The sequence below is a fragment of the Mustela putorius genome, unplaced genomic scaffold (assembly GCF_011764305.1).
Source record: "Mustela putorius furo isolate JIRA1106 unplaced genomic scaffold, ASM1176430v1.1 tig00003845_pilon_pilon_pilon, whole genome shotgun sequence".
Lineage (NCBI taxonomy): Eukaryota > Metazoa > Chordata > Mammalia > Carnivora > Mustelidae > Mustela > Mustela putorius.
This window is the reverse complement of record NW_025421998.1, coordinates 51645806-51789984: the sequence shown is the minus strand read 5'-3', so window position 1 is coordinate 51789984 and position 144179 is coordinate 51645806. Positions and strand designations below refer to the sequence as shown.

Genomic DNA, 144179 nt, shown 5'->3' with positions numbered 1-144179 from the left:
GGTACAGGTCTGTGAATCGCCAGGTTTACACACTTCACAGCACTCACCACCCAAATCATCTTTTAATGCAGTAGTTTATTGAGAACCTGAAAAGCCTCCAAAAATGCAACCCCTGGGCCCTAACCTGAGAAATTCCTATTCATGTAGCGATATTAGATGATTCTGAGACAGCTTATGGGGAACCATATATTTTGATAAATATTCCATTAATGGATTAGAATCTCCTACCATTAAGGAGAGCTAAATGGACATACCAAAGGTTCTGAAGGTTTTTGCAAAAAAATTCCAAAAGGTTTTGGGTAATCACAACAATATTCCAATAAATGCATGGTCTCCCATCTTAACAACCTTCAAAGGCAAAATTTTCTTGAATCTATAAACTGTTACAAGTTTATTTTTCTAAGAAATCCACAGTGTTATCACTTATGTTATATTCTGGAGTATATGCTATTTCTGGCTAGCTTCTGGTTGCCTTTTTCCTCTCTGCCAGAAAACTTCCACACTTGGCTTGTCATCCCTATATGGACTATTGTCATCTTTGATTTTTGCTCTCTGCTCTCTGTCCAGCCTTCTTCCTCAGCTCCACAGGAATGATGGATTATTCCCCACCCCTGATTTGGAGTTTCCAAACTAGCATGAGTTAGATTACCATGAGCAATGTCCACCATCCTTTGAATAACAAGCAGGGGAGCAACTAAATAATAATCTTCCAGTACATGTCACCTCCTAATATAGCATGTTTCCTGGAAGTAGAAGAAAAGGAAGTAGTTCTAAGGATTTTGTCAGTCAAGCATTTGCATTAGATGTAGAAAAAAAAAATATCTTGACACTAAAAAGTTGATGTGTAATAGCTTTCTCTGGAAGTTTCTAGGATGGTTAACACGAAATTCTGCTGGAAGTCAGAAAGATAATTAGGGTTGTGAGAGTTGTGTTTTCTTCTACTTATTTCCCTTTATCCATTGGGACTCATCTCTCCACCTGAACTTCTTTAACTTATCTCTAAAAGCCAAACATCCATAGGTCCCTTAAGTATGACAGTAAGGAATGAGAGAGAGAAGGTGAAGGATTGTGGTGTCTAAAATCCAAAATTTTATCAGACATCCCTGTGATCTTCAGGAACACCTAAAATGTAAACAGCCCTTCATTCAAGCCAGAATGTTTATACTTTTTAATGTACATTTTTGGGACATGTATATGGGACATATATAGGTACAAATGGATAAATTAATTTATCATTTTAATTTATATCATTGAGCTCAACAAAGTCATAATCTGAAATTGATTTTTAATTCTTCCCTCTACAGAATATTAAGTCAACAACCTCTAAAAATATTTGGGTTTTTGTTTACACAGAAAATAAGCATATTTGTTTATTTCTAGAAGTGTTTTAGAATATCAGCTTTGTGTGTTGCAAAATTATATCACCTTATTGCATTCCTTAGTTTAAAAATAAAGCTTTTATATTTCATACAATTTCACAGGTAACAACACATACTGAATTATTTCTAGCATCCTTTCTGCTAATTAACACACTCCTAATAACAATTTTCCTAATTATATTTATAGTTTGAAGAACCACCTTCAGAGTATTGACTCCTAATTAGGATAATTTGGATACTAAACACTACTCCTTGTGTTTAGATTCAAGTACACCAGCATGTTTATTCTGAAGCATTTTAAAATAAATCACTTTATAGACAATATAATACATCCTAAGAACATCAGCTAGTTAAACTTAAATTATAGAACAACAGCTATTTGATATTTTAAAATTTAAGTGTCACCATAGGCATCTTCAGATTATCAGATAATTAACTGAATATTACTGCTTGTATTTTGAGGTATGCATGATTGTCAATTTTAGTTAAATTATAAAGAGTGTTTTTTATATTTACATTTAAATTATAAAGAATGTTTTTATAAAGAAGTAGAATGTGGGATGCCTGGGTGGCTCAGTTGGTTGGGCAGCTGACTTCGGCTCAGGTCATGATCCCGGCGTCCTGGGATCGAGTCCCACATCGGGCTCCTTGCTTGGCAGGGAGCCTGCTTCTCTCTCTGCCTCTGCCTACCACTCTGTCTGCCTGTGCTTGCTCTCTCTTCTCTCTCTATGACAAATAAATAAAATAAAATCTTTAAAAAAAAAAAAAAAGAAGTAGAATGTACCATTATAAACACATTTTCTTACTGGTAGTAGAGTTTAGTAAATAAATAAATAAATAAATAATACAGCTAAATAAATAAATAGAGTTTAATAAATAAACCACATATAATATATCCCTTGAATAATGTATTTTATTTAACCTTTCAATAGTTAACTGATGCCCACTGCATCCTTCTGAAGTACTTTTTTATATTTCCTTGAATGCCACCATATCCTCTCGGTTTTCCTTTCCTTAGGTTCCTGGCTTCTACTGCTCAATCTTCACTGTAGACAGTGCTTCCTCTGCCTGTTCATCGTGTATTGGCAATTCCCTGGGTTCTTTCTATCTAGGGCCGTCTTCTTTTATTGGACATTTCACCCATTTCTTAGTCTTCAGTTACAACATGACGCCCAAATCAAAATCCCCACACCCCCCTCCAAATGTAGGTGTATCCACCCAGCTCTCCATTAGTACACTTACTGGATTGTTCCATAGCAACTCAAAATCCTCATTTCCCAACCAGTCAGTCCTGTGCTCAGGGCACTGATATAGGCATTGTATTTAATTCTTTCTTCTCCTTCAACCCAATTTTCAACAATTTCCAAAATGCATTGATTCTAACTCTTAAACATAAACATCCATTCCCCCTTTCTGTTCTCAGATATTCTCTTAGTCCAGGGTTTCCATAGTATCCTTCTAAACAAGCCCCTGCATCCAATATAATCTTTCAAAATTATGCTACAATCCCAGCAAACTCACCAAGTAGAAATCTCATCCTGTCACTCTTGCACTTGGACCACTTTAACCAACTTTGAATAAAGTACTGAGGCTTAAGAGCCTTTATGATCTCACTCCTGCTTACTTCTCTAGCCTTGAGTATCTTTACTTCCTACTTGCATTTATTTAAAATTTTTTTCCAGCTTTATTGAGATATGATTGACTTATACTTTTCTGTTAGTTTAAGGTGTACAACATGATGTTTTGATATATGTATATATTGCAAAATGATTATACAGAAACATTTGTTAACATGTCCATCATCTCACATAATTACAATTTTTTGTGATGAGAATATGTAAGATTGACTCTCCTAGCAACTTTCAACTATATAATAGTTAACTAGAGTCACCGTGCTACAGATTAGATCCCCAGGACTTCTACATTCTTCACCTTGAAGTTTGTACCCTTTGATCAACATCTCCCAACCCCCAACCCCATCCCCAGCTCCCAGTAACCACTATTCCACTCTGTAAGTTTAGTTGTTTGTTTGTTTGTTTGTTTGTTTTTAGTTTGTTTTGATTCCACATGTAAGTGAGACCTTACAGTATCTTTCTCTAACTTACTTCACTCAGCATAATGTCTTCAAGGTCCATCCAGGGCTCGGTTGCTCTTTTCCATTTAGTGCCGAATGTTTCTCGTTGTTGCATATACTAAAGTTTATGTATCCATTTACCTACTGAAGGACATTTTGGCTGCTTTCATGTTTCAGCAATTATGAATAAAGGTACTAGAGGCATCATACAGGGGCTTTGATGTGGACAAAAGTTTCCCTCTCCCTTGGGTAAATACCAAGAAGCACAGTTGCTGCATCACATGGCAAGAGTGTGTGTAGTCTTGAAAGCAACTGCCAAACTGCCAGAGTTCCTGATGCTCTACATTCTTTCCAGCATTTGGTATTGTTAGTGCTCTAGATTTTGGACATTCTGATGGGTGTGTAGTGGAATAGTTCATTTTAAGGTTCATTTTACAATTCATAAAAGCTGCCTCTTTTCATGTGATAATAGCCTCTAAGTCATACACTCAACTTATAAATAGCAGCAAATACAGTTCTGTCTTAAGACTTGAAACTACCAAATAAATGAAAATATGTGATTTTATTCAATGTAAAGTATGTGCTTGTATGAGTATTCTATTTTTATAATCTTCACAGATTTTCAGATGAACATGTCAATTGTAAAAGCGTAATTTACTTGTATCAGAAGGGTAATGCATCACTAGTCTACTTAAAATACATAGGATTTGTCTTTAAGCACATTTATAACATATTCAAACATCCGATTTTTATCAAAGAATACTGAAAATATGTGTGAGGAAGAGATGGCAGTACAGGAAGTTTTAATGCTTGAAAGAAAAAAAATTTTAAAGGAACTTAGAATCTACAAAATTGTAAGTTATTTCTTATAATACCAAAAAACGTCTTAACTCCTAACATTATAAAACGGAAAACTCAGAGAACATAGGCAATAGCCAAAGTATCAAAGGCTTGAAAATTCTTCAATATCTGTTTAACTCAGGTGATAGCTGAAAAGTAAAGATGCCTCTTTAAGATTCTGTGGCATAGAAATGGCATACACTCTCTAAAAAGACAGAGTCCACACTTATTGCATATCCTGAGGGAAAGAGGTGACCTCAAAGTCCTAGAAATAAACTTAAATGGTAATGGATACAGTATGTACAATGAGACCTAGATAAAGTATTTCTCCAAGTTTTTGTTTATTTCGTGTATTGTATGCCGGCACTGTGTCAGGCATTGTGGGAGGACAAAAGTGAATCAGCTACAGATCTTCTTTTCTAGGTGCTAAAAATGTCTCACAGAGAAGCTAAAAATTCCTAAATATAATCTAATGAAGAAAGTGACAAACGTCATCAGAGGGATTAAAGACAAAGTACTGGAATAATTTAGAGCAGGAAGGGTTACTTCTGCTTGCAGGAAGTCTCTCTAGATCAGGGCTCAGGAGCAGGGCCTGTCAGCTTGGGTAGATGTAGATACAGACAGATTATGAGGAAGTTAGGTCAGGGAAAAGCAACAACTTAAGCAAAGTGAAAAGAATCAAGTGGGAAAGTGTGGGATGTGGATAGTGAAGAGCAAATAGTTCAGGAGATTTAGAGCATAGAATGACTGAAATGCAATAGGAGACAACATTTGGAAATACAGATTGGCTCCAATCTTTAGAGGACTTTGAATAGCATGGTAAATGTAGTTCTACTATTCTGAAACATTGGCTAAAATTTAAATCACATAATGAATTTGATTGAGAACTACTTTTAAGAGTGTGTGAGAATATAATATCACAGATCAGGATAAAGGATGGTTCTGGGTTAAAGATGTAATAGTCCTCTTCAAAAGAACTCCAAAGATTAATGCTTTTCAAGCCAGCATTGGAAGGGACCTGGGATATTTGCACATAACCCTTTGCTTTCATTTCCTGTTTCTCAGTTTACTAAAATAAGAATGTATCACCTCCAATTATTTGACATTTCTTCCCCTGTAAGAGGAATTTGTTTATATGGCCAAGCCAAAATTTGTCTTTCAAAAAAAATAATTTCATCTATTAATAATATGATAATAAAAGTATGATTCATAGAGTGTCTGTAATATCCCAGACACTATGACAAGCCTATTAAAATACATCATTTAATTCTCATAACAAGTCTACAATTACAGTATTATTGAACTAATTTTACACGTAATGAAACAGAGGATCTGAGAGACAAAATCACTTTCATTACCTTATAACTGCCATGTTAAGAAAGATAAGGTTTGAAAACAGATTCTTTGACTCCAAAATAAGCATAGTCTATCCACTATGATAATAATTGAAAATGTAATAAGTTCTACCTCTGATGTTTCTTGAATAAAAGCCCTATAGATTTTATTAGTATAGATTACATCAATCAGTTCTGTCTTTTGAATTTCCATAATAGAGATCTCAGACAAAATTTCTCCTCTCCTTTTTTTTCCTCTGCATATAACATGACTCTTTTCTATATTTCCCATGATTAATTATCGCAGACAGTACCTGACATGATATTCGTCGTTCCCACAGGAAATATTTAAAATACTTAATAACTAATACCACAGGGCAGCAGCCAATAAGAAGAGACCACCAATAAATCAGGCTCAGTCATAAAGAAAATGGCAGCTCCGATATAGGCCAACTGAAATATACTTCTTGTCAGTACCTCACTGGAATTGATAAACCGTATTGTCATCCAAACATATTCCTGGTTGGCGGCATCTCTCATCTTTTATGTACATTGTCATAGCAAATTCTGACTCTTGAAGTATTCATTCAAGGAGTAGTGGGCCAATTGTGAAGAAATCTGTGCTTCATGCTCCTTGCTTAAAGCTACATGCCCTTCTCTCTTACCTCTCTGTGTGTTTTCTCCTGTGGAAACAGTGGTCACAACACCTATTATTCAGACACTTACCAGGACTAAATTAACGTGTGCCTAGGGCCTCGTGGCTGCTGACACAGAGGAAACATGATCCTGGATACTGTCCTTCACTCCTCATGGCCCCTACATTGGTTCTCTTCCTACTGTTTCTCCACCCTCTCTTTCATGAATGAACTGATCTAAAGAAATGGTACAGAGTAAAAAGAAAATCTCTGTTCCAAAATGAACAGGAGAGCAATATATTTTTCTTTGTAAATTATTTTCTATTAACACTTTCTAAATCCTGTTTTCTGCTCTCCTTCTCTAAACTTCGCATTTGTGGCTGATTTTCATTGTTCTTATGTATCTTGATACCTCAAGAAAAGTCAGGACCTTCAGATGTCTTTAGATAACAGTCAGGACCTTCAGCCTTAAAAATTAAATCTGCAGTGGAATTCCATTGAAAAAATCTTTTATTTTCATAATACCTAGCTCTTATAGGATCATTCTTAGAGGATATGTTCTTAACCATCTTCTTTCCTCACTTCATACTCTTAATTCATAACTGCAAGGGAATATGTCCCAAATCTACATGTGCACCATGCTGTCTTCTGAGATCCATACCCGTGTCTCTCTTTACTGTTTATTTCATCCTGAATATCTCAACAGAATTGTTTCCCCTTCCATTAAACATTTCCAGAACTGTGTATCATCCCTCCCCCAAATCCTACTTTTAATATCCATCTAGTTACCAAATCAGAAACCTGGGAACCACACAAGATACCACTGTCTCTTACCACATCTGTTCCCAGGTAAACCTGTCCTTTTTCTCCTTTATTGAATCATTTACATATTCATTCATTCAGTTATTCAATGTGTATACACTGAGTAGCAAATATGTTCCAAATATATTGAGGAAAATAAGAGACAAAGACAGGCTTGGTCCCTGTTCTGAGGGAGAAAAGGGAAAAATCAAGGTAAAGGACCGGGTTATGTACTTAAATGATTCTTTTGTGAGACCCAGACTGGACAGATAAATAAAAATTGGGCAGCATTCTCTTCTATCTTATGTTAGAATTAGTGGTATATATGTCTGTCTTTTTTATTCTCCAGATTACAAGTAAAAGAACCATGTGTGTCTTTTTTATTTACACACTTCAGATTACCCCTCCCCAATGTCCATAATCCCACCCCCTTCTCCCAAAAGTTTGTTGTGAGATTAAGAGTCACTTATGGTTTGTCTCCCTCCCAATCCCATCTTGTTTCATTTATTCTTCTACCCACTTAAGCCATGTGTTATTTATCTCAGCAGAGTGCCTTCCACTTGGCCCATGATTAGTAAATGTTCACTGAATTAAAAGGGTGTGATGGAGTGAATGGTGAGGTTCTAGTGACTTGATACAATTAATAATCTCCTTTGAGAAACATATATACAAACTTTCCACTTCAGGTGTTTAAAAGTAAATTGTAAATTATTAATAATCCATTTTTCTGCATTTCCAAGCATCCATAAATGGAGTCAAACAAAGATTTAATGACTCATGTTTCATTGAGGAAGAGTCGAGAATGGTGAGCTGAAATATACCTTGAAACAACACCTGGTTTGGGAAAGAGAAAATACTCCATTTCAGTACCCAAACTCTTCCCTGAATGGTTGGTTTTTTGTTTTTGTTTTTGTTTTTTGTTTTTGTTTTGTTTTAGGTATCTATTAATTTGAGAGAGAGAAGGGTGCATGGGTATAGGAGGGGCAGAAGGAGAGCGAGAGAGTCCCAAGCAGACTCTGCACTGAGCGTGAAGCCTAGTGCAGGGCTGGATCTCATGACCCTGAGATCATGACCTGAGCTAAAACCTAGAGTTGGACACTTAACCAACTGTGCCACCCAGGTGTCCCCTAAATGGGTTATTTTTAACAGACTCTCTCCCCTGTGATGTGTCCTGGATCTATTCCTGAAAGGCAGCATAGTCCGCAAGTAGCTGAGAGGAAGACTGGTAGCCTCTGTAGATCCCACAGTAATAGCCTCCTAGAAACATGGCATTCCAGACAATGGAAAGAAGCTACATCATTAATAGTCATAACAGGGTAAGGTTGTTATCTTCCCAAGCATAAGGTTCAAGCCTAAATCCAGAAAGGAATATTTAATGAGTTAAAAGAATCACTTTTGCATTCTTTGTACCTGTCAGGATATATTATAATTATGTTTCTATATATGAAGTATCAGTGTGGACAAAGCGTTGAAATAATGCCAAGAGAACAAATAATGTATGTGTTCCATTTCAGATCACTGCTGATTTGTAAACTGTTCTGTAACCTGCTTATTGCTTTCTGGACTGTTATAAAAATAGCACATTCAGTGTGTTCTCCCTCCTAAGGATACTGGAGGGTTTCAGTGAGAGTGAAGAGAATAGAATGAGAGATGAAATGTTTACCATGCAAAGTTCAACTCAACAAATAGTGTGATGTTTCTTCTCTTGACTAATTCACATTTTATGAGAGCTATTTTTGAATATGTGTCTCCTTCTCTATTGACTTTACCTATGCTCTAGGGAGTCTGCCACACACAGAAAACATATGTATTGAGATTTCTAAAATGAACTTGTTCATTCACTTGATAGAGTATTTCTAATTCATCCATATATGCTCTCTTAATATATAGCAACACTACTTTGATTAGATATCAAAGTATTAGATAATTGAGAAAGCTGCTCTGTCTTCTACTACACATAGGAACTTTATGATTGCTTATGGAAGGAGAGATATTTCCCATCTATGTTTCCTCTATAAAGGAAGAATCGACTAAGCAAAGTTTGTTTTTAAAAATATAGGTCGGTGTACCAGGTGGTGGGTATTATAGAGGGCACGGATTGCATGGAGCACTGGGTGTGGTGCAAAAATAATGAATACTGTTATGCTGAAAATAAAAAATAAATTTTAAAAAATATGCATAGTGAAATAAGTAAGCCAGAGAAACACAAATACTATATAATCTCACTTACCTGTAGAATCTTAAAACAAAACAAAACAAAACCTCACAGATGCAGAGAACAGACTGGTGGTTGCAAGAGGTGGAGTCCGGGGGTTAGGGGTGGGCAAAATGGATGACAGTGGTCAAAAGATAGAAATTTCCAGTTATAACATAAATCAGTCCTGGGGATGTAATGTGCAGCATGATTACTATAGTTAACAATACTGTATTGTATATTTGGAAGTTGCCAAGAGGGTAGACTTAGATGTTCTCATCACAAGAAAAAAAAATTATAACTATGTGTGGTGATGGATTTTAACTAAACTTACTATAGTAGTCATTTCACAATATATGCAAATATCAAATCACTGTGTTGTACAATGTTATATGTCAATTACAATGCAACTAAAAAAACCTCTGACCTTAACCTGCTCTATAAGAATAATAATTTATACATAATGAATATAAATGTGGATGTTTACTATGAAATCTAGGTCTAAATGATACTCTTTTTTTTGGTAGTTTCAAGTTTTTATTTAAATTCCAGTTAGTTTCGGATGTAGAATTTAATGATTTGTCACATACATACAACACCCAGTGCTAATTACAAGTGCCCTCTTTAATACCCATTATCCGTTTAACCCATCCCTCTGCCTACCTCCCATCCAGCAACCCTTGGTTTGTTCTCTACAGTTTTATGGTTTGGCTCTTTCTTTTGCTTCTCCCCTATGTTCATCTGTTTTGTTTAAGTTCCACATATGAGTGAAATCATACAGTATTTGTTTTTTTTTTTTTAAAGATTTTATTTATTTATTTGACAGAGAGAGATTACAAGTAGGCAGAGAGGCAGGCAGAGAGAGAGAGGGAAGCAGACTTCCTGCTGAGCAGAGAGCCCGATGCGGGACTCGATCCCAGGACCCTGAGATCATGACCTGAGCCGAAGGCAGCGGCTTAACCCACTGAGCCACCCAGGCGCCCCAGTATTTGTTTTTGACTGACTTCTCTTAGTGTAATACTTCCTACCTCCATCCACATCATGTGTCTGAGTAATATTCCTCCATGTGTGTGTGTGTGTGTGTGTGTGTGTGTGTGTGTGTGTGCCCTATCTTCTTTGTCTTCATCAGTTGATGAACATTTGGGCTCTTTCCATAATTTGGATGTTGTTGATAATGCTGCTATAAACAATTGGGGTACATATGCACCTTCAAAGCTGTATTTTTGCATCCTTTAGGTCAATACCTACTAGTACAATTGCTGGGTGGTAGGGTAGTTCTATTTTCACCTTTTTGAGGGAATGCCATACTATTTTCCAGAGTGGCTAAACCAGTTGGCAGTTCTACCAACAATACAAGAGATTTTGCCTTTCTCCACATCCTTGCCAACACCCATTGTTTCCTGTGTTGTTAATTTTAACCAATCTGACAGCTTTGAGATAACATCTCATTGTAGTTTTGATTTATATTTTCCTAACAATGTGTGCTGTTGAGCATCTTATCATGTGGCTGTTAGCCATGTGGATGTTTTCTTTGGAAAATGTCTATTCATGTCTTTTGCCCATTTTTAAAAACTGGATTAGTTGTTTGAGTGTTGAGTTATATTAGTTCCATGTATATTTTGGATACTAACCCTTTATCAGGTATCTCATTTGCAAGATGTGTACTCTGAAAACTTTAAAACACTTATGAAAGAAATTGAAGATGACACAGAGATCTGGAAAAACATTCCATACTCATGGATTGGAAGAGCAATACTCTTAAAATGTCTGTACTACCCAAACCAATCTACACACTTAATGCAATCCCCATCAAAATACCATCAGCATTTTTCACAAACCTAGAACAAACAATCCTAAAATGCATATGGAACCACAAAGAATCCGAATAGCCAAAGCAGTCTTGAAAAAGGAAAGCAAAGATATAGTTATATTATAATGCTCTAGTGATCAAGACAGTATGGCACTGGCACAAAAACAGACACATAGATCAACTGAACAGAATAGGAAACCCAGAAATGGATCCACTACGATATGGTCAACTAATCTTCATCAAAGCAGGAAAGAATATCCAATGGAAAAAATCTCTTCAACAAATGGTGCTGGGAAAATTGGACAGAAACATGCAAAAGAATGAAACTGAGCTTGAACAATACACAAAAGTAAACTCAAAATGGATGAAAGACCTAAATGTGAGATAGGAAACCATCAAAATCATAAAGGAGAACATAGGCAGGAAACTCTTTGACATGAGCAATAGCAACTTCTTACTAGATTTGTCTCCTGAGGCAAGGGAAACAAAAGTAAAAATAAACTATTGGGAATAATCAAAATAAAAGCCTTCTGCACAGCAAAGGAAAAAATCAACAGAACAAAAGCCACTCTTCAGAATGGGAGAAGATATTTGCAAATGATATATCTAAAGCATATTCTTTAAGAGCCCAAATTTTGTATAGTCTTTTATAGGTGGATGAGTTAGAGCCTCTTTATATAAATTGGCTCTATTTCCTTCATTTGGGCTCGAAGCTCTTTGAATTAGCTAATCCTCATTTCTCAAGTTCATTTCTATTGGAAAATTTCTAAAGGCAAATTGTCAGGAAAGCTGGGTTATGAATCAAAAATTAATCATGAACAGATAGAAATCTAAGACTATATTTTACAGTGGTAATTGAATCAATTAAGAATAGAAAACTGCCAACTAGTTGTTTTTTGTCAGCCACCATAGTAACTGCTTTCACCCACTTATTTCTGCTTTACATGGGCACAACCCAAATCTCTTTACTATCAAAACTGCATATGATTAGATTTGAACTAGATGTTAGACCTCCTTACTGTAGGACTCTTGCTTGGCTAGGGTTAGTAATCCCTGCTCCATTTCTGGTCAGTTTTCCTTTAGAGAACCAATCTTCTCCCACTCTCAGTCTTTGTGATTGTAATTGGATTGACCTCATCTCCTAGCTTCATTGACCAGTTAGGGTAATAGTGACTGGTTCAGAATGAACATGCGATACAGCTTGGGCTCCAAAGTCCCACCCTAAACTTTCACTATTGGAAAAGGCGTCTCTCCTGAGGTTGCTAAACTTCTTGAAAATAAGTGAATTTTCCAAGGTCATTTCTTGGAGAGAGCTAACTTGAGAATAGATCCAATACAGAAAACACAGAAGTCAAGTATGGAGGAACAGATATTTTCCTGAAGTCATTGCTAAGTTCCTAGATCTACTTGTGACCAGAGCTGCAGAAACCTGTACAACTCTGATTTTAAAAATAACAGATTTAAATAGATGAAGAGATAGTGCATGAACATGGGCTGAAAGACTCAATCAATCTGAAGATTCAAGTGATTCAGAATCTTAGGTCCACACAAAAACTTGCACATGTGTGTTTATAATGGTGTTGTTTATGAGTGGCAGAAGATAGATGCAACCTCCAGTAGGTGAATGGATGAACAAACAGGGACATTTATGTAATGGAATGTTATTCAGTGATAAAAGAAGTGAGCTGTCAAGCCACAAAAAGACATGGTTGGATTTTAAATGCATATTGCTAAATATAAGAAGACTGAGAAGTTTTATGATTATATTATTAAATGATTACAGTTATATGACATGGAAAAGGCAAATTATAGAGGCAGTAAATAGGTCAGTGGTAGCTATAGGTTCGGGGGAGGGGAGAATTGAATAAATGAAAGGTGAGAGTTTATTGGGAGCAGTATACATATTCTGTATGATACTCTGATGGTAGATATGTAACATTGTGAATTGCTTGAAACCCACAGAACTTTATAGGAAAAACAGTTAATAATGTTTAGGTTATAAAAACATTATAAAACATTATAAAAATCATTTAGGTTATTGGGTAATCCAAGAAGGAATGCCAATTGTGACAAGAAAATCTAACTGTATTACAAATATAGGAAACAACTTTACTCAAGGGGGTGGGGATAAAGTGCTGACCTAAGTAATTCAAAGTAAGTGGATTCTCCAAGAATAAGGGCAAAAGGAACTGTAAATAATCACTGTACTTTTGTTGATAAAGTTAATTCCCACAGGAGTATTGGTTAACATTTATGATACTGCTATACATATATACTAAAACTGAACAATTAAGTAAGTAGAAAAATGGATGGTGAGAGTCCTGTTTTCTTAGGAATTTATGAATAAGGATAGGGAGAAGCCTAGAAAGATTTATGTGTGAATAGATTAGAGTTAAATATTAGTGTGAACTCATGTTTAGATTAATATTGACATTGAAGTCTACATATAGAAATATTTATAAATGTGTATATAAACTTGTTGGTATAAACACCATTTTTTTCCCTAAGAAAGCCTACAGCAATGACATCCCCGTAGCAACCAGACACCAAATATCCAGAGCTTGGCTTCTAATACTATACTCTAATACCATACCATGCTCCATACATCCTTAGATAAATGGCTGATTCCTGGGCTGGAACCACTGAAAGAGCTCTTACTGGCCAAAGGGAGAACAATTTGAGCAAATTAAGTCATATTGTATTATCACCCAAAGTATAAAATAAATATCGATAAGGTTATACTGATACAAACGAATGACTGAAAGAATGGATAAATAGGGGGAAAAAACCAATTTCTTTTTTTTTTTTAAGATTTTTTTTTTTTAATCAGAGAAAGAGAGGGGGAGAGAGCGAGTACAGGCAGACAGAATGGCAGGCAGAGGCAGAGGGAGAAGCAGGCTCCCCGCTGAGCAAGGAGCCCGATGTGGGACTCGATCCCAGGACGCTGGGATCATGACCTGAGCCAAAGGCAGCTGCTTAACCAACTGAGCCACCCAGGCGTCCCCAATTTCTTATACAGAATAATTTAAAGTATTTATGAAGGTAAGCCACCTTCAAAGAAGAGTATATACTCCAACTTCAAGGAGTATATGGATTATTATTGTATATATGTGTTGTTTATTATATGTATATATGTATGTATATACATATATGGTACTTACATATCGCATTGTTTGTATTTATATGCATTTATATTTATATTTCATCACATATGTTATATATGTTTATTATATATCATATAAATATTATATATACATATATATGATGTGTGTATGTATGTGTGTGTATATATATATATGTAGTGCTTAGCATAGTACTTGACTCATTCTCATTATTCAAAGACTAATGATGATGGTAGGAGTCTAACTCAAGAAATAATCAGTAATAGTAATTATTTAATAATAATAAAAGGCACTGGTCGAACCATTTTGGATACCTGTTGGACAGTATCTGCCAGAGTTGTATATTTGTATAACCTATGTCTCAACAATCTTATTCACAAAAGAGGTGCGTGTGTGTGCATGTATGTATATGTGTGTATATCTGTGTGTGTATTTGAAATATGCACTTATTTCACCAAATGGCATATCCTAGAATATTTATAATATTACTGTTTGTAATATCTAAATGCCCATCAGCAGTAGAGTGGATAAGTAAGTTGTGGAATATTTACGATTTGTGGAATAGCAAACAGCAATTAGAAGAATAATATAGAACTATAAGCAAAAATATGGATGAATTGCACAAGCATAATATTATTAAAGAAGATAAATATAAAAGAGAGTATAATATATAATTCCACTGATAGAAATAGAAAAGCAGGCAAAAATATATGTTGTTAGAAGTCAGGATTCTGGGGCACCTGGGTGGCTCAGTGGGTTGAGCCTCTGCCTTCGGCTCAGGTCATGATCCCAGGGTACTGGGATCGAGCCCCACATCGGGCTTTCTGCTCAGCAGGGAGCCTGCTTCCTCCCCTCTCTCTCTGCCTGCCTCTCTGCCTACTTGTGACCTCTGTCTGTCAAATAAATAAAAAAATTAAAAAAAAAAAAAAAGAAGTCAGGATTCTGGTTAATCTTGGAGTGTGGTGGCCTGGCTAGTTAACTAAAAGTGGGCATGGGGAAATGTGTAAGACTCATGATCTGGTGCTAGTTACATGTGTTTAATTTGCAAAACCCCGTAAATCTATACACTTCATGCATTTTTTTGTTTCTTTATTACATGTCCTCTCAAAAGCAAAAACTCTGAAGTAAACCTGTGTTTGTAGACACCACATGTGGGTTTTGTTTTTTGTTTTCATTTCCTCTCTGCACCTCTTACCAGTTTATCCAACTTCTTTTCCCTACTCAAAAATAGATCAAGGCTGCAATGCAGCTGGTGCTGTTCACAGTAAAAAACAAAAACAAAAAATATCGCATAAAGTTCATTGAACTTATGGAAGCTGTCTGTAATTAGCTACAAGAGCCTGAGTTACTTAACTTCCGAAACGGAGTTTATCCAGTTACAGTATATCAGAGGGTTATCGTGAGGAGTAAGTAAAATCAAAGTATGTAAAATCATCGCAAAAGAACTTAACAAGTATTGACCATACTTACTTATGTAATGGGTTTCAGACTACTGGATTGTCAGTATCACTGAAGGAGAAATGAGTGATGTACTCCTCATTTTCAGTTACTTTGTGTATTCTTTATCTAGAGTATGATTACCTCAAGCTCAGTCATCAAGGGGGTCCTATGTGAGCTTGTGTCACGTGGCATGAGTGCCAAGTGGATATAAAGTGAAATAAGATAATGCAAAATTTGCTTCCTCACAGTGTCGAAGGATGCCAATAGCTATTTTGGGCAGTGTATCATGGTGAGAGGATTATTATCACTTTCCCTATGACTGTGTTAAGTTTGCACCTGGAAAATGATTTTTTTAATGTTTGGCTGCTCAAGAGTCTCCAGCAGTAGACTAAGTGGTGGGGAGCTTAGAAAGTAGTACAAAGAACCCGTGAAGATCTATGCCTGTAAGAAAAAGAAAAATGAGGGGCACTGGGTGGCTTAGTTGTTAAGCATCTGCCTTTGGCTTAGGTCATGAGTCCTAGGTTGGAGCCCTGCATCAGGCTCCCTGCTTGGCGGGAGGTCTGCTTCTCCCTCTCCATTCCCCCAGTTTGTGTTCCCCCTCTCACTATCTCTCTCTCTGTCAAATAAATACATAAATCTTAAAAGAAAGAAAGAAAAAAAAGAAAGAAAGACAAAAGATGATAGGTTAAAAATGCACATTGTTTTGCTTTGTCAGTGAGAATGAACATAATAGCTCCTAGATAGGAGAAAGGTGTAAATTCTAAAAGAAGAGAAGGATAAATGACTATAGTTGAGTGTAAGAAAGTATATCTATGAGTAGTAGACATCATTGTTTAAAATACAATTTAGGCTAAACATGAAAGAAAAGTCTCCTGAGAGTAATAACTATTCAGCTATGGAATACTCATTTCAGAGAAGCAATGCGAGCTCCATTTCTCAAGACGGTACAAACAAAAGTAGTCTGAGCAGCCAGAGGGTGAGTTATGGGAGTAATGCTTTGCTGACAAGATTTGGTTTTGTTTAGCATCCAAAATATGAAAATTGGTCTCCATATATACTGGGTCTTAAAATATACTAAGAGTTAACTAACTTCAGATGCACAATTTTTCCTTTGTTTTTAGCTTGTTACCAATTGTTTGTCTCTGAGTGGGTGGATAAGAAAGATAAAGGATCTGTTTTATGAAATATATTGATGTGTCTGTAATTTCATTAAAACTAATGATATTTTAAATTTTTTGAGCAAAAAAAATAGATTTTTCCATTCTCAGCTCATAAAACAGTTCTTTGTAGGCAGGCAGTAAATATATTTTTGAATAAATAATAAAAAGATTGAACTCAAAGGAAAATGTCCATGCCCAAATTTGGCTTAGTATTTATTATAAAATGGACAAATTATTATGCTATGCCAAATCCAATTATTGGCACCATATTGAATCCAAATTCTATTAGGGTATTTAAGTGCTATGGAATAAGTTCAATCCTTGTATATTTAGATATCGATCATTTTATATTTTCTTATCCCTTAAAACTCTTCAAAGTTCAAAGAGTAGTACAGTATTACAATGAAGCTACAATAAGAATGTCTGAATCTGCCAAACTCTACTTACCAAATCTTTTGTATCATTGATCATATAGAACATTAAACAAAACCATACTTGATGAAATGGTCAGGTTACTGTTTAGCTGGGATACCACTTTTCCTCACAGAGGAAACCTGTTTCGTCAGATTCTTCTCAATCTTCTATAAGTGTTAAACATGTAATGCAAAATACAATGATAAGAATCTTAGACTAAGCCGTACTTCTTGGGATGATCAAATTCTCATGAAAGCGGCATTTGTTCACTCTTCTGCTGTCTTCTGATTTATAATTGTTTATTACATAAAATTGGCATAAACATTCTCCTGAAAACATATATTATATGAAAAATCACATTGTTTTTAATTCAAATTTAAATTACTGATTTCAGAGTTTCTCATAAAAGTCAGTATGATGGAGGGCCAGGGAGATATTTTCTCCACCCACGAATTGTTGTATAAGAGCTCAAGAGATCATACACAATCCAAGAAGTTGGAGAATAATTTTGTTCTGGATCCATCATGGTCTGTCCTGAGAGGGTTATTGTCCAACTCAGCCCTTCTCAACCAAGGGTTCCATAAGAGTTAAGCCCTACAGCCCTAAGGTATTCATTATATATAATGAATTATCTTTTCTCCTATGTTCTTAAAATAGTACTACCTACAAACCATCCTTGCTAAAATTGACAAAATATTCATTTCCTGTTAATTTTTTTTTCTTTTTTATTTTTTTTTTTGCAGAACCTTGGCTGGGAAAGGGTCGCCTAATTCATATGTGATCCATTTTAGGCCTATTCCTTGATGACTTAGTACTCTAAATAAATAGTATCCATTCATCTCCTCTCGGCTAGTGGGACTTTTTGACATCTCCAAGGATCTTTCCTGTACCAAGAATCAGATATAATAGCTCCATCAGATGTCCTTCCACCTCCCAAAATCCTGCATGAGCACAGAGACCGGATTTTATCACTCACAGGGAAATGACTTCCTCCAATTGTCCCTGAATTCTGGGAAATTCGGTCTTCCCTATCTTTTCTTTCAACCCTACCAAAGACCTTCAATTCTTTTCCTTCTACTAAAACAAAGCTTTTGGCTTTCTCTTGAAGCAAAGCAAGTCTCAAGATGAGTTTGCTCTTTTGAAAGAAAAGATATTACCCCAATTCTTTCTGAAAGAGCCTAAAAAGCAGTAGGGCCAGGTAAGTTCTCAGTTTATCTAGACATGAGCATCTGAATTATCTCCAGGTTCTTAACTGTTCCTTCCTGAGGTACAGTATTAAGTGAGTTTTCTGACCTTCCTCAAATCAAGGCACATAGAGAAGATGATGGAAGATGTATGGACTACTGGGGAAAATTGGTGGGAATTTGGGGACATTCCTATGAGGTTTGATAAATCATTACATTTTCTTTAGATGGTATAATTACAATTAAAATTACATAAAGTATTAGAGAAAATATTACATTTTGAATTTGTATAAAATTTCCAAATATAAGGTCATAAAATTATGAAAATAAGATTATATCAAGTTTTTTCCCCATACATCATCCCTAATCAAAACTTTGTCAAAATGGTCTTTTCAAATTCTTGACAAGAATCTATATTTGGATCAGTAGTTGATAATAATTTTAGGTCATTACTATAAATCATCATAAGTAATACTTGAAATGTAAAAATTATAACACTATTTCTTTTCTGTAATTTACACATATACTTGTGAAATTTGTTATAGTAACATGAATATTCCTCAAATTCAAGAAGATATTTTTATATCAAGTGCTTCCTAATAACCATCTATAATTGCAAGACTGCTTGCAACTGGCCTACATGGAATTAAAAGGGCACAAGAGTCTTAAAACTTATTTTCCAATGGGGCACTTGGGTGTCTCAGTTGGTTAAGCACCCAACTTTTGATTTCAGCTCAGTTCATGATCTCACAGTCATGATCTTAGAGTCTGGGATCAAGCCCTTCATCAACCCCCATGTGGAGTCCCTCATGGAACCTCACATGAAGCCTCATTTTGGGCTCTGTTCTCAGTTGGGAGTCTGCTGGAGGTTCTCTCCCCCTGGCCCTCCCCTCTGTTCCCTCTGTCTCTCAAATAAATAAATAAATCTTTAAAAAAAATTTTTTTTTTTTTCAGAGCACCTCAGTGGCTTCGGCTGCCTTCGGCTCAGGTCATGATACCAGGGTCCTGGGAAGGAGCCACCTTCAGGCTCCCTGCTCAGTGGGATGTCTGCTGTTCTGTCTCCCTCTGCCCTTCCCCATACTCATGCTCTCTCTGTCTCAAATAAATAAATTTTAAAATCTTCACAAAAATAATTTTTTCCAATATAAAATAAAGACACACTACCTAAGGCTGTGCCCTCTAGAAGCTTTCATCTGGCCACCTATCCCCCTTCCCCTGACTCTGTCACCTTGTGCTGCTTCAGTGATCCTTAGGCACCAGTAATCCTTTGGGTCATCTCTTTAGCCACTTAATCCATGGAAAATGTTTGCACCTGACTACTGAAGTAGGTGCCCCAAAGAAAGAGTATCTCCTTGGCAATGTTCAGTATCACATATCATACCAGCAAGACCTGAAAGGTATTGAAGACTCTTCTGCCTATAGTGATTGCAAATTCAACCAGCTGTGAGACAAATCCATTGGTGGGTATGTCACCAATGAAGGTAAGGAGAAAGGACACTGTAAACAGTTGAATGCTCTTTTGTTAAAGATTTTTTTAAAAGATTTTATTTATTTATTTGACAGAGAGAGATCACAAGTAGGCAGAGAGGCAGGCAGAGAGAGAGAGAGAGGGAAGCAGGCTCCCTGCTGAGCAGAGAGCCCGATGCGGGACTCGATCCCAGGACCCTGAGATCATGACCTGAGCCGAAGGCAGCGGCTTAACCCACTGGGCCACCCAGGCACCCCCCCCTTTTTTTTTTTAAGATTTTACTTAAAAATAATCTCTACACCCAACATGGGGCTTTAACTCAATACTAAGATCAAGAGTTACATGCTCCACCAGCTGAGCCAACCAGGTGCCCCCTTGAATGCTCTATTTACTTTTTTAATTCATATTTTCTCCCACAATATTGTCAAAATGTCCTTTTCACCACCTACAGCACTACCTCTCTAGTTCCAGCCTTCATTTATAATATAGTAGATTCATACTTCTATTCCTACCCCATCCCTCAGTGGATTGTATCTGAAGTTAACAGATTCAGAAATAGAATTTTTTTTAAATATAAATCATCTTATGTCACTCGCCTTCTCAAAACCTTCTAATTTATCAACTTAGAATTAAATACCAAATATTACCATGGTCAAGCTGCCTTAAGCAATCTAATCCCTGGCTACCTCTTTAACCTCATTTCCAGCTATTTTTTGCCTAACTCACTAGGCTTCAGCAATTACAGAAACATTCAGTGCCCATTTCTGCCCTTTGCCTGCTTTGCTTTTTCTCCAGCTCTTCGTCAGGTTCTCCCACTCACTGCATTCAAGTTTCTCTGATCATGTGTCACCTACTGGACACTATCAAAAATACCCATCTATCACTTCCTTCCCATACCTTAACAATTTACTTCACCATCTGAAATTATGTCATATAATCACGTATTGACTTGTTTGTTGTATGAATCTCCCACAGAGTGTAAACTCTTTAGGGCAGATATTCTGTCGTATTTATGGTCTATCTCCAGTAGCTAGAACAGTGTCTGGTGCACAGTAGGCATTCCATGATGTTTACTGTTATTCATCGTCAGTATTTTCTCATGAACCAGTACTGCCCTATCCTGCTCAGAAAATGTTTCCAGGATCTGAGCCTATACACAGTCAAAATCTGTGTGGGGTTGTGGGTAAACTAATTACAATAATTGAGAAGAAAAATTAATTTAATCTAACTTGTTTTTGATATTACGTAATTGTGTTCTTCCTAACTCCAGAAGCCCTTCAAAAGAGAGGTTGACCTACTTCTTTAAATCTTCTTCTGTAATGGCAATGCAACTGTCCAGTTAATTGGTAAACCTAAAATTTTTAACTGCTGTTTGCTATGTACAGAGTTCTGAACAAAGAACACTCCTAAGTTATCAATGAAATGGAAAAGCTGCTTTTATTCTTCAAGATCTTACTAATTGAAGAAGCAGGAAGTAAAATAAAATACTAATTTTATTTGTGTCTCAGTGACCTCAGAAAGTGAACGGAACTAATGATGTTTCTTACTTATTCCCAGCAACTGGCATACAAGCTGAGAGGATAGAGCGTCAGCTGAACAAAAAGTGTTTGCTTTGAAATCTCAGAAGCCTTATGCTTACTCAGTCCTTGTGGCATATGATCTACCACAGTTAGGGCCTATCACTGGAAGAATAAACTCTTTCTTCTCATTGTAATTTCCCTATTCCCTTATTATTCCTTAAGGGCAGAAGAATGTATATTTATTTTAATTTTAAGATTTATGATTAAAAAAGTTATTTTTAAACTTCTGATTTCTTACCCTAGCTTCTTAAGCTGGGAATATTTAATGTAACTTTAATTTTCAAACATTATCATTACCTTAGAATTTTAAACTAAATTTACATATAATGGCATTCTGTGGAGGGATTGAGATTCATAGATATTTTCCCACCCACATTAAGCAACCCCAGACTGCTGTGCTTTTTAGTTCCTGTTTCTCATTGTATAACTTTTTCTGATTAAAAATTAATACAAGTTTTTGTTCACAAATTGAAAAGTACAGAAAGTATAAGGGAGAGAATAAAAACATCTATAATCACCACCTAGAGCACTAATAAAATGTGTAATTCCTTGCAGTGTTCTTTATATTCATATTTGTTAAGAAAATTAGGATTGTTTTGTTTACGTACGTGACTTTTAAAGTGCAGTTTCAAGTCATTTATTGCTAGATAATATATTGTTTTAAAATATAATTTTAATGACTGTAAATTATCCTATTTTATAACTTTACATTTCTTTAGTTTTAGTCTTTAACTGGAAATTAAGCTGGTTTTAGCTTTTTTCTTCAAATGATACTGTTATAAACATTTTTATATGTAATCCTTTTGATTATCAATAGTTTACTAGAATAAAAATGCAAAAGTCAAATTACCAAGTCCTGAATTATATTACTAAATATCTTTTAAAATAGATAAAATGTATAAATATATTACTAAATACCTTTTAAAAATATTGTACCTATTTAGATCTCTACAGTATTTATGAAAATAGCCATTTAACTTCACCCCAATGACACTAATTATCATTTTTTTTTAAAAACTAGCCATTTGTTATATTTGTTTGGGTATGAACATGGTTTGTTCATACACTGGGCTTGTTCATACATTGTGATATTTTCAATCAAGTTGCTTTCTTTTTTTTTTTTTTAAAGATTTTATTTATTTATTTGACAGCAGATCACGAGTAGGCAGAGAGGCAGGCAGAGAGAGAGAGAGGAGGAAGCAGGCTCCCCGCTGAGCAGAGAGCCCGATGCGGGACTCGATCCCAGGACCCTGAGATCATGACCTGAGCCGAAGGCAGCGGCTTAACCCACTGAGCCACCCAGGCGCCCTCAAGTTGCTTTCTTTATGGCTGGAAATAGCTATTTATATGTGAAGAATGAAACTGTCATAATTGTTTCTCACTTTTTTTCCAGGTCATTATTCACCTTTTACATTTTATTTTTAAATGAGTCAGTGAAGGAAGCAAGTAGAGGGATTACCATGTTGATTTGATTTTTTTGTAATAAATATAAGTAGTTGAAGTTGTGGATAAAGTCCTGGAAAAATAACATCTCTCTATTTTCAATCATTCTTTTTTTATTTTTATTTTTCATGTATTCAACAGATATTTGTTACGTATTTATTCAATGAGTTTATAAGCTAGTGTCAATTCAAGATAGGGGAAACAAATATTGATCTAGTAAGATATATACCCAAATTTCTACAATTTATAAGAAAAGCCCCTAGCCAGATACTTCAGCTATCTGATAGCTGAACTGGACAGGAATCTCTTAAAACCAATCTGATTATAACTATAACTCCCCATTTAAGGGACAAGAAAAGGGTAAAAATCATTAAATCTTGAACCTGTCCAAGAACTATTCAGATAAGCATATATTTGAGGGAAATATGAAAAGCTGAAAGTTGGGATGTATACATGATGATAAAACCTAGAGTAGCCGAAATCTGGAAATAAAGAGCAAAGCAAAGCGTAAATGAGCAGAAGTTGTTAAAAATGCCAAAGACAACAAAAATGACATTTTTAGAAATGTTCAGAACAAGAAGAATGAGGCCAGAAGAGGCCCACTGCTTGGGGGCATATGACATATAATTCTGGAAGGACAAGCTAGTGCATGCCATGACAGAAAGAGCATTCAAAAAGATCCAAGCAAGAAAAATTTATGGGCCAAAGCCAACAAGATGAAATTAGATAGTGATAAATGAATGAACCTGCCCTTAGGTTAAAAAAAAAAAATCAACTGTCTGAGTACAAGATTGGGGAAACAGGACAGTCCACTGGAAAAATAATCTGGAGTTTTAATTGGTTGAAAATTTGGCCTAAATCAATGGTTCAGAGGGCACATTTACAAATATAGAACTACTGAGAAAATTATCCTCCACTACTTGGTTCTTATTGGATGGTATGCACACGTTATTCTTCAAATATGTATTTTCACTTTAGAGAAACAGGAACAAGTTAAAACTCCCTATTATCAATGGTCTGGGTCATTTTTTAGTGATCTTGAAGGGACTTGGAAATTTCTCCTGTAAACACTAGATGTGACATAGTCATGAAAATTGAAAGATATTTGCATGATTATGACAATAAAAATAGTGTTTACTTGTTTTTTGTTATTCCAGAAGATAGAATTGAGTGCAGTGGATAGAATTCACAAAAATGTAAATGTTGGTTTAATATGCAGAATTTTTAAATTGTAATCTGTTCCTGGTGACAGGAAGAGTTGAGGAAGAAGTCAGGAATGTGGTAGAAAGGATCTAAATATAGAATGAAGTCGAACAAGAGGGTTTCTCAGGGTTCTATCACTTCTACCATTCTGTGCTAATCTACTTTTGTGTTTATTAGTGCAACAAAAGAGCTTGTTCTTATCAATTTCTTTGCCCCTGGAGTAATCATACAAATGGCCCCCAGTTGAGATATATATATCAGAAGTATTATATCTTAGCACTCATTTTTTAAATATAAGAGTATCAGAAATTAGAAATGGGTGTAGTTTGAGAAAAATCGATATTAACTCTTCCTTCAGTGTTTGGTAGAATTCCCCTGTGAAGCCATCCAGCCCTGAACTTTTATTTGCTATAAGTTTCTTGTGTACTGATCCAGTTTCATTACTGATTATCAGTCTGTTCAAGTTTTCTAGTCTTCCTGTTTTGGTTTTGGTGGTTTATATGTTTATAGGAATTCATCCATTTCTTCCAGGTTTTCTGATTTGCTGACATACATAGTAGTGTTTCATAATATTCTCTTGTAATTGTATTTCTACGGTGTGAGTTATGATTTCTCCTCTCTCATTTGTGATATTATTTATTTGGGTCCTTTCTCCTTTCTTTTTAATAAGTCTGGCTAACGGGGGCGCCTGGGTGGCTCAGTGGGTTAAAGCCTCTGCCTTCAGCTCAGGTCATGATCCCAGGGTCTTGGGATCAATCCCCACATCAGGCTCTCTGCTCAGTGAGGAGCCTGCTTCCTCCTCTCTCTCTGCCTGCCTCTCTGCCTGCTTGTCATCTCTCTCTGTCAGATAAATAAAAATAAAATCTTTAAAAAAAAATAAGTCTGGCTAAAGGTTTATCAATTGTATTAATTTTTTCAAAAAACCAGACTTTGGTTTCATTGATTTGTTTTATTGTTTTTAGCTTCTGTATCATTTAATTCCACTCTAATCTTTATTATTTCCTTCCTTCTGCTGGCTTTAGGTTCTATTTGTTCTTTTTCTATCTCCCTTAGGTATAAGGTTAGGTTGTTTATTTATAAAGAACTAATAAAGCTCAACACCCCAAAATCAAATAACCCAATTAGAAAATGGGCAGAGGACATGAATACACATTTCTCCAAGGACATCCAGATGGCCAATAGACACATGAAAAGATGCTCAATATCACTCATCATCAGGGAAATACAAATCAAATCTACATGAGATGTCACCTCACACCTGTCAGACTGGCTAAAATTAACAACACAGAAAACAACAAGTATTGGCAAGGATGTGGAGAAAGGTGAAACCTCTTGCATTGTTGGTAGGAATGCCAACTGGTGCAGCCACTCTGGAAAACAATATGGCATTCCCTTAAAAAGTCAAGAATAGAAATACCCCATAATCCAGCCAACTGTACTAATAGGTATTTACCCAACGAATACAAAAATACTAATTCAAAGGGATACATGCATCCCAATATTTATAACAGCATTGTCAACAATAGCCAAAGTATGGAAACAGCCCAAGTGTCCATCAATAGATGAACAGATAAAGAAGAAGTGGTATATTTAGAAAAAATATAATATTACTGAGCCAATAAAAAAGAATGAAATTTTGCCATTTGCAATGACAAGAATGGAGCTAGAGAGTATTATGCCATGTGGAATAAGTCAGAGAAAGACAAATTTCATATCATTTCATCATATGGAGAATTTAAGAAACAAAACAAATGAGCAAAGGGGGAGAGGAGAGAAATAAACCAAAAAACAGATTTTTAACTGTAGAGAACAAACTGCTGGTTTCCAGAGGGTAAGAGGGTGGAGGGATGGGTGAAATAGGTAATGAGAATTAAAGAGGGCACTTATTATCATAAGCACCAGGTGTTGTGTGGAAGTGTTGAATCACTATATTGTACACATGAAACTAATATTACCCTATATTGTAACTAACTGGAATTTAAATGAAAACTTAACAAAATAAAAAAGAAAGGACGTGGTGTGAAACCTGCATCTTTTCTGGCTGCAAGAATTTGGGCCTTCTCCTTTGTTTTAGCTGTTAATTTTCCTGGCTGTGCTAGAATTGGAAACTGTATCTTGCATGGCATCTCTGGTCTTGATTACAGAAGCAATGCAAAAACATTGCTTCTGGTTACCAACATATCTACCATTATGATGCGCAGTATTCCTTTGTATAGACCCAAGTTTCCTTCTGGCATATTTTATAATTCTGCTTGAAGAATATTTCTTTTAGTATTTCTTATGGTGAATATCTTATGTCTTTATTAAATATATTTACTAAGTAAATTCTTTCAGCATTTGGTCTGAATGAATCTGTTTTCCTTTCATTTTTAAAGCATTTTTCTGTGCATAAAATTCTGGGTTGATAGAGGATTTTTTGTTTTTAAATTTCAGTACTTTAAAATGTCATTCTTTTGTCCTCTGGATTGAATAATTTTAGATGAGAAGTCTGGAATTCCTGCATCTTTTCCTCTGTACATATTTGTCCTTTTTCCTCTGACTGCTTCTAATTGTTAATCCTTATCACTGATTTCCAGCAATTTGATTGTAATTTGCCATGTTGTGTTATCCTACTTGTGGTTTATTAAACTTCTTGGATATGTGAGTGTGTAGTTTTCACCACATTTGGAAAATAATAAGCCAGTATTACTTCAAGTATTTTTGCTTGCCTCTTCTTCTAGAATTTATATTACATCTGTGCCTCACTTCTTGTATTCCCCTACATGTTAATGAGTCTCTCTCTCTCTCTCTTTCATTTTTAGTTTTTCGGTGATTAATTTATATTGTGGGCTTGGGTTTTTTGTTTGGGGGTTTTTTTGGCTGTAATTCTAATTTCTGTTGTTGTATCTTAATGTTCACTGATATTTTCTTCTTTAGTGTCTAATCTGCTATTACTTTCAAATGTACTTTTTTAAAATTTCAGATATACAGTTTTTCATCTGTAGAAGCTGTACTTTGTTGTTATATCTTCAATTTATATAGTATCACATTAATGTTTTCCTCTTCATTTTTGAACATATTTCTAATATTTATAATAGAGATTTTAAAAGTGTTATCTAATTTTATCATCTCTGATATCTCAGTTATCGATCACATTTTCCAACTTTTTTTGTATTTCAGATAACTGGATGGTGTATACTCTGACTCTTACACTGTTGAGTGATGGTTTATCATTTTCTTTATGATGTGTTAAACTTTATTAAGTTACTTTACAGAATAGACCGATACTTTAGAGGCCTGTTTTGAAGTATTTTCAGGTCAGATATAGAGTTGCCTTTACTCCAGGTGTAGGTTAGCCCTATTACCTATGTGTGCCCCACCTGAGTTCCACTGAAGCCTGAGTGTTTAACGAAGAGTCTTGTTGGCTGCTATAAATCTCAATGTTCTGTGACATCTTGTAAGCTTCAGATTTTAGTTCTCTAATCATTCTGCTTGAGGGCTTATGGAGTTGTATCCCGTGACTGTGTGGCTAAGAATTTAACAGCGGACTCAAGTGATCCCTATGGAGATCTATTTCTCCATGAAATACCCTCCTTTCTAATACTTTGTCCTGGAAATAGCCTCCAGAAACTCTGCTATATGCCCCAGAAATTCAGTAAGACCACCATGTTCTGCTTGGTACTCCTTTTCTCATAGAAAGACCAGAACAGAAAACCTTGCTTATTTCTCCATTCCTGGAGATTACAGTGCTGTACTGCTTGTCATACAGTATCTGAAGTTTATTTGAATACATTGTATATAGTAGGGAAGTAGTCCAATCCATTTACCCTGTAATGGCCAGGAGTAGAAATACCCACCCATACTTTATTAAGAGTAGAAATACTGTAAAATACACCATGGGGGGGGGGGGTTCATGATAACAGTTGTTAGTAATCAAAGAATATTTCAGACATAAATGAAAAATTGTGTTATAGTACTAAGTACTACTGTGCTTTCTCTAATTTTTGTAAGCACTGACAATACTATTAGATAATGACTTCTAAGATCTACGATCTTAGTAGGTAATAGAAAAGAAAAGACAAAATCACCTTTAATTATCTCTGCTTCCTAATATTTGAATAAGAAAAAGTATCTTCAAAATATTGTTTTCTTTTCCCTCTTTTTAGCAGTCTCTTTATCAAGTCCTAAGTCTTTAGATACAATCATTTCTAACAACATTGACTCTAGAGTATTAAGATACAGACTTGTAACACTTAAAAACTGCTAAATTGTTTGTAGTGATTTTATGTTTTGTTTTCTCTTTTCCTTAATCTTTAGACTTCATTAGTCATTCAGTCTAGTGCTTGGGTCACCATATAAATTTAGTTTATAAAAGCTTGAACAATTTAAATCAGATTCCAAAACTGATCAGTTTAAAATTTTGACCTTTCAGTTACTAAATCTGTATTAGTGATTGAGTTGCTTATTTCATCTACTTGATTCATTATATTAAGACAGGTGGTATTTTTTTTTACCAACTCTTATAATTTCTGTTACCCATATATTAAAATTTCAATAGGTCTTATTTGGGAAGATGAAGGCACGAGTTTCTCAGAACTCTTAAATACTTATTGGCAGAACGTAGGTCCTTAAAGAGGGTGATTATGAAGGATTTTTTTTCTGATTAGCTAATAAGTTTAATAAGAATTATTTTAAGTTGCCTACACATTCATGTTCACTGTATCATAAACAAGCCAGCAGGTGGCAAACTTGAGATATTTCAAACTATGGCTTTTATTAAAAATGTGCAAGTATTGAGCCTTGTATCGCTGGATCTCATGAATAACTCTTATGGTGTAACATGACATTAAAAAAAAAATGAAACGTTTTTATTGTAGAGCCCTTGGTATTTGCATAACAATGTACCCTATTTATGCATATATTTATTTAGTCTTAATTCGATTTGCTGTTTTATCCTATAATTCTTTCTCTAACAAATAGTTTTGCATGATTATGAGTAAATTTTAGTGTTCCTTTTGTTTACTTTTATATCATTTAAAAAGGTATGCAAAATAGACTTTTTCCCCCAGAACAGGTAATATTCTCTTAAAAGACTAATAATATCGATCCCATGTTTTTAAACACAAAACATAACTTCCTATGGATAATTATTATTTTTCATTTTATTCCTAGAAATGTTTCTGTTTAAGTGTGACTCACTTGTAAGTATTGGTAAGTGAAGATGGCTATAGTTTTTTCCATATGTTTTTGATTTTCATATGGTTTGGGCTTTGCATTAATGACCCAGGATCACTCAAGGTTAGTTATATTCAGGCATATAACTAGGCTTTGGGGTATTTAAGTAAACATATTTCTAGCCATCACATTCAGGGATATTCAAACATAATATGTGACTTACTCATTTCTTTCTCTCTTTGAAATCCACCTATTGTTAACACTACCTGTATGTTTCCTATAAAATTAATTTCCCTTCCTATAAGTTACACTCCTCCCAAATGTCTGCATTAACCAATGTTTTAGTAATTACTGTAGCTTGTTATTCTCTTTCAAATGGTGAAGAATTTGAAAAAAAATTAAAAAGGAAAAGATATAACTAAAGACAGACCAAAATTAGGCAACCTAGATACTTCATTATTTCTACATATAAATTGGACCATTTAGATGACTTCTACAAGATTTAAATAATATCAATTGTACTTCATTAAAACCCAAAAAATATTTGAAGGATTCTAACAATTGGCTGTCTGGCAGACTGAGTTTTCAAGATATGGAAAATGAATTCATTAATTAGCATAAATGTTTAAGTTCCCCAAATTTCACAAAACCTGAAGACTCTTTAAGGCCTAATAAGTTATAATTCTTCCTGCTTTTATATTTTTAAGAGAAGAGAGAACTCAAGTTTTTTAAAATGTAGAGTATAAATATAAAGAAAGTATATTATAGTATAGAATTGAATTTAAACTATTAAACAAACCCTGAACCAAATTTTAAGAAAGGTGAAATTGGCACTTATGCTGTATAGATTGTATATCACTCAGCTTTAGTGATCTCAGCATTGAGGCTTTAAAAAAAGAAACTTCTAATCAGAGAGATGTCTGCATTTCACTAGTTTGCATGTATTCAGAGGTCAAGATGTCCTGGTTTTGTAAAATGTTTAACTCAACCATCCTTTCTTCTATTTTCCTTCAATTTATCTCCAACTGTGAAACCCAGTTTTTGAGAAGGATGGCTAATACCCCCAAAACACCTTCTCATCTCCCTGCTTCCTGAGTCTCCCTGATGAACTACCTTGCGATTTTTCATGAGGTAAAATCAGGGACATGAAAATGGGGTCCAGACACAGCAATTCCTAGGCTTCTGGAGTCCCATATGCATCAGACTACAACACAAAACACCCAAGCTAGTGTTGGCTCCTGCCCTAATGATTCTGAATGACTGTCAGTTGTTCAATGAGCCAGATTTTTGTTTTTAATAATGCCCTTTCCAATGAAATACCTAAATGTATACATTTCTTGAATTCAAAAACACAGGGTCCCAGTTGTGCTCAGTCTGATAAAGTATCCCAAACGTGTAGCATTGCTGCTGGGTAAGAGTAAGGGTCTGCCGGTTGGAGAGGCACAGCGACCAATATCCCCACAGAAGACTGTCCCTCCAGTTGCGTCTCCACACCATTCTGCCACTGACACACAAGGGACAGGTCGTGACAACGGAGAGTAAGCGCTCCTTAGGAACAGGCTTGAGTCTCGCTCTTTAGAAAGAGACGTTCCTGGGTGAGAGTCCTTAGGAGTCCTAGGGAATTTAGGAGTCTGGCCTTTCTCCACCTCTCTGCTCTTTCTGCCTTTCTTTGCCCAGGGCGCCCCCACCCTACCCCGTGTGCACGCAGAAGAAAGTTTCACACAGAATGAGCCCCACGTTGACGTAGGCATCCCTCCCCTTCTATCTGGATAAAAGCCCCGTAAGGGCGCGAGTAGGGGAGATGAAGAGGTAGGGATCCTTTGGATCACTGTGGTCAGGGTCCCGAGGCGGGGCTGGTCAGGAGCCAGCCAAGAGTAGACCCACATCAGCTTTTCCTTCCTCCATCAACCTCTCAAATCCCAATGAGGTCACTGAAATGAAAGAGATTCAGACCAAGAGAGAGGGGGAGGAAGAGGACGACGACGAGGGAGAAGAAACCCAGACGGGAAAAGGCCATCAGACAAGGTCGCTTTTTCTGGCGACACAGCAACAGCGAGGAGCGTGGTACTGAATATATCCGCCCGCTCAGCCTGGGGACCGAAGGACTCGCAGAAGCACTTTGTATTACCACGAAAACAAAGGAGAGGAGACGAGGAGGAGAGAGCGGGAGAGAGAGAGGGAGAGAGAGAGAAGCTCTGAGCAGTTCCGCTTTGGATCTCCGGGAAGCAAGGTTCATCTCCTCCGCCAGGAAAGAAAGGGGAGCCTGAGGGGTCTGGGAGGTTAGAAGGGAGCAGGTTTCCTGCGGAGACTTGGGAAGCGGCAGAACTCTGGACAGCGCCTCGCGAGCGGGGCTCCTGGCTCCTGGCTCCTCCAGGTTTCTGGCTGCCTCTTGAAAGCCCTTCTATTGGTGCATTCTCTTCTCCTGGACTCCGACCTCCAAACCCAGGAAAATTCTACGATTCCTACCTGAACGTGCCAGGGGGTGGAACGACTCTTTTTTGCTCTGGCCCAGTCCGGGAAGAGGGTCTCCGGTTCTGGAAATCTAGTCCTTGTGGATAATGCTTCGCTGGTGAAGAAAGAAAAGTTTTGGGGTCTGGTAGGGGGCGGAAGGGGTAAGGAGCATAGTGGAAGGAAGAAGGTGGATGGTTGGTTTCCCTCTCTGATCTGGAAGGAATGATGACCGAGGAAGGATGTGCACCAGCGGCCAGATTATTGGGAGCCTCTTGGTGCTCTCTGTGCTGGAGATAGGGCTGGGGGTTTCCAGCGTGGCCGTGGGGGCGGTCAGCTTCAGCCTGGCCCTCCGAGAGCACAAGCCGCAGCTCGGAGACTCGTCCCCGGTATGGAGCGGGGTGTGTGTACGTTGAGCCATTTCACTCTCTCTTTACCTCTTTACGGTGATGGTCAGTGTGCGTGCGTTAGTCACTCCCTCCCTGGGGAAGAAAATCATAAATCTCCTCTGGCTTGCATGTGGGTTCTTGTTGGCAGACTCTGCCTCTTTATGTTGTCCTTTTATTTACTAATTGGTTTTTTTTTCTCTTACCTTGGCTTAAGACCAAATTAAATGGCTTTGTTTAAAGTTGGGGGCGGGGGATGGGAGTTTCCACTAGCTGAAGCTGCATAAGGCTGCCTAGTGGTGCTGATTAGGGAGTCACACCTGTCAAGGGCAGACTCACTTAGCCTGTTTCTTTTACAAGGAATAACCAAAATGAACGTGTTACATCATTTTCTTGTATCAGAAACAAGCAAGGGTAGATTTATGCATTTATTTCTGGGCAACAGTGTCCAAGGTACACTAAAGGCAACACTGATAGAACAAAAATGTGTGAGTGTAAAAGGAGTATTTTATCCCAGAAAACATTGCTCTTAATCTCTCTTTGCTAGCTTTCTGATACTTCACATCTAAAAACTCTTTTGTAACTTCTAGGCAGTAAGTTGAACAATGTATGCTATGATATGTAACAACATTCTAATTGGAAAATAACTCAGCTTAAAGAGTACCTAATGCTCAGAGAAAAGGTCATTAATTTCCTCTAGGTCAGGTGTCAGACCCAATGACCTTCTTGTTTGCTTTGGGGGAATCTCCAGGAAAGACTCAGAGACCCAATTCTTCCACCAACAATAAATAAAATAACTGCATTATTCCTAGTGGGCCTAATAGTGAAAATAATTTTTTCTTCTCCTTTAAGTTCTATAGCTGGTTTCTTGGTTTCTAGCTTGTTTTCAGTTTCCAAGATAATTTAATAGGATGCTTTCTGTCACCGATGATCAATAGGTGTAATTAACAATCATGGTTTGGTTATTTGTGCTTTGAGTCACTGAAAGGGAAAAATGACTAAGTTTAAGAAAATCCTTTTGAAGTAATTCATTCCTGAAGGAAGTTCTAGCATTTAAAAAACCGGTACAATTGTGCTGTGGAAAAATAGGTTTTTTTTATTTTAATTTTTCAAAATGAGGCAAATGTTTTTAAATTGCAAAAGTTAAAAGGAAAAGTAAAGGTGGTACTCATTTTTAACACTGAGTTTTTCCCTAAGAATCCTTGTTCTGAATTCAGTAAGTTACTATAACCTGCAAATAATTGCCCTTTTCTTTATTATGTAATTTTTATCAATATACACTTTATATATGAAAGGCTAAAAGGCAAACCTTAAATTTGGTCATTCTATATCTTATGGTTAGTATTATTTAAACAGAAATAGACTTCAAAACTTCTGTGAGACAATTGTCAAATTAAAATATAATATCAAAATTTAAAACAAAGGTGAGAAAAAGTGACCTTTTGATGGCTTGCAAGAGAGGAGACACAAATAACTCTTCAAATCACTTCCCCTCTCAAATGTGAGAAATTGGGTGAATAAACGAAGGTTGTCTGTAAATGGTATTAAAGTATCCATTTTATCTCCAAGAATTAAAAAAGTGGTTATATTTGCTTGGCATATTTAAGAAAAACAATTATTTTTTTTCTTCCCAGAGAATTTACCATTATCAAAATGAGTCAACATATGTATTTGTACAAAAAAAATTAATTTTTGAATCAGCTCAATAAAAAGCAAATAAAAGCAAGTCGTGATAATGACTGTATATATATAGTCATTACCATGAAGAATTAGTTCCATTTTCAACTGGTTCTTTAGAGTAACCAAAATTCCCCTAGGATCCTTGAACAATGTTTTGAATTCTGTTTAAAAAAATTTTTTAAACGTATATAATTGAATGAATGAATTTTGAAACTGGGATGCCCAAATGGATCACTTCTTGATCATTCTTATAAACTTAAGTTAAAAAATCGAATTTGTGAAGAAATACTCAGTCTTGATCATTACTTATTACATTATAGATGTGCTAAATTGATTTTTTTAAATTGTTTTTCAGAGGTCATTTTTGATATAGTCTGAATTATCTCATATCTGTCAATGATGAATTCACTTAACCATATCAGTAAAGGGCTTACCATTGCACACTTACTCTTTGACACAAAGACTATTAAGATGAATCAAAATACCTAGTGGAGGAAATGAGAGGCGTGCATCACTAACTTTATCAGTGGTGAGAAATTAAGGTTTGACTCAGAGAGATACAGGGGCAGATATAGTGGAGAGAAGTTGGGGAAGTCAGTGAAATATCCATGGGAGAGCAATTGTTTTCTCTAGACCTTGACAGTTTACTGGGACTTGTAATTTATGTATCACAGTGTTAATGCATCACAGGTGAAATCTGAAGTCTACCTGGGTGCAGATCCCAGATCTGTCATTTACTATCTGGATGACTACCAAAGTTTCTCATATTCTGTAAAATAGGGTGGTTAAAGGCACAAATGAAATAATGCTCTTAGTAAATGCATTGTGCGTAGTAAGCATTGAATGAATGCAAGCCACTAATACTGGCTGCTCAGACTGACAGTGAAGGGCATGAGAAATGAGAGCCTTTCAGGTAGCCTGGATGAAGGCACGAACTGGGATGGTATGGGTTATATTCCAGATGGAATAGGCTCCTCTATTTTTCTGGTGCGTATGTGTGAGGGGAAGATAAGATGGAAGGAATGGTTGGGGACAGACCACAAGAGGCTATGTGCCAGTTGGAGGCAACAGATTTATTTCCTCAGCCTTTTAATAATAATAATAATAATAATAATAATAATAATTATGCCAGTTCTCACTTCCCAGAAACATTCAAGGAAATGCAAAGGAAAACTAGATCAACATTATTGATCTCTTTGGTATTTTAAGAATTTAAAAATCTGTATTATCTATGAACACTAGATGGGATTCTATAATAATTAACCTGTCATGATAACCACAGTCTATAATCAGTGTGTTTTGATTGGTGTCATGAAGTGTTTTTCAGCACATTATTGCCATTATTATAAGATCTTTGAATTAAATTTTTGAAGTCAAATAAAAGTGTACTATGAAGGTATTACTTTTTATGTATGTATTCTGACATCATAAGCTTTCTATCTAGGTCAAGTGCACTAAGAATTCAGGCAACTATTTTGATCTTTGAACCCAAATACACACATTTTTTTAAATGTGGCTTAAAAATAAAATAGTAAAATAAAATAAAGAGCTTAAAAATCCATGGGATGGGTGCTTATATTTCCAGTCACTATTTCATAGTCAGGCAAGGGTGCTCTCTGTGATCAGTTAAAGGTGTGGACAATTAGGAAAAAAAAATTATTTCACTGAAATTTTATAGAGAAAGAAAGCCGTGAATGCCTTACAGGGTTTTAGCTTCTTCTTAGTCACCTGTTATAGCTAATAGAGTCACCTGTTGGAAGCCTAAAGGAAGAAAATACTTTCAGATAACAATGAGGGAACCATTGGGTCAACTGCTTTGGAAAAGACAGTCATGTAAAATATAATTGATGTGTAAGATTTATTGACAGAGTTAAACAGACAGGGCTGTTTCCAAGTTACTATGCAATAGTCACTTTTCTCTGTCTCCAGTGCATCATCTCTCATGGAAATGGACTATAGTTAGTGGTACACAGATTAATGGTTCCAAGAGGATAGATTCTTTTTGTTGTTCTAGATTGACACTTAGAAATATAGAGATTCAGATTGTTGTGTCCAGAACAACATCTGGTGCTAAGTTGTATTTGATATCTACCATCCCAAATTCCATCCATCTATATCTAATAATTATTCTATAAATTAAATGTGTTAAAAGGAAGTGTTCTCTTAAAGATTTTATTTATTTACTTGTCAGAGAGAGAGAGAGAGCACAAGCAGGGGAAGCAACAGGCAGAGGGAGAAACGGGCTCCTTGATGAGCAAGTTGCCCAATGCAGAACTCGATCCCAGGACTCTGAGATCATGACCTGAGCTGAAGGCAGACACTTAACCGACTGAGCCGCCCAGGTACCCCTCAGAGGAACCTTTCTTTTCTTTCTTTCTTTCTTTTTTTTTTTAAGATTTTGTTTATTTATTTTACAGACAGAGATCACAAATAGGCAGAGAGGCTGACAGAGAGAGGAGGAAGCAGACTCCCCATGGAGCAGAGAGCCTGATGCGGGGCTTGATCCCAGAACCCTGGGATCATGACCTGAGCTGAAGGCAGAGGCTTTAACCCACTGAGCCACCTAGGCGCCCCATCAAAGGAACTTTTCTAAGCCTAGTTTACCCCACATATAAACATGGTCTTCTTAAATAATAATCAAAAAAATACCTAAATCATATAAAGTTTGAATGATTTTTATTGCTTATTTTTCTAGACAATACTTTATTTGTATATTATAGCTTTCTCCACTTAAGAAATCTGATACTTTAGGTGAGTGAAATTTATAGCATAATCAAGACCACCTGTTATGTGGACTCCTGGTTCACCATTGCAACAACCCAGCCATTTGTAGGTTTGTGTTGAAATCCATCTACTGTACATTCTGATCCATACTATAGCAGTATAAGAGAGGTGTTATACATAAATGAGAGCTGCCTCAAAGTATTCATTTTAATGAGTAAATCTAGTCCAACTCATTTAAGGAATAACATACACAACAAGGTCAAAGAAACCTCTCAAACATTTGACATTACTTCAAATATATAAAATTTGAAGTTAATATGTCTCTAACCAGATGGTATATCACTTTTTTCCAGATTCAAAATATATAACATAAAAGGTTCATATTTCCTAGCATGAGATGAAATCATTGCCCCATCTTCATAAAATATTACAAATATACATTTATAACCAATTTTGGAGTTAGTTTTAGTCATATGCTATTCATGCACAAATACTCATTTCAAAGGGTAAAAAGAATCAAAACTAAAAAGAATCAAAACTAAAGTTCTCTACCACCTCATCAAAATTAGTCACCATTATAAATTTAGTGTGTAATTGCACAGATACTTCCCCACATAGAAATAGTATCATTTGAACATACAGATCAATTTTAAATTCTTGGTTATGTTAAAGCCCATTTGTGGACTCTGTAGACCCCAGATAAAGAATCTTCCTTATCTGATTCATACTGTTATTCTTCAGTGCCACTTTTATCTAATGGGGTTAAGGCTATTAAATACTTGGCAATTAAATCAGTTAGACAAGCCAAACTACTAGGAAGTGTAGTTATTATTCAAGAAACTATATTGTGTGCCAAAGAAATACATGTAAAATGTCTATATCTGATATTGATTGGTAATGCTATAAAAGAAGAAAAATGGTCACTTCTGCCATTATCTGATAAGATGTTTTGTTTTAGTCTGTATTTCATCCACATATAAGTGACATGTGTTTGAATTTCTGTCTAGAGCCTATGACAAATTCTGTCTCAGGATTTTGGCTGGTATTCAAGGGTATAACTGATCTTGAAGACTTTGGCATAGAACTATTAGGGAATAACTGATAATAATTGCTTGGTCACCCAGTTGTTGACAAATTGCTTGATAGAAACATGATCTGAAGAGTCACATCCCTTTATTTGTATGATTTTGCCTAAAATACTCACGTTGGCTTTTAAATATTATCAATATTTAAACACACATCATCCAATGTGTGTTTCAAATATGGCCAAGAAATTTAACTTTTTGTATATTCACTTAGCCCTCAGATAATATTTAATTCTGTGGTTAGATGGGAAGCATAGCCCAGCTATCCAAACGGAAATGCTTGTCTTCAAAATTCCACAAAAACTAGAATAGAGTTTGGTGAATATGTGTGTATACACCCACTGAAGGGGAGAAAACCCCAATAATTTTATGTCCAAATGAATATTGGATCATTTACTTGTGAATTCAACAAAACTTCATTCTACTACTGTACTATATATATCTTTATGTAATCTTATTCATTTAAATGTCATTTTGATGTATGAATAACTAAGGTCAGAGTCTTCAAATATATTTGACTTTACTGTTTTGGTAATTTAGTAAAATTACCAGGTGGTCACTCTGCAGATAGATGTTTATTTCAACATGCCAAGTGGACAATTCCAGAATAAATGTATGATAGACCCTCATTCAGCATATTTCTAGGAGAGAGAAAGAGAGGAAATTGTCTGACTGCTTTCTTCTGTGATATAGGATACTATGTAGTTCTTCTCATGAATGTAGATCTAATCTATATATACTTTATTCAAATTGAATGACAGATTGGATTCATATATCTCACTCCATATAACTGTGGTACTGGATCACTTATGTTTCTTCATGAAGTCCAGGAGAGAAACACAAGTACCAGTTTCATGGGTTACTCTCAGTACCAAGCCTGGCATAGAGTGTTCAGTGAGCATTTGTTGCTTCTTCTCTCTACTGTCATGTTGTCCTATGTCTGCCTGGGACCTAGACCACACTAGTACTGGTTCTAAACATTTCTCTAGCACCCTCAATCAACTCTACTCTAACTCATCTTTTTAACTCCTCAAAGTATGTGTCATTTGCTTTTGATTTAATTCATGTATATATGTTGGCAACTACAAAAATGCACCAAAATATCTACACTTGAGAGGTCATGTAAAATATTCAGCTTAAAACTGAATGGGGAAACAGCTGCTGCTATAAGACACATAAAAATATTCAATAATGAGATAAATTAGACAATTATCTAAGTTAGGCAAGTCAAAAAGTGGGGATATAGGAACCACTATTTATGGCACAAACAAAGTCCTTGAAAACATTTAAACTATAGGAGCTCTTGTCATTAGTCAAAATAAAAATACAAATTAATACTTTTAATAAAGATACTTAATATCTTGGAGACTTCTAAGTTTTGCTTAAACTATCCAAGTACTTTTGAAGCAATGTTTATTACATGTTGTATTATTAACAGATGCATCAATGAAATATCTAGATTTCAACAATAGTTCTTATAACATTAATTAGTGCTCATGGTTTTTAGCATCAGTATCAGAAATCATAAGTTCTATTAGTTCATGATCTATTATTAAATACTGAACAAAATTATGTGGTCAAGACGAAAGAAAATATTAGCGGTTAAGAAGACCACCGTGGGAGACAGAGTGCCTTGAGCTATTTCTCCTATAGGAATAATACAAGATGTGATTTATTATTAGTTAACTGTGTTCCAGATGCTTTTATATACATTATTTTTTCCAGCCTTAATAACTCTATGAAGAATGTAATATCTTATAAAATTTATGAAGGGAAAGGGATTTACCTAGAACCCACTATTGTTTAATCAGCTGAGTTAGTATTTAAAGCTGACAGTCTTATTTTAAATCTGTACTTTTTCTATTGCATTGTGTGGAACAAGGAAAATTGTCATGAAAAATTCATTCACTGAGGTCTGACCTCATTATTTGCTTTCACCCTGAATATATAAATCAGGTAAAATGGCATAAAGACAAATCCCTATCACTGTTTGTCTCTGTTTCCCAGAAGAGAATGGCATAGTCAGCTGATCAACAAGCACAACCTTCATATCCCCGAAGAGTGTGAAATATTAGACTAAATTGTTCCTACCTTTAGAGCTTAGGCTTTAACCTTAAAAAGTAAAACAAAATTATGCATCTCAAATGATCATTAAATATTATGAGAGCAAGTCAGGAAGATAAAACAACATATGTAAACATAGTTCAAGATGAGAGTTATCCGTGAGGGACCAGGGTTGACTCCCATATGGAGGGAGATCTTTATCCAGCCCTTGGAGATTGGGCAGCTTTCCAGTGGGCAGAGGAGAGAAGATGTGCTAATCAGAGCTATTAACATGTGTAAAGTCATGGAAGGAATAATAAAATGGAGAATTTGTGGAGTATTGAGGAGACGGGACTTGTTAAAGCAAAGATACGTTCACATAATAACTGGCGAGTGAAGATCTAATTCGTCGAAATGCAATGTGACCAGTTTTTTAAAATGTCCTAAAAGAGTAAGACTCTTCTGCCCTTGATTCCTAACTAAACTTGGTGAATTCTGCAGGGTAGAACTTGGTGATCAGGAGGCCAATGCGGTTGGGCTAGGCATTGCTGCTCAAATTCAAGGCAAAACACCAGCCCATGATTCCACAATGGGTGTCTTCTTTCAAAGGAAAGACTTGGAAATCTTGGGACTTGAGGGAAGTGTAAATCAACCATCACAATCCTAACACCATTTCAAGTGACTTTCCTCTTGATGGTGCATTTGTAAGATCATAATTTCCTTGTGTTGAATTATTCTTACAGCTGCCTGACATATAAAAATAATAATGTATTTATTTAATTGGAGAAATCAGCATGACATTAAGAAATGAAAATAGATTTTGAAGATATAAAGACTTGGGTTCAAATTCTAACTCTAGCATTTGATAGTTGCTTTAAGTTTGAGTGAGTTACATTTCCTCCCTGAGCAATCAGCTAACTTATCTGCAAAATAGCCATACTACTATCTATCTCATGGAGTTCAAAAATTTAAAAAGTAATATTTATATAAAAGGCTTTATACATATCAAGTGTTTAATAACCATGACTAGCCCACAGCAATGACTACATGCTAGTGCTGTATTTCTGGAAAATCAATTTTCTGTATGTGGTTTCTATTTGTATATTAATAGACATTTTATTTTTATACATTTCTGAGGGAGAGCTTCTTGTAAGGCCATTGATGAGATTGATCTTGGACTTAAGGCTTGGTAACAGTTAAGTCATATACCCTGTCTTAGAAAATATGTAATTTTCATAACCAATTTTGAACATTAATAGTTGTGATTTAGTGTGCATGTCCCAGGGTCCTAGAAATATTTTCTAGGTCAATATTGGGATAAAAAGGTATACTTTTTTTTGTTCTACCAAATGAAGATGTGTATTCATTATTTTTGGCTGGGCTGTTGGAATTCCTAGTTCTTTCTACTTGTTTCCAACCAACTATTTTTGTATATCGTTTACACTGAGGAATTAAAATAATAATGATAATAATGATATTAATCATAGTAACAATGGCAGTCTATATTCACAATATACTACATCACCTAAAAATTCCAACTGCTTTGTTGTACCATTTATCTCAGCAGATGAGTTTCTTCACTTAAGGGATGAGAACCTGAAGGGTTTAGGATTTAGCGATCAAAATCACCTGCAGAAAGAGTGCATTCATGTGTTTGTGTGTGCGTGTGTGTGCACATGCATGTGCTCTTATGTGTGTGCAGGGGAGATGAAGAGATAAGAAACTCATACAAGGAAGTTGGTAATTGTCACTGATATGCAATGTATGCTGCATGTAGGCTTTTGTTTTCCTGATTTGGGTACAAGTTCATGATGTTGTGATCCTCTATGAGTTACAACTTATTTCCATTACTGGCTGGCTTTCAGAAACTGCCAGGCATGTTGGATGGACATTCTTCTGTGCTGTTGACAATTCTTGGGAAGAGCATAACTTCTACCCTCTACTCCCCTGGAGTCCCTGGCTGTTTTCAATTCTATGAGAACAGGTCACAAATCATAGACTCAAAGCTGGCACATACCCAAGGGAATACTTATTTTGGTTTCATCCTCACCAAATTCATCTTCTACATTATAAACTTTGTTGTTTTCCACATGTATCAAGTTGTGGGTGTTATATTTGGAGTATTGTCCAAATATAATACAGCATCTACATTAATTTTACTTAGAAGAGATAAGAATTCTTAAACATATAAATAGAAATAATGCAAATTGGTATAACCCATACTAGGTTAAATTATCTTAAACCATATACAAGTACTTACTACATTATTACCATGAAATAGATCGTAAAGAGGTCCTGTATAATATATATAAACTAAATGTATATATATACATAAAGTATATGTGTATAATATATAATATACATATTATATATACATACATATTATATATATACATATAATAATATACATATTATATATATATAAAGTTGTCTTAATAAACAGAATGTTATTGACAATATTTCCATAGTTGGGTGTTCAGTATTGATTGCATCTTTTGCTTCCCTCCAGAAATAATCATTTCTTAAATTTTTTATTAGTTTTAATTTTAAAATTCATTTATTTATCACAATTGGCTAAAATAACAGAAATTTGGGCTCAGGAAACAAACTCCTCGGATTTTGTTACTGAAATCTATGAGATGGTTTTATTTTGTCTCATTTTAAAGATTAGCATGAGTAATGACTATACATAAAAATTATTTGGACAATTGACACTTAAATGTACTGCAGATTCAAAGTCCTTCTGACCCCAAATTCACAAGTTTAGCTAAAATTCCCCTTTAGTTAAAATTTCCTCCTATTTTTGGAGCAGAAACAGCTCTAACATTAAAAAGCCTTATTGACTCAGCATACTCAAAATAGTCAACAAATTATTTTTTTTTAAAGGAAAGACTGTCACAAAGCAGAGGTGAATAGAACACAATGTATAATGCATTAGATACAAGAGAGACTGCATTTCACAAATATTGAAAGAGAGATGTGAAGGAATGGCATTCTGAGAATTAAGGCTTTTTTGTTTTTGTTTTTGTTTCCTGTACACTGAAAGAATTGGGTACTGGGGCTGTGGGAAGTTTCTTAGGTTTTTGAACTTGGATTCATGTAGAAGAGTTTGACATGCCAATCAGCTACATACGATGTTTGATGATATCTTCTGGGATTCATTCTCGGGATTGTTGGTTTCATTCAGTTGCTTTACAGTCTCTGAAAAAGGTTTCTCTCACTACCTGCTGTGCATTCCCATTTACCACTGTGGGGTTTTTCTTCCCATCTCTCCCCTGAGTGCCTTTGGTTTAGTTTCTTTATTCACTATGGTTGTCTCTTATCCCATGCTATCTGTTAAGCCACCAAGATGGCCTGATGCTTATCACAACAGTATATCTATTGTACATCTTAGCCTCTTGGTTTTTTGTTTGTTTGTTTGTTTGTTTTTTATTGAGAAGATAATCATATTTGTGAGAGGTCATGGCTTTATTGATAAAAATGTACATTTACCAAGTTGAATTTTTGAAATATTGAACATTTCAACATTTTCTGCAGTAGAGGAAGTATGGTATTACAGATCTATGTGCCTTGCTTTTTTCAGTGCTCCGTTTTGGGGTGGCAAATAAGAAATTAGTTCTAGCTTAAGGGAAAAAATAACACTGCATAATTAGCAGGGTTTTCCATGGACTAAGAAAAGAAAGAAATATAAATAGGAAAGTGGAAAAGTGACTTCTTTAAAAGATGAGCACTATGCTAAAAATGCAAAAGAAATCGGGAGAGGGGAACGCCAAGGCCATTGAGATCTGTAAATCTAAAAAAGGCAGAGAAATCTCAGGGAGCAGTGTTGTGGGAGAGCATAGCTCAGGGCCTGGGATCCCTAGGGGTTAGGCTTATGGAGATGTTGTTGAGATCGGTGGTAAAGACACTTAATGGGCCTGAGCAACACTGGGTTGGGATGAGTCAAGAGGAGGAATGACAATGTAGTGTGAAGAAAGTGCCACAGTAAATCAGAAAAGTCGGGTTCCTAATTCAATTCTCATGAGTCAGACGCTCATTCTCCTGAGTTCTCTTTCCTATAAGATTTAGTCAACAAATACTGATTCTACAGCTACAGCATTTTACGGTCTGAGTAAGGTTTGGAGGATCTAGCTAGGAATAAAATAATCATGATCCCTGAACTTCTGAAACTTAATCTTGAAAAATATATAGACAATGAACAAATAATGCACAGATTAATAATTACAGGTTGTGACATGTTAAACAGGAGAAATGTCGGCTTGTGAAGAATATAACTTAATAATAATGGGAGAATTAAAAAAATAATGGGTGAATCAGCAAAAACATCGCTGAAGAAGCAAAATCTTATAAAGGATACTGAGGCACTATCCAGATGAAGCTGGGGGGAAATATTGTTCAAACTGGAGGGAATAGCATAGGTAGAGACCCTCAGACAAGAAAGGTCTGATGTGTTTGAAAATCTGAAAGAAGGCCAGGGTGACTGGTTTATGGCAAATGAACAGGAGGAGACAGAAGGTCCTCACTGAGGTGAAGGGACAAATAGGGGGAGAAATCACTTAAGGCTTTATATACAAGCTACAGTGCTTTGATCCCCCTTAATTATAACAGGAGCCTATTAAAAGTAATACAATTTAGGCAGACAAGTGACAAGATTATATTGGCACTTAAAGAAGCTCGCTTGGGGCTGCATAAGTCTCAGCTGCCTCGGTGGCTCAATCAATTAAGCATCTGCCTTCAGATCAGGTCATGATCCTGGGGTCCTGGGATCAAGTCCCACATCAGGATGCTTCTCCCCCTGCCTGCCACTCTCCCTGCTTGTGCATGCTCTTTCTCTCTCTCTCTTCCTGACAAATAAAATCTTTAGGAAAAAAAAATGAAAAAAGAATGAGTCTCAGATTTGGGAACTAAGCAACTGATAGGATCCCATGTATTCTTTGGAGAATTAGATGATTAGAAAAGGAAAACCTATGTGTGTGTGTGTGTGTGTGTGTGTGTCTGTGTGTTGATGCATCTGTGTGTCTGTGTAGGATACAGTTGTGTAGGGTAGGAAGGGTGGGAAGAGATCAAGAATCTACTTGTGATCTGTTAAGTTAAAGTCACCTGTGAGATTGGAGACATACTGTGAACTATCAGATGGGTCTACAGTCCAGAACACAAGACTGTGCTAGAAAGCTAAACAAGGGAGTAGTCTGTTAATACATTAAGCACATTTAAAGATATTTTTAAAGCCACATTACTGGTTGAAACCACCCAAAACAAAACCTTTAATATAAAATTCAGAAGCTGGATCCTGATGAAGAGGTAGAAAAGAGAGACTGAGAAGTTGTGATCAGAGAAATGTGTGGAAAACCAGGAGACTATGGTGTCAGAGAAGTCCAAAGGAGAGAGCTTCCGTGTAAGATGAGGGCTGTAATGTGGAAGTCATTGCAGATCTTAGCGAAAGCAGTTGAAGTCATGGACATATACTCCAGTGTGAAGTCTGCTAAAGATAGAGTGAGAAGTAAGAATATGGAAACAGTAAGTAAGGTGGTGAAGGGTCTGTGTAAACAGAGCAATTGATATAAAAGGATTTAGAGTCAAGGAAGGTTTTTGTTTTGAAGGGAGATTTTGGAACACTTTTCCTTGCTGAGGTCAATAATGGAGGAGAAAATCTGAGTAGATGAAGGGTGATTGAATTTAGAGATGAAGTGCAGGTTTTGTGTTGTTAAATTTTATTTTTGTATATTAAGAAAAGAAAGCAAGATGACTATGACTGAAGATACAGTTTGTCCCACTTAATGGCAAACAGTGAGTGGAATGTCTGATGGCTCTTGTGTTTTCTATCTCATCTGAGTAGCATAGCTAAGGGTAAAGAAGAGAACACCATTAAAATGTTTCCTCATTCGGTTGAGAATTATAATTAAGTCACACAGTATAAACTGGATGGAAACATAGAAATAATTCATCCTTTTATAGATAAGTAAACTAAAGCTCAGAGAGTTAGCCCTGCTGTCTGACTGTAGAACCAGGACAGTAGGGCAAGTCATCTAATTTTTACAGATGCCTCAAAATAATAAGTAATCCCTAAGAAAAATGCTCAACCAAAAGGAAAATGCAGTTATTCGGTCACTGCCTCATACTGAACAGGAATGATCTCAAATTATTGGGACTGCTCAACTATCATGAGGATATAAGGATTTTAACAAATTTTAAGGGACTCCTCCCAGTTGGGAGTTTCAAGGAAACAGTTTTCTTCAGAAACTTTGGCATGTTCTCTCTGGTGCTTTTCCAAAGCAACAGGGAAACTGAAGGTAATTTTTAAAGGTTAGCTAGTATTTCTAAACCCACAAGAGCTAGTCCTCAATTAGGTAAGCAAGCAAGAGATTCCAAAGCTCATTTATCAAACTATACACATTTGAAGAGCTTGGACAGGGAATGTCAAGGTCCTGTTGTTCTGAATATTTTCTGTCTGAGGGTTTTCTTTTTAATTTGAACATATAGAAATCCTAATTAACAATCGTATTTAGTACATAATTTGCCTGAAGCAAGTAGGAACAAATGTGTGTGTGTGTGTGTGTGTGTGTGTGTGTAGTATGCCTTCATCCAATACTGTTTTTAAAAATTGTCAAAATATTTTATAAAAATAGATGACTTTTAAAAGGCTGTATTAACCTATACCCCTGAAGCAAATAATACATTATGTGTTAATTAAAAAGGCCATATTAAAAAAGGTACACTTTTCCATAAATGCATCCTTGACTATAGTTATAGCAGAGTGTATTTACTAGTGATAGGGCAAGCTGAATTTTCTATTGTGACGTTAAGACATTTTCCTTCTTATGAAAGAAAATCAGTATTCACCACCTTTATACCCTAATCACTTATAAAGTAAATGGTTTTCTCAAAGGGACAGGTTTTTTTGAGAAAGAAATATAACTTTAACTGATTTTGCTAATGTCTTTTCAGCTGTAGCTGGAGGTATCACCAAACATCTTAGGGACACAGACATGCAAAATAGTCTTGGATATATGAAGAGTTAAGGAAGTTTCAAGGTAAAAGTATTAGATGAGGTAAAAGATAGAAGTTTGGCAGACATCCCCCAATGACTTATCAGGAAAGCCAGGCCCTTGAAAGTAAATTGCCTCTAGAGCTCACACATAACTGAAATTAACTAATTTAGGAAGACTTCCTGTCTTCTGGGTGATTAGATATTTGGGAGGGAGGAGTGCCTGAGTAGCTCAGTTGGTTAAGCCTCAGACTCTTGATTTTGGTTCAGGTCATGATTTCAAAGCCCTGGGATCAAGCCCCATGTCGGCCTCTATGCTCAGTGAATGAAGAATTTGCTTGAAGGTTCTCTATCTCCCTCTGCCCCATTCCTCTGTTCACAGGCTCGCTTGCTCGCTCTCTCCCTCTCTCTTAAAAAAAGAAAGAAAAAAAGAAAGAAAAAGATACTTAGGGTGGAAACTGTCTTCTTCAACTTGTGACCATAACTAGAATTAGGTATCATCTAGATTTGCACAAATAGAGTAGCCATTAGCCACATATATCTGTTAACCACTTTAAATGTAGCTGATCTAAGTTGAGATGTCCCATAAGTATAAAATACACACTTGGATTTCAAGGATTGAGTATGGAAAAAAGAACTATTAAATATTTCAGTTGTTTAATATTGAGTCCATGGAGAAATGGTAATAACTTGAATATATTGAGTTGAATAAAATATATTATTTTTCATCTTTTTCTTTTTTTAAGGTAACTATAAGAAACTGCAAAGTTGTATAAGAGACTCAAATCTTTGGCTTATGTTAGATTTCTAATTTCTCTCATCTAGATACATTTTTCCTATGAAGAGAAGTAATTATCTAGTCAGAAAATCTTCATGCTTTGTTTATCTAAGATGGATGAGGAAAGCCTTCAAGACAATTTGAGTTATTAGTGAACTGGAAGGCTAAACTGACTTAGTTGACCAGTAGAGACAGCAGAAACTGCTAAGTTTTCCATTGGTATTTCCCAAAATGGACACCCAAGTTACTTGCCCCCATGACAAAGTGTTTCAGTCTCTCTTGTTGAAATGGTGAAATCCAAGTCTGCGGGTGACTTTTCATTAAGAAGATTACAGGTATCATTTGCCAAGTACCAAAAGTGTTTTGATAGAAGAGAGGCTTTTCCCACTTCTTCTACTAACTGGAAATTCAATCATTCATTCATCCATTCATCAGCAAGTATTCATTGAGCTTTTTGTACGTGTGAGGTCCTGTGTTAGTGCTAAAGTTTTTAAAGATTACAAATCTGACTAACAGTTCAGAACCTTTTGGAATGACAGATGGGTAGTGAATAATTACCATAGAATATGATCAGTACATCAGTATTACAAGAGACTTGAATATAATATATTTTGTTAGGTTCTGACTAGGAGTGCATTGAGGGGTTGAAAAGGCTTCACCGACCAACTTAATATATTTACAGGATCTTGAGGTTTAAGAAAAAAAATTCCAATTAGGGGGAGAATATAAACTTTTATCGGCACCCACCATGTACCATAGGAAGAGCACTTTCACCTGGACTGTTTCTTTTGATCCATAACCGTATGATATTAGTATTAGTCTCCTCATTTCTGTAAAGGGAATGGAGAATATCATTTCATTACAAATGGCATATTCTGTGTCAGAGAACTGTGATAGTGTCATGGTAGATACTTAAGAAATACCTCATAAATACTGGGAAATGTCTGCTAAAAATGAGTGGAGGGAGAAAACAGGGCCACTTAGATTAGTGATCAGAGAGTGTCAGAGCAAGAAGGAACGCAGGAATCCCATCTAATCCAACTCCCTCACTTTAAAGGTTAAGCCCAGGAGAATTCAGTTGAGTTGCCTAATGCAGTTAAAATGACAAAGGAGGACTGAATGGGAGCATAGGGTTCTGTTCTAAAGTACAGATTTTTCTCAAGAGTGTCTGATCATAGCCTCTCAGCCTGGGAATTACAAAGAAGAGTTCCATCAAAAGATGCACTTTGGTAACAACACTTACCAAGCCCTACTATCATTTACTTTAAGTCTTCAGCTTCTTTATATAGTATTCCTTTGTGTATTCTCCTGTTTAGAATTGCAATTACAATATTTTTGATAATGTTTTCACATCATCTCCCCTTTTTAAAAATTCTAATAATTCTCCCTAACCTTTCCTTGCTTTCCTAAATATTTGCTACTTTAACAAGACCTTTAACAGGATCTTCTTGAGGCAGTTGTGGTAATACAAAGCCTCAAGATATACAGGACCCTAGAGCTTCCCAATTAATCAATTTGACAATTACTGGTTTTACTTTAAATGAAGCACTTTGTTGATAATTTGGAGGTAGAGATAATTGTCTGTACTCTGGATCCAGGAGCTTTATAGCCGGTAGCACAGACGTATACAAACAAAACAAAACAAAACCAAATAAAGAAACAGATATTGAACATTTAAATTTTCTAAGTGCTTTGCCCCAATTGTTTTATCCAGTTATTTACAGCAGTTCTATGAAGTATGTTCTCTTACGCATTCAATTAAAGAGAAAACTGTGGCACATAATTTAAGAAAATTCCTCAAAGTCACACAGATTGAAAATGATGAAACCATGATTCAAACTCAGCCCATTTGACTATAGAGAAGCCATTCTTATCCCTAAACTATATTGTCTCCTACTAAATCCAAATAAATACGGCTAAATACAGAATGCAGTGTAGGAATATCCTGTGGATACACAAAGGAAAGAGAGACAGAAGACTTCATGGAGGATGTGCCTTTGGTGGCACGTCTGAAAAAATAAAGTAGTGACCGCTTATTGGGAAGGGAAGAAGGAAAGGCATTCCAGACTGGCCCAGACATGATGCACAGAGAGCTTGAGAATGGTTAAAAGCATGTTGGCTTCAGAACATACAATATGCAGAAAGAAGAGAGTATAGAGAGGTAGGCTTGACCTAACTGTAGGGAACTTGAGGAATACAGAGTATACTATGGAATTTGTATTGCATACTTTTTAAGAAATAGATGGTTCTAAGAATGTTTTAAAGGTTCTGAGGATAGAAGTAACATGAGTCAACATGTATTTTAGGAATAATCACCTAGGCAGCAGTGTGAAGAATTAGAGCCAGGGGGATTATGTACATCTTTCAGGTTAAAATTTAGAATCAGAAGGAAGCTTACTTTAGGCACAATGGAAATAAAAAGGGCATACATGAGAAATTTTATGGAGGCAGATTCAAGATGACTTGGTGGGAAACAGCTATGAAAAATAAGAGTTGAAGAGATTGGAAATTAAGGCTGACTCTCTGCCCTGGTTAAAGAGAATGAGAGTATACTGTGCTCAGAAAAACAAAAACAGAGGCAGGTCTGTAGGGCAAGAAAACAAATTAAGTTTAGACAAGTTGTGCATCTTTGATTCATTTATTCATGAAATATTCATCCATCAATTTATAATAGACCTTATGTTATATTCTAGAGTTACTGTAAAGAACAAGAAGATAATGTTCCTGCCTTCAAGACACAGTCTGTGGTAGGGATGCAAACATTAAACAAATAAATATACAAGCAAGTATTTAATCATGATGCTACAAAGGGAAAAAGTCAGAGTGCTGTAAGAGCTTAAAATGGGAACTCAGTCAGACAGTTAAGAGAGGGTCATCTATGAAGAAGTAGTATTTAGGTAATATTAAAATTGGAATAATAGTTAGCCAGTCAGAGATGAATAGTAGTATTTCAGGCTATGAAAACACCAGATGTCAAGTCTTTGAGGGAGAAGAAATTTGATGAGTTCCAAGAAGTTAAGAGAGAAATCAATGAAGACTGAGGCTGTAGAGGAAAGCAGATTATGAAACACTTCGTAGACCTTGTAAAGATTTTGAGTTTTTTCTTAAAGACAATGGAATAAAATTGAAATATTTGAAATGTGGAAGTAACAAGTTCAGAGAAAAGTGGGTTTGATGAAGGCAAGGATGAAAAACAAACTTGGAAGCTTTTGCTCTAATACAGTTGAGAGATGATAGTGGTTTAGAGCAGAGTGAAAGCAATGGGAGTGAACAGAAGCAGATCTGTTTCAGCTATATTCTGAAGACAAAAAGAATACTGTGTGGTTAACTGACATACATGAGAGTTTGAATGAGGTGTCATTAAGGAGTCCCAGATGTCAAGAGTGAGAACTCAGTGGATGGCTATGCTATTTCCAGAATTGAGAAGTTTTGGAGAGGGATAATATCTTCAGGGGGATGATAACAGTATTTTCAGGAGAATATTTTCACAGTATCTTCAAGAAATGATTAGGACGTTCTGAGTGCCAAGTATTTTTGTGAGGCACCTCAGTGCCTGATTTTTTCTGGTTGACTAGCAGTTCTTGGATCACACCATCACCATGCCTAAGCCAGTGGAAAAGATAGTCTGCTTCCCTGAATGACGAAATAAAATTTCTAGAATTTATTCTCATTCCCTCTGGTTGGCCTTACTTGTATCTTGTGGTCATCTCTGAAGCAATCACTGTGACGAGGAGGACAGAACATCCAATTCATTAAAGCTGGTTCACAGGGCTGTGGGAGGTAGGAAACACATGACTGGAAGTGAGGGAGAGTGACTTCCTCAGCAGAAAAAAGAGGTAGGATTGCCAGAAAATGGGTAAATAAATTACAAAGACCAAAATAATGGCCTTCTGCCGCCAAATATAATAACTGAAGCAGTAGAAGTTGAATAAAGAAAGATAAAAATGTGTAGTTTGATATTGGGGGAGGGCATCTTTGTGAAAAATACAGTTAGAACTCTGTTTCTGAGTTCAGATGGAGGCCAGTACTTGATGTATAGATGTGAGTTTTTGGCAGAGAAGTAGTAGTGAAAGCTGCGTAGAGTACAGAGTGAGAACTGACCCTTCAGCAATACCAGCAGAGAGTAAGGGTAGGAGAAAATGAACCCAACGGTGGGACTGATGACTGAAGGACAGAAAAGAGAGAGGGCAGTCAGGGGTGTGGAATGGAACCCTGTGCAGAGACTATTCCAAAAATAAAAGAATAGTCAGTAGAGTATCATTGATAATCTTGGAATGAGCAATTTTACTGAAGGTAGGAATAAAAACTGTATGTATTACTTTATTCAACAAACAATTAGTGAGAACCTACTGCTTGATAAGCACCATGATCAAAGACCTTCCTCTTCCATTCCAACAATTTCCTAAGTGTGTACTGTGTGTACTGTACACCAGGGACCATTCTAAGTATTCTATTTGGGAGCAGGGTCTTGGTGGTAGTTATAAATATGAAAAACATCTCTCAAGGAGCTTAATGTCTAGTGATACAGGTAATAAACATGAAAATAACTGAGTCAAAATGTAACAAGGTCCAAAAAGATGCACACAAGATGCTATGAGAAATCAGGAAAAAAGATGGAATCACATCTGGTCAGAAAACTTGAGATGGGCCCTGGAGAATAGGTAAGAATAAGAACAAAATTTTGTAAGTGGAAAAGTGGATATAAGCAAAGATGATACAGTGAATATATACAAGGATTATTAAATCCAGTTTGGCTGTAGGCTATCAGCAGGGGACCAGTTTGCAAACTGTATTGGAACTAGCCATCTAGGCTCTGATAACGAGCCAAGACATTTGATGAGTCATTTAAAAAAAAATTTTATGAAGGCGTGAGATACTAAAAATCATGCTTAGAATGGACTTCAGATGATGTTCCAGAAAGAGAGGCAGAGAGGCTCTCTAGAAAGCTCTTAGATAATCCAGGGGATTATCTGGCTGGCGAGGGCCTGAATGAAATAAGAGGTCCACTGTGGGTGTGGAATTCATGGCACACAGTTACTGGAATGGTAGAAATGATACGGAAAGGGAGGGAATCAAAAGTACCTCTGAGTTTTGTGAAAATAGTAGTTAGAGTGATAGAAACAAGAGAGGAATGAGGGGAAGCAGATTTGAAACTCCTATTTTGTGAGCGTAATCTCCCTGCTGGATCTCTTTTGTTGACTCCCATGCATCTGGCTGTGAGCACACTGAGCTGTAGAATGATTGTAGGCTGAGCTAAAAATAGATGACGCTTTCATGGTGACCAACATCCTGTATTATTCTCTGGTCTCTTGGAACATGGACCCACTTTAGACGTGACATTTTGCTTTGAAATACCACGTTCAGCGGCAAACATTATTGGGAACACTTAGAAGACTTTCTCTACATCAAATAGAAATTAATACATCTGATAATTACTTTCTAAAAGATACTCCACTAGTAAGCCTTAAAATCTTGTTAATTGCTGCTCATCATATCACTGCTGGAAATTAGAGAAAATAATAGTGCATACATCAGTGGGTACATACTCATTTGATATGGAACAACCCACCTCCATGAGGGAGGGAACAAGAGCAAGTTACACACAGTTTTTGGCCCATGGCAAGATTCTGTGAATGAGAACAAAACAAAACAAAACAAAGAATGAATATCTAAAATATGTTTTTATAATTCCTATCAGGAATTCAGATACTGGTCTGTACTTATCAGAAACTATATATATATATATATATATATATATATTTTAATAATTTTATTAATAACTTCACTTATTTGTGGTATATTGGGTACTAGAAATTATACCAAGTGTATCATAAACATCATTTCATTAATCCTTTTAATAGCACTGCAAGGTAAGTTTTAAGATACTTGTAGCAGTGTGCCTATTTTACAGATGGGGAAGTTGAGATTCAGAGAGTTTAGTAGATGCTAGAAATCCCACTAATATGTGTGGCATAGCAAAATTTAAAGCCCATGTTTTCCTTACTCCAAAGTCTGTACTCTGAACTGTTATGCTATATATATATAAAGATACGCAGTGTCTTAAGCTCTGCCCATAAAGAACAGTACTGATTCTAAATCCCAGACCCTAGTTGACAGCACCCACCAACTAATCTATCCCCAGATTGAGAAATGTCCTGGGGCCTACATATGACTCCTCTAATGTTCCAGAGTACCCAGCAAATTCAATATGAAAAGCCATCACAAATGCCTTTTTCCTACTTGTAATCTCATTCTGCCAGCTGATGCATAACCATCACACTATCTATCTTGTCAGGGCAAAGGGGTTATTTTCTCTCCCAATATATGTGTTTCCTCTTTATGTTATTTAGCAGAAAAATCATGCCAACCCCTTTCTTCCTACTTCTGCACTAAAACCCAAAATAACCGTAATATCCCTTTTATCTAATCGGATGTTCTTACTGTTTCCCCCTGAAATCAGAGTAAATCTTAAAATCACGTTACATTTTAACCAGTCCCTTCAGCGTGTTCCAGCCACTGTAGTTACTCCTCACAGACACCTTCGGGAACAAAACACTATTCACGGAAACGAGCATTATGAAATTGTAATCTTTAAAACAAATATTTGAAAAGACATAGTACATGATTGTTCCTCCTTCACAGATCCTGAAGCTGTATTTTGGTTACAAATTGTGCAAGCCTCACTTTATTTCTGAGGGAATGATGTTATTTCTTTTGGGCTCTGTAAATTATAGAACTGCTCATAAAGGAAAGGAAATGGATAGTGGATGGTGTTTGTTTATAGACTTCTAAACGTTGTAGACCCGGTATATTTTAATCTGTGTTGTGCTTTCCGAGAGTACAAAATGGCTGGCAACTGGTCTAGAACACCAGAGGGCCAGCGCTTACAAGTGTCTCCCACTCGACAGCCAGTCTTGGTAGGTAAGGGCTGATGCGTGTTGGATCTGGTAAGATGAAGATACCAGCAGGGAGGGCAAATGTTATGGGCCAGAAGTAATAATGGTTAAGAACATCAAAGAGCTAGAAATTTGTTAGAAAGAAATCTCCTGGCTAAAAGAAGAAGGTCTGCCAATTTATTGATTGGCTTACCAGGCAATTCCATGGCTGGCATTTTTTTTCTTAAAGAGACACAGAGACAGTGGGATACTGGGGTGGCTCGAGTCAGTTAAGTCCGACTTTTTGTTTTTTTTTTTTTACTTTTTTTTTTTTAAGATTTTATTTATTTGACAGACAGAGATCACAAGTAGGCAGAGAGGCAGGCAGAGAGAGAGAGAGGAGTTAGCAGGCTCCCCGCAGAGCAGAGAGCCCCACGCGGGGCTCGATCCCAGGACCCTGGGATCATGACCTGAGCCGAAGGCCGAGGCTTTAACCCACTGAGCCACCCAGGCGCCCCAAGTCCGACTTTTGATGGCAGGTCAGGTCTTGATCTCAGGGTTATGAGTTTAAGGCCCGCACGGGGCGCCATGCTGGGTGTGGAACCTGCTTAAAAAAATAAAAAGCGATAGAGAGAAAGGGAGAGGGAGAATCAACAGAAGGTGTAAGAAAGAATGGTCATGAAGATGGCTGAGAAACCGAGGCATGCTTGCCCTAGAGAAAACAAGGTTAAATGGTATATTTGTCATATGGGGGGGGGGGGGTGTAGTGGGTGGGTATCACAGGCATAAAGGCTTCAGGCTTAATGAAAGAAAAAACTTTCTGACAATCAGAATGACTTTAAGTTGAAAAATCCCGCCTCCCTTAGTGAAAGAGATCAATCATAAATTGAAAAGACTCTTGTCAAGTCAGAATTGCAAATAATATTGATGCTGGACACCTTAGGATTCACTGGCATTCTAGTTTCCAACACAACAGATGGAGCTTAGCTCTGAACCTGTAAAGTTGAATGGAGGAAACTGGAAACTTTTCTATTGTCTTTACCTGTGACCTTTATTCTAAAGGGAAATCCGCAGAACTGAATGATGTCCAAGACAATAATTAATAATAGTAATAATAAATATATTTATTTATTGGAAATAAATGTATTACATGAAAAGGTTAATTGAAAGGAGAAATTTTTTTAAAGAACTGCTCCCATATAGAAGACCACGATTGAAGTTAACTTGAAAAACAGGGCTGTGAATTAATTGGTAGCTACTGCCACCAAGTGGTAGGAGAATACTTCTTTAAAGACTAGGATCCAGTAGCCTTTAGGGGGAAAAGTTCCCTTATCACAATTTGGTAATTTATCTGTGGACCTTCCTTCATCTGTTCCCATTGCATCACTACCCTAACAAAGAGTTGGCGTAAAATTATTATTAGAAAATCCTAAATTAGTTCAGCTGCTAGAGTTAGAAAGGCCAGTGTTGGAATACCACTTGTACCAAATGCCAGCGGTATGCTATGAAAAATTTGTCTGAGGATCGATTTTCTCAACTGAATATGTGACTTAAATTAGGTGATGTGTTTAAAATGTTTAGCCCAGAGCCTGATATCTAGCAAGGGCTCAACAAATGTTATCTCTTATCTTTTTGATAATGGCCATCCTAATGAGCATGAGGTAGTATCTCATTATGGCTTTAATTTGCATTTCCTTAATGACTAGTAATAATGAGCATCTTTTCACGTACATGTTGTCCTTATAGAAATGTCGATTCAGGTCCTTTGCCTGTTTTTTAATTGTTTTGTTTTGTTTTGTTTTACTTTTTAATATATTGAACTGTATGTGTTTTTTAATATATTTTGGTTATATATTTAGATATTCTGGATATTAATCCCTTATCAGATATATGATTGCAAGTTTTTTTCCCCATTCTGTAGGTTGTCTTTTCACTTTGTTGACAGTTTCTTTTGCTGTGCAGTTGCCTTTTTAGTTTGATCTAGTCCCATGTGTTTATTTTTTATTTTGTTGTAGGTGCTTTAAGTGTCATACTCAAAAAATCATTATCAAGATCCATGTTAAACAGCTTTCTTCCTATACTTTCTTCTAGGAGTTTCATGGTTTTAGGTTTTACATTGAAATCTTTAATGCATTTTGAGTTAATTTTTGTGAGTGGTGTAAGATAGTTTCATTCTTTTACATGTGAATATCCAATTATCTCAGCACCATTTATTTCTCTGTTGATCATCTTGTCAAATATTAGTTGAGTGTATATGCGTCAGCTTATTCCTGGGCTCATGAGTCTATTCTATCGTTCTATCACTTTATAGTACCTGCAGAATTCAGGAAATGTGATGCCTCCTGCTTTGTCCTTTTTATCTCAGGATTTGTTTGGCTATTTGGAGTCTTTTTAGGTATCAGTTATAATGTCTCTCTCTCTCTCTCTTTTTTTTTTTTTATTTATAATTTGTTTATTGGGTCCTTTCTCTTTTTTCCTTGATTAGTCTAAGTAAGGGTTTATCTATTTTGTTTATCTTTTCAAAGAACCAATTCTTAGTTCGGTTCATCTTTTCTATTGCTTTTCCATTCTCTCCTACATTTGTTTCTGCTCTAATCTCTATTATATCCTTTCTTCTGCTGACTTTGGGCTCCACATCTGGTACTAGCTTTGCTCTAGGGGCGTTCAGCTCTGCCTTCCTGCTCTCTGCTTGAGTGCCACTGGGCTGTATAGCTTCAGGGCTTGTTGCCAGCCGTTCTGGTCAGATGGACCCAGAAAACACTCCCCACAGCAGGGAAGGCTGTGAATCAGCTCTCTCCCTGGGCATGGGCAAATCGGGCTCTAGGGCCAGCAGAACTCCTCACTAGGTATCTGAATCAGGCATATCTGCACCCTGTTGAGTTCCCTGGTTAGTTTGTATGTGCCCCTGACCTGGTTCTACAGGAGGACAGAGATGCTGGTTGGGTTCCCTTGGGCAATACCAGCTCAGGTACAAATTCAGTCTACTGAGATCCGTGTGCTGGTGGTTGCAAACCTCTCCCCTGCTTCTCTATCACAGTCACATTCCTGATGGTTAAATCCCATAGATTCCCCTTTAATTCCCATGGTATGAGGTCAGAGTAGGGGCTACCACAAAATGACCCACAGTGCCGGTAGGGTTGGTTATCCCTCCTGGGTTCTCTTTTTTCTCGCTGGAGGAACCAGAGGCTCATGCAAGAATTTGCTTCACGGTGACGCGTGGTCTGGGGGAGGGGCAATGTGGTCAATATGTCGCTGCCTTTCTTAGCCTACAAATACAGTCTATCTTGGTCTCTGTGGGGCCGTGGGGTGCTTCAGTCTCACCCCTGTGTTCCACGGTTCTTTCAGTGGGATCTTCTTGAATAGCTGTTACTTCTTCTCATGAGGGGGAGCAAAGTCAGGAACAATCTATATCACCATCTTGATCACGTCACCCTAAGTTCTAAATCTAGATCTGGCTGTAGTTCCTTCCTGCTGAGGTTCTAGGCAAAGTATTAAAGTCCCCCAACTCCCACAGCAGTATAAAGAATATAAATTAACTAATGTTTTGGCAAATGGCCTAAACTATAAAATCTGTCTGTGGATGCCAGTTTTAATTTTATACACTGGGAACCGTAAAGAGTCATCTATTATTAACCTTAAATAAAAAGAAAGGTAAAAATAGCACGGCTGTTTCTGCACTTACAGTAAATTGTTACCTGGCTTTCTATATTCGGTAGTGGCAATTAACCATACCTGTATACATTGTCCTGGCTAATTTATGGTCACAACAGCAAATAGCCCAAGACACTGAGGAGCCAGAAATGTCTTCTGTTGCATCAGAGGTAGATTGCGGTGCCACTTCTGGTCACTACACTCCACTTCTTTGAAAATGGATCCTGTAGCCATGTGGTAAATCTCAATCAGAATGTCAGTATATTTCATAGAATCCTACTTCAATCTCTTCTCAGAACTGTACTCTGCACCCTCAGAGGTGGCCATTCAGTCACTCTCCAAACATTCCCGGAGGGACCTCATTCCTGTTCTGAGGAAGCCCAGGCTACATTGTGGACATCTACTCATAAGAAAAATGCTCCTGGTAATGAGTGGAAATCTCCCTCTGTCTAACTCCTAGCAACACTTCAATCCAGAAATTATAGGCAACACTTTCAACCAACCCCATTTCCCAGATACTCCAATGAACAGAATTTTTGATAGTCCTGTTCCAACCTATGAATATGCATGTCCTGCAGGACCGAATGTACCTGTTCTTTATGATTTATCTTTCCTCAATCAGCTAATCTCATAGATAGGCATTTTTATGGTCTTGGTACTTTAAAATGAATAAAAATAAAGGTCCTCAGAGTTATTTCATGAAATCTGGATAGAAATCAGAATGAAGGGCACCTGGGTGGCTCAGTGGGTAAAGCCTCTGCCTTTGGCTCAGGTCATGATCTCAGGGTCCTTGGGATCAAGCCCTGAATCGGCCTCTCTGCTCAGCAGGGAGCCTGCTTCCTCCTCTCTCTCTCTGCCTGCCTCTCGGCCTACTTGTGATCTCTCTCTGTCAAATAAATAAATAAAATCTTAAAAAAAAGAAAAAAGAAAGAAAGAAATCAGAATGAAATGCAAAAAAAAAAAATCATCATTTTTATCAAATTAACTCATAGAATCCTCAAAAGAATATATTTTTTTAAGATTTATTTATTTATTTATTTGACAGAGAGAAATCACAAGTAGATGGAGAGGCAGGGAGAGAGAGAGAGAGAGAGGGAAGCAGGCTCCCCACTGAGCAGAGAGCCCGACGTGGGACTTGTTCCCAGGACCCTGAGATCACGACCCGAGCCGAAGGCAGTGGCTCAACCCACTGAGCCACCCAGGCGCCCCTCAAAAGAATAATTTTAATTGGGTGACGTTGAACCCGAAAGTGGCCCCTTGACACTTTCTCTCCAGAAGTTTGGTATCCTCTTGGAATCATCGGTCCTGGGTCCTTCAGATGGGACGTGGGATGGCCCAGGGCCTTCACAGCTGACAAGCTACACATCAGGAAGGGGACCACTGCTATGTGTCTCACAATTCCTTCCTTAATGTTGCTCTTGTACCCTCTTTGATTTTTTTTTTATCAAGTTCTTTTTAAAATATCGGCTTATTTTAGTTATGGTAAGGTGATAGACAGGGACTTAACTTACTTTAGGTTATATCCACAGCTGAGGCCAAGAATGATAGTGACTATGAGGAAAAAGAGAACACAAATTCCAAAGTTTAAAACTAAGGGGATAGTCATGCTTTTTTTTTTTAATTTTTAAATTTTTTTATTAATATATAATGTATTGTTTGCCCCAAAGGGTACAGGGTACAAAGAACATATTTTTTGACAAGGTGTTTCTAATTTACTTAGAGCTAACATGAAATGGGGTATAATGCACAATAAGTAATAATTTGGGAACCCCCATGTTCTGCTCTCATTGAACTTCTGCCACTGACTTACTGTATGATTTTTTTGGCTTCTTAATTCCTCTCCCCACAAAGTGGAAATAGTAGAGTGGTTGTTTTAGCCTTCCCAGAAATACTGGGAGAGAGAACCCAGATAGTAAGTGTTGTGAACTTCTGAAAAAGTAAACTTTGGAAATTTGAGAATTTATCCCATCAGAATACTTGAGAAAGTGTATCCATTTGGGGTCCTTTAACAGGAATCAAACTAAAAGAACTGGAAGATGAGGGTAAAGGTCCATCTGCTAAGATATCTTGTAAACTTTATTCCAGTAAGGCAAATAATCTTTGTGCTGAAGGATCTTGCTGGAGAGTGCAGCATTTAATATTTTCTCCAGAGCCCATTACCCATGTCTGTTTTTTAATGCTCCCAAATTGTTTCTTTTTTCTACTTTATTATTTCTTCCTACAATCTTTGTGGGTTTTTCGGTAAAAGCACACCTTAATTCTAGGAAATGGAAAATATGTCAGGCTTAATCTTTTTGCCCCTTTAAGAGCCAGTACCTAATGTCTGGCTCTCTGACGTAACATTTTCTTATTCACTGTAGTATCACCTTTTAACACTATGAAGACTGTCCATGCAACTTCACTGGGATAATACAGCTGCTGAATAATATAGAAATGAATCAGTGGGAGGTTGGAAGGAGGGCTCAAAATTATGTTATGATGGTCCTCTTTATCCAGAGAAAGCTGAAAGCCATCACATCAATAACATAAATCATTGAGGCTCAGAAACCACCATTCAGAACTGTTCTGAAACAATTCAGAAACTCAGCATGTTCCCTGGGTCCTTTATTAACTTAAGTTTATAAATCTCCTGCACCATTATTGTACTTAAATGATTCCTTCCCAAATTTGGTCCTCAAAAGCCTCACTCTCCAGAGTCGCTTCCCAGAATCTGTTAGTGTTAACAGCCTAATTTGTGTTCTTAAGAGATATTATTTTAGATCTTTTAAGGCAATGAGGAATTTTTAATCAGCTCTCAGTTTTATAAATTTTCCACTAACCTCTTTTGAGGATTGATTTACAAGTTTCCCTGTTTACCTTGCTTGAAGGCTCTCTGGCAGTCAGATTGAATGAGGTTACAGGAAAGATGTCATGCATGTTTGGCATTATTTAAAATCAGTTTGAAGTTAACTAAATAGGGAAGTGAAGAGAAAGGACACTTGCACTGCTAGTAAATTTCAGGTGTGTTAAAAATAGTGCTCTGCAGCTGTGATTACCCATGGAGTTTGGAAACATACTAACTTACTCTTTCCAGCCTAATGGTTTTCACAGTCCAATTATGTATGCTGACAGTCTCTGGCATAAATACATTCAGGAAGAAAACTATTATTTCCTACCCGATCCAAAATATTCGTTATGAGACCTGTAGCTTAGCTAAGTCATATAAACTATAATACTGAACCACAGAGTGGGAGTAAAATTCTTCTCTGTGTTAACTTTTGCAAGACTCCCAGATGCTCTTAAAAGAGAGAGGGAGACAGACAACAATAAAGAGAAAAAGTTGGGCAAGAAAACTTCCCTTTGTTAATATCCTTTAAAGAACCAGTTCTCTTCCTTAGAGGCTCTCTGTGGAGCACGGAGAGCTCCACTTTTGCTTTAGTCTAGGTGTTCTGATCACCAGAAGTGATTTATCACCGGGGAAATGGGGTGGGGGAGGAGAAAAAAGCATAAAGACCTTAAAAGCCACTATTCTTTGATGGGGGACGTGAACCTGTCAAAGAGAAGGTAGGTAAAACTTGCCATGCAAGTGCATAAAATGTCTACAGTAGGATCCAGAGAAGACAACATCAATTTCCTTCCCTACCCTCCCAATCATGGTCGATAGAAATATGAATGAGCAAAACACCCTTACTTCTCCTGGGTTGCTTCTGATAACTATCTTTGCCCCTGGGAATGAAGAGACAAATACTCTGTTAAATCCTTCAGGAAAGAGAAGAACCTTCATTCATCATAAGCCTAGGGAGTCTCTGGAGTCTGGTATTAGACATCCATCCATCGCTTCTCCCTTCAGGCCTTCTACTCCCATGGTGGGTCCCACATGTGGTCAGCTCCGGGTGGTGTCAGCTCACCTAAACCAAACGGGAGAAATAAATCAGTCCTGCGATTCTATACCTAAGGTTCTCCTATTCTAAGGAGAATCACAGTTACTGCGGAATTTATCCAAGATGCAGATTCTGGGACCCCACCCCACCAAAATTTGATTCAGTGGGGGCCCATGACTGTGCATTTATAACAGATATCCCCATGTCATTCTGATAAAAATGGTTCACAGAGGCAATTACTTGAAAAATTCTTGTCAAGGCTTCTTAACTGAGGTCATATAATCTGAATTGGGTCTAATCATGAAGGCAGCCAAAAGTGTTTTCTCGGATTATCTGGTTGTTGAGGGAAATCTTGGTACTTGGAACTGGATAAATATTCAGATGGAATTACTGTATGAGACATCTGCCCTCAACTGGGAAGAGATCCCTTCACTTTGAGATCTTACAAAAGATTTCAAGGAGGATTCATGTGGTCTGGGTTGTTATAATTGTGACATAAGCTCTAAAGTTTAATGAAGTTGTTTTTAGGGACCCTACTCTGCCTACCATAGTATTCTCTTTTTCCTCAGAGGGAACACGTATAGATGGTAGTTACCTGCCTTTAGTTATGGTCCATTCAGGAACAGGCCATGGCTTATAATTATAAAATGAGGAACTCTTCTTTTTCCTTTAGAATCTCTGCTTTCAGGCAGAAAGGTTTGCCAGCTATAGTACCCAAGGGCTTAAAAGAACCCCAGAGTAACAGACCAATTGATCTCACGTTTTAACAAATTATATTCTGATTTTTTTAATGTCCTGAAGCTTTTGGTGATACCTGTTGACTGGTTTTTACATTGATCTTGACTAAATGACAAGTATCTGATTTCTTCCAGGAGCAAGTTTCTGAATGTGACTGGGATAGTGTGTGCATCAAGGGACAGTGTCTGTATAAAGGGGAGATTGAATTATAATCAGTCAGAGCTGTTTACAGAACAGACTAGGTGATAGTAAGTAACAGCATTCAGTTGAGAGTGTTGAGACACTGCCCAATTTCTAGTTACACCAAGGGGAAATACCTATCCTTTGTCTATTGAGAGAAAATAAATCAACTGCTGGGATATATAATCATAGGGCCCTTTCCCAAGCCATTTTCTGTCTCACATAATTAAGAATACAAACTAATATAATGTTATATGTCAACTATACATCAATAAAGGTTTTTAAAAGATTACAACCTTTTTTAGTTTGGGAAGTTACTCACATTTAAAAAGGATCTTCTGGCAGTTACCATTCAGTGTCAAGGTAATATTTTGTTCAGCAATTTTTTAAAAAAGATTTTTATTTATTTATTTGACAGAGATTACAAGTAGGCAGAGGAGATAGGCAGAGAGAGAGGAGGAAGCAGGCTCCCCGACGAGCAGAGAGCCTGATGTGGGGCTTCATCCCAGGACCTGGGACCATGACCTCAATTAAAGGCACAGGCTTTAACCCACTGAGCCACCCAGGCACCCCAACAATTTTTTTTTTTTTTAATAGAAAGTTCTACTCATGCTGACATCTCAAGGACATCTGAGGTTTGGGAAGGAAACTTTTGAAACCCACAAAGCTAGGATTGTGACACTTAAAAGGTCAATACCATCCAAATTATTTTCAAATGCCACCATTGAGAAGAGAATTAACCTAATCTGACCAATCATGAGTGTTTCAGGAAAACAAAAAAGAAGTTAATGCGATTTGATTCAATGAAAAGAACAATTGCACCCAGTTATGTATCGGTAATTGGCTAAATCTGATTAGTTCCTGCCCCTCCCCTTGTATCCTGTGATACATTCATCCACCCATCTACCAATTCATTCATTCAGTTTGAAATTCCATCGTGTTATCTAGAATCTTCTTTTCAACAGCATAGCTGTGGCAAAGTTGGATATAAAAACAGATAATCTCTCACCCTAACAGTACCAGTAATGGCAAATGAAATAACACATTCAATTGCACTTTTACATAGCATGAGGTTCAAAACTCTTTCTTTGCTCCATAATTTCTTTTCTTCACTTCCTTGCCCATCGTGAAAGAAAATTCCCCTTTTCAATACATTTTTTTCCCTAGAGAATTGAGAGACAATCAAAATGCTTTGCAACATAAATACTGTATTTCAGCCACTACTATGACTGTGTTGAACTGAAAAAAACTTTCCAAGTAAAAATGCAATGTGATGGTCATGGAAGCTACCTCTACTTTATGCAGTGACTTATAATTCATTATATTTAATTGACAATAAAACTACTCATCCTGATAAGGACAGCCAGAAAATCACTATCACATCAGCAACAATATCAGGGAAAATATGAACTACATTAGCACAGTAGCGTTTTGTGTGCTAAGCTACAAAATAATTCTTTAAGAGACTCCAGTTATCATACTTGAACAGGTGATTGAAGTAGAATAAAAATATACAAGAACGGGTGGTAGCAAAACAAATCATCAAACTTTCAATCCATGTACAAGGAGAGATACACAGTTTAACCAGAAATAGATTTCTTTCCAATCAGTCTCTCAAAATTTAATATTTGTTTTCTTGATCATGTTTCTCTGTCTTTTAAAGAAACCATTAATTTTCACAAAATTATATAAATCACTAAAGCTTATCAAAGTATTTTTTTTTAAGATTTTATTTATTTATTTGACAGATCACAAGTAGGCAGAGAGGCAGGCAGAGGTGGGGGTTGGGGGAAAGCAGACTCCCCACTGAGCAGAGAGCCTAGATCCCAGGACCCTGAGATCATGACCTAAGCCGAAGGCAGAGGCTTTAACCCACTGAGCCATCCAGGTGTCCCAAAGCTTATCAAAGTTTTAAGTTCAATTTGTGGTTCAGCTCATTATGTTGACGGGGGAAGTAGCCTTGTTTCTACTTTCTAGTATGTGTATCTTGTGTAATGGGCAGTGAATTTCAGTGAAGATTGTTTCATCTGAGATGGTTCAATGTGATGTGGCAAAAATTTTAATAGCTCTCTTAAAATAAGATTGGCCCACTGTCTTTCATAATCCCTTCACCTAACACTTCCTTGCTCTTCTGGTCCCTATTTTTATCTGCTTCCATTACAACCACGGTTTCAACATTTTCCATTATATAATTTAAAATTGAGAAATTCTACAAGATCCCTTTTTTTACTCGAAGTCTTTTCCCAGAATAAACTTTTCTTGGACAGAAAGAAATACTCCATAAAGTATTCATTAACAAGCATCTAAGTCAGAGAGAAACGAAACAGAGAGGCAGACTGAGACAGAAAGGCAGAAGGAACGAAGAGGTTTTCATTCATTTGTTCATTTTAGGGATCTTTTAGCAAATCCCTTTCGTTCTTTATCTAGTGGACTTTTTTTCCCTTCTATATCCCTCTTATGAGGAAAACTGAATGCATTCACATTTAGTCTGATTGCTTACACTACTGAATTACTTACTCAAGCTTATTTTATAGTTTCACTTTATTTCCTTTCACTTTTTAAAACTTTCCTGACATCTGTCGGTTCAGTCTTTACTATCAAATTGTATTTTTCTCTTTATTTTTATTTTCTCAGTCTCTGTATTTCAAGGCACAGATTTAAAGTTGTACTTTCCTGCTGTGAAGTGTGTAAACCCAACGATTCAATGACCTGTACCCCTGGGGATAAAAATATATTAAATAAAGATTTAAAAATATATTAAATAAAATAAAAATATATTAAAAAATTTTGTTTAAAAGCCACTTAAATGCCTAAAAATATATAAAAGTAAAATATTTGTAAAAACGCTTGCACTTTAGTTGTCAAAGCAAACTTTTATTATTTGTAGGTATTAATAGAGCCACCAGTAAATCAAAATCAAATTGTTTCCCTACCTTGAATTTCCTAGAGCAAAATTAAAGACTTACAAGATGCAAAAAAATAAAATAAAATAAAGTTGTACTTTCCATCAATATCTAGAACTAGTTAGCTATTCTAGTTATTATTACGTATTATAATTATTATGTTATTCTGCTAAATGATAAGAGTCTTTGAACTCTCTTTACATCCTCTTTACCCCACCTCACCCTGTCTCAGGCCAGAATCGCCTGTGATATCCATTCTAAACAGATGCTAATTTTTCCAATCAATACTTTTGAATGTAAAAGATTTATTGTTTTGGGATGCCTGGGTGGCTCAGTTGGTTAAGACGCTGCCTTCGGCTCAGGTCATGATCCCAGCGTCCTGGGATTGAGTCCCACATCGGGCTCCTTGCTCGGCAGGGAGCCTGCTTCTCCCTCTGCCTCTGCCTGCCTCTCTGTCTGCCTGTGCTCACTCTCTCCCTCTCTCTCTGACAAATATAAATAAATAAAATCTTTAAAAAAAAAAAAAAAGATTTATTGTTTTGTTTTCTTTTATGTTTTTCTCCTACATTTCTTTCTTATCTCATGGTTTTCCCTGCTTGTTTTCCTTAGCAACTTCTAGTAATTCTTGTAGAGTGTGTCATGTCCAGTGTTTTGGAGCCTGTATTAGCCTATTCCTGCTGGAACAAACTACCATAAACTTAGTGGCTTAAAACAACAGAAATTTATTCTCTCGCAGTTCTGGGGGCCAGAAATCTAAAATAGGTCTGTGGGGCTAGATTCCTTCTGGAGGCTGCAGGAAAGGATCCATTTCCAGCTCACAGAGGCTGCCTACATCCTGGGCCTCACAGTCCTCCTCCCCCTCACAGCCAGCAGTGTGGACTCTTCACATCTCCTTCCCTGTGTCTCTGTGTCTTCTTGGAACCTTCTGTCTCTTTCTGCCTTCTCTTCCTCTTAAAGGACCCTTGTGATGATATTTAGGGCCTACCTGGACAATCCACAAGAATTTCAAAATATCTGCAAAGGTTTTGTTGTTGTTGTTGTATAAGGTAACATTCATGGATTCTGGGGGATTAGGACATACATCTGTCGGAAGAGCCATAATTCAGCCCACCACAGTGCTTTTGCCCAAATGATCCTGTCTTTTTTGTAATCTCTTGTGTGAAAGAGAATTTGACTGGATGTCAAAAGTTCAAATGTACTTTTTTTTTTCAGAATCTTGTCCGTATTTTTTCTTCATATATTCTCCTAGGCTGTTAGTGCAAAAGGCAGTCATTCTAGTTGGGAATTGATTGTGCTATTACAGTGATTATCTTTGGTGCATTTATCTTTTTCTATAATTCCTCTAGTTAGAGTTGCAATCTGTATTTGCATAAATCCTGGAAATGATAAGCTTTGCTACCCTTTGCCAGGGGCTTAAAGCATTTGCTTCATAACAAAGAAAGCCTAAGGACAGAGCAGAGCTTTGCTCCGCCTCCCCCTCCCTCACCCACACCCACTTATGTGACCACCCACATCCTCTTCTCCTGTCTCTGCAACAAAAGACACAGTGTGTGCTCAGAATTTCCTTCCAGGGCCTTATTCTTCTTTGAATTGCAGGTATTTCATTGCCTTGGACTTCAGCATTCTGATGGGCTCTCAAAGTTACCCCTGTCTTCGTTTTTTGGCTTTTTCTTATTGTTTACATGGGAATGACATCTTTGTTCTTTTTCCATCCTAAGCAAAAGCAGAAGGCTCTGCATGAAGAGCATCCACTCAAAATACAGAATGCTATTTCCATTACAGCTCCATTTCATCCTACAATGAATCACAACCTTAGTCATCTATTGAATTTAATCTAAGTTAGAATCAGATGAATTCTGCTCAGAGGGCTAACGAGCTTCATTACAGAGTTGCACTCCCTGTCATTAGATCATTTAATTTATATAACTTTATAGTAAAAGCAAAGCAAATAACTCTCCCTGGGTTTACATAGCCCATTTCCTCAGAAATACAATTATTTGTCTCATGTAAAAGTGTGTCTCTAATTCAGATATACATGTTTCCAGCTGTCAATTTTATTTTTTTAAACAGATCTGTTTTTCACTTGTTTCATAATGTGGTGTGAGTGCTTTGCACCCTTGATAAAGTTATATTGAGCAAAAAAAAAAAAAAAAGTATTTTGAAATATAACAAATTCCCTATATAATAAGGTTTGCTTAATTGTAGACTGTTTTATGACTGATCTTATAATCATTCTTATTACAACAAAAATTAACAACAGGAAGGGCAAAGAGAGCAATTATAGATGACCAGGTGTTCATTGAATACTTCTGGTTGGATTTGCTAGTATGATGCCCTGTACTAGCACTGAAAAATCCTTTTGAAGAGTATTTCATTACATTATTAGAAATAAATTAACTCAGACACTTATAAAAGCCTTAGATTACATGGGTGATTTGTGACCTTGATGAGTGACCTTGAGCAAGTCACCAAGCCTGTGTGGACCTGTACTTCCCCATGTGTGCAAACTGCAAGGACTAAGTTAAGTCATCTTTTAAGATCCATTCCAGCGTTCTGATTTGGGGTTACAGACTGCCCGTGAGATTGAAAGATCGTTTACTGCTTTCTTGTGCTGTTTTTATACTTCTCTATAAACTGTGATGGCTAAATTTCAGCTAACATCCCTTAAAGCCTCCTCATAAATTTCATGATTTTATATACCGCCCATTACATGTGTAGATGTTTTCTCAGATTACAAGTTTCCTCCAGGGAATGAGGATTTTAGATACCCTGACAGAAGTAACTATCGGGAAGTATTTATTCTCCGGGCCTGATTGGGAGTAGAAACATATTGTTTGATTCCCCTTATATTCTACCTCCCCTACACCCCCAAGCCCAGACCTTCCTTCCTTAGTGGACCATAGAAGGAAGTAATTTTATTACCACTTAGATGTTCTAACCAAGTGGCTGGGAAGAGGCACTGGGCCTGAACTCCTGAGGTCCCTCGAGCTTGGCTGTGAATAAATAATGGCAATGTTTACAGATTTCAGAAGAGATCCAAGGAACACAAAACTATATTGCTTTCATATTACTTCAGGAATGAGTTCTGGGTGAGTGGACTTTCAGCGTGAGTAATGGGTTAGTCAGGCAAGCAAGGACAAGGGGATGCTGAGGGTTTGATCTGAAGCGTGGAAGCACCGAGGGGTACAAAGTGGAATGGCTTGAGCACAGCCTTAATAGACATGAGACAGGATCGGTAAGGAAGTGTCCTAAGGACTCTTAAGGACAAGGCCATTTGGACCCAAGACACAAAGGTGGGGGGTGACAAATGGTTACTCAGAAGTAGCTTTTTAAAACTTCTGAAAGCTATACAAGTATTCAAGTTTTATAAAGTTCTGAATTTTTATGTTCTCGTGGTTTCAGGTATTAAAATTACTTTATTAAATTAATAATATGTCAACCCTTGTTTGTCATAGGCTTTCTAAATATGATCCCAATTTATTTTTTGCTTTTGAGAGGTGTATTATTTTTTACTACCAAAAATATATTTTTATGTATTAATATTTATAAGTACTTTCCATTTTGGTCTGTGACTTTGCTGTTATGTTATATAAATCCTTCTTACTCCTCTAAAATTACATTAATATTTAACTTTGCTGAATGTTACTATACTTTTTTTTATACATTTACATATTCAAACTGTTTCATAGATGTTTTGTGTATTATGTTAGGGAAAGTTTGTAAACTGCCCTAATTCCATTGGATCGTGATCTTTTTGCCATTAGTTTGAAAGATCATCTATGTTTTAAACAAATCCTTATATATCCTTGTGCTCTGATCTGTCTTGCTGCATCATTGCCTGCTTTATAATTATTTTGTTCCCTTATGTGGAAAGATCCCTGCAAAGGGAAACTTCAGTAACTTATTATTTCTTTTCCCAATTTTGATGATGTTTCTCACAAGCATTTTATTTATTTTAGATAATTCTTAGAATATTTTTATGTATATATTTATAAAGTCTACTGATGTGTGAAACCCAATTAAAACCACTTACATTATTAGTTCTGACTTGAGATAGAACAATTTAAAAGAAGATCAAAAGGAAAAACTTAACTGCCCTGCAAGCTTTATTTGCTAGTCTGAAAGCCCTTGGTGGGCTTATTATTTATTAATGACTGTATTATTTTATCTATATGGTTTGCTTCCAGCCAGATGTATGTATAAATGCACATTCAAATGGCTCTAAATGTTTCTAACCGAGTTAAATGATTTACCATTTTCCGATAACCAAAGTATCTACTAGTGTGTCCTTGATAGACTATTGGATGCTTCTTCTTTTCAAAGCAATTAGGTCACCAATGTGCTTATTTACAAGAAATGACATGCCACCTACAGCTTCATCTCCTTGAGTTCTAACAACGTATGCACAAGGGCCATATTTCTGGTAGAATGAGGTCACCATTTTATCTGACATAGTTTGAGAGGTACAAAGAATGTCCCTAAAGGACATCTCCTTTTCTGATGCCTTCTCTTCTTGTTTGTGTGGGATTCACCTGTAGTAGAGCCCATTGATTTGTAAGTGCTTAGAAATCAATTATGAATGAATGTATCCCACCACTTCTCTCCCTGAGAAAATAGAAAGGGATAAGAAGACAATGAAAGAAAATAGGAGGAACAAAACTCCAAATTTATTTACTTCCTAATTTTGCCTGATATAAAACTGACTCCAGTTTTGCTTAAGTACCAGGATTACCTATATCAACTTGGCAAAGAACAAATTTTCACTAAAGTTAGCCTTTTTATCTCTTACTCTTCTAGAATGAGGTATTTTTCCTTTCCAGCTTTTGATGGGAATGTAAAATTTTCATTCTTCCCTGGAGCAAGTGTCATGAGTGAGCTATAAGCTAAAAAATAAAATAGAGGTTTTCTTATCTTTGACTATAGAATAATTGCTGTTCTTTTCCCTTCCAGTTCCTTCTTTGTGGCATATGTGGAATATTGTGCGCCAAAAAAAAATCTGGACTTGTCGTAAGTTTCTGCCTTGTTTGTGTTTTGCATTGACGTATTTGAAATGTAGGAACCCGAAAATGGAAATGATGACAAGCCAACTTTCACGTACTGAATATTACTCATTTAGGGTGAACAGAGGACTGACAAATAAATAGTGGCTTTTTCATTTAAAAAAAAAAAAAAAAGCCCATCAAGAATATTAGAGACTATGACAAAAAAGAAAGAAAAGCTTTGTGATACTCTTTAAATGCATGAATATGGAACCCATAATGACTGCTGTGGTTGACAGTCTCTACTTTTCCAGTTTATAGACGCCTAGACACTCAGATACATGAATCTTTCAATAAGCTAAAAAAGACATGGCTTGAGTTCACGGGAAATTTAACTGTTTAAATGTGGAACTGGGCCTACGGATTACTGGCTTTGACTGTGAAGTCAATTTTGCAATGCAGCAAAACAGCTGTGTTGTTAGAGTTACAGTTACTTCCCAATGATTTTTTTATTTAATTTTATTTTATTACTGTGAATGCAAATGTAAGTGTTTTCAGATGTTTTACAATCCTATCATGGGTTTCCGGGGTATGGAACATGCTCCCAGTTAACTCTGATAATGGCTGGAGGAGAACTTCTGTATGCTGAACTGCTGAAGTGGGGATTCCCCACTTCCCTCCATGATGTTTTTTTGGAGAGTTCAAAGAGGGAAAAAGCATTTTTTATTTTTTTGTGTGCAATAGGAAAGATCAGAGACCGTTGTTAAGTTAGCAAAATTAATACTACACTTGGACCCTAGAAAGTGGTCTTTGATCCTAAAAGGAGGTTTCCAGGGGGAGGCCAGTTATCTCAGGAGGGCAGGGACATGAGTATTAGTTATTTTTGTTTAACTACTTTTTCAAATCACATATTGTGTGTGTGTGTGTGTGTGTGTGTGTGTGTACCTCTTGTGACCAAAAAAATGAAGCCCCTATTGCTTTAGCCATGTGAGATGTAATTTTTTAAAATTACCTAAAGGGAAAGTGTTAGATATAAATTTTCGGAGGCTTGTAGTTTGCATCTATGATTCTCCCATGACTTGTTAAACATGACCTTCATTCTCTCCCGACTTTTATTTTACCGGAGTCTTTATGGCTCTATAATAACAATTTCTTGGGATTTGGAAGAAAGAAAGAGAAAAAGGGAGAGAGAGAAGGAGAGGAAAGAGAGAAGGAAGGGAAGGAGGGAGGGAGACACGGTGAAAGGAAGGAATGAGGAGAGGGAGAGAGAGAGGAAGGATGGAAGGAAGGAAGGAAGGAAGGAATAAAAGAAAGGGGGAGAGAAAGAGGAAGAGAAAGGAAGAAAAGGGCAAAGACAGAAAGAGGAAGGGAGAGGAAAAATAGGGCGGGGCAGAGGAGAAGGAACAGGGGAAGGAAAAGGAGGAGAGATGTCTTCATCTATTTGGGCTGTGATAACAAAGAACTGTAGCCTGGGTGGCTTATGAACAACAGTACTCTCTTTCTCAGGGGTCTGGAGGCTGGACCCAGATTAGGGACCCGGATTAGTGTAGTTGGGTTCTGGTAAGATTCTCTTCCAGGTTGCAAATGTTTGACTGTGTCCTCATTTGGCAAAAGGGGAAAGAGAACTCTCTAGAATCTCTTTTATAAAGACACTGACCTTAATTAGGAGGACTCCACCTTCCTGACCTAATTATCTTGCAAGAGTATCTTCCTGACCAAATTATCTTCCCCCCTTCAGATACTATGGTATTAGGGATTAGCCTTCAACAGTTGAATTTAGAGGGACACAAATACTCAGTTCATAGGAGAAGGGAAAAGAAGGAATTTTTAAAAAGGCACTAGTGTCTTTTTTCTGTTTTTCTAAATTCTCTTAAGAGTTATAAAAAATTCATTAGAGCTGAACTTTTTATAAACCACCATTCACTTTAACCTCTTTTACTCTTGGATATTCCCATAGATGACATTTAGCTATCAAGGATTCTCTACCCTTCAATCAAATTGCATGATAATTTCTCCACTCCAAATATCTCTGGAGTCTAAATTGTCTAGTCTGGTGAGGTTTGAAAATCATGTGTGGTTATAAATATAGGTATAGATTTTAACATTTTAATTCCTAGGTGAGAATGTTCTGTTGGCACGTGTTAATGAAATGTCATGACTTTCAAGACTGAATGAGACTAATAGCAGAAGAGATTACATGTTTTCTTATAATAGTCAAGTAATTTGTCATTTACTTTCTTAATTAACAGTATTCATTATTTGAAGGCTAGAGTGTAACATCTTCCTGTATTTTCTGAGAATGAGCCAACACCAAAGTATTTCCTAAGAAACTGCATACTGTCTGAATATACTTTAGAGCTAGTATATTGATTCTATATGAAACTGGGAGCAACAGGTTCCCACTTGGGATGATTCAATTATTTGGTCATTGATACTCAGTATTATATTTAATCCACCGTAAAAATATACTCATCCATCATTGGATTTGCAGTCTTGGAGATAGTTAATGCGAAACAGACACAATAAGGATGCTGAATTAAGTTAGAGTTACAAGTTGCAAAGTGCTTATAATTCTTTCTGCCCATCATGCTATTTCACTAAGCTATTTCAGATATCTGGGGTCTTACCCTTTTCTGGGAACTGTATGCCCTTAGTTTAGATCACATGTTATCAGGGAAGCTTTGTCTGAAGCTCGTGGTTGGGCTACGTTCTCTTCCTCCTCATTCCAAGGGCAACCAATTCATCCATCTTTCTTAATATTTGCCATGCCAGGTTGAAATGTTGGATCTCTCTCACATAAGACCCCAGAATACTCAAGGGCAATAACTATGAGTTATTCTTTTTTTAATAATGCCAGCAGCTGCCTCACTCAGGGCCTAAAAGATGCTAGTGCTCAATAAATGCATTTTAAACTCAGCTCACATCAACAGCAAATAATTCCTGATACTGTAAAATTAAATGTTATATTATGTTACATACCTGTTTGCCCAATGGAATTTTGCCAAAGGAGGAGAGCAGCAAATCCAGGAAGGCTTTCTGAAGAAGTTAGGACTGCCTTTGGGTCTTCCATCTAGGAGTCCAAGAAAGAAGCGACATCACTTCCAGGAAATGGAAAATGTCATTGAGATGGGAATGAACAGGCTGTAGGATTGGCAAGGCAGACGACTGGAGTGAAGACCATGTTCTGGAGAAAAATGGAAATAAATGTGGATAATTAAATTAGCATCACACCATAAAGTGTAAGGAGAGCCGATGGGGGAATTTGAACTAAATGCTAATATAAAATAAAATCATTAAAGCTTTTGGAATATTCAGTTAAATTTATGATATTTAGGTCGAATCAAACCCCCAACGTCTCCTAACAGAGATCCAGATCAAACCAGTAATAGGATCAAAAGCAAAGCCCCATCCTGTGTTTCCCCCAAAACAACCAGACAGTATTTTTGGAATGTCTATTGTGTATTCTTCACTGCACAGAGTAACAAAAAAAAATTGTAATATTAAGGGCCAGTTTACAGGGAGTCCCTAAACTATCATTTGGGGAGACAGACACACAATAAAACTCCCAGGAATGGAAAAGAGAAGGAAGCAAACTCCCCACACCCACACTGCTAGAGAAGTATCAAGATCTGAAGTTTGGTGGGACTCCTGACTGTTCAATGAGAAGATATTTCTATATTTTAGGGGGATTAACATAGTGAAACTAGGTTTAGAGTCAGAAAATCTGGATTCCGTCCCTAAACTTGAGTGTTACCTGCTCACCATTCATATTCCAAAATGTCTATTACAATTTCTCTCAGAGGTTTGCTGGGTGAGATAGTATCTGTTCAGGTTCCTCGCATAGGAAGCACATAGTAACTAAATATGATTTAAGTCTGAATCTACCTTGAAGACAAATTTTGCTTACTTCAGGGTTTTCAAAAGATGTATCCTTAGCCTTTATACAGTCAGCTGTCCTGAAACACTGCGGTCTGTGCTCTCCCCACTGAGTCCGCTTGCACCGAAACGTGGTGAAGGGAGAGCGCCTGCCCTCCGAGAAGCACCAAAGCCCCTTCCCTTGACTGTAGCTCAGACATCCTTGAGGTGCAGCAGGACAAGGCACTGTGTTCCGGGTCTGCCTGGCTCCCTCAACTTTGACACTCCCTTTCTTTTTTCTTCCCAGATGATCCTTTTCTCTGCCTGCTGCATCTGTGGACTCATTGGGGGCATCCTGAATGTTCAGTTCCTTCGGGCAGTGACAAAGAAGACCTCGTCCCTCTATCCTCTACATCTTGCCTCCATGTCCCTTGCGTGCATCGGGATCGGCGGCTGCACCCTCTCTTCCTGGCTAACTTGTCGACTAGCCAGTTACGAACAGAGGAGGATGTTCTCGGAGAGGGAGCACTCGCTGCACCACTCTCATGAAATGGCTGAGAAAGTAAGTTTTGTGCCTCTTCTGCTCACCGCTAGCATGTGACGGAGACTGCAGTCAAATCTTGGTCAGTCAACTGGCAGCTTTAGACGAGAATTTGAGAAATTGGATTTTCTACAACTTTGGCCCTATTGGGCTAAGAATAGAAATTTTGTATTATTTTTTTTCTCTGCTATTTTGGGTACACCTATTTTCAACAGTTTCATAGCTCTCTAGCTATACCAAAACACAGTTCCTAAAATAGCATTTCATAAAATAGTGAATGGCTTATAAATATGGATTTTTGTGTATTATACTGAGGAAAAACACATAAAACTAAATACCCTCTCAACAATGCCAGTTTTAGAAATCTGATGAATTCCCCCTTCTAGCTCACCTCTTGTACTTGTAAGTAGATGCATCTGATTATGTAAATTAGATTTTGAAGCATAAAAGGACCTTTTAATAAGGCAACAAAAAGCCTTGCCTGCCAGTGCAGATAGTACAGTCCACATAAGGCAACATTAAATTCTCATCTAAACTTCATGCATATTTGGGTAGCTTTGCCTATATTTTAAATAATATTCTTGCCTAATTGTTTCATAAAACTCATTCAAACAGGAAGTAATAACATTTATTGCTTAAAGGACAGATGATATAGTGAGCTGTGTTTCTGTTGCATTTTGCACGTATTTCTTAATTCAGTTCCTGTTATTGGATCTATGAAGGAAAAGCTAAAACATCTGTAAACTAAACTGGCTAAGATAATATTTCACTTGATATCATGGAAATAAAACCACAGAATAGAAGACAGAGTAAGCAAGAGTTACTACCTCATATTCCTTCGTAATGTGATTCTGAAGAAAAAAATATGTATTCCATAGTTTTAAGTGTTTCTATTTTGTATGCAATCAATACATTCAAATAAAGAGAGTAGATATTCTTAAATTGCTCCATGAAAAAAGCGATTTGGAACTGATGTACACATGTTCTTTAAAAAAACTATGGTATAATTAGCGGGACTGATAATTTAAAGAAATGGGTTGTTAAAAATAGATTACCGTTAAGTATTTGGATAGTAGCTCATTTGTGCTCTATTTTTATACTACTGTGATTTAGTTTTTGTGTGTGTGTATGTTTGTACAATATTTATTATATGATTGTTATATTTATATTAGAGATTGAGGGCTATTGAAATAACCGACTTGCCCAGCTGCCCGGTGGTGCCCCCGACACCAGAGTTACCTACAAGGTACGCTGATTTCTAGGGAGTTACCATGTTGTAATGTCACCGCAGGAAGCGATGCCTCTTTCTAGGAAGCCATGATGTCAGCAGATCAGTCTGGACTGATGCTGTGATGTTTGTTGCTCCTCAAAGTATCACTGTCAGAACTACTTTGAGGACCCAACAGAAACCTACATGGCAGAGTCTTGCAGCTTGAAAGTTGGTTGAGTATTTAAAATATTCAGCCTCCTATAAGCATCCAAACACACTCCTGTTTGGATGATTCATGACTCCTTTATTTTCTGCTACATCATGATTCTGACTCAATACTATCATTCACAGACCCGAGTTCTGTTTTTAATAATAGGTGTATCTGATAACGACAAACAGTATCTCCTTCATGCCAAAGTGGCATGAGCAAATGACATAAGTTTGACGCTAATACAGTAAAAATGCTGTGCGAGACCTGTCTTTTGACAAAATTATCTGTTGTGATACATTTCACATTTATATCCTATACTTTCGGTTGCTAAAAAGAAATAGTTGTCATTCTCGCTTTGGTTAAGTGATATAAGTGGAAATCCAGAAAGTCTCATTGATACTATGGCCCAATGGTGGAGAGTATATCCACTTGCAAATAGTCACATTTGGTCCTGCCCAATTTAGAACATATTCTTCTTACCAAATTGGACATGCCTATTTGCAAATAAACTAAAAATGCTAATGCGTTTAAAATCCAATTTTTGCTCTTTTCTCCTACCCTTGATATTACAGTGTCCACATTAGTATGAATTTAGTTAGGAAAACGCTTTTCATTTTTAAGCTTTTTGAAAACTGGATTTTTTTTTCTTAATGCTGCAATTAAATATTCTACATTAGATTAGTTTTTATGGTTTCTAAGCTACTGTTCTGAATGCAAATTCATTTAGAGAGAAGAAGCACCTAAGAGTTTTACTTTTATCAGTTCATTATGAAATTATTTTTGTACTCGTATGCGGAATAGAAAAAGCCGTATGAGTAAATTTTGTTAAAGATCATTTTTGAAGAATCGCTTCTATTTAACTTGCCACCCACAGTGAGTTTTTGAATGAAGCCTCAAATCAGGTTTCCTGCTGATGAACTTAATCTCAGCCCAACAACCCCACTGTGTTTCCACGCCTGCTTTTACCATCTGCACGCCCAGTGAGCCAGTCACTGAACCATCACCAGGCCACAGAAATAGGCTGCTGGCGCCAAAGAACCTTCTTCACTTTCTGTCAGAGTCTTCATCCTAAAAGAGTTTGAGTTTCTCGGCTTTTTTCTAGTATTTTCTTGGCACTTTACCAGGGAGATATAGTGTATAGCCAGCCAGGTACGAGATTACTCCTTCGAACCTGGAAGAGGCCAGGCACTTTGCCTGGAGAAACAGAGCTTGATGTGATAGTAGGACACATCCCCAGTGCCTCTTGTCTCCTTTCTCCCAATTTTCTTGGAAGAAGTTCTACCACATCTTTCAAAACAACAAAGTTTTCAAAAGCAAAGTTCAAAAGCCAGGCCGATTCCTACCTTCCCGTCCCTCACAGATCCTCTCCCTGAGCGACTTTCCAAACCAGCCAAAGCAAGAAGCAAGTATCTTTATTCTATTTCATCTCCTATATTGAATTTTCTAAGAGAAGAGAGTCAAAATAGGGCCTGGATACCTTTTCATTTTTCAAATAAATATTGGGAAGAATTTCTAAAGTTTACAAAAGTACACATTTCTAATTCTCCCCCAAATGTCAATCAAATATAAACGGATGGGCTTAAGGTAAATGAACAAGAATTTGGATTTGAATTTTCCTTACTACACTTTTGCAAATAGGCTTGTTCACATGTGGAAAGATTTTTAGATTATTTTTGCTTAAATATTCCTTATAATATGGCACACTAACCATTATACATGTGAATGGGCTTCACATCTCATTACCTTCTCATATTTAGGGAGGAGTTTAATGTTCAATGATAAGTATGAGTTCAAAACATCTAAATTTTTTTTAAATTAACATTTTCTCAAATTGCAAATGGAACTTAACGTTAGTTCATCCTTTCTAAGTTTTCATTTGCCTTCCATGTAGTTTTCCTTATTAGCGTCCTCGTAATTGATCCCTTAAGAAACATATTAAGAAGTTTTACTATTCGTTTGGTTGGGCTTTCTTTTTTTTTTTTTTTTTAACTGTATGAATGATACTGTCATGAAAGCCAATCTTCCCCACTGTGATCCACTGCTGCATATAAGCAATAATCCCCCTGTGGACCTATTTCAGTTCTTTGCAAAAAGGCCACACATTTTTCTATAGAATGAGGTAACCCCTACGCTATGTGGGCACTTTGCTGACACGCTCAGCAGAGAAGCCAATGCAAGGGGTAAGTGTAGGCATTTAACCATCTTCTTTCTAGGTGAGGTCTTTCCAAAATAAAGTTGAGAAAGAAAAGGAGAGACTCAGGGCACTGGGGACAGACTGAAGTGTTTTTGTGCATTGAAGACTTTGGTCTAACAGACTATCATTTCAGCATTTTCATGTGCTCCAAGATGCCATGAAATTTCGTTTTCTCAAATGCAACAACAGTATCAATCCTTGCCCTTCCCCAAAACTCGGGAAGTTTTTCAGTGGCTTGAAATTTCTGTTTTGCAAACCCATTAGCCAAATCAATATCTTACTCTGAAACTAAATTTTAACTAATTCATCTTATTTTCCTAACAGGAAATGACAGACAACATGAGCAATGGAGGACCACAACTGATATTTAACGGAAGAGTATAATCAATGTTTTAAAGAACTGAACATTTTTTAGGATTTTCATGAGGAAAGGAGATACCAAAGGAGTAGGGGATAAAATTAAAGCAGTTCCTGTATTTGCTGTTTTCCCTCATGGGCACCCAGTATAATCATTCTCCCTCAGTTTGCCTCACTTACTTCTTCAGCTTTTTTTTTTCTTTTTTCTTTTTTTTTTCTTTTTGGGTGAGAATCTTCCAGAAATGTTCTGGTGCAGTAATTTGAACAGACATTCCAGATTGTTCTAAAGACTTTTCAGGAAAAAAAAAAAGGAATAAACAGAAAGAAAAATTCATATTCTACAAAAACACTATTTGACTAGCATGAGTATTAAATTTGTAATGACATATTTCATATAAATAATCAAAGTACAAATATCAAGAAATAACAATAAGTTATTTATGTCTTTGTTTTGAAAGACAGTGGCTTCAAGAATACCACAATTCAAAACCTCAGTAATGCCTTGTTGTAAAAACATTAAAATTATTTCCAATTTGTGAATGAACTATATTTCATAATTTATTTATAAATGACAAAAAACCCTAAAGCATAAAGAAGAAAATTTTTTTAGAGAGAGACCATACTAATCTGTATGATATTTTTGCATTTTTGCACAAGGGTGAAAAGTTATAAATGAATATCATTTAAGGAAAATAAATATGTTTTGATTATACTGTGCAGATTGATCTGCATGTTCATGAATGAGCCTAAGAATAAAATAACACATGTGTGTATGTGTGTGTATATATACTGTAAATATAGAAAATATATACAGCATATATTTATAGCATACATGAATGTAAATAGATAATCAAAAAGAAATTGTAATGCTGTTGGGGTATTATCAGGATTCTATTCCCAAAGAGATGGGAAAGCAATTTTTCAAGGCTTTTCTATGCCCACAAAAATCACGTTTGATTTCTACTAAGTTTGTTCATTTTTATTCTTTTTATTATGTCTGCTGTGTGTAAATATCATTGTGACTGATATTTATGGAGTTGAGTGATCTGAATAGTGTAGTATAAAGATAGATTACTTATCTGGCTATTTTACTATTAATGGCATTTCTGTAATAACAATGATTAATACTGATTTATAAACATAACAACTTTAAATCACATACTTCCACATTTATTAATGTAGATACAATGACATGTGATTTTCATGATACTTATATTTCAAACACTTTGCAGCCCAATTAAATTATATAAAAGGACAGATGATGTATGCCCAAAAGGTAAAGTTAAAATTTGCTTTGCTAGAATTTAATTTAGATCTTTTAAAAATTTTATAATTTATGAAAATAATATAAACAGAACATTTTTAAGAATATGTATATCCAAAGAACCTGAAAGAGTTCTTTGTAGAAGGAAATAGAAAGATAGGCTTACATTTATGTAGTTAGATTCAGTCCTTCTTTTCCACAGGGAAATGTTAAAATAGCCACCTGTGACAATATGAATAGGCAACAAAATAGCACAGTCTTTGAAAATATTTATGAGAACACAACCTCTGATAACAGATAAAGAAATCTAATATTTTAAAATATGTGGTTTTCATTGTATTGGATACTTTCATTTTTCCCCAAAGCTAATCAATTTTCAGGTCATTTGTATGAGTTACTTATTGAACCACAGGTAAATTCAACCTTTAACACTCAGGATGAGAACATGTTATCATTTAGAAACAAAATACGGATTTTAATTATGATAACAAAATAATAACTCCAGTTAATGGAAATCTGAAGGTCTTCTAGTTTTAGAGTATTGTGATCATCACCTACCCTATTTAAGTTGACTCATAAAAAAAATTCTGACTGTAGATAGTCACATGAAATAGCTGGGCTATGGTTGTTTGCTGTAGTGCTTGAAGGCTCCTAACTCATATGAATAACTTCAATATCCAGTAAATTACAGAAGTTGCCCATAAATGCAACCTCAAATAGTGAATTAACATTATCGCTGTTCTTTTGATGCCATCAACAGGCATAAGATTTATCACTGAAAATCTAAACTATAGATGCAGATATTTTATATATATGTGGCTCTACTGAATTTACTCAAGGATGTAGTTTTGTACTGACTGAAGGAATAACCACTGACTCTAGGTGGCATTTCTTTGTAGACATATTTGTATAATACAGAGTTCTAATACATCAGTAAGATGTTTTAATGCCCTTTGAAATAATTTATGAAATCACCCATTAAAGGACAAAGTAGGCATATCACTGCTTCAATATAGACTTAAGAAGAGATGCAATCACGACAGTTACCCAAATAGGCTACCATGTATATAACCAGACATAGATACGTCTTTAAATGTAGTTCTTTTAACCCAATATTTTCAGGGCTCGGTTATTTAGAGGGATTTATTTGGGATGTAGAGTGATTAGGGGACGTTAGGAAGACATTGTTCAAGTACTTGAAAATTCAACTTTTACAATAAATTGATCTATTAACTAGAATACTTTAAGTGACTACATTATAGTTTTAGTGTGAGCCTACCCTTGGGGGAAAGTAAATGAAGAAACAAAATATGTGACACTAGTGTGGTGGTGTGCTGTAGAAACTAGCTACAAAAAGGTGAAGTTATTGTAAGCATAAAAGGATAAAAGTGGATTCTGCTTGGAAACTTAAACGTGTGTTTGTTTAAACACACACACACATCTACAGTTGTTTAGAAGTGGAACATGGTATGATGACTCTATTGATGTGTCTATGTAATAAAATGGTGTGCTTTGAAACTGCATATGGTGTGAACTTTCTTTTCATCATAATAGAAAAAATAGTTTCCCCCACTAGGTTCTGGGGGACAGGATTGTCCCCTAGATTGGCAGAGGACAGGGTGCTGTGAATGAAGAGAGAGAGCCCCAGCTAGTCGATATGGAATTCAGAGAGGGTATTTTCTGAGATGGGAAATGTAGAGGAGGAGTGGTTGAAGATGCAGAACAAATGACCATAAGAAAGTGAGGTCCCCTGGAGGCAGGCATTGATAAGATACTCATTGTAGGAGACAGACTTAGCTATAGATAGGACTGAAATTGCAGGGGATCTCACAGATGAAATCATAATATTCAGAGAACTCTGCTGACCTGGTGCTTGTTGAATTGTTGCTACTGGCTTTTGGAGTGGACAGTAATTGTGCAAACTGCCTTTTACATTTTAAGCCATTAAGCATCTCTGGTCCCCCATCTAGTAAATGTCAGAAGGATACCCCAGGACAAACAAAAATGTCCTAACAAATTTTCACTTCTCTCTTTGGCAGGTAAGTATTGCCTGCTAATTGAGAGCCACTGAGAAAAACCCTAGAACACAATCCAAAGCAGCGATGTTAATGCTACGTAGAAATGTAGACGTGAATTGCTCAGGGTCATAAACTCACTTTTCTAAGGTCTACCTATATTCTTTGATAGTGTAGCCACTAACCTAACCATGTGTGATTAAATGTATATATAAATTAATCAAAACAAAATTAAGTATTCAGTTTCTCTGCTGAATAGAGCTAGCCACATTCCGGGTACTTGATAACCACACAGGGTAAACATCACCTCAGAAAGTCTTATCAGTCAATGCTAGTCAAAACCACAGTCCTTATCATTAAAATAAAATGTAAAAAAAAAACTGGTAAACTCTCCATGAAATTTGAAGTTGATGGACCAGTTAAGTCCATAGACCAAGAACAAGGAAAAATACAGTGTAGGCCAAATCCATAATAAAGTCTAAAAGTTGCTTGAGTTTTCATGTTTAAAAAAAAAAAATTCTGGTCATAGAAATATTCCTATAAATAACTAAATATTTTGTGTTTGACAGGTAAAATGAGATGTTGTGTAACTTCTATTTTTGAAGAAATTTACTCAGCCTATTACCATGCATCAATGAAAAATTCTGCATTTCTTATGCTTGGGAAGGTGAGAACAACAATCTGTGGTCCTCTACTCTTTTCACTGACTTAAGCTCAAAAGTGGCATGTTTAGAAACCGTATGTCCAAGGCTGCATTTTCAAAGATTATTTAGCAAACATGTTTCAGAAATTTAGATAGAGCATCTTAAGTACCATTTGGTTAGAACACGGTTTCCAAATAAAGTTTCAGAACTTGGCATCACTTCATTCTTGTCTTCCTTAAATCATTTTCCTGGAAACATATGTAATACTTCTTACTCAAAGTATGTGACAGCCAAGAAATTCAATTATTCCAAAACCATAAATCACAGGTTGTGAGTTACTCAGAGTAGAGGAAACCAATTCAGAAATTGCTTGAAATGTGGATGCCTAGTAAAATTATACAAAAGTGTTTTTTTTATTATTCTTTATGCCAGTAAAAATATTTACTGAATATAAGGGTCTTTTACTAGGAATGTATTTCCCAGGAAATGTATTATAAAAAGTCAAACTCTAGATCTAAACAGATTGATTTCAATATTTTAATAGTTCAACATTGTCTATATTAACTAGTTATAAGGACATAGCCTTCATTTAACTAGAAATCCTTAAGAATTAGGTTCCATCTTTAAACTTTCCTTCACATCAGCTAGGGACTTTTGATTTCAAAGTTTTCTCTTCATTAACCCCCAGAGGCTCTACTCCCTTAGCCACATAATATATTGCAAGCCCTACCCCAAAAGCCAAAATGTACTATGCTGCTAAAAATTGCCAGAGAGACTAGAATTGGGCTGGAGCTTCACAGAAAATTCTAAAATCTTGTCAAATTTGCCTCAAGTGTTTCGCTAACCTCAAGGAATCAGGACTCATGACTGTTCCTTGTTACTAATCAATCAGGATATTCGCCCTCCCTTCCTCACTAAGACGGGGGTCCTCCAATGTCATTTCACAACATCTTGATGGAGGACTGGAAGATATCCCTTGGGCTCTCCAAGATCATTGCTCAGGAAAGAAAAGCTATAGTTCCCATTATGGGGGGTTCTACCATCCCTCACTCTGTCCCTCATTGTCCATCAGTCAAGGAAAGAGGTGATATTCAGCCTTACTCATACATAAGTCCTCGAAGTGTACGAATGCTGTCTAGATGTGCACTTCACTCCCTAATATCTAAAATATCTTTTGAGATTTGGACTTCTCTGTCTTTTCTATCTTCTAATTATATCAATACTTTTACATTGATCTTTGAGAAGAAAATTTTAAACTTATTAAGAAGGTTCTAGGTCTTCTAAGATAAAACAAATTGCTAGAAAGAATGTTGTTTCCAAGACACAACAGAGTGAGTAGTGATAATACTAGCCTAGTGCTATCTATCAACAAAAAGGATGGTAGTACAGCAGGTGAAAACCATTTATCAAGGGTTATGATAATGTGCATCAACTATAAATGTGAATATTCCTCAATCATATTAATATGATTTATTTAACATGAAATGTGGATAACGTGGTAAGACATTATTAATATTTCACCTGAAAGGTAAGGTCATTTCTTGCTGTACCCATGAATCTTAGAGCCATTCACTCATGTCATGTAACTTATGTACTCTCAAGTCCATAAAACCATAACTCCATCCCCTTGGAACCACGACCCTGTATTTGTTCAGCTTCTTCTGATTTCAGATCCAAATTTCTGGTTCTGTGGCAGACAGGCATGTGCTCCAGCTGGAGACATGAATGCCAAAGAAGGATACTAAAGGACAACTCAAGAGAAAACAGGAGCTGTCCATATCTTGAATGTAAAGAGGATGGAAAATCTATGAGGTCATTGGAGACAGGCAGGAAGCCATAAGTGAGAAACTGAGGCAAGATTATTTTCCCCCTGGGTTTCTTGAGGGGATAGGATCAGCAAGCTGTAGAAAAAAACTAATCTTGTCATGACCCAAATTTTGCCTTTATTTACCAGGTAAGTTCATTGCTTGTCATGTCTGTCATGTTCTTCTTTTAAATCTCTAGCTTAGCCTACTCATCTGTGCCAAGAACATTGGAGGAAGAGGTTTTGTTCAAGGGAGCTGACACTTTATCCAGTGTTTGTCTAAAGCCAATATGTGCATGACAGCAGGAGTCACAAGAAACATCAAGGGAAAGTGAGACACAAGGGAAGCTTTCATTAGTCATTGGTCCTTCTCAACGAGGAACACTCCTTTCAGTGTGAATATTAGAGGTCTAGATTTTTATTTTATTGAAAAATTGTGGTTTTTATGTAATATCTTCCCTTAAAAAGTTCTACTCACTGTTGCATTCTTTCACAACTGGGAACGTCCCCTTTGCCAGTTGAATTCATTATTGTAATAATTTCCAAAGTGCAGAATTATTAAGAGTCCCCTGTGGCCATAAGAGGGAGTCTGGATATGATCCATTAATATGCATTTTGTTTAATAACTTGAGAGTAAATTGTGTATCAAAATACATCGTGTCTAATTTTCATTTTTATCTACTTTCCACCCTCAAACTTTCCATATCACATTCTTCGGAATGTATTTAGTGTCAAGGAGCTGTGAATTCATGCCCACACAGACTCTGCAGGCAGCAGGTGGTTTATTTAAGGTAATGGTTTAAAAAAAAAAAAAAGGAAATGGTTTTCTATTTTTTTTTTTTTTTTTTTAGTTGGAAAAGAAAAAAGTATTTTTTTTTATTTTTTTTTTTAATTTTTTATTTTTTATAAACATATATTTTTATCCCCAGGGGTACAGGTCTGTGAATCACCAGGTTTACACACTTCACAGCACTCACCAAATCACATACCCTCCCCAATGTCCATAATCCCACCCCCTTCTCCCAAACCCCCTCCCCCCGGCAACCCTCAGTTTGTTTTGTGAGATTAAGAGTCACTTATGGTTTGTCTCCCTCCCAATCCCATCTTGTTTCATTTATTCTTCTACCCACTTAAGCCTCCATGTTGCATCACCACTTCCTCATATCAGGGAGATCATATGATAGTTGTCTTTCTCTGCTTGACTTATTTCGCTAAGCATGATACGCTCTAGTTCCATCCATGTTGTTGCAAATGGCAAGATTTCATTTCTTTTGATGGCTGCATAGTATTCCATTGTGTATATATACCACATCTTCTTGATCCATTCATCTGTTGATGGACATCTAGGTTCTTTCCATAGTTTGGCTATTGTGGACATTGCTGCTATAAACATTCGGGTGCATGTGTCCCTTTGGATCACTACATTTGTATCTTTAGGGTAAATACCCAATAGTGCAATTGCTGGATCATAGGGCAGTTCTATTTTCAACATTTTGAGGAACCTCCATGCTGTTTTCCAGAGTGGCTGCACCAGCTTGCATTCCCACCAACAGTGTAGGAGGGTTCCCCTTTCTCCGCATCCTCGCCAGCATCTGTCATTTCCTGACTTGTTGATTTTAGCCATTCTGACTGGTGTGAGGTGATATCTCATTGTGGTTTTGATTTGTATTTCCCTGATGCCGAGTGATATGGAGCACTTTTTCATGTGTCTGTTCTATTTTTGTTCTGCAGTGAGCTAAAGGCAGATGGAACTAAATGAGAATGTCCAAAGGTATTCTTGAAAGCACCATGGTTAATATTACTGCTAATTCCTTGGATTTGAAAACCTTTCAAAAGATGTTGAAACTTTGTTGCAGTAGAATCTAGTTGGGGGGCACCTGGGTGGCTCAGTGTGTTAAGCCTCTGTCTTCAGCTCAGATCATGATCCCAGGGTCCTGGATAGAGCCCAGCATTAGGCTCCCTGCTCAGTGGAGTATGCTTCTTCCTTTCCCTCTGTCTGCAGCGCCCCCTGCTTGTGCTCTCTCTCTTTCACGAACTCTCTCTATGTGTCAAATAAATAAATAAAATCCTTTTTTTAAGAAAAGTCCATTTGGAAAGGAACTAGGGCCTTAGAAGAAATACCAGCCTCACCTACCTACAACCTAACAGCCATAGGCCTCATAAAAGGACAGTAAATCATATAAAGAGGACATCATAGCTCCAGAAAGGAGCCCCACCACCCATCTTATACCTCCTTTACTCCTCCCCAACCAACAGTGGTTCTCAAGACTACACACATACACACACAAAGTTTACTATTTTTTCTTTCTTTTTTAAAAAAATTTCATTCCAGTACAGTTAAGACACAGTGTTAAAGTGTTTCCGGGTTTACAACCAAGTGATTCAACAACTGCGTACATCACAGACAACACCCAGGGCTCACCCTCATAAGCGCACTCTCTAACCCCATCACCTATTCCCCCCCGCCCCCCGGCCCCCCCACCTCCCATCTGGTAACCATCAGTTTGTTCTCTATGGTCGAGTCTGTTTCTTGTTTTCTCTTTCTCTCTCTCTCAAATCTCTCTCTCTCCTTTGCTCATTTGTTTTGTTTCTTAGGTTCCACGTGTGAGTGAAATGATACGGCATTTGTCTTTCTCTGACTGACTTATTTCACGAATTGAGCTACGGGGTATTTATCCCAAAGTACAAAAACACGAGTTCAAAGGCATACATGCCCTCCTACGTTTACAGCAGTATTATTTACAATAGCCAAATTAGGGAAGTAACCCAAGTGTCCATCAATAGATGATTAGATAAAGATAAAGATGATTAGATGAATAGATAAAGAAGATGTGGTATACGGTCTTTGTCATTGCCTTTCTGTTAATAATTGATACCTAGATAGGTACTTGCAACCTCAGGTAAGTGGAGTTGAAAATTAATATGATTTTATATTCTAGGTAATAATCAGAGCATCTAAACTATAGCCAAGAGATAAAATCCAAGCATACAGATCAAGGTATTTAAACATTATTGTATTTTGTTACCACAAAAGTGAGAAAGACACAATTCCATTGTTAGAGAATGAGAATACAACGACTATTTGTGGTCTTTTGCTCTTGTTATTTCCCCCATAAGTACCTACTATGATTTACAAATACATTAATTAACACTGTAAAAACTATTTATACATTACGAATAAAAGAGGTCACCTCTAGACTGAAGAAGTTGAGCAAACACTGCCTTTTCATGGGATCCGGTGCTTCATATGTGTTCTTGGAGAAATTCTGAACTAAAACAAAAATTAATAAAACATTTTTCAGGTAGGAAGGTAATTGAGGCAAAGCAGTGTTTAAGATAAAATGATGACAGTGATAAAGAATTTTTGCATACCTCCTTCTTTTTACAGAAGAAAATGTGGCTTATTTGTTGTTAATTTAAATGGTTGTGCCTCCTATTTCAGCAATGGAATTGAAGGAAGATTTAATGATGCCTGAGAGAGAGAGAATGGAATATGCACACATGTTAATACAAATAAGAATAACACTTGTTTTATAGGGAATTGTTTTCCTTGCTTCCTGAAGATTGTTCTATACTCCTTGGAAATAATCATATTTTGATTTAATTTTGTTAGTTAAGTTCCAACGTACAACTTACCATAATCTATCCCTTTCAGTACCATCTAGAAGGATACATAAACTGAAGTTTTTCATTCAGTTTACAAAATGTGTGGAAATTAACCACTGGCATTCTATCTCTGAGTCTATGTAAATTGTATACTCTTTTATGCTACTTATTTTGCAAACTCTACTGTGTGTGCTAAATCACTTGAAAGAAATAATCAGCTACATTGTTAATTATACTGCATTTATGTCAATTATACCTGAATAAAAATGATCAGTTCAGAACCTCTCTCCTGCATTTCAAGATGTTTTGAGGCACTGGTTCCCAAAGTTCTCAGGTATTACAATCACCTGGAGGGCTTGGTAAACAGATTGCTGAGCTCCATTCAGAGAGTTCTGATTCTGGAAGCCTTGGGTGGGGCCTGAGGATTTGCATTTCTAACCACATTTCAGGCGGTGCTGATGACAACCGGGGACCTGACGTTAAGGATGAGTGCAACCAAACCCAAATCCGTCTTCCTGATGGACACAGAGTAAAACCAGTCACTGGGACATCAGGTATGTAGCAAGGAAAAGGTCTATTTGAGAGGGAGTAAACCAGGAAACCAGAGGACAAGTCTCAAATCCACTTGCCTGAAGGGGAAGAGAACAAGTTTGGTTTTTGTTTGTTTGTTTGTTTGTTTGTTTAAGATTTTATTTATTTATTTGACAGAGATCACAAGTAGGCTGAGAGGCAGGCAGAGAGAGAAGGGGGAAGCAGGCTCCCTGCTGAGCAGAGAGTCTGATGCGGGGCTCGATTCCAGGACCCCAGGATCATGACTGAGCTGAAGGCAGAGGCTTTAACCCACTGAGCCACCCAGGCACCCCTGAAAACAAGTTTTTTATAATAATGGGGGTTGAGATTATATACATGTTGATGAAAAGGGCAGGAAAACGGATGACTGTTCATGAAGAAAGATGGAGCACGTGCACTGAGCAAAAAAATATATGTATCAGACATCCCACGTTCACTTTGGGCTGGAGATTTAACATCGGTGAAGCGAAATTTAGCCCCTGAGGTCAGAAAGTTATGTTAGGACAAGGAGAAGGGACTGTGGGCATGCTCCGAGAGCCAGTATAAAATGGTGGGTTCTTGGGCTCCTTATCTCTGGTAAGGAATGCAGGGTGCTGCATAGTCACAGGCTGGAGCTAGATCGGTTGACCTGGAGTCCAGGCTTCTGCAGAGACAGTTACTGAGTTTGTTAGTGGAGTCTGAAAAGACACAATAGCTTAATGGGAGGAAACCGTTCTCTGGAAAACAAGCTTTCTACTGCTGGCTTCAACCTCATTAATCCTATGGGGCATGATTTCACTACCAATAAAACATTACCTTATTAAATAAAGCAGCTGGGTTTTAACTTATGGACAGATACATCTGGATGACTTTATTTCTATGGATTTTCAGCAATAGCTACAGTTCGCAAAAATGTAAAATCTTGTATATCCGCTAAAATATAATGTACTCTCATCGTTTTTCCTTAGTGTAAGCATGGTGCACATGTTAGTTCAGCAATATAATAAGCATGTAGGAAGAACATTCAGAGTTAAAAATTGATGCCAGGTCCTTTTTTTTGAAGGATTGTAGTTTAAAAACAAACTCAATATACAGGTGCTTTGATTCTTGCCACTCCGAAGTACTTTGGGCTAAAGCTAAACTTTAGAAACTCAAAGCTCACAGTTGCCATCTGCTGACATATTTGTGAATTACATGTAGTTAGCATCAACCAGCAGCTGCTTGATACATTAGTATCCTGTTCAGACTTTTTTTAGTGTAATTTCCAAAACCCATTATGCAAATTTTATTTTTTAAAAATATTTTATTTATTTATTTATTTGACAGATCACAAGTAGGCAGAGAGAAAGAGAGGGGAGGAAGCAGGCTCCCTGCTGAGCAGAGATCCCGATGCGGGCCTCCATGCCAGGACCCTAAGATCATGACCTGAGCTGAAGGCAGAGGCTTTAACCCACAGAGCCACCCAGGCGCCCCTCATTAGGCAAATTTTAAACATGTATTTCCTGCGCCCCCAAAACTATTCTCAAACTAAGCATATTTATTTCAAACAACTGGTTTGTACTGAAGATACTTTATTTCTACTGACAAATGAAATTTCAAGGGTGCATGGAGGGCTCAGATAGTTAAGCATCAGACTCTTTTTTTTTTTTTTTAAAGATTTTATTTATTTATTTGACAGAGAGAGATCAGAAGCAGGCAAAGAGGCAGGCAGAGAGAGAGAAGGAAGCAGGCTCCTGGCTGAGCAGAGAGCCCGATGTAGGGCTCGATCACAGGACCCTGCGATCATGACCCGAGCTGAAGGCAGCAGCTTAACCCACTGAGCCACCCAGGTGCCCCAAGCATCAGACTCTTGATTGTGGCTTGGGTCATGATCTCAGGGTGGTGGTATCAAACCTCCCATAGAGGTCCACACTCAGCTGGAATCTGTTTGAGATTCTTTTCTTCCTCACCCTCTACCCCTCCCCCCACTAGCCTGTTCTTTCTAAAATAAATACATAAATCTTTTTTATAAACTTTCAAAATTGCACATTTTTATCTCAGTAAACATAGTTCATAGCTATAGTGAATTTTATCAATAAAATATTTAAAGAGGACACTATATTGAAATCCTTGTTTTAAGCTGAAATGTTTATGTATATGAATTGCTTGTATGGGTAGTACCTTGAAGAGGAGCTGAAATTAATCATATTAGTAACACCAGAACAAAACAAAAAATTCATTCCCAGATGGGGCGCCTGGGTAACTCAGTGGATTAAAGCCTCTGCCTTTGGCTTGGGTTGTGATCCTGGGGTCCTGGGATCAAACCCCACGTCAGACTCTCTGCTCAGCAGGGAGCCTGCTCCCCCCCCCCCGCCACTTGTGATCTCTGTCTGTCAAATAAATAAAATCTTAAAAAGAATTCATTCCCAGAGATGGGACCAAGTTATTCTCCACATTTATTCAAACTTTTATATGAATGTTCCTTGTAGGTCCAGGACTCTGCTTTGCTCTTCATTCAAGGAAGTTATAAGCTCCTGCTCCCAAGTTCAGCTTTACAGCCTTCATCAGGCTAAAACAGGCATATTATAACTGATGAGTTGACCATGGACTCCTAAAAGTCTTGATCAAAAACATGCACGGATGCAAGGAAAGCAAACCTACTGTAGCCTACTAGAGAATGAGACCCATGGAGTTGCCCACACCTGCCTACAGATGCTTGAGTGAGTCCCGCTAAGCCCAGGCCAGATTTGTATTCATAGAATCACAAATTGAATTAGTGACTGCTCTTAAAGCCACCAGATTTGAGAATGGTTTGTTATGCAGCAAAACCCAACTGATACAATGCCATTTTACCTGCACTGTCCTTCATCTGAAACTATTTTGGGTAAACCTTTCTACATCAACCTTTCTAATTCCATTTTTTCAGTAAAGTCTCTTCTAATAATTTCAGATTTTTTCTTTCTGGAAAAAAGAACTTGCCTAATAATGTTACACACCAAGTAAGTGGCAGAGCCAGGATTCAGGCTCACACAATGTGGTTTTAGCCCCAGGCTCCTCACCTCACACTATATTAAACTGTCTAAGAATTGGCGATATCTTGTAACAAACCAAATTGCCAACAATAGGAATCCGTTCCCTCATTGTTTCTCCTTTAAGAAATATAAAACAATGCACACTCATTACAATGAAAATTCATACTTTAAAAAGTCATTAACTCACCCTTAAGAGATAACTAATATTAACACATAGTGTTTACACATCCAGATTCTCTTCTAATCATGTAAGTGTGCATATTTTCCATAAAAATCAGAACACATGCAACAAGTTCCTTTATAACTTATTCCAGCAAACTACAGATGATTGCACATTTATATTGCTCCAGGGATTCGTTGATTGTGAGAAATAGAAACGCACTAACGTCATATAGTGTGTATGTGTGCATGTTGGAGTGGGGGGGAGGTCGATGGTAAAAAGAAAAAAAATCCAGAGAGTTGCAGGAATACGGATATCTCTCTTTTTTGGTGGGGTGGGGGGTTTCAGTGGACATGGATACTAAGTCACATCCAATCTTCTCTCTTATAGAAAAGGGCTTATCTTCGCGCATGCTTGACTTTGACTTGACAGGGCTTTTCTTTTTTTTTTTTTTAAGATTTTATTTATTTATTTGACAGAGAGAAATCACAAGTAGAAGGAGAGGCAGGCAGAGAGAGAGAGAGAAGCAGGCCCCCTGCTGAGCAGAGAGCCCGATGCGGGACTCGATCTCAGGACTCTGAGATCATGACCTGAGCCGAAGGCAGCGGCTTAACGCACTGAGCCACCCAGGCGCCCATTGACAGGGCTTTTCATGAGACAGAGACCAGCAATGCCTGACTTCCTGGGCCATTTTGATCAAATTTTAATCAAAAAATAGTACAGTCCGGGGCACTGGGGTGGCTCAGTGGGTTAAAGCCTCTGCCTTCAGCTCTGGTCATGATCCCAGGGTCCTGGGATTGAGCCCCACATCGGGCTCTCTGCTTGGCAGGGAGCCTGCTTCTTCCTCTCTCTCTCTGCCTGCCTCTCAGCCTACTTGTGATCTCTGTCTGTCAAATAAATAAATCATATCTTAAAAAAAAAATAGTACAGTCCAACTATAGTCCCTTGGTCAAATAAACCTTGTGAACTTGTGTGGGATGGGAGGTACGTGGGAGGAATCTCATTGTACTTTTTTTTCTTCTCTGGGTAGTAGATGAAACAGGTTACTTTGGTAAATTAACTCCATAATGGTGAACGTTTATATGTATTCTTTTATTCTTTTAAATCTTGCAGATTGTGGATAGCAGCTAACAATCAAGCCAGAATTTTAAAAAACTAAAAACTAGAAAACAATTTTCAAAACCAAACAAGTCAATTTCTTAAGCGCACAGAAAGGGTTATAAAACTACCTATTATTTAAAATTTGTGCAAAATCATTGCTGGGATAGTTTAAGTTTTGTTTTGGTTCTATTGTCCTGATGTCCAGCTTGTTGTTTTTACTACGTTGCTTTGGACAAACTGTTTTCATTCAATTCACCTGCAGAGAATCTACATGCATCTTGGCTCCAAGGAGAATTTTTTATTTAACTGGTCTCGGGATGTTGTTAAGGCATCAAATTCTGGTTTGTTTGTTTGGTTGGCTGGTTATTTATTTTTTTATTATTATCTTCAATTAGCCAGCATATAGTAGTACATCACTAGTTTTTGATGTAGTATTCAAGGATTCATTAGTTGTGTGTAACACCCAGTTCTCTTCACCACAAGAAAGTCATCATCAGATTTTAAAGCTCCTCAGGTGATCTTAATGAGTAGCCAAAGCTGAAAACACTGAACAAAGGGGTCCTGCTTAGGGCTCTTGAAGAACTTTCCAATTAAATCCAGGTAAAGGCTGTTAAATTTCCTATTCGTGGACTTGTGTTTATCATTGGGCTTTGGGAGTAGTTTCATTGCAGTAATATCTCCTGCTGAATTTGAAATCAAAGAATACTAGAGAGAGAGTTTTTCAATTATCTTATTTGAACTTCCTACCATTTCTTTAATGAGCAGGGTAGGTACATTATTTTTATCCCCATTTTACAGGCATAAATGTGAATTTAGAGGTTTAGAGGCTTTTGCAGTACCTAGGGGAGGTGGAGATATGTTAGAAGTCATGCCACTAAATGCTATGTATTTCTCTTGGCACTTACACAGTGTAATCCTGTTGTATATTTATGTTTAAATCCTATTTCCTTATTTGACTCTGAGCTTTTTGTCACCTGCTATTTCATTCATTCATTCATTCATTCATTCCTATGCATTTGGCTGTTTTATTTTGAGTCACAGAGGGTTGCAGAGGTGAAAAAGACTCTTATCATGGTCCCTGCCCTAAGTGAGCTTTGGAGTCTAGGAAGGAACAGTCAGAAAAGTACGCAACTGACATAACATTAACATAAAAAGAAATGCTTGATGGTGGTCATTTACAAAAGTGGGGAAACAATCCCCTATCTTGAATTAGATGGGGATAGGGGAAGAGGGATAGGATGGTAGTACACTGCAGAGGAAGAGAATGCAAAAACCTAAGCTAAAATTTGACATATGAGTAGAGTGTTCCAATTTGAGAAAAGTTACTATATTCCCAGGTAGCAGGAGCTGGTGAAAAAGGGAGCAAGATGAAAGTAAATCAATGTGGGGCGGGGGGAGGCTAACAGATAATGTAAAGTGGGGAGTGTGATGAATGAAACTACTGCTGGGCTGGCAGCAGCCTTAATACGGTCTTGTAAGTAACTTAAGAGCCATATTACGGAGTTTGTGCTATCCTGAGGAAACTGGGGTTCCTATGTGGACAAGTCATAGTTATATTTGTATTTCAGAGAAGGTGCTCCAGAGGATCCCCTTGACCACAGGGTTAAACTTCCACAGGCACTTCTGTAGTTCTGAAAGAGAGGACAGATGTAAGTATCTGAATAGACTAATATTTCCGCTTTGGACCCCGCAAGCCTTGGGGCTGATTTGATATTTAACAGTACAAGAGAGGCTCCAAGGATAACAGCTGAACTGAGCCATTTGGGAAGTGGTGGTAAGATTTACTGAATGAGTTGTCACAGAGTGAGCAGAGAGTCCAGACGGGAGAAAGGGTTTATTTTAGGATATGTTGTGTTTGAGGCATCTGAGCTGTTTTTTGGGATTGGATTCCCCGCAGAAAATATATTCCCTAAAATTTTAAAGTTTATTACTGTATTTTCCACACTTGTAAAACTTACCAGACCACCTTACTACTGGAAATTATCAAAGTGTAAACCCCTATTAAACCCACGTACTAAATCCAAAGAGGACATTTGCGAAAATAAAAGCTTGCCCGCCTTCAATAGAGGACCGGGTGGCTGGTCTTTTTCCCGGCATGCTCTATATCTAAGCTCAGGCTCCTAGCTCCTCCAGTCGTCTCAAGCGTTGAAAAAGTTGCTGCCCTCTGCTGGTCAGATGTGCGTAAGGCAACTCAAGGAGAGAAATGTCCTAGGGGCGTGTCCGCTGGTGGATGACGTAGAAAGCCGGCGTCCTGAGATAGCCAGTTATACCTGCGTCAGCTGTGCTCGCCGCGGGAAACCTGACAAGCCGCATGGCTGCGGGTTGTTCAGAGGCTCCGCCGCCAAAGGCGGCTTCTGAGGGGCCCGTGGTAGGACAGGCCGGCGTCTTGCCTTGCCTGGAGCTGCCGACTTATGCTGCCGCTTGTGCGCTGGTGAGTAGCCGCTACTCTTGCCTGGTGGCGGGCCCGCACCGAAGACACATCGCGCTGTCGCCGCGCTACCTCAACCGGAAACGCACCGGTATCCGGGAACAGCTAGATGCGGAGCTCCTGCGCTATTCCGAGAGGTACCAGTCTCAGTCTTTGCCTCCGCCGAGCGGACAGCGCCGTAAAGCAGCCTGCCACCCCTTCTTCCAGGCCCAGGAGGGGGCGGCGGGAAGAGGTGCTGATGGCGTAGCAGAAAAGGGGTGAATGGGAAAGAAAGCGCCGGCCACCTGGAGCTTAGGCTGGAGGCGGTCTGGAGTCTTCATGCGGCCCCAAAGGTCCCTATCGCCCTAGGTGGGGGTCGTACGGGGTCCACTTCGCAGGCAAGAAGGGAAGCGCAAAGGTGACGTGGATTGTGTCGGCGGAGCGGGTGGAGAAGCTTGTAGAACTGGCGTGTAGGGGTAAGACTAGTCCAGGGCTCTAGAGACCCGGTAGGCCCCGTTCTCTGTATTTTCCCATTTGACGTTGGAAGTTTCGGATACAGTACTTAAATAGTCTCTCATTCTGTAGAAAAGTGCTTATAAAGCATTAGTACGGTCGTTTATTTGTAAGCCGTGAAAGAGTTTCTGTTGTTTATTTTGGCTTTGGTACTTGCGCTGGGTTCTTTTGTCTTGGACCTGATCATGGATGAGGAAAGTACACATTTTGTTTTGTTTTGATTTTTAAAAACAGTTTAATTTGTCTAACTGGCCTGTCTGTTGGGTTTGAGGGTGAAAAAAACCTTTGTGGTCCATTTAATATATTCAGATAAAAACTTGGAGTTACAAAAGTGGAGGGTCGCGGGGGGGGGGGAGCATGTGTACTTTAATACTGCAGTAGACGGCTTTGCCTCAGGAGCAAGGGTTCTAAAACTAGGACGAGTGGGATCTCTACCGATTTCTTACTGCTCTTCATGAATTCCACGACTTCCCCTTCCCTCCCCTTTGGGAAATTTGCAGTCTGTTTTCTTGGGCAAAGTATCCAAAGTGTTCACTTTCTCAAGGGATCCTGAGAAGGTTAAGAATCAAACAAGTCTAGAATGTACAGCTTACTCCGAACACCAACACACTGGTTGTGTGCCTATTTTGGATACCAGGGTCTTGGGATTAAGAACAAACAAAATCCCTGTTTCAAGAAACTGTAAGCTCTAACAAAGACAGAAAGGTAAGCCAGATAAATCCAATAAAGTGTTAAAATATGACAAATCTAAGGTAAATTACATTAAGAGGAAGAGTAGTGAATTTTATATTAGACCTTTGAGCACAACCTAACAGGAGAAGGGTTGAGATGGTAGTATTTAAAGCAAAAAAGTGTGGCATAAACAAATGGATAGCAGATGTAAAGTAGACTGCTGTGGCCAGAAGATTGTAAGTACTATGTATGGGGAGCAAGGTTTATGTTAGGGGAAAGGTACTGCATGCCGCAGGAGAGGAGGGCAAAACAGAGGTGGAGGGGTGGAGGCAGTGGCAACTCAGGATGGACATTTTTCTTCTTCCTGTCCGCCAGTTGGGTTTTTTTTGTTTGTTTGTTTTTCTTTTTTTTTTCTTTTTCTTTTTCTCTTTGCTTAAGCAGGCTTAGCACTTCATCCTCTTGGTGCCCTCCAACTCTGAAATATGGTGCGCTCTGGAGAGAGGAGTGCATATGTGGTCTCTGGAACAATCAGATACACAGTTTAAGAAACCACACTTGGTAGCATTCGCCAGTGGCTTAAGGAGAGTGAGACTGGAGACGTGGAGACCAATTAAGGATTGTTACGGTTGTCCAAGAAAAGATGACTAGAGTATGGATTTGAGAGATTTAAGGATATAAAAATGGTTGCAAAATCTGGAAAGAGGCAGTGTTTGAAGTATTTTACCTCTTTGGAACCAATCAGTGCCTCTGCTTGACAGGCTAGGGGGAAGCCACCTGGAGTGTCTCGTCAGAGCCATTACACCAGAGATATAAGGAACTGACTGAATGATAATTTCTGTAACTGAATGGGACATTGTGGCCATGTGGAGCAGGTTGCACTATGAACAGATGAGGACTGCCCACTCTGCACCCTCCTCTCCCCCGACTCCTGTTACCACATTGGGGCATCCCACTAACCCTGTGGGGTAAAGACTCTGACTTACTCAGTGCAAATAAAGCAGCACACATCGAACTATGCATTTCTAATTAGGGACCACTCATTGAATATTATCAAGATATGTAATGTCAGTCAGCCATTTATCCTGTATAGGTAGGTTTACAGACTTTGGGGCCATCCTGTAGAATTAGGAGGACTTACTTCACTTTAAGAAATGAGGAAAAGGGGGTGTTGGGAAGTGGAGGAGGTACAATAAAGTATCCCTGAAACTTAGAAGGCACTTTGAGATTGGAAAACAAAGTGGGGGACTCCATACAGTTGACACTGAGTTTCATTCTGGGTAATTTACAGCGGGGGGGGGGGGGTGGGCAGGTGATGATCCAGGCAGCTACATAGCTATGCTCCACAGTGCTGGACCCTAGTTCACATTTAGAGTGGGAAGGAATGTGCAGAGGGCATTGTAGTGAGGTCAGAGGTCTGACACTTAACAGACTTCATGGGGCCACATGTCCTCCAGAAGAGCGGGGAGGAAAGGATGTTACCACTACTAGTTATCTCCCTTCGGCAGCACATATACCATTACTAGTTATCTAAATAACTTCAGGGAAGATCAGAAGGAGCCTTCACCTATTCTGGTCGGGACACTTTCACCTCCAGGGAACCTGGAACCCATACCCCTGAGGGAGGTCATCACTTGGAAATGAACAAGATGGAGGGCCAAACATGGGGTCAGTATTCGTGCACTCTACCTCCGACGTCTTTATGGCCTGTATGGTGTGTATGGCATGTACAGCTTATGTGCCATTCTTCTGTGATGACCCTAGAGCCAGATACTGGGAGTTGGGCTGCATACCTGTGGCAGTAATATAAGCAGCCACATGAGGTTAATATACCTGTAAGACAAAAGAAAATATAGTATAGTTTCTCAATGACCTGGTACAGAGGTGAGTCATCAACTGAAGGCATCAGCAAAAGTGATCCTTTCCACAAACCCAGCCATCAAAGCAACTTAATTTTAGCATAAGTGGTGCCCCCGACTGTTAATTCCAATCTTTGTCGTAACTATACATTCTTTGCACATTATTCTTTTTTCACATTATTCCTGCAACTTTTTTTTTTAATATTTTATTTATTTATTTGACAGAGATCACAAGTAGGCAGAGAGGCAGACAGAGAGAGAGGAGGAAGCAGGCTCTCCGCCGAGCAGAGAGCCCGACGTGGGGCTCGATCCCAGGACCCCGGGATCATGACCTGAGCCAAAGGCGTAGGCTTTAACCCACTGAGCCACCCAGGCGCCCCTATTCCTGCAACTTTTAAAAATTTATTTCTTTTTTTACATTAAGATTTTCTCCTGTTTTCCCCTCTTTATTTTTTTATTTTTTTTTTTTTAAAAAGATTTTATTTATTTGACAGAGAGAGATCACAAGTAGGCAGAGAGGCAGGCAGAGAGAGAGAGAGAGGAGGAAGCAGGCTCCCCGCTGAGCAGAGAGCCCGATGCGGGACTCGATCCCAGGACCCTGAGATCATGACCTGAGCCGAAGGCAGCGGTTTAACCCACTGAGCCACCCAAGCGCCCTGTTTTCCCTTCTTTAAATGAGTGTCTTACTTTAGGACAAATTACTATCCCCCCCCCGACAAATATATATTCTCATTTCTCATACTTTCTTACTCAAAGCACATATCTTATTTTCTTTACATACACAGTTGCTTTCCTCATTATTTCCACTAGTCTTTTTAAATAATTTATTTTATTTTGAGAGAGAGCAGGCCTGTGCGGGAAAGAGAGGCAGAGGGAGAGGGGGAGAGAAAATACCAAGCAATCCCAAATTCTGAGTGCAGAGCCCAACTCAGGGCTCAGTCCCATAACCCTGAGATCACGACCTGAGCTGAAATCATGAGTTGGATGCTTAATTGACTGAGCCACCCAGCTGCCCCTCTAGTAGTCTTAATGACGTTTTTAGAATTCTTTTTTTTTTTTTCTTAAGATTTTAAGATTTTATTTACTTACTTGACAGAGAGCACAAGTGGTGGGGAATGGCAGAGGGAGAGGGAGAAGCAGGCTTCCCACTATTGTTGGAGAGCGGTGAGGGATTCTATCCAAGGACCCTGGGATCCTGACCTGAGCCACCCAGGCACCCAACATTGGTTAGAATTCTTAATGCTTAGAAACTTTACTTTCTAGTGAAAACTAAGTAGTAAGCAGTATTGTTTACAGGTGTACAATATAATGATTCAACATTTCTATACGTTCCTCAGTGCTCATCATAGTAAGTGCACTCTAAATCCCCTTTACCTGTTTCACCCATCTCCTCACCCACTTCCCCTGTGGTAACTCTCAGCTTGTCCTTTTTCATTAAGAGTCTGTTTCTTGGCTTGTGTCTTTTTTCTTTGTTCGTTTGTGTTGTTTCCTAAATTCCACATTTGACCAAATCATATGGTATTTGTGTTTCTGTGAGTGGCTCTTTTCACTTAGTGTTATACCCTGCATTTATCCATGTTGTTGCAAATGGCAAGATTTCATTCTTTTTTTTTTTTTTTAAAGATTTTATTTATTTATCAGAGAGAGAGAGGGAGAGAGCGAGCACAGGCAGACAGAATGGCAGGCAGAGGCAGAGGGAGAAGCAGGCTCCCTGCTGAGCAAGGAGCCTGATGTGGGACTCGATCCCAGGACGCTGGGATCATGACCTGAGCTGAAGGCAGCTGCTTAACCAACTGAGCCACCCTTATGGCTTAGTAATCTATTGTATGTAGACATACCACTTCTTTATCATTTCATCTGTTAATGGACACTTAGGCTACTTTTATAATTTGGCTGTTGTAAATAATGCTGTAATAGACATAAAGATGCATATATCTTTTTAAATTAGTGTTTCTGTATTCTTTGGGTAAACACCTCTGATAGTGGAATTACTAGATCATATGATAATTCTATTTTAATTTTTGGCAGAACTTCCATACTGGTTTTCACAGTTGCTGCACCTGTTTGATTTCCAACAAAAGTGCAAAAGGGTTCCCTTTTCTCCACATTTGCCAAGACTTGTTGCTTGTATTTTTGATTTTGACCATTGTGACAGGTGTGAGGTGATAGCCCATTGTGGTTTTGATTTGCATTTCGCTAATGAGTGATGATGAGCATCTTTTCATGTATCTGTGGGCCATCAGTATGTCTTTGGAAAAACGTTCATGCTTTCCCCCCATTTTTAAATTGGATTATTTGGGGTTTTTTTGGTGTTGGCTTATGTAAGTTATTTGTATCTTTTGGATATTAATTCTTTACCAGATATGTCATTTGCAAATACTGTCTCCCATTTGGTAGGTTGCCTTTTAGTTTTGATGATTGTTTCCTTTGCTATGCAGAAGCTTTCGATTTTGATGTAGTCCTGGTAGTTTTATTCTTAGTTTCTCTTGCCTCGGGAGACATAGCTAGAAAAAGTGTGGCTAGGGTTGATGTCAGAGAAATCACTGCCTGTGCTCTCTTCTAGGATTTTTATGGTTTCAAGTCTCCCAGTTAGGTCTTCAGTCCATTTTGAGTTTATTTTTGTGTATGGTAAGAAAGTGGTCTAATTTCATTATTTCACATGTAGTTGTCCAGTTTTCCCAACACCATTTGTTGAAGAGAATGTCTTTTTCCCATTGGACATTCTTGGCTCCTTTGTTGCACACTAATTGAGCTTATATTCATGGGTGTGTTTCATGGGCTGTTATGTTCCATTGATCTTATGTGTCTATTTTGCGCCCCTACCATATTGTTTTTATTATTATAACTTTATAGTATAACTTGAAATCTGGGATTGTCACATTTCTGGTTTTGTTCTTTTTCAAGATTGTTTTGGCTATTCGGGGTGTTTTGTGGTTCCTTAGAAATTTTAGGATTATTTGTTCAGGTTCTGTGAAAAATTCTGTTAGGATTTTGATAGGGATTGCATTAAAGTTCTATATTGCTTTGGATACTGTGGGTATTTTAACAGTATTGGTTCTTCCAATTCATGAGCATGGAATATCGTTCCATCTGTTTGCATTGTCTTAAGTTTCTTTAAAATTTTAGAGAAATGGGGGGGGGGCGCCAAAGGAAGAAGGGGAGAGAAACTGAAGCAGACTCCATGCTGAGTGTGGAGTGCGATGTGGGGCTTAATCTCATGACCCTGAGATCACAACTTAAACTGAAACCAAGACTCAGATGCTTAACCAACTGTGCCATCCAGGCACCCTGTCTTCAATTTTTCATCAGTGTTTTATAGTCTTCAGAGAACGGGTATTTCACCTCCTTACTTCAGTTCATTCTTTTTTTTTTTTTAAGATTATATTTTGTTTATTTGAGGGAGAGAGAGAATGAGAGTGAGAACATGAAAGGGGAAAGGTCAGAGGAAGAAGCAGGCTGGTGAGCAGGGAGCCTGATGTGGGACTCCAGGATCATGACCTGAGCCAAAGGCAGTCGCCCAACCAACTGAGCCACCCAGATGCCCCCAGTTAAGTTCATTCTTTAGCATTTTACTATTTTTGGTGCATTTGTAAGTGGGATTGTTTTCTTAATTTTTTTCTGCTACATTATTAGTGTATAAAAGTGCAATGGATTTCTGTATGTTGATTTTGTATTCTGTGACCTTACCAAATTCATGTATCAGTTCTAGTAGTTATTTGGTGGATCTAGTAGTTATTTGTATGTAGTATACAGTATCTAGTAGTTATTTGGCTTTTCTTTCTTTGTTTGTTTCTTTTTTTTTTTTTTAAGATTTTATTTATTTGAGAGAGAGCAGGAGAAAGAGCACCAGGAGAGGGGAGGGGAAGAAGCATACTCCCTGCTCAGCAGGGAGCCAGACTTGGGGCTAGATCGCAGATCCCTGGGATCATGAGGTGAACCAAAGGCAGATGCTTAACTAACTGAGCCGCCCAGTCTCCCCAAGTCTTTCAGGTTTTTCATATATAGTATTATGTCATGTACAGTGAATGAAATTTTTGTTTCTTCCTCGCCAATTTGGATGCCTTTTGTTTCTTTTCATTGTATGATTGCTGTGGCTGGCACTTCCAGAACTCTGTTGAATAAAAGTGGTGAGAGTGGACATTTTTTATTTTGTTCCTGTTCTTTGGGGGAGAGCTCTCAGTTTTTCACTATCAAGTATGATGTTAGCTGTGGGTTTTTCATATATGACCTTTATTATATTAAGGTATGTTCCCTCTAACCTAGATTATTGAGGGTTTTCATCCTGAATGGCTGTAGCACTTTATTAAATGCCTCTTCTACCTCATTTGAAATTAGGGGGGTATTTTTGTTTGTTTGTTTAAGATTTTATTTATCCAGGGAGCCTGAGTGGCTCAGTCAGTTAAATATCTGCCTTCAGCTCAGGTCATGATCCCAGGTCCTGGAATTGAATCCTGCATGGGGCTCCCTTCTCAGCAGGGAGTCTACTTCTCCCTTTTTGTCTGCCTGCTGCTTATGCTGTTTGCCTCTCTCTAAAATTAATTAATTAATTAGTTAGTTACTTTAAAAAAAGATTTTATTTATCCATTGAGAGAGACCATGCACATGTGCACAAGCCAGGGCAAGGGGCAAAGGGCGAGGAAGAAGCAGACTCCACTGTGTAGGGATCCCGACTTGGGGCTCCATCCCAGGACCATGAGATCATGGCCTGAGCCAAAGCAGATATGCCTAACCAACTGAGCCACCCAGCTGCCCTGAAATGACAGTTTTTAGTCTGTTTTTGATGTGGTATATCACATTGATTTGCAAGTATTGAACCTTTCTTGCTTCACAGAAAGAAATCCCACCTGTTCATGGGGATAATTTATTTAACATATTGATGGATTTATTTTGTTGAGGAATTTTGTATCTATGTTCATCAGAAATATTGGCCTATGGTTCTTTTTTGTGTGTTTCTTTTGGTATCAGAATAATGCTGGCTTCGGAATGAATATGGACGCTTTTTTTTTTTTTTTTAACTCTTCTGTTTTTTAGGACACTTTGAAAATAAGTATTTAAACGTGTGGTAGAATTTACCTCTGAAGTGATTTGGCCCTGGACTGTTATTTTTTGAGCATTTTTAGGTTATTTATTCAATTTCATTGCTGGTAATCAGTCTGTTCAAATTTTCTGTTTCTCTTTTATTTGGTTTTGGATGGTTCTCAGTTTCTAGGCAATTATCCAATTCTTCTAGGTTGTCTAATTTGTTGGTATATAATTTTTAATAATGTCTTAAAATGTTTTGTATTTCTCTGATGGTTATTTCTCCTCTTTCAATTCTGATTTTGTTTGAGTTTTCTCTCTTGATGAGTATGGCTAAGATTTATCAATTTTGTTAATCTGTGATTTGGAGACTATTCTGTGTGCATTTGAAAAGAATGTATTTTATGCTCTAGAATGGTATGTTCTGTGTATATCTGTTAGATCCATCTGTTCGGATGTGTCATTCAGAGTCACTGTTGTGTTGATTTTTCTGTTTGGATGATCTCTCTATTGATGGAGGTGGGGTATTAAAGTCTCTGCTATTACATTACTGTTGATTACTTCCTTGTTTGTTATTGTGTTTAATGGTGATGAGTTCCTTTAACTTTTGTCTGAGAAATCCTTTATCTCTCCAATTCTGAATAATAGCCTTGCTGGATAGAGTATCCTTATGGGTTTTTTTCTTTGAATATATCAAGCCACTCCTTGCTGCTGAAAACTCCACTGAAGCCTTAAGGAGTTTCCTTTATGTAACTGTTTTCTTTTCTCTTGATGCTTTTGAAATTCTCTTTTTATCATTTTTTTTTTTAAATATTTTCATTACTCTGTGTCTTGGTGTGGACATCTTTGGGTTGCTTTTGTCTGGAGACCTCTGTGCTTCCTAGATCTAGATGTCTAGTTCCTTCCCCAGACTTAGGAAGTTTTTAGCTGTTATTTCTTCAAATAAATTTTCTGCTCCCATTTCTTTTTTCCTTCTGGGATCCTCATAATGCAAATGTTAATAAACTTGATAGTGTCCTGAGTTCCTTTAATCCATTTTCATTTTTTATGATCTGTTTCTTTCTCCTGTTCATCTTGATCGCTTTCTATTACACTGTCCTTGAGGTCGCTGATCCATTCTTCTGCATCCTCCAGCTATGATTTATTCCCTCTAGTATATTTTTAATTTCACTTATTGAGTTCTTCATATCTAAGTTGTTTCTTGTATGTTTTGTATTTCTTTGTTGAGGGCCTCACTGATATCCTCCACTCTTTTCTCAAATACAGTGATCATCTTTATGATCACTACTTTCTCTATTAGGTATATTACTTACTCCTTCTCATTTTGTCTAATTCTTTGTTAGGAAAGTCATCTGCTCTTGCAAGTAATGCCCTAATAAACAAGAGGTCGTGTAATGCCCTGCAGTGCAGTGTTTCCTATTCACCAGAACCTGGCATTTCAGGGGTGTCTCTTATGTGTGTTGTGTATGCCCTGCTTTTGTGGCTGAGCCATGTTTTCCTTCAGGCTAGTCACCTTCAATGGCTCTCTCTGCCTGGGTGGGCAGGGTTTGATCCTTGTGTTGTTAGTAGGCTGGTCTGGGGCCACCTTGGGCTTGGATGGAGCCAGAGCAGTTTTTTGCCAGAGCTGTGTTAGCACCAAAGTCAAGAGTGCTTTCCCTGTGTGGTCATCTGAAGTTTCTGTTGGTGGGCTGGGTCTGCAGTTAGACCAGATGTCTGTCTCCAGTCCACTGCTGGGGCTGCTGTTGCACTGGTGTGTGCTGTAATTTTCCCTCTCCCAGGGGCAGGTGTCACTTTAGAGTGGTGCTGGCCCCTGTTGGGGCTACAGGCACAGTGCAAGGCTTGCAGCACTACTTTGGATGGGCTTCAGACAAGATCTACAAGGAGAACGGGGGAGCTGGGTGTGCTACACACAGTGTGAGCAAGATTGACTACATTGGTCTGCTGTAGGGGAGGAGATAAAGCAGCCTGGGAAAACTCCTTCAGAGGACTGGAGGGAGTAGATCCACACAAATGTGTGGCTGGGGCATGCTTTAAAAAGCAAACTAAGTGGAGGTTGTAGTGTTGTGTTGGGTCCTGCAGCTGTCCCTGTATTCAGGATGGGGTGGGTACTGGGGAGGAAAGTGGTGCCCACCAGCTCTTTTGTTATTGAAGAAATCTCCCCAAGTTCCCTGCCTCTCCATCCCATGCTCTGAGATTATTAAATAAATCTCTTTCCTGTGTACCCGAGGTATTTTTCAAACCGCTGTATCTCAGCTGGGCTGTTTGTTGTGCTGTCTCTTCAAGGGCAGGGACTCTGTTTTCTTTTTTTTTTTTAAGATTTTATTTATTTATTTGGCAGACAGAGATCACAAGTAGGCAGAAAGGCAGGCAGAGAGAGAGGAGGAAGCAGGCTCCCTGCAGAGCAGAGAGCCCGATGTGGGGCTCGATCCCAGGACCCTGAGATCATGACCTGAGCCGAAAGCAGAGGTTTTAACCCACTGAGCCACCCAGGTGCCCCAGGGACTCCGTTTTCTATTCCCCTCCTACTTCTTAAGGTATTGAGGCTATTGATTTGTAAATCAATATTTATTTAAAAACAAAATAACATGTTGATTATTTATTTTAAAACAAAACAAAAAACAAAATAACAAGGAGAAGCCAGGCCCCTCCGGTTTTCAAAGCCAAATGTTACAGGGATTTGTCTTGTCAGTGCAGCCCACCAACCTGGGGAGAGGTCTTCTTTCCCCTCTCTGCCCTCAAGGAGTCCCTCCCACCCAGGGTCATTCCTCCTCTCTGGTGCAGTCTTTCAATAAGCTTAAAACATGTTTATGAACAGATCCAAATTTATCCTTATTTTTTCTGTAATAAGACAAAAGTAGACAAACCTATGTTTAGCAATCAATATTTTCAGTATTTTATTTGGAAAAAAATTTGTATGTCCAAAGCTCTGTTACGAAGGTAGATTGATGCAGAGGTTTTGAGTTGACAACTCAGAAAAAATACAGTCTCTCCATTGGTGAAATGCTTTTCTGAAGTAGTGAGTAGTTCTCAATAGAGTTTCCTATTTAATCTACCCTTGAATTTGCTACTTCTTTCCTGGAAATTTTAATGTATACTGAAATGATGCAAATATGACGATGCTGATATGTTATATATGTGTGTGTGCATGTGTGTATATATAAATATATAAAGTATATATGTATTAACACACATACACATTTAGATACATGTGTATATATATATAAAGAAGTGTGTATATGTATATATATGTATATATGCATATATATACACATATATTTAAAAGTGTGTATATGTATAAGTGTGAATACGTATATATATGTATATATGCACATATATATATAGTATTTAGAATTAGATTCAGTGTCCACCTATTTATAAGTCCATTTATTACCTCTTCCAGAGGTCATGTAGACTTCTGGGTTTTTTGTGCCTTGATGACTGTCCTAGTGATGTAGTTCCTGCTTGGGAAAACACATGCTGAAATTAACAGTTGAAAAAAATGCTTTCTGGGGCGCCTGGGTGGCTCAGTGGGTTAAGCCGCTGCCTTCGGCTCAGGTCATGATCTCAGGGTCCTGGGATGGAGTCCCGCATCGGGCTCTCTGCTCAGCAGGGAGCCTGCTTCCCTCTCTCTCTCTCTCTCTGCCTGCCTCTCCATCTACTTGTGATTTCTCTCTGTCAAATAAATGAATAAAATCTTTAAAAAAAAAAAAAGAAAGAAAGAAAAAAATGCTTTCTGGAGTAAGCCTTTTGAGTTTTTGGTCTTGATTTGATAGTTATTAAAGTTCCTTTCCAGTGGTTTCTGGCTGTTTTATTTAAGCAACAGCTGTTAGGGATAATTCTTTCTCTTATGCTATGTGAGTAGTTTTAGAAATTTAGTAGAGTTCGACAAAAATGTTCTGTGCTCTCAAGGATCTTACAGTAGTGTGTGGAATGCAAATATACACAAATAGTCAATAAAATGAGATTAAGTTCAGTGTGATGCTGTGGCACTGTGTCTTTTAAAGATTTTATTTGTTCGACAGAGTGACAAGGAGAGAGGGAACACAAACAGGGAGTGGAAGAGGGAGAAGCAGACCTACTGCCGAGCAAAGAGCCCGAAGTGGGGCTCCATCCCAGGACCCTGGGACCATGACCTGAGCTGAAGGCAGATGCCTAATGACTGAGCCACCCAGGCACCCCGTCACTCTGTCTTTTAGAGGAGGAGTGATTTCAGCCTTGCCTTGGAGAGTCTGGGAAGTTTTCTTGAACAAAGTATTGGGTGTGGTAGTGAAGCTACCAGGTGTACCTCCTTAGTAATTAAAATTTCTTAAATACTTGGAAATGACATTTAGACATAGTAATTGCCCTCAGTCCTGTCATACTGTGTAGACTAAGTGGCAAAATCAGGTCTTAATAAGTAAAACTATGTATTTCATTTATTAGCATTTCTATTTATTACTAACAGTTGCAGTTTGAGGATTTTTCTCCCTTAAGTCATTGGCTTTAATATTCAGGAACTTCACCTGTGACTCTAATACTTCTCTTACTGAGGGTCATCTGTGCAGAAATTCATTTATGGTAGATAATACCAAAATTACCTTGATTCAGTTATACTCAGAAATAGAGAAATTTTTCTTGCAAGTCTTTTTTTTCCTCTCATTCTCGCATGACTGGAATTCAAGTGCATAGCTAATAGATCAACCTACTGCTCATGTAGAATTGGACATTTTGTTTCTGGGTACTTATTTTGAGTAATCATTTTTAACTTCATCAGTATATCTGAAACCCTTTGGTGAAATTGAATTACTCAAGTTGTTAGGGATTAATCATATGCTGTTGTGTTTTGGCATATGAGGTTATGTTTAAGAGGTATATAATTTTTAGACTCAGTATATTTAATCAGTATGATAATGGCTTAGTTTAAGAGAAGATTAAAATTTTATTTTCTTTTTTAATAGCCTTTTAGGTGTCCCCATTGCATATGACAACATCAAAGTAGTGGGTGAACTGGGAGATATTTATGATGATCAAGGACACATTCATCTTAACATAGAAGCAGATTTTGTTATTTTCTGTCCTGAACCGGGACAAAAGCTTATGGTATGTATGTATTTATATATATATATTCTTTTTTCCCCCTAAGCTTTCTTTGTATAGTTGTATAATAGTGTAATATGAAAAATTTTAAGAGACTTGGGAAGCAAATGGATTGGTGTTGTTGGTTCCTAAAAAATTTACCATCAGTTCAACACTGGTAAGTTTTTAAAAACTCCATTCTTCTAAAACTCCTTGAATGTGCAGAGAGTGTGTCTCAGAATTTATTCTCTTCTTTGGATAGCACCAGAATGATCTTAAGCAGTGGAAAAAAAAAATAACAATGAAGTTTATTATTTCTTAATTATACACAAATAGTTTCTTTATAAAGGATTCAAATCATATAGTAGTGTATCAAAGAGGAGTTGAAAATTCAGAGTGTTGTGGGAGCAGGCAGGTAATGAAAGTGAATGAAGGATGAGGTCATGGCCCTGTGGGGTAGGTCTTTTAGTTTTTCAGGAGAAGCAGGAAATACATAGATTGATGTGAAGTTGACTGAACTATACCCCATTATGCTCTGCATTTGTCTTTCTCATCTACCAGCACTTCCTGTGTGTTTGCACTTTTACATACACATACATTTTTTTAATGAAAAATGTTATAGGAATTGCTTAATCATTTAAGAACTATTAACACTTTATTGCTACTAAAATACAGGTCAAATTTTACTGTCAGAATCTATAAGACATTTTTAATTTTAAGAAGTTGTTCATTATTAAAGTGGTAGAGTATTGTGGGCCTGCCCAGCTGGGATCCTACAACCAGCCTCCATAACAGTTATATGGCTATAGTATAGCTTTTCTTCTCTAATAAAATTGGCAGTAGATTTGTACTTAAAAATTCCCACATGTATCTGCTTTGTGTAAGTTACTGTAAATGTACACATGGAAATACTATACAGAAAGTATGAAATAAAAAAATCAGTCCTTTTACTTTCCTACAATAAGTTCCAGTCTTTAAATAAATTTAGACAGTTCGTTTTTTGTTTTGTTTTTTTTTTAATATCAGGAATAATTTACATACAACAAAATGCACAGATCAGAGTGCAGTTCAGTCATTTCTGTGAAGAGCATATATACCATTCTATTTTGGAAAGAGCCTCATGCCCTTTCCGGTTCAGTCCTCTCTCTTCTAGATACAATCATTGTTCTGAATGCATTTATTATAAAATTAGTTTTACTCATTCTTGAATTTAATGATAATGGAATTTTCATTACACAGTGTTTGAAAATCTGACCTCTTTTGCTCTACGTGTTTTTGCATTTCATCCATGCTGTTTGGTGTATTGGTAGTTTATAGTGTATTGGTAGTTATTCATAGTATTTGGTTATATGATTGTATCGTAATTTAATTGCCCATCTTTATTGATTGACATTTGGGTTGCTTCCAGTAAGAAGCTATTATGAATAAAGCTGTGAATGTACATTTTCATTTCTCCTAAGTCAGAGGGTAGGTATTTTTTTTACCTTTACGAAAAACAGGCTAATTTCCCATTTAGTACTACTAGTTGTTCTGCATCCTTGACAGCATTTGGTTTTGTCAGTCTTTTAATTTTACTTAGGGGCATATACTAGTTTCTCATTATGATTTTAATTTGCATTTCTTCTGTGAGCTCTTTTTCATGTGTTTCAGTAAGGGGCCTATTCAAGTAATTTGCCCATTTTTTTTTTTTTAAGATTTTATTATTTATTTGTCAGAGAGAGAGGGAGAGAGAGCGAGCGAGCACAGGCAGACAGAGAGGCAGGCAGAGGCAGAGGGAGAAGCAGGCTCCCCGCCGAGCAAGGAGCCGCATGCAGGACTCGATCCCAGGACCCCGGGATCATGACCTGAGCCGAAGACAGCTGCTTAACCAACTGCAGCTGCAGGCGTCCCAATTTGCCCATTTTTAATTGGGTTTTTGTATTATTGAGGTTTTGAGTAGTTCTGTTTATAGTCTTTCTACAAATCCTCTTCAGATAAATGTATTGTGAGTACTTTCCCCCAGTCTGGGACTTGTCTCTTAACTTGTAATGGTATCATTTCATAAACGGAAGTTTTTAATATTGATGAGGTCCAATATGTCCTATTTTTATGGTTACTGCTTTCTGGATCCTATTTAAGAAACTTGCCTACTCTTAGATTGTGAAGATAGTTTCTGTAAGCCTTGTAGAATTTTTTAGTTTTAGGTTTTCCATTTAGATCTATAACCCATCTTTAATTTTTGTGTGTAGTGTGAAGTAGGCCCTTGAAATCCATTTTCTTATTCATATGGTTATTTAGTTGTTTCAGAACTCTAAATTGAAGAGTTTACTTTTGTGTTATTTCTTAAATTGATAGACTTTATTCTTTTACAGCAGTTTTAGATTTACAGAAAAAGTGAGTTGAAAAAGAATACCTCTCTTCGCTCTCCCACTACAGCACACAGTTACTCCTATCACTGACATCTTACGTTAGTGGGAATACATTGGTTACGGTTAAGCTGATATCACTACATTAATTCTAGACTTTTAAAATAAATAGTTTTCTCTGTTGTACCTCCTAAAACCCATGGAATGTACAACACAATGACATGTGTCCCCTGTTCCTGTAGTTTATTGAATAATTGGGCACGGCTCTAAAAATTCTGTGTATTTTATCTGTTTATCCCTCTCCCTCCTTCCATCCTCTTGAATCCTGGCAACTATTGATCTTCTTTACTGTCTCCATAGTTTACCTTCTCTGGAATTTCATATAGTTGGAATCCTATTGTATGTAGCCTTTTCAGCTTGCTGCCTCTGACTTAGCAGCATTTCTTTTCATGGCTTGATAGGTTTGTTTTGTTTTGTTTTACTGTTGAATAAGTACTCCATTGCATAGCTGCAGTTTGTCCGTACCATCCAGCATGTGCCATTGGGAACACCAGCCCTTGATAATGACAGCCAAAGAATTTTCTATGTTGCTAACATTAAACAAGGCTGTATACATGTTAGCGTCAAAGTTTAAAACAGATGATTTTAGAAAAGCATTTCAGATGTTCATTTATGTATGTTACATATGTTGATTCTTAGGGGAAGAAAACTAAGGCTTTTTAAAAAACTTTGAGCTTAAAATCATATAGCATGTATTTTAAAGCTTCTAAAAATGCTATTGTGATTCAAAGTAGCCCTGCTCAGGATCTACATAGGAAGGGTAAACTGTCTTCTGATACATTGCTGAAGTTAAGGAAGAAGCGAAATAAGGTTCTTTAAGCTTTGAAACTCAGACTGTTTATAGAAATATAATATGGCTCCCAGTTATAGAAAGCATATGCTTCCTGCTTTGAGGTCTTTTCACATTTAGGTTATATCAAAGAGTATTTTCTGCTTGGTTTCAGTATGGTTATAATCTATTCCCCAGGGAATCCTGTAGTGGGAGCTAAGGAGTTTGTTTTGTTTTTGCTTCTTTAGGGGTAGGAAGAATAGTTTTTTATTCAGTTAGTAAGTAATTGCATATCAACTGCCTAAGTTTGGGCTTTCTAAAAACTAGTATTCTAAAATGATTGTTTAGTATAACGTAAATTTTAAAAACTTTTCCTATATCAAATTACAGCATATTTTGGATGTTTTCTCTTTGAAGATCAGTTTGAAGCTTAAGAAGTTTTCACTTATTTTTAAAGTCTTTGGATTTCTTGATTTTTATTTTTTTTCCTCCTTTCTTCCCAGGGTACAGTTAATAAAGTGTCCTCCAGCCACATTGGCTGTTTAGTACATGGGTGTTTCAATGCCTCCATCCCTAAACCTGAGCATATGCCTGCTGAACAGTGGCAGAACCTGGAGATAAACGTGGGTGATGAACTAGAATTTGAAGTATTTCGTTTGGACTCAGATGCTGCTGGAGTATTCTGCATTCGGGGAAAATTAAATATCACTAGGTCAGTTCCTAATCAGATTATTTTAATTTTGATACTTAGTCATTTCTGTTTAATTCTGAATAATATAAGCCCCTCATTTAAAATAAATTTTATTAGAATTTCCATGCTTCTAAACCATAAAATCAATGTAAATAGGAATCTTAAGTGCTGTGGCAAAGCACTGAATATTCCGAAGCTCTACACATCTAGCTAACTCTTCTGTATTTTACTAACTCAGTCTTACTATTTTCTAGTTTAATTTGTTAACCAAAAGCTTGATCATATTGCATAGCTCTTAGGCTTCTATTTTTACACAGCTTAAACAAAAAAATTTGATTGTCATTATGCCAGGTAGATAATTTAATTTTCTGGTATTGAAATTCTTGTAAGAACTATTGTCATCTTGAGAATGGAGTGAAGAGGAAAAAATAGCTTTGGGAGTATTGTTGGTGTTGATTTTTTTTTTTTTATTTTCCCTTGATTATTAAAAGTATGGGTTAACGTTTTAGAACTGTTGTCCAATAGAACTTTCTGTGATGATAGAAATGTGTGGTGTATTTGTGTAGTATCTTATATGTAGCTAATATTACTACATAGGACTCTGCAGTTCCAGAGGGCTACTGCATTGATCCTTGTTTTTATTTTAGTGTTAACTCATAACTTTGAAAGTAATATCGCTTCAAGCACTATTAAGAGAAAAAAATGAAATGAGGATTGATAGAGTAGATGAACTCCATTTATTTCATAGATGATGGAACTATATTTTATCACTGGTCAGATATGTGGCTCTTAAGCCACACATGGTAGGGTAAGGTTTATTGTAACCAATTTTTTCTAAACCAAACCTAAATTTAGAAGCTACTTTTGATAAAATTTACCATTTCTGTGTATGAAAACAATCCGGAAGAAGTACTTTGGAAAAAATTGTAACCTTTCTCAGACATTTTAATGGGCTAAGGGATAACAGAATATTAGAAATTTATGCCATACTTTATCTTGTCCTGCTGTCATTTAGGAAAAAAAAAACCACTTAGTATATTCTTGATTTCATCTTACTCCTTTTGTTTATTGCTCTGTAAATTTTTTCAACTGTTAATTCAGTTTACAGACCAAGTGCTCTGGAGTTTCTGAAGAAATAACAGAAACTGGCCCTGAAGAAATTACTGAAAAACCTCTCAAGAAGAAAAAGAAAAAAAAGAAAGACCCAGAGTCATATGAAGTGGAAAGTGGTAATAGAGAGCTAGCAGATTATGCTGATGCCACAATGAACAAAGAGACAGACCTGCAGATTGATAATGACCTCTGGAAGGATGCACCAAAGAAGAAGAAGAAGAAAAAGCACCAGGAAGATCAGGACCAGGATCCTGTTTTCCAAGGCAGTGACTCCAGCGGTTACCAGAGTGACCATAAAAAGAAAAAAAAGAAAAGAAAACACAGTGAGGAAGCTGAATTTACCCCACTTTTGGAACACTCACCTAAAAAGAAAAGAGAAAAGTAATTTTCTTTAATGAATTTTAAATATTCAGCTTTTTAAAGATTTAGATAAAAGATGGATTAAATGTGGGAATAGTATGAAATGCTGGTATATTCCTGTAGTCTACAAAACAGGAAACATTTGATTAGGAGTTTTTGGTGCTTAAATTATTAATGTGATCATTACTGTGGGAAACACCAATATTATTAAACAGCCATTTTATTGTATACAAAATAAAAAGGTAAGAGTTATTCTTTCAAATCTTAACATTTTCCCAGTTTTTACATTTCAAATAAAATTATTTCTATACTCTGAAGACTGGCAAAAGGACTTTGTAATATAGTGTTATTCATAATCATTTAAGAATGAGTTGGAGCTTTTTTTTTTTTTTTCTTTTTAATGGGTTTGACCTTTAGTCATGATTTTTAGATTGGGGGAGTGGGTGCAGGTCATGGCTACTACCATGTTTCTGGGCTCAAGTTAGAATGGTTTGCCAAAGGAGTTCCTGAAGTCTCCAGAGCTCTTAAGAACCATGCCACTATTAACAGTTGACTATTCTTGCCTTCCAGATGGAGGGAGGTTGATAGAGAAGGCTGTTTCCTTATATTATTCTGCTTTTGCTGTGTTTGGAGCCGTAGAGTCTGATTAAGACATGATAAATGCTATTGGTCCAAGTGGGAATTTCTCAACTACTTAATGATTAAGAAAAAATTCCATTGAGAAAATGTGGACTTTTTTAACTACTAGAAAACACTGAGTAATGAAATGACAAGCTGTTTCAAGCTAATAATCAAAGCATGGCCACATTCATTGAATTAACAGTACCTGACCATATGGCTGTGTGTAAGCATCAACTTAAAAGAGACTGCTATAAACCTAAGTTGTTTATGAACAACAACAAATTGAAAATCTGTAGTAAGAAGAAAGAAAAGGGAATCCAGGACAGGGTAAGATGGCAGCAGAGCAAGGCTCACCTCAACCCACAAATATCAGTAACTACAAAATCATCCCCAATACCCCAGAAACGGACCTCAAGACTGACAACAAAATCCACAACTAAAGGGAGACAAGAGGCCATAACAAAGAAGGTAGCTACTACAGAGATGTGGCGTGGCAGATAAATGGATCCTGGCTGCTACAGTGGGGAGGGAAACCCTGTCACAGAAAAGGGAGAGACAGAATAACATGCAAGGGAGCGCAGGGGAAAACTAATCCCCACAGCAATTAGCTTGGAAAGCCTCTGATAGGGGCTGAATTTCTGGAGTTCCTGCAAGTAGTACAGTTTAAAGCTTTGAGTTCTAAAGTTCAGTACACTTGTTCCCATAGACCCTAAAAGTCGCTGCACTGCTCTTGGAGAAAAGACATGGCCCACAGCCCACACACATATATGTGGAAACAGTGATCTGAAGAGTGAGCCTGGGACACAGTGGGAGGTTTTTGATTCCAATACTGTGTGTACCTGACGGGCATTCACCTGAGGGCACCGCTACAATTAGTGACTCCCTGGACACAAACCCGGAGCCTGATACTCACCCTGACCCATATCCTAAACTCAGCTTTCAGGAAAGCTCACCTCAGCACACACACAGGCCTCAGCGGGCCTACGACACCCCTAGGTTCTAACCCTAACCCTAAGCAGGGTATTCAGGCTTCTGCCTGCAGAGGCCTGTTACCAAAGCCTATAGATTGGGGACACCTGAGCCATAACAGAAGACTTTGCCTGCCACCCAGAAGGAAATGTGACACTTGGAATTCCAAGGACTCAGAGCAGGAGAAATCTGCTTATGCCCACCTGAGGCCACCCCTATATCTAGAGGATGTCTGGACATCCAGCAGATGCCATGACACTCTGACCCATGCCCTCAACTCAGCCCCCTGGGGAGCTAAGCTCAGAGCCAGCAGATTGGGACAGCTGTGTCCTTAGGCTTCTCTCCCCGGAGGCCTGTCATCAAAGCCCTATAAATTGTGGGCACCTGAGCCATACCAGAAGACTCCACCAGCCAATCAGAACGAAATTGTGCCATTTGGATCTCTACAAAGGACTGAGAGCAAGACACCTGCCATGACTACTTGAACACCCACACATTCTGTGGCCCCATAGACAAAAACCTGGACACTGACCCACATGCTGAACCAAGCCCTTATCTCAGTTCCCCGGAGAGCTTGCCTTAATGCAAGGAGTTTGGGAATGCTGTGCCCCTAAGAGATCACAAGTAGGCAGAGAGGCAGGCAGAAAGAGAGGGGGAAACAGGCTCCCTGCCAAGCAGAGAACATAAGGTGGGGCTCGATCCCAGGACTCTCAGATCATGACCTGAGCCAAAGGCAGAGGCTTTAACCCACTGAGCCACCCAGGCGTCCCATGTGCCCCTAAGTTCTAACACTAACCCTAGGTTGGGTTTTCAGGGTTCTGTCCCCAGACACCTGAAGCACAAGCCTTACAGACTAGGGACTAGGGACACCAGAGTCATAGCAGAAGACTCCCAACTGCCACCAAGAAGGAAGCAATGCCAATTGGAACTTCGCAAAGGATTCAGAGCAGGAGAAATCAGCTACACCCACCAAAGGCAAACCCCATGCTAAGTGGCCCCAGGGACAGAAATGCCCAGCCTGACACACACCCTGACCTACGCCCTCAACTCAGCCCCCTTCACTCACTTCAGCACCTGCAGATTGGGCATGCCATGCTCCAAACCCTAACCCTAACCTTAGGTTGGGTTTTCAGGCTTCTGTCCCCGGAGCTCTGGCACCCAAGTGCTACAAATTGGAGACACATGAGTGATAGCAGTGCATTCAGCCTGCCACCTAGAAAGAGACTATGCCATTTGGAAGTCCGCAAGCAATTTTAGCTGGGGAAAACTGTGATGCACACCTGAGGTGACTCCCATGTTCAGTGGACCCGGGGACACAAACCTGGAGATTTACACTAACTCTGACCCACACCCTCAACTCAGCCTCCCGAGGAGCTCGCATCAGTGCCCGCAGATTGGGCATGCCATATCCCTAGTCCCTAACACTAACCTTAAGTTGGGTATATAGGCTTCTGTGCCCAGGAGCCTGGTACCTAAGCCCTACAGTTTGGGTACACCTGAACCATACCAGAAGACATCACCCACAACCCACAAGGAAACCATGCCATTTAAGGCTCTGCAATAGATTCAGAGGAGGAGAAATCTGTTCTGCCCACCGGAGGGCACCCCCAAGTTTAGTGCCTCCCTAGACACAAACCTGAAGCTTGAACTCACGCTCACCCAAGTCCTCAACTTAGGGCCCTGGGAGCTCACCTCAGTGCCACCAGATCAGACCTGCCATGCCCCTAGGCCCTAACTGTAACCCTAAGTTGGGTATTCAGGCTTCCGTCCTAGTACCCCAGCCACACAGACTGGGGACACCTGAGCCATACCAGAGGACTCAGCCTGCCACTCAGAATGAAATCATGCCATTTGGATCTCAGGAAAGGATTGAGAGCAGGAGCCATCTGCAATGTCCCCTTGAAGTCAACCCCCATGTTCAGTAGATCCCTGGACAAAAACCTGGATCTTGACACATACACCGACCCATGCCCTCAACAGTCCCAGGGGGAGCTCACATCAGCTCCCCGAGTTCTGTAGGGAGAGAGAGAGAGGGAGGCAGGCAGAGAGATGGGGGGAAGCAGGCTCCCTGCCGAGCAGAGAACACAATGCGGGGCTTAATCTCGGGATCCTGAGATCATGACCTGAGCTGAAGGCAGAGGCTTTAACCCACTGAGTCACCCAGGTGCCCCCATGTGCCCCTAAGCCCTAACCATGGGGTTTCTGGCTTCTGTCCCAGAGGCCTAGTACCTAAGCCCTACAGATTGGGGACACCAGAGCCAAACCAGAGGACTCTGACTGCCACCCAGAAGGAAACCATGCCACTTGGAACTCGACAAATGATTCATAACAGGAAAAATCTGCTATGCCCACCCAGGCCACCCCCATGTTTGGAGTCCACAGGGAAAGAAACACCCTGTCTGACACACACCCTGACCCATACCCGCAACTCAGCCCCCAGGAGAGCTCACTTCAGTGTCCGCATATTGACCCTAACCCTAATCCTAGGTTGGGTTTATAGGCTTCTATCCCCAGAGCCCCGGCCCCCAAGTGCTATAGATAGGGGACCCATGAATTATACACCAGTGCATTCCACTGCCGTGCCACTATGACCTACCCCTACCTGCGGGTTGGGTATACAGGCTTCTGTGCTCAGAGGCTGGCACTCAAGACCTATAGACTGATGACACCCGAGTGATACCAAAAGACTTTGCCTGCCACCCGCAAGGAAACTGTGCCATTAGGACCCTGCAATAGATTCAGAGCAGGAGAAATTTCGTATTCCCTCCCGAGGCCACCTCCATGTTTAGCGGTCCCCTGGACACAAACTCAGAGCTTGACACTCATCCTGACCCCCGTCCTCAACTCAGGTCCCAGGGGACCTTGCTTCAACGCCACCATATTGGGCCTGCCATTCCCCTAGGCCCTAATCCTAGGACTGGCATTCAGGTTTCTGTTCCCCCAAGCCCTATAGATTGGGGACACCTGCGCCATACCAGGGGACACTGTCTGCCACCTAGAATGAAACTGTGCCACTGGGATCTCCACAAATAAATGAGACCAGGAGAAATCTGTGATGCCCACCTGAGGCCACACCCCATTCAGCGGACCCCTGGACAAGAAACTGGAACCTGACACAGTGATTCATGCCCTCAGCTCACCTGCCCAGGGACTTGGCCTCCATGCCAGCAGTTCCGGAATGCCGTGCCCCTAAGCCCTAACCCTAACCCTAGGTTGGGGATTCAGGATTCTGTCCCCAGAGGCCTGGCACCCAAGCCCTACGGACGGGACACCAGAGCCATAGCAAAGGACTCTGACTGCCATCCAGAAGGAAACTGTGCCACTTGAAATTCTGGATGGGATTCAGAGCAGGAGAAATTTGCTATGCCCACCTGAGGCCACCCCCATGTTCAGTGGCCCCAGGGACACAAACCCCCAGTCTTACACCCACCCTGACCTATCCCCTTAACTCAGGCCCCAGGGGAGCTCACTTCAGCATCTGCAGATTGAACCTGCTGTGCCCCTAGGCCCTAACTGTAACCCTAGGTTGGATATTCAGGCTTCTGTCCCCACAGGCTAGTACCCAAGCCCTATAGACTAGGGACACCTGAGCCATACAAAAGACCTTTCCCGTTGGAACTCTGCAATAGATTCAGAGCAGTAGAGATCGGCTATGCCCCCATGTTTAGTGGCACCCTGGACACAAACCCAGACCTTGATACTCACCCTTGACCTACCCCTTCAACTCAGGTTCCAGGAGAACTCGCCTCAGCCCACAGATTGGGCCTGCCATGTACCTAAGCCCTAATCATAATCCTAGGTTGGGTTTTCAGGCTTCTCTCCCCAAAGCCCCAGCACCCAAGTGCTACCGATTGGGGACCCATGAACTATACCAGTGCATTCAGCCTGCTACCCAGAAAGAAACCGAGCCATTTGGAAATACACAAATGATTCATAACAGGAGAAATATGCTATGCCCACCTAAGGCCACCCTCATGTTCAGAGGTCCCAGGGAGAGAACTACACACTCTGACCCACGCCCTCAATGCAGCCCCCAGGATAACTGCCTTCAGTGTCTGAAAATCGGGCATGCCATGCTCTTAAACCCTAACCCTAGCTTGGGTTTACCGGCTTCTGTCCCCAGAGCCCCAGCACCCAAGTGCCACAGACCGGGGACCCTTAAGGTATACCAGCATTCTGCCTGCCACCCAGAAAGAAACAATGCCATTTGGAAGTATGCTAACGATTCCTAACAGGAGATAACTGCGATGCCCACCTGAGACCACTCCCATGTTCAGTGGCCTCCGGGACACAAATCCGCAGCCTGACACAGCCTGACCTTGCCCTCAACTCAGCCTCCTGGGGAGCTCTCTTCAGCGTCCACAGATTGGGCCTGCCATGCTCCTAAACCTAAGCCAGGGTTGCGCTTATAGGCTTCTCTCCCCGGAGCCTCAGCATCCAAGTGCCACAGACTGGGGACACCTGAGTCATACCAGAAAACTTCACCTGCCACTCACATGGAAACCATGCCATTTGGAGCTCTGCAATAGATTGAGAGCAGTAGAAATCTATGGCCACCTGAGGCCACCCCCATGTTTAGCGGCCCCCTGGACAAAAACCTGGAACTTGACACTCACTGTGACCCATGTCCTCAACTCGGGCCCCAGGGGCGCTCACCTCAGCACCCACAGATTGGGTCTGGAGTGCCACTAAGTCCTTACCCTATCCCGAGGTTGGGTTTTCAGGCTTCTATCCCCAGAGCCCAAGCGCTACAGATTGGGAATCCTTGAGCTATACCAGTGCATTCTGCCTACCACCCAGAAAGAAACTGTGCCATTTGGAAGTCCGCAAATGATTCATAACAGGAAAAACCGTGGTGCCCAACTGAGGCCACTACCATTTTCAGTGGCCCCAGGTGTTGCCCTTGACCCGCAAGGATGACAAGAAGCCTGGTATGGTGTTAATGCTTCATTCCCATTTATTTCGTCAACTTCCCTAGCTTATATGCAGCAGGGTGACCAATAAGGGGCCAAGCAATGGGGAGAGCCAATCAGAGTCCTGTTACTATGCTGTTTAAATTTGAAACAGCCAATGACTATGTCCTCCTTTAGGCGGGCTTCACCAGAAAGTTCGTTGTTTACTTGCAGCGTATTTTGCTGGCAGTGAGCCAAGTGCCATCTTGTAATGGTGGCGACTTTCCCGGCCGGAGGCGGTCCCCGACATCTCCCCCTTTTTTGTTTTATGGCAGAGATTGTGTCTGTCTTAGGTCGTCAGTAGCCAAAAACATCCTTACTCGTCATCAGACACAAGATATCGATGATCTCTGTCCTGTCTTAGGTTGGTATGTTTCTCTACTGATCTGACCCGTCTTTGACTACCGATCTAGCATGCTTAGTCATATCTGGGGAGATGTCCCAGCCTCTATTGACATAAGGGCTTGTACTATAGCTCGGCTCTGCTCTCGCTGCTGTGTTCTCCATTGGCGAACTTTTCTGAATAGAAGCAGAATGCCAATAAGAAGGAGGACAAGAAGACCAACTGTGCCAGCCCATTGTTTGGTGAACTGGAACATATTGCTGAATGTTGGAAATAGCTCTGGGAGGGAAGCTGGTTGCACACGCATACTATTTCGTCAGACCAAGCACCCTGCAAATACTGGGAGAGCTGTTGGGAGGAATTGCTAATCTGACTAAGGTTAGAGAATTTTATAGGGGTAACACAGAGCGCAGAAAAACGAACAATAGAACCAACACTCAGTAATTAGTTAAAGGTAAAGGATAGGGCCAAGCCTTCAGAATAGCCCATAATTCACGTGTCGCCGTCGGGGTAATTAGGAATATCAGAGTCCCCCACGACAGTAGGAGGATCACGGCTTCCTCTGTCCTCATCCTCTTTCTCAGGGGCCTTCCAGACCAATCTCTCTGGAATCCAAATCGGCACTTCTTTGTCCTGTGGGAAAACACAAAGGGAACCTCTGCTCCAGATTAATACAGGATCCAGGCCTTTCCATTGTCCCATAAGGATATCCTTCCAAAGAACTAAGGGCTTGGGGGAAGAATCCATACGGGCTGAATGTCTTTCAGCTGCTGCTTGACCGTTTTTATCCTAGCAGTTTTCGTTTTTAACGGTGTGCCATTGGCCTTTAGAAGGTCCTTTAGGGAACCCTCTAACCTCGACTTTGACAGTCCAGACCCCATAATTAGAACCCCAACCTAATGGCTCTTCCACGTATACTCGCCGCTAAATCCCGGCTCTAAAGCCGCCTTGCTTCTTATTGCAGACTCGCTAAATCCCGGCTCTAAGGCTGCCTCGCTTCTTATTGCAGACTTGTACAAGTTTCCCACCCCACTTACCTGCAGACTTCTCCCTTGCAAGGTTTTTCTATTTTTCTTAATATTTCCTGGGTTTCGGCACCATTTGTCGCCCTCGACCCGCAAGGACAACAAGAAGCCTGGTATGGTGTTAATGCTTCATTCCCGTTTATTTCATCAACTTCCTTAGCTTATATGCAGCAGGGTGATCAATAAGGGGCCAAGCAATGGGGAGAGCCAATCAGAGTCCTGTTACTATGCTGATTAAATTTGAAACAGCCAATGACTATGTCCTCCTTTAGGCGGGCTTCACCAGAAAGTTAGTTGTTTACTTGCAGCGTATTTTGCTGGCAGTGAGCCAAGTGCCATCTTGTAATGGCGGGGACTTTCCCTGCTGGAGGCGGTCCCCGACACCAGGGACACAAACTGGGAGCCTGACACCCACCCTGACCCTCAACTCAGCCCCCCTGGGCAGCTCATCTCATCCTGGCAGATTGGGCCTGTTGTGCCCCTAAGACCCTATCCTTAACACTAGGTTGGGTTTTCAGGATTCTGTCCCCAGGGGCCTGGCACCAAAGTCCTACAGATTTGGGATACCTGAGCTATACCGGAGGATTCAGCCTCCCACTCCAAAGGAAACTGTACCATTTGCAAGTCCAGAAAAGATTCAGAGCCAAGAAATCTGCAAAGCCCACCTGAGGCCACCCCCATGTTCAGTGGCCCCTGGACCCAAACCCAGAGACTGACACTCACCCTGACCCACGTCCTCAAGTCTGCCCCGCTTCCCCATGGATCTTACCCCAGCAACAAAAGATTGGGCTTGCCATGACCCTAAGCCCTGACTTTAATCCTAGGCTGGGTTTTCAGGCTTTTGTATCCAGAGGCTTGGCCCCCAAGTTTTACAGATTGTGGACACCTGAGCCACACCAGAGGACTCCCCCTGTCACCCAGAAGGAAACTGTGCCATTTGGAAGTCCACAACTGATTCAGAGCACCGCAAATCTGCCCCCCTGAAGAAATCCCCAAGTTAAGCAGCCCCCTGGACACAAACCCAGATCCTGACCCTCTGACCCTCAACTCTGCCCCCAGGGCAGCTCACCTCAGTGACAGCAGATTGGGTGTGTCGTGTCCCTAGGTCCTAACTCTAACCCTAGGCTGGGTTTTCAGACTTCTGTCCCCAGAGGCTTGGTACCCAAGTTCTATAGATTGTGGACACCTGAGACACACCAGAGGACTCCGCCTGCCCCCCAGATGGAAACGATGCCACTTGGAACTCTGCAAAGGACGCAGAATATTTGAAATCACCCATGCCCACCTGATGCCACCCCTATGTTCATGGAGAGAATCTTCTAGGGAAAAAGGGACTGGCCGGTGCCATTTTCCTTTCCCACCACTTAGCAGCAGCACAGGCCACTTGGGGCTTGTTCCATCCCTTGCTACCAAACGTGGTTACACCAAGTCATAGTCTCCCATTCTTTAGTGAAACTGGCCTTCTTAGTCATACATGCCTCAGTCCCAGTTGGGTGGTTGGGGGGTGGTCCCTTGCCCCACCAGAGGATGAATATAAATCTCTGCCAACACCACATTTCCCAGCTGTGAGTTCTGCAGGGCCTTGGATCTGGTGGCAGTGGTTAGAGGTCTTATTTCAGACAAAGACCAGAGCATACCTAGTTACAATGTGCCAAATTAGGCCAGGGACCAAACACAGCCCACAAGAAGGCAGCACAGCCTCTGCAGAGGACAGGCTTAAGGGATAAGCCAGCCAAGACAAAACAGCAGAGCACATGCCACAGATATTTGAGACAATGCCAGAAGCACCAGGCCCAAGAGAACAGGAGTCCCTGCATAGCAGGACACTATAGGACCTCTTCTTCATAAGGCCATTACCTTCAAGAACAGGAGACATAGTTGACTTTCCTAACACAAACAGACATAGAGACTTGGACAAAATGTTGAGATAGAGAAATTTGTCCCAAATTAAAGAATAGGACAAGGCCACAGCCAGAGACCCAAGTGAAACACAGGTAAGTAATATGCATGAGGGTGTACTTCAGCAAGGATCATAAGGATACTCACTGGACTGGAGGAAGGAATGTAAGACATCAGGGAAACCCTTGGCAGAAAGATAAAAAATGAACCAATCAGAAACAAAGAGCAATAAAGGAGACCAGAAACATGCTTGATGCAATAAACAGCAAGATCAAAGAGGCAGATAAATGAATTAATGGCCTAGAAGATAGTAATACAAAGTAATTAAGCTGAGCAAAAGAGAGAAAAGAAAGACTAAATGAGAATAGACTTAGGGAACTCAGTGACCCCATCGAACATAGTCACATCTGCATTATAGGAGTCCCAGAAGAAGAGAGAAATTTTTTTGAAGAGATAATACCTGAAAACTGCTATAACAGGGGAAGAGATGCAGGAGGCAGAGAACCCCCAGCAAAATCAACAAAAGGAGACCTATACCAACCCATAATTAAAATAACAAAATCAAATGATAAAAAAATTTTAACCCCCCATAAGGCTTTTAGCAGATTTCTTTTTTAGCAGAAGTTTCAATCCAGAAAGGACAGACAGGATATATTCAAAGGGCTGAAAGCAAAAAAATCTGCAGCCCAGAATACTCTCTAGCCAGCAGGGTTATCATTCAGAATAGGAGAGACCGACTTGTCCAGACAAACAAAAAACTAAAGGAGTTCATGACCACTAAACCAGCCCTGCAAGAAATAATAAAGAGTACTGTGAGTGGAAAGGAAAGTCCAAAAGTAATAGTATGAAGGTAGGAAACACAAGAGCAGTAAAAATGAGTATTTCTTTAATCAGTAAAGGAGCTCACAAAATAAAAGGATATAAAATAGAGCATAGACCTAAAATGTGGGGAGGGGAGGAGTAAAGAATGAGTTTAAACTTAAATGCCCATTAACTTAATATAGACTGTTCTGTCATACAAATGGATGCCAAAAGAAAGCCAGGTTTTTGAAAAGATAAAATTAGTTACACTGTAGCCAGACTCCAAGAAAAAGGAGAGAGGACTCAAATTCAGAAATGAAGGAGAAGAAATAATAACTGACAGCAAAGAAATACAAAGGATTGCAATGGATTATTATGAAAAATTATATGCCAACAAACTGGATAACCTAGAAGAAATGGGTACATTCTTAGAAATATCTAAAAAACTATGAGAGATAGAAAATGTAAACTGACTGATTACCTCTGAATGGAATTGGATCAGTAATCTAAAAACTCCCAAAAAACCAAAGTGTAGGACCAGATGGCTTCTCAGGTGAAATGTACCAAACAGATAATACCTATTCTCAAACTCTACCAAAAAATAAAGGAGTAAGGAAAGCATCCAAATTCATTCTATGAAGTCAACAATACCTTGATACCAAAACTGGATAAAGACACCTCACAACAAATACAGGCTATTATCTTTGATAAACATAAATGCTAAAGTACTCAACAAAATATTATCAAACCAAATCCAACAGTACATTTACCAAAAAAAAAAAAAAAAAAAAGAATCATTCACCACAATCAAGAGGGATTTATTTGAGAAATGCAAATCGGTTAATGTGTAAGTCACATTATGAAGAGAAAGGATAAAAACCATTATGATCAGAGAGCCTGGGTGGCTCAGTCGTTAAGCGTCTGCTGTTGACTCAGGTCATGATCCCACGCTCGGCAGGAAGCCTGCTTCTCCCTCTCCCACTCCCCCTACTTGTGTTCCCTCTCTCACCATATCTCTCTCTGTCAAATAAATAAGAGAAATCCTAGAAAAAAGAGAACCATTATGATCATCTCAAGAGATGCAGAAAAATCATTTGACAAATACCACATCTATTCATAAAAACTCTCAACAATGTAGGTGTAGGGAGAACTAAGTGTAATAAAGGTCACATATGAAAACCCTACAGCTAACATCACATACAATGGTGAAAAACTGATAGCTTTTCCTCTAAGATCAGGAACAAGGCAAGATGGTCCACTTTCACCACTTCTATACAACACAGTACTGCAAGTTCTAGCCATAGCTTCAGGTAAGAAGAAGAAAACATATCCAGATTGGTAAGGAAGAAGTAAAACTTTGACTACTTGCAAGTCACATGATACTTTATATAGAAAACAATATAAATACTCCAACAAAAAGCTACCAGAATTGATAAATGAATTCAGCAAACTCACAGGATGTAAAATTAATATACAGAAATCATCTGCAGATCTATACACCAATAATGAAGTAGCATCATGAGAAATTAAGAAAATTCCATTTATAGTTGCACCAAAAATAATCTAATACCTAGAAATAAACTTAACCAAGGAGGCAAAAGAGCTTACTTCAAAAACTAAAATTTTGCTAAAAGAAATGGAAATGACACAAGATTTTCCATGCTCATGGACTGATTGGAAGAACCAACATTGTTAGAATGTCCATACTACCCAAAGTAATCTACAAATTGCACTCCCTACCAAAACACCAACATTTTTCCATAGTTAGAAAAAAATAATCCTAAACTTTCTATCATACAACAGAAGACTCTGTATAGCCAAAGAAATCCCAGGAAAGAACTTGGAGTTCTCAAAATTCCATATTTCAAGATACACAAAGCTGTACTAATCACAACAGTATAATACTGGCATAAAAATAGATATATACACACCAACGGAACAGAGCAGGGAGCCCAGAAGTAACCTCATGCTTACAATAATATTCTATGTTAAAGGAGACCAGAGTGTACAATGGGGGAAAAACCAGTTTCTTCAACAAATGGTGCTGGGAAAACTGGAGAACTACATACAAAAGAATGAAACCAGACCACTTTCCTACACCATACACAAGAATTAACTCAAGATGGATTAAAGACCTAAATATAAGAGCTAAAACCAGGAAACTCCTGGAAGAAAACATAATCATTAATTTTTGACATTGACCGTAGCAATATTTTTCTAGGGATGTCTCCTCAAGCAAGGGAAACAAAAGCAAAATTAAACTAGTGGGACTACATGAGAATGAAAGGCTTTTGCACAGCAAAGGAAGCCAACAAAACAAAAAGGCAAGCTACTGCATGGGAAAAGATATTTGCAAATGATATATCCAATAAAGGGTAATATCCAAAATATAGAAAGAACTTCCACAACTCAATACAAAGAAAACCCACCCAATAATCTGGTTTAAAAATGAACAGAGGAAGATGGTGGAGTAGCAGGGGGAAGCAGGTAACCCTGAGCTTGCCTCATTCCTCTAATACAGTTAGATCAACATCTATTTGAATGACTAGGAATACAATGTGGCTTAAGAAAACAATCTGCACAGCTGGAGGGAGAGAATGTGGCAGATGGGAGGTTTGGAGCCATGAACTGGGGCAGAGAAAAGCTGCAGAACAAAGTTAGGGAGAGGGAGAGAGAAAGGGAGAGTGGCAAAGAGAGCAGTGGGCAGGGGCTGCGCAATCAGCCGAGGTGAGGAGATCTCTGGGCAGCACTAGGAGAAACTGCTCTCCTGCCTGGAGTATATTTGGAAGAGCACATTTTGCCTCTCTACGGACAAAAGGCCAGCTGGGAGCCACTGAGCGGCACTCAACGGCAGGGACAGAGGTGGGCGCAGAGGGCAGATAACCTTGTAGCTACTTGCTGTGAGCCACAATAGATTTAAACCGCCGCCTGCACACAAAGCAGCTGCTTTTCTCAGACAGAACTGAGCAGAGGGGAGAGACACGGGCAGACCGTAGATAACCTGGTTGCTGCTTTTCACGGTCTTCATTAATTGACTCCAGCCTCTGTGCGACTGCTTTTCTGGGACAGAAAGTAGTTGCATGCAGAGCAGATAACCTGGTTCCAGGTTTTTACTGCGCATCGCGGTAAGTTCTAGCCTCCGTGTGCGTACCGTGTGACAGCTTTGTGGGGACAAGACGGTGGTGGGCGCACTGTGAGTCTCTCCTTCAGGGGAGAGGAGTGGGTCTGCATCTTGTCAGGCCCTTTAAAACTCGGAGTTTTGAATCGCAGCCACTGGTCAGAGATAAAATACAGGAGATCTGTGGCTCTTGGCAGGCCAGAAGCCCAGGCACAGACACGTTAAGGGTAGGAAAGTGATGAAAGCCCAGGACACAAGAGATTGTTAGCTTTTCCGTGAGGGCTTCCCGAACAGATGTCCTGGATTGCCCTCCCTGGAAGAGAGCACAGGTGATATTGTCTTCCTCCTCCACCAGCCCTCCACACCCTGCCCTCCAGCACAGCTGGATTTCAGAAACACAATGCCTCCGGTTGAGGCCGCAGTCCCTTATACTAAAGCCCATCCCCCTGTGCCTGGCAGGGGCATCTTTACAAGGGCAAGTCAGCCTGTGAGCCAGCCCAGCAGGCCTCTCCTTCAGAAGACCAATACAGGCCCCCTGCACGTAACAAGTTTACCGGTTAAACAATGCTCCAAAATGTCAGCTTCTGGGAGAAAGAAGACCAGGTTTACTTTTTTTATTTTTTAATTAAAAAAAAATTTTTTAGTATTTTATATATATATATTTTTTCTTCATCTTTTTTTGGTATCAGGCTTTTAATTTTTTGTTCATGTATTGATTTGTTTGTTTCCTTCTCTTATTTTTCATATCAGGCTTTTTTCCTTCTCTCCTCCTCCTTCTTTACTTTTTTCCTTCTTTCTTGTTCTTTGGAATTAGGCTTATAGTTTTTTATTTGCCTATTTGTTTGCATTTTTGTTCCTTTTCCTTTTTTCTTGTGTTGGATCAGGCTTACCTCTACAGACAAAACAAAACAGACCTAGTTAAAGGTCCAAGGACTCCCCACGATAAGCAAGGAGGAACTAACTCTGTACAGGATGGACCCATAGGAAAGAGCAGCAAAACCCGAGGGCAGAGGGTTCTAGCATATACCAGAAACACTTACGTTTTGTTGTTGTTTTCTTTTTCTTCCTTTCTTTTCTAGACAAAAATGCAAGGAGGAAAAGTCACCCAAAAAAAACAGGAGGTAGTACTCATAGCCAGGGACTTAATCAAAATGGATATAAGGAAGATGCTTAACTAGAATTTAAAACAACAGTAATAAAGATATTAGCTGGGCTTGACAAAAGCATAGAAGACATTAGTGAATTTCTTACTATAGAGACAAAAGAACTAAAAATCTCATCGGGCTGGAATTAAAGATGCTGTAATCAAGATGCAGTCTTACATGGAGGCCATAAAAATAAGGATGAATGAAGAAGAGTGAGTCATTGATACATAAGAGAAAATTATGGAAAATACCGAAGCTGAAAATAATAGGGAAAGAAAACTATTAGATCATGAAGGTAGACTTAAGGGGCTCTCTGATTCCATAAAGAGAAATAATATCTGTATTACAGGAATCCCAGAAGAGGGGGGGGGGAGTTTATTTGAATAAATTATAGATGAGAACTTCCTTAATCTGGGAAAGGAAAGAGGCACTCAAGTCCAAGAGGCACAGAGAACTCCCCTCAAAAATCAACAAAAATAGGTCAATACCATGACATATTATAGTGTAACCTGCAAATTACAAAAATTAAGAGAAAGTCCTGAGAGCAGCTTGGGACAAGAGGTCCTTAACAAAGGTAGGCACATAAGGCTAGCAGAAGAACTATTCACAGAGATCTGGCAGGCTAGAAAGGACTGGCATGATATATTCAACATGCTAAATGGGAAAACTATGCAGCCAGGAATACTTTATCCACCAAGGCTGTCATTCAGAATAGCAAGAGAGATAAAGAGTTTCCAAGACAAGCAAAAAATAAAGGAATTCATGAACACTAAGCCAGCTCTGCAAGAAATATTAAAGGGGAGACCAAAAGTAACTAATACCAGAAAGGAACAGAGACAATCTACAAAAATAGTGATTTTACAGGTAACACAGTGGCACTAAATTCGTATCTTTCAATAATTACTCTGAATGTAAATGGATTCAATGCTTAAATCAAAAGACAAAGGGTATCAGAATGGATAAAAAACAAACAAACCTGAATCTCTTCAGGTTACAAGAGATTCACTTAGATCCAAAGATACCTCCAGCCTTAAAGTGAGGGGAGAACCACTTATCATGCTAATAATGGGCATTGAAAGAAAGCTACATAGCCATCCTTATATCAAACAAACTAGATTTTAAATGAAAGACTGTGATTAAAGATGAAGAAGGACATTATAGCATAATAACATGGTCTATCCAATAAGATCTAAAAAACTAAATACTTATGCTCCTAACTTGTGAGCAGCCCAATATATAAATCAATAACAAGAGTAAAGAAACTCAGGGCTAATAATAAAATAACAGTAGGGGACTTTAACCCCCAACTCACAGCAATGGATACATCATCTAAGTAGATTAACAAGGAAAGAGGGCTTTGAATTACACACTTTACTAGATGGACTTAACAAACATATTGAGAACATTTCATCCTAATGTAGTAGAATACACATACTTTTTGGGTGCACATGGAACATTCTCCAGAATAGATAATATACTAGGTCACAAAACAGAACTCAAACAATACAAGGCTGAGATAATATCTTGCATATTTTCAGACAACAATGTTATGAAACTTGAAGTCAACCATAAGAAAAAAATTGGAATGACCACAAATACATGGAGGTAAAAGAGTATTCTACTTAAGAATAAATGGATCAACCAGGAAATTAAAGAAGAATTTTAAAAATACATGGAAACAAAGGAAAATGAAAATATGACAGTTCAAAATCTTTGGGTTACAGCAAAGGTGGTCCTAAGAGAGAAGTATTTTGCAATACAGGCCTTCATTAAGAAGCAAGTCTCAAATACACAACCTAAACTTATACCTAAAGAAGCTGGGAAAAGAACAGCAAATAAAGCCTAGAGGCTTTATATATCCAGCAGGAGAAGGGAAGTAATAAAGATCACATCACAAATCAATGATATAGAAATTTTAAAAAACAGATCAATGAAAGTAGGTGTTAGTTCTTTGAAAGAATTAGCAAGATTGATAAACCCCTAGCCAGACTTATCAAAAAGAAAAGATAAAGGACCCAAATAAATAGGATCATGGATGAAAGAGGAGAGATCACAACCAAAACTGTAGAAATACATACAATTATAAGACCATATTATGAGTAATTATATGCCAACAATTAGGTAATCTAGAAGAAATGGATAAATTCCTAGAAACATGTAAAGTACCAAAACTGAAATAAAAATAGAAAATCTGAACAGACCCATAATCTGCAAATAAATTGAGTCATTAATCAAAAATCTCCCACCAAACAGAAATCTAGGGCCAAACAGCTTCTCAGGGGGAATTCTACCAAACATCTGAAGAAGAATTAACACCTGTTGTTCCAAACTGTTCCAAAAAATAAAAATGGAAGGAAAACCTACAAACTTATTCTATGAACCCAGCATTACCTTGGTCCTAAAATGAGACAAAGACCCCACTAAAAGGGAGAATTATAGACCAGTATCTCTGATAAACATGGACACAAAAATCCTCGACAAGATACTAGCTGATAGGATCCAAAAGTACATGGAAAGGTTTATTTACCATGACCAATTGGGATGTATTCCTGGGCTGCAGGGCTGGTTCAACATCACAAACCCATCAACTTGATACATCATACTAATAAAAGAAAGTAAGAACTGTATGATTTTCTCAATAGATGCAGAAGAAGCATCTGACAAAATACAGCATGCTGTCTTGATAAAAACTCTCCACAATGTAGGGATAGAGGGAACACACCTCAACATCATAAAAGCTATATATGAAAGACTCACAGCAAATATCATCTTCAATGCGGAAGAGCAAGTATCAACCCCAATGGAGAGTTCCCCTCCCCCAACGTCAGGAACACAGCAGGAATGTTCACTATCACAACTGTTATTCAACGTAGTACTAGAAGTCCCAGCATTAGCAACCAACCAACAGAAATAAAAGGTAACAAAATCACCAAAGAAGAAATCAAACTTCACTCTTCACAGACATGATATTCTATGTATAATACCTGAAAGACTCCACCCAGAAATTGCTAGAACTGATACAGGAGCTCATCAAAGTTGCAGGATATAAAATCAATGCACAGAGGTCTGTTGCATTTCTATTCACTAACAATGAAGCAGTAGAAAGGGAAATTAAGGAGCTGATCTCATTTACAATTGTACCCAAGAGCATAAAATACCAAGGAACAAATCTAACCAAAGAGGGAAAGGATGTCTACTCAGAAAACTATAGAATACTCATGAAAGAAATTGAGGAAGACACGAAGAAATGTAAAAATGTCCCATGCTCATGGATTGGAAGGACAAAAATTGTGAAAATATCTATGATACCTAGAGCAATCTACACAGCAGTCCCTATTAAAATACCATCAACTTTTTTTTTCACAGAACTAGAACAATAATCCTAAACTTTGTATTGAACCATAAAAGACCCCAAATAGTGATAGAAATGTTGAAAAAGAAAACCAAAGCTGGTGGCATCACAATTCCAGACTTCAAGCTCTATTAAAAAGCTATAATCACCAACACAATATGGCACTGGCACAAACACAGACACACAGATCAATGGAACACAGAGAACTCAGAAATGGACCCTCATCTCTGGTCAACTAATCTTTGACAAAGCAGAGAATAATATCCAATGGAAAAAAGACAGTTTCTTCAAATGGTGTTGGAAAAACTGGACTGCCACACAAAGAAGAATGAAACTGGACCACTTTCTTACACCATACAAAAAAATAAACTCAAAATGGATGAAAGACTTAAATGTGAGACAGGAATCCATCAAAATCCTACAGGAGGACATAGACAGCAACCTCTGACCCCAGCCACAGCAACTTCTCCTAGATAGGCCTTCAAGAGCAAGGGAAACAAAAGCAAAAATGAACCAGTGGCATTACAATAAGATAAAACAAACAAATAAAAACAACTTCTGCACAGTGAAGGAAACATTCAAAAAAACAAAAAGGCAATCTACAGAATGGAAACAGGTATTTGCAAATAACATATTAGGTAAAGGGCTTGTATCTAAAATCTATAAAGAACTTACCAGATTCAACACCCCCCCCCAAAACCCAAATAATCCAGTCAAGAAATGGGCAGAAGACACAAATAGACATTTCTCCAAAGGAGACATACAAATGGCCAACAGACACATGAAAAAATGTTCCACATCACTCGGCATCACAGAAATACCAATCAAAACCACAATGAGATACCACCTCACACAAGTCAGAATGGCTAAAATTAACAAATCAAGAAATAGCAGATGTTGGTGAGGACAGGGAGAATGGGAACCCTCTTAACGCTGTTGGTGGGAATGCAAGGTGGTAGAGCCACTCCGGAAAACAGTATGGCGTTTCCTCAAAAAGTTAAAAATAGAGCTACCCTATGACCCAGCGATTGCAAAACTAGGTATTTACCCAAAGGAACCGGGGATTCAAAGGGGCATATGTATCCCATTGTTTATAACAGCAATAGTCAAAATATGGAAAGAGCCCAGATGTCCATCAACAGATGACTGGATAAAGTGGGGTGTGTGTGTGTGTGTGTGTGTGTGTGCGTGTGTGCATAAAATGGAATGTGTGTATTTATAATGGAATATTACTCAGTCATCCAAAAGAATGAACTCTAGCCATTTACAAAAATGTGGATGCAATCTAGAGGGTATTATGCTAAGCAAAGTAAGTCAGTCAGAGAAAGACAAATATATGATTTCACTCATATGTGGAATTTAAGAAACAGAACAGATGAACAAAGGAAAGGGAAGGGAAGGAAAAGAGAAAATAAGATAAAAACAGCCAGGCAAATCTTAAGAGGATCTTAACTATATGGAACAAACTGAAGGTTGCTGGAGGGGAGGGTGAGGTGATTGGGTTAATTGGGTGATGGGCATTAAGGAGGGCACTTGATGTAATGAGCACTGGGTATTATATGCAAGTGATGAATCACTAAATTCTACCCCTGAAACTGCTAATACACTATTTGTTAACTAAATTGAATTTAAATTTTAAAAAATGGGCAGAGGACATAAAGAAACATTTTTCCAAAGAAGATATAAAGATGGCTGGGCAAGAGGCACATGAAAAGATGCTCAACATCACTAGTCATCAGGGTAGTGTAAATCCAAACCACAATGAGGTATCATGCTGGTCATAATGGTTATAGTCAAAAACAGAAGAAACAAATGTTGGTGAGGATGTGGAGAAAAAAAGAACCCTGGTGCACCGCTGTGGGAATGCAAACTAGCTCAGCCACTGTGGAAACAGTATGGAAATTTCGAAAATTAAAAATAGAATTATCATATAATCCAGTAATTCTATTACTATGTATTTAACCAAAGAAAACACTAGTTTGAAAAGATATATGCACCCCCGTGTTTACTGCAGTATTATTTACAGTAGCTAAGATACAGAAACAACCCAAGTATCCACTGATAGATGAATAGATAAAGAAGTAGTATGTACATGCAACAGATTATTACTCACCCATAAAAAAACAATGAAATCTTGCCATTTCCAACAACATGGTTGGACCTAGAGGGTGTGATGCTAAGTGAAAGAAGAAATAAGACAGTAAGAAAAATGCCATATGATTTTGATCACATGTGGAATTTAGCAAATAAAATGACAAACAGGGGGAAAAAAAGACTCTTCAATACAGGGAACACACTGGTGGTTGTCAGAGAGGAGCTAGTTGAGAGGATGGGTAAAATAGATAAAGGGGATTAAGAATACACCTAGCATGATGAGCACTGAGTAATGTATAGAATTGTTAAAGCAATACATTCTAGTATAACACTGTATGTTAATCATACTTCAATTTAAAAAATCCTAACGATACCAAAACTTCACCAGACATTGAGGAAAATAAAACATCGGTGAAAGATTTAAAATACAAAATAATTGTATATGCTAACCTTCAGTGAGACCAGATGTGCCAAAATTTTGTGTATTTTTTTTTAAAAGAATTTACTTCTTTGTCAGAAAGTGAGTGTGTGAGTGAGTGAGCCGAAGCAGGGGGAGTGGCAGGGAAGAGGGAGAAGCAGGTTCTCCCCACTGAGCAGGGAGCCTAATGTGGAGACTTGATCCCAGGACCCCAGGATCAAGACCTGAGCTGAAGGCAGACATGTACCTGACGGAGCCACCCTCAAGTGCCCCAGTATTGTGTATGATATTTGCCTTCTTAAATTATTACTAGTTTTATTTACCAGGTTTGCCAATTTGTTTGGTCTTCACTAAGTTCTGTATTTTGGTCTACTTTGTTGTCTTAAATGTCTTAAGACTCTTAGTTCCCACTTAATTTCAAGCTTTCTCATGTCTTAATGGAAGCATCTGAATCTAAAATCTTATGATTTTTACTCTTACTTGTATCCAAGAAGATGCCTATGTACTATTCTTACTGTTCTTAACATCTAGATATTTCTGAGCTACTTGATCTAACATTTATTTAGAAAGGTATTGTTAAAATTTATAAGTCTCTGTTGTTGATGATGTTTACTGCTAGCTTTTAAAAAAGTTTTAGCTTTTTTTTTTTTTTTTGCATTGTGGTTTTCAAAGGTAAGCTAAGCTGTGATTTCTACTTTCGGAAATTGAGATTTTCTTTGAATCCCAGTTCATGATTAGTTATTAAAAATATTCTTTAGGCACTTGCAAGGAAAATTTATCTTTTTAAAAGTAATACAAATCACTTTAAAAATAGTTTTAATATACAGTCCAGTAAGAACAAAATTGAAATATAATGGAGAACTCTGAATGGGATCGGACTTTTTTTTTTGGCATTTCCTTTGGGTAATTCATGGAAAATGTAATAAACATTGGACTCAGTATGTCACTGCCTCTCCCCACTAAAAACAAAGATGTTCAACTATTTAGTCTAAACTGTTTTCTCTCTCAAACCTCTGACCTGGCAGCAGTAAATAACTTCAGGTTACTGTTTTGTCTTCCTTCACATAAGTATTTAGTACATTGGGTTATTAAAGTCCAGATCCCTTCTGTCTGACATTAGGCTGATAAACCTGTTTCTACTTGCTAATTACATGATTTTGGTCCTTGTCTTGAATTTGAAAGTTTTTAGTAAGGCAAATATTTAGTTGTAAATATTGGAAGATGTAAAATTGGAGTAATTAAGAATAGAAGCTGAATCACCAAATAGAAGTTTGCAAATAAGATTTCAACAGAAAACAAGCTGCAGTCTGTGTAGTTGTAGTTAAGCAGTTCCACATTCATTGGACATAAATAGAAAGTGCTCTGGTACATAATGACCAGGGGAAAACCAGGACAAATCAAATACATTGCCAACTCCTGTTTTAGTAAACAGTTGAAAATATAAGGTAGTAGATCAATGAAAAAGGACCATGATATAGAATTTAAAATTACAGTGTGTTAGTAAATAAAATGACCTAGAGATTTATGAGATTATGAACAAGATAGGAAAGAAATCTAAACACAGTGTGTCTAATACATGAAAGAAATTTTGCATCCTACCATATTTTGTTACAGTCTAATATCTTTCTAGTTTGGGTGCCTATAGAACAGATAACCAGTTAAAGAAGATTCTTATAGGCATCAAAAAACATACTTTGTGTAATTATTTGCTCTCATTCATATGAATACTGAAAGAATACTCGTCCTCAGTGCTCAGTGTTCTCCATCATTGGTACCAAATTTTTTATTCACTGCTTTTAACTTTCACATTTTAAATGACAGGGGTTAACTCAATGCAGGTAGAATAAAGCAAACTTGAAAGTGAATTTAACTGATTCTTATCAATTTGTTACTTTGAACAATTTTGTTAACCTCTCTAGTGTGTGTTCTTTTAACTGTTTTGACTTTTCAGTTGGGAACTAGATGATCTAAAGGTTTCCTTCAGTTACAAAATCCTGAATGTCATGCATACTGCTGTCTATCACAAATAGTATATTACATATTTGGAATCTCATTCATTTACTTGCATCTATTAAGAACTGTGAAGAATGAGTGGGGGAGGAGCAAGATGGCAGAAGAATAGGAGACCTAAATATCATCAGGTCCCAAGAGTTCAACTAAGTAGTTACCAAAGCATTCTGAACACCTACAAACTCAACAGGAGATAGAAGAGAAGATGATCAGCAATTCTAGAAACAGAAAATCTATGACTTTCTGGAAAGTAGGACATGTGGAGAAATGAACCTGAGGTGATAAACAGGAAGAGAGACTGTGAGGGGAAGGGCCAGCTCCCAGCAAGTGGTAGAAGAACAGAGCACAAAATCAGAACTTTTAGAAGTCTACTCCAACTGAGGGATGTTGCTCCAGAGGCTAAGTGCAGGGTGGGGGTGGGGGAGCTCTCATGGGGACAGTGTGGTCTCAGGACCTGCAGGGTCACAAAAAGACTGGGGGTGCCTGAGTGTGGCAGAGTTCCCAGGTATCAGAGTGGGAAAGCTGGCTGCAGAGACAGAGCCAAGGAATGGGCTCCCAGCTCGGGGTTACCTTAAAACATGATCCAAGGCACAGTTGGGCTGCTGCTCTTTGAGCAGGAACCCCATAAGTGGCAGATACAGGGAGACCCCATCCTTCCTCCTCCCAGAGAAGTGACATGGGATCACTCTGCAGGAATCAGCTGGGTTTGGAGACTCCAAAAGAGGCCATGAACCAGAGATCACAGGCTGGATGAGCATAGAGTGTGGCCAGAGATCATGGAGACTGAAGTGACTGACTGCTTTCCACTGAGGAGGGGGGCCCTGAGCTCTCGACTCCTACGGGGCCAGATACTGGGATGCCACCATTTTTACTCTCATCCTCCAAAGCTGTATGAAAAGCACTCAGGGAACAAAAGCTCCTGAGACCAAAACTGAGCAGATTACTTAGTCTGGCCCCTGCAATGGAGATGCAATTCTGCCTTGGGCAAAGACATTTGAGAATCATGGCAACAGGACCCTACCCCAGATCAGCAAGAACATCCAGCCAAGACCAAGTTCACTGATCAATGAGAACTGCAGAAATCCAGAGCTAGGGAAAAGAAACACATAGAAATCATGGCTTTTCCCCCATGATTCCTTAGTCTTTCAAAGTTAAATTTTTTAATTGCTTTACTTTTCTATTTAAAAAAATTAACTTTCCTATTTTAACATTTTTTAAAGATTTTATTTATTTGAGAAAGCATGAGAGGAGAGGTCAGAGGGAGAAGCAGACTCCCTATGGAGCTGGGAGCCCGATATGGGATTTGATCCCAGGACTCCTGGTTTCATGACCTAAGCAGAAGGCTGTTGCTTAACCAACTGAGCCACCCAGGCACCACTATTTTAACATTTTTAACTATTTTATCTCATCAAAGCCTTTAATTTTTTTTAAAGTTTTCATTGTTATAGTCATATTCTATCCCTTCCTTGTATTTAGCCTTATTTTTTGTATACATATAGGTTTTTCATTCTTTAAAATTTGGGAATACAGTATCTTCTAATCAAAATATACCCTAAATCTAGCACATGGCTTTGTTCCAGTCTCAGTCTGATCACATTTTTTCCTTTTTCTTTTTTCAACAAACTTTTTATCTAATCAATTCCTTTTTTAGACTCTTTTTAAGTTTTCATCTTTATAGTAATATTTCATCCCTTCATCGTGTTTACCCTTATTTTTTTATATATAAGTTTTTCTTTCTTTAAAATTTTGGGAGGTAGTTTCTTCTAACAGACCAAAATATACCCAAAATCAAGTGTGTGGCTCTGTTCTATTCACCAATCTAATATGTATATGTGTGTATACACACACACACACACACACACACACACACATATATATGTAAGTATGTATTTTTTTTTCTTTTTTCCCCCTTTTCTTCTTCCCCCAGTTTTGGGTCTCTTCTGATTTGGTTAGTGGATATTTTTCTGGGGTCGTTGTTACCTTTTTAGTATTTTTGTTCTCTCATTCATCTATTCTTATCTGGATAAAATGACAAGGTGGAAAAACACACAAAAAAAAAAAAAGAGGCAGTACCAATGGCTAGGGACCTAATCAAAATGGACATTAGTAATATGTCAGAACTAGAGTTCAGAATGACGATTATCAACATGCTAGTTGGGCTTGAAAAAAACATGGAAGATAATAGAGAATCCCTTTCTGGAGAAATAAAATACCTTCCTGGGAAATAAAAACTAAAATCTAACCAAGCTGAAATCAAAAAAGCTATTAGTGAGGTACAATAAAAAATGGAGGCTCTCACTGCTAGGATAAATGAGGCAGAAGAGAGATTTAGTAATATAGAACACCAAATGATGGAGAATAAGGAAGTTGGGAAAAATAGAGAATAACAACTACCACAAGAGGAGAATTTGAGAGATAAGTGATACCATAAAATGAAACAATATTAGGATAATTGGGATCCCAGAAGAAGAAGAAAGAGAGAGGGGCAGAAAGTATAATGGAGCAAATTACAGCAAAGAATTTCCCTAATTTGGTGACTGGAACAAGCATCCAAATGCAGGAGGCACAGAGAATCCCCACCTCAAAAACCAATAGAAATAGGTCCACACCCCATCATCAAACTGTAAACTTTACAAGTCTCAGTGACAAAGAGAATAACTTGAAAGCAGCTCGGGACAAGAAGTGTATAACATATGATGGTAGAAATAGTAGATTGGCAGCAGACCTATCCACAGAGACCTAGCAGGCCAGAAAAGACTAGCATGATGTATTCACAGCACTAAATGAGAAAAATATGCAGCCCAGAATACTATTCCAGCTAGGCTCTCATTAAAACAGGAGAGATAAATAGCTTCCAAGACAAACAAAAACTAAAAGAATTTGCAAGCACCAAACCAGCCATACCAAAATATTGAAAGGGGTCCTCTAAGCAAAGAGAGAGCCTAAAAGTAACAGACCTGAAAGGAACAGAGACAATATGCAGTAGTAGTCAGCTTATAGGCAATACAATGACACTAAATTCATATCTTTCAATAGTTACTCTGAACGTAAATGGGCTAAATGCCACAATCAAAAGACACAGTGATCAGAATGGATTTAAAAAAGAGAGAGAGAAAAAAACCAAGACCCATTGATATGCTGTCTACAACAAACTCATTTTAGACCCAAAGACACCTCCAGACACCTCATTTAAAGTGAGGGGGTGCAAAACATTTAACCATGCTAATGGAAATAAAAAAAAACCTGGGGTGGCAATCCTTATATCAGATAAATTAGATTTTAAGCCAAAGCTATACTAAGAGAGGAAGGACACTATATCCTATTTAAAGGGTCTGTCCAAGAAGATCTAACAATTTTAAATATATATGTTCCTAATATGGGAGCAGCCAATTATATAAAACAATTAATAACAAAATCAAAGAAACACATCAACAATAATACAATAATATCTCCCTCACTGAAATGGGCAGATCACTATAGCAATGGATCAACAAGGAAATAAAGGCCTTAAATGACATACAGGACCAGATGTATATCATAGATACATTCAGAACATTCCATCTCAAAACAACAGAATACACATTCTAGTGCACATGGAACATTCTCCAGAATAGATCACATCATGGACCCACAAATCAGGTCTCACCCAGCACCAAAAGACTGGGATCATTCCCTGCATATTTTCAGACCACAATGCTTTGAAAGTAGAAGTCAACCACAAGAGGAAAGTTGTAAAGAACTCAAATACATGGAGGCTAAAGAGCATCCTACTAAAGAATGAATGGGCCAACAAGGAAATTAAAGAATAATTTTAAAAAATCATGGAAACAAATGAAAATGAAAGCACAACTGTTCAAAATTCTTGGGACACAGCAAAGGTGGTCCTGAAAGTATATAGCAATACAAGCTTTTCTCAAGACACAAGAACGGTCTCAAGTACACAATCTAAATCTACACCTAAAGGAGCTAGAAAAAGTGCAGCAAAGAAATCCTAAACCCAGCAGGAAAAGAGAAATAATAAATATCAAAGCAGAAATCAATGAAACAGAAACCAAAAGAACAGTAGAACAAATCAACGAAACTAGGAGATGGTTCTTTGAAAGAATTAATAAGATTGATAAACCCCTGGCCAGACTTATCAAAAAGAAAAGACAAAAGTACCATATTAATTAAATCATGAATGAAATAGGAGAGATCACAACCAACACCAAAGAAATACAAACAATTATAAGAACATATTATGAGCAACTATATGCCAATTTGACAATCTAGAAGAAATGGATGCATTCCTAGAGGCATATAAACTACCAAAACTGAACCAGGAAGAAATAGAAAGCCTGAACAGACCCATAATTAGCAAGGAGAATGAAGCAGTCAACAAAATATCCCAAAAAAACAGAGCCCAGGGCCAGACAGCTTCCCAGGGGAATTCTACCAATCATTTAAAGATGAATTAAGGGGTGCCTGGGTGGCTCAGTGGGTTAAATCCTTTGCCTTCGGCCCAGGTCATGATCCCAGGGTCCTGGGATTGAGCCCCGCATCAGGCTTTCTGCTCAGCGGGGAAGCCTGCTTCCCTTCCTCTCTCTCTGCCTGCCTCTCTGCCTACTTGTGATCTCTGTCTATCAAGTAAATAAATAAAATCTTTAAAAAAAAATAAAGAAGAATTAATACAAATTCTCCTGAAACTGTTCTAAAAATAGAAATGGAAGGAAAACTTCCAAACTCATTTTATGAGAACGGCATTACCTTGATTCCAAAACCAGACAAAGACCCATCAAAAAGGGGAATTACAGACCAATATCCTTGATGAACATGGATGCAAAAATTCTCACCAAAATGCTAGCCAATAGGATCCAACAGTACATTAAAAGGATTATTCACCATGACCCATCTGCAGGATTTATTCCTGGACTGCAAGGTTGGTTCAACATCTGCAAATCAATAAGTGTGATACAATACATTAATAAAAGAAAGAACAATAACCATATGATACTCTCGATAGATGCTGAAAAAGCATTTGACAAAGTACAGCATCCTTTCTTGATCAAAACTCTTTACAGTGTAGGCATAGAGGATACATACCACAATATCATCAAAGCCAACTATGAAAAACCCACAGCAAATATCATTTTCAATGGGGAAAAACTGAGAGCTTTTCCCCTAGGTCGGGAACACATCAGGGCTGTCTACTATCACCACTGCTAATCAGCATGATACTAGAAATCCTAGCCTCAGCAATCAGACAACAAAAAGAACAATCAGACGAACAAAAAGAAATAAAAGGCATCCAAATTGGCAAAGAAGAAGTCAAACTTCCAATTTTTGCAGATGACATGATACTTTATGAGGAAAACCCAGAAGACTCCACTCCAAAACTGCTAGAACTCATACAGGAATTCATTAAAATAGCAGGATATAAAATCAGTGCATAGAAATCAGTTGCATTTCTATACACCAACAGTAAGACAGAAGAAAGGGAAATTGAGGAGTCGTTCCCATTTACAATTGCACCCAAAACCATAAGAAACCGAGGAATAAACCTAACAAAAGAGGAAAGGAATCTGTACTCAGAAAACTATGAAGTAGTCATGAAAGAAATTGAGGAAGACACAAATGGGAAAACATTCCATGCTTATGGATTGGAAGAACAAATATTGTGAAATGTCTATTCTACCTAAAGCAATCTATACATTTAATGCAATCCTTATCAAAATACTACCAGTTTTTTTTCAAAGAAATGGAACAAATAATCCTAAAATTTATATGGAACCAGAAAAGACCCCAAATAGCCAGAAGAATGTTGAAAAAGAAAACCAAAGCTGGTGGCATCACAATTCCAGACTTCAAGCTCTATTACAAAGCTGTCATCATCAAGACAGTATGGTACTGGCACAAAAACAGACACATGGATCAATGGAACAGAATAGAGAGCCCAGAAATGGACCCTCAACTCTATGGTCAACAAATCTTCGACTAAGCAGGAAAGAATGTCCAACGGAAAAAAAAAAAAACAGATTCCTCAACAAATAGTGTTGGGAACACTGAATAGTGACAGGCAGAAGAATGAAATGACCATTTCCTTCCACCACACACACAAAAAATGGATGAAAGACCTCAATGTGAGATAGCAATCCAATAAAATCCTTGAGGAGAACAAAGGCAGGAACCTCTTCAACCTCAGCTGCAGCAACTTCTTCCTAGAAACATCACCAAAGGCAAGGGAAGCAAGGGCAAAAAATGAACTCTTGGGACTTCATCAAGATCACAAGCTTTTGCACAACAAAGGAAACATGAACAAAACCAAAAGACAACTGACAAAATGGGAGAAGATATTTGCAAATGATATATCAGATAAAGGGCTAGTATCCAAAATCTATAAAGAACCTATCCAACTCAATACCCAAACAACAAATAATCCAATCAAGAAACGGGCAGAAGGCATGAACAGACGTTTCAGCAAAGACGACATCCAGATGGCCAACAGACACATGCAAAAGTGCTCAACATCACTTGGCGTCAGGGAAATATAAATCAAAAGCAAGGTGAGATACCACCTCACCAGTCAGAATGGCTAAAATTAACAAGTCAGGAAACGACAGATGTTGGTGAGGATGCAGGAAAGGGGAACCCTCCTACACTGTTGGTGGGAATGCAAGCTGGTGCAGCTACTCCAGAAAACAGTATGGAGGTTCCTCAGAAAGTTGAAAATAGAGCTACCCTACGACCCAGCAATTGCACTACTGGGTATTTACCCTAAAGATACAAATGTAGTGATCCAAAAGGGCACTTGCACTTGCTGTTTATAACAGCAATGTCCACAATAGCCAAAGTATGGAAAGAGCCAAGATGTCCATCAACAGATGAATGGATAAAGAAGATGTGGTATATATATACAATGGAATACTATGCAGCCATCAAAAGAAATACAATCTTACCATTTGCAACAATGTGGATGGAACTGGAGGGTGTTATGCTAAGGGAAATAAGTCAATTGGAGAAAAACAATTATCATATGATCTCTCTGATGTGAGGAATTTGAGAGGCAGGGCCAGGGGCTGTGGTGGGTAGGGAAGGAGGGAGGGGAGGGAAGGGAGGGTAAAAAATGACACAAGATGGGATCGGGAGGGAGACAAACCATAAGAGACTCTAAATCTCAGGAAGCAAACTGAGGGCTGCTGGGCGGCAGGGGGGTTAGGGATAGGGTGGCTGGGTTATGGACATTGGGGAGGATAGGTGCTATAGTGAGTGATGTGCATTGTGGAAGACTGCTGATTCACAGACCTGTACCCTTGAAGCAAATAATACATTATATATTAATAAAAAAATTGTAAAGAATAACATTTCAACCTACTTGCAAGCTAATGAGTTAGTCTCTCACAGTTTCATGGAATGCTTGTGTAACATGAGACTCCTGGGTGAGGAACACAGCACTGTAATTATTCATAGCACACCAGGCAGCTTGAGCTTCTTGCTGTGTCAGTTCCTTTTCCCACGCAAGTG

General features: G+C 38.1%; 2 protein-coding genes and 1 long non-coding RNA gene across 7 annotated transcripts; 2 read left to right on the top strand and 1 right to left on the bottom strand.

Moving 5' to 3' along the window:
- Positions 1–30906: 30906 nt before the first annotated feature.
- Positions 30907–82686, top strand: TMEM196 (transmembrane protein 196). 4 transcript variants are annotated; one of them, XM_004743373.3, is made up of 5 exons: positions 30907–32090; positions 70522–70578; positions 74713–74967; positions 76119–76192; positions 78886–82686. In XM_004743373.3, the coding sequence occupies exons 1-5, from the start codon at positions 31926–31928 to the stop codon at positions 78890–78892; spliced, it is 558 nt and encodes a 185-aa protein (XP_004743430.1). In that variant the 5' UTR covers positions 30907–31925; the 3' UTR covers positions 78893–82686. The 4 variants fall into 4 exon arrangements, with proteins under 4 accessions (XP_004743430.1, XP_004743432.1, XP_004743431.1 ...); XM_004743374.3 differs by having other exon boundaries at positions 30909–32072; XM_004743375.3 differs by lacking the exon at positions 76119–76192.
- On the bottom strand, positions 59561–88661 carry LOC101676650. Its single transcript, XR_198790.3, has 7 exons — positions 88508–88661; positions 88018–88117; positions 87837–87916; positions 80349–80404; positions 79099–79208; positions 73530–73734; positions 59561–61777 (listed from the first exon to the last, which is right to left on the bottom strand). It is a non-coding gene; the product is annotated as an uncharacterized LOC101676650 (long non-coding RNA).
- A 56-nt stretch (positions 88662–88717) lies between these two features.
- On the top strand, positions 88718–114630 carry POLR1F (RNA polymerase I subunit F). 2 transcript variants are annotated; one of them, XM_004743378.3, is made up of 5 exons: positions 88718–88805; positions 91269–91499; positions 108477–108618; positions 112272–112480; positions 113561–114630. In XM_004743378.3, the coding sequence occupies exons 2-5, from the start codon at positions 91420–91422 to the stop codon at positions 113955–113957; spliced, it is 828 nt and encodes a 275-aa protein (XP_004743435.1). In that variant the 5' UTR covers positions 88718–88805; positions 91269–91419; the 3' UTR covers positions 113958–114630. The 2 variants fall into 2 exon arrangements, with proteins under 2 accessions (XP_004743435.1, XP_004743434.1); XM_004743377.3 differs by lacking the exons at positions 88718–88805; positions 91269–91499 and adding an exon at positions 95345–95637.
- The last annotated feature ends 29549 nt before the right edge of the window (positions 114631–144179 follow it).

What these genes read in the sequence shown, in the direction of transcription:
- TMEM196 (XM_004743373.3), top strand. Translation starts at nt 31,926, where the DNA reads ATGTGCACCAGCGGCCAGATTATTGGGAGCCTCTTGGTGCTCTCTGTG. An exon ending in CGGTATGGAGCGGGGTGTGT is followed by an intron (nt 32,091 to 70,521) that starts GTACGTTGAGCC and finishes TTTCCCTTCCAG; the next exon opens with TTCCTTCTTTGTGGCATATG. An exon ending in CTCATGAAATGGCTGAGAAA is followed by an intron (nt 74,968 to 76,118) that starts GTAAGTTTTGTG and finishes TATTTATATTAG; the next exon opens with AGATTGAGGGCTATTGAAAT.
- POLR1F (XM_004743377.3), top strand. Translation starts at nt 95,384, where the DNA reads ATGGCTGCGGGTTGTTCAGAGGCTCCGCCGCCAAAGGCGGCTTCTGAG. An exon ending in AACCGGGACAAAAGCTTATG is followed by an intron (nt 108,619 to 112,271) that starts GTATGTATGTAT and finishes CTTTCTTCCCAG; the next exon opens with GGTACAGTTAATAAAGTGTC. An exon ending in GGAAAATTAAATATCACTAG is followed by an intron (nt 112,481 to 113,560) that starts GTCAGTTCCTAA and finishes CTGTTAATTCAG; the next exon opens with TTTACAGACCAAGTGCTCTG.